Genomic DNA, 144,179 nt, shown 5'->3' with positions numbered 1-144,179 from the left:
TCTAGGAGGAGGGGTGCTGGAGAAGGTCCATCTGTGACCTGACAAGACCGTCCTGACTACCCAGTAATCCGAGATTGAGGCCACCCAGAGATGGCAGAAGAGGGATAGAAGAGCCCCCACCCGACCCGCCTGGGCAGGCGCCATCTCAGAAGGACTTGGTCTGCTCACGTCCACAGGATGACTGGTTTTTACTGGGCTTACGAAAGGAAGCTTGCCCTCTGTACCAATTTCTATTGAAGTCCCATCCAGGTTTGTAGGAGCGTGCATCCCTTGAATGCTCTGGGTTGCGTTTTTTATATTGGGGTCTCTTCCGACCCAGCAACCTTCTGTCCTGGGGAAGGAAGCCCGACTTACCACCCGTAGCACACGCTATGGCGTCATCAAGTTTGTTGCCAAATAGTGTAGCGCCCTCAAAGGGAAATTTACGCCACGCCTGCTTAGAGACCCGGTCAGCAAGCCAGGGACGTAACCACAAGGCTCACTTAGCTGTAACTGATGACAGATGGATCAGATCAATGGACGCCTCCCCCACGAAGACTGCCGCAAGCTTCAGTTCTGCTGCTGCCGAACTCCTAGCCAGCTCCTCGGTAACACCCTTAAGGAAGGAGTCCACGTTTTTGGTCCGAGCTTCCATGGCCTTGGACATAGCCGCTAGTGCTAAAGCCGGTTTACAGGCCATCCCAGCCAGCCCGTAAATACTTTTAAGATCCCGGTCAATCTTTCTCTCCATACCATCCTTAAAGGACACTGAATCTTCCAATGGGAGGGTAATGTGTTTGGCCAAACGCATCAAAGCCGCATCCACCAGAGGGGCGTTTTCTAGGTGTTTTACCTCTTCCATTTTGAAGGGATACAACCTGGATGTTTTATTAGTCATGGAAGACTTTCTATCCACTTTACTCCATTCTTCCTCAAAAATATCCTTCAGCTCAGTAAGAAGAGGAAAATTTGGATGTTCTTTCCCCAGCTGTTTGAAGAATTTCTTCTGTTTAGTTGGAGGGGTAGATGAGTCTTCCCACTTAAGGGCCTCCTTAATTTACTTGATCAATGGAGAGACCATAGCGAAGTCAAAGCCCCCAATATCTTCTTCGCCTAGGAGTTCATCCTCAGAGGAATCATTAGATGATGCGTAAGGGTGGGAAGTACCTGGATCATCACGGGCCTCATCAGCCTGAGGGCCAGACAAAGAGATGGATTGACTCAGCGTGTGAGAAGTGTCCATGTCAGAGACTGCTGCACCACATGTTTCACCAGGGATTCCATACGCTGGCTTTCTGATTCCCTTTCCCCAACTGCCTGGGCATAAAATCGATCACATAGAGACTTGCCCTCCGGGACTCGAGTCCCACAACCCCAGCAGGCTCTGTGATCAGAGCGACCATCATGGCGGTGGGAGCGGTGTCTGGAGGAGGAATGTGAACATCTCTTGTGGTAGTGAGATCCATGTGGAGAGCCTCGTCTGGGTCTAGATGAAGAATGGTGTTGTGGCCTAGCAAGGTCTTTATCCTGCGGATCTGACCTGAAAGGGCTAAAGCAAAACAGACAGGGGGAAGGGAAAAAATGGCATCAAAAGCGCAAACAAATGCGACTGTACCTCAACCCCTCCCCTCATCAGCACATACCTAGTGTGTAAGGGCTGGCAAATTAAAGGCGGTGATTTGTCCATAATTTTAGGACAAGGAGCGTCACAATAAATGATAGTCTGCAAAAAAATAGATGAGGACCTAAAAAAAGAAAAAAAACACTGCAGATTTTGCCAGCTGTTACTGTCTTGATCGTCCACCTGGAGGGCATACAGAGGCAACCACCCTCACACAGGGAACCTTCCAGCCTCAAAGCTACTCGCCCGCCCATGGCTGGGTACTGAGCTGCACCGCACAGGTATGCCAAAGGAGAGAATCCGAAATCCAAACGAACAGCATGTGAAGGTCCATATGGAGGAGGACAAAAAAGGAACATAGTGTGGAGTGGTTAGTGTTCATTTATGGGAATGGGGTCCTATAGCATTGGAGAGGAGGCGGGGTCAAGCCCCACTTAGGCTGCCATGGAGTCTGTCAGGAAAGAAAAATATGAAAATATATCAGCAAATAGCTTGGGGTGTCTACTTTCCAAAATGGGGTCATTTGGGGGGGGGGGGGGGGTTGAACCGTCCTGGTATTTTATGCACAACATTGGAAGCTTATGCCACATATCGCCAACTCTTCTAACCACTTGAAGTCAAAGCCCTTTCTGACACTTTTTGTTTACATGAAAAATAGTTTTTTTTTTTGCAAAAAATTTTTTTTAACCCCCAAACATTATATATATTTATATGTATTTTTTTTTCATTTTTTTTAAGAAAAGGCCCTACAAATTAAAATGGTGGGTGCTGCAATTTTTACTACTTACGCAGCGATTTTTCAAACAAATTTTTTGGGGGAAAAAAAATACTTTTTTGAATTTTAATGCACTAAAACACACTATATTGCCCAAAAGTTTGGTAAAATATAAAAGATAATCTTATGCTAAGTACATAGATAGCAAACATAACATGTTTGGGCAGAACCGTGCAGCGGCGACAAACTACACACTTTTTTAAAAGCCTTTAAAAGCTTTTACAGGTTACTACTTTTTTTTTTTTTTACTTGGGAAAAAAACAACTTTATTGATATAAAACACATTTTACAAGCCATTCAGGTACATATATTCATAGAAGGTCAATTACATATTATGACAGCAAAATTAAGTATACTAATGTGTTGCAGAGTGTGCATACATATATTCGCAGGTGTAGTGAATCGAATGGTAGATTAATCCATCCTGTAAACAATGTGTGCCATGGATGCAGGGGAGCACCGCACCGGGTATGTCACAACTATACACAAGTCTCCCGCCTTCCAACCATCTGTCCCAGATCTTAGAATATTTTTGTGAAGATCCCCTGTGTGTGTAAATCAGTTTCTTGAATGGTAGGGTATTATTTACTGCTTTTTTCCATATCTGTATCGTGGGGGGTACATTCTGCATCCATCTGAGCTATCACTTTACACGCTAAAATAATATTTTAGAAATTAATATTGTGTGATACTTATCCACCTCTACGTCTGGCAGAAGCCCCAAAATACATATCTTAGGGTCTAGCACCACAGGGGACCCCATATTGTCATGGAGGAAATGGACAACCTGCACCTAATATGTCTAGAAATGAGAGCAGCTCCATATGAAATGGTAAAACGAGCCTGAATCAGCCCTGCACAAGCGACACAACGGATCCGGCGTGTGCTGGAACTTCGACCATTCTCATCAGTGTCAGATAGGCTTTATGAACTATATATATTTGTGTCAGTCTATCTGACATCTTGGGAGATACTGTCTTGGTTCCCTCTAAAATCTCGTTCCAGTCAGTGTCATCTATGGGCCCCATGTCCTGTTCCCATACCGTCTTAGCTTTGTGTGACACAGCTGATACTCCCCATTGTCTAATTGTGTAGTAAAGCATTGATATCAGCTTGGAGGGGTCGTCTCCTAAAACGATACCCAGCACAAGGGGAGGCTCCATCCCAAGATACAAATTCGGTAACTGAGTTGTAAGTGCGTGACAGAGCTTCAAATATTTAATGGGGTTGTAAAGACAATTTTTTTTTTTTTCACAAAAATGTTATACTTACCTCCACTGTGCAGCGCGTTTTGCACAGAGTGCACCTGGAACCTGGTCATCTGGGGTCTCTCGACGGCTGTCTCAGCTCCTCCCCGCAGGAACTACCCACCTTCATGAGAGCTCTCTTGCATGGTGGTTAGTTTTTGCGGGCGTGCTTCCGTGATACGGCCGGTGGCTATAGTCGCTCACTGTATCTCTTGGCCCATCCCACGGCGCACCGCGTCATTGGATGTGATTGACAGCAGCGAGAGCCAATGGCTGCGCTGCTTTCAATCCATCCACTCTAGCCAATCAACGGCCAAGCGAACAGGCTCAGGTAAGTAAAACAGGGGGCTTGGGGGGCCGGTATTGTCGAATATTTTTTCACCTTAATGCATAGGATGCATTAAGGTGAAAAAACACGAACCTTTAAAAACCCTTTAAATGCTAGTTGATGTGGACGGGAGAACTCCTCTTTAAGGGTCTGAAACTGCTTAAGCCCAGAAGCAGATAGGACCTGATGGAGATATAATATTCCGTGTATAGCATGTATATATGGCATCTGACTATTAAGCCACAATGGGGTGTGTGAGTGAAATTTCCCCACATTTTGCTTTTTGAGAGAAATTTCCCATATACTTTGGTGATGTATCAACATGCCCGAATTGTACCCCGCAGTGGGACCTGGTGCATTTTTCCCACATAGGATGGCCTGAAGAGGTGTATACATTGGGTGTCCCGGTTTATCACACAGCTACATTTAGAGGAGTATAGTCCACCAGATCCCTAGTCACCTCCACACCCAAGTATTTAATCTTGGATACCCTAGCAAGTGGTAAGAATCTGAGACTTGTCCCAATTTATACGCAGACCCGAGTATCCCCCCATTTGTTCAATGAGTTTTAACACAGCTTGGAGTAATGGCCCATGGTCTGCAAGGTATAATATGGTGTCATCAGCATACATTCCTATTTTATTGACTGTGGGGCCTCGGCGCAGACCCTGAATATCACGGTGTGCTCTGATGGCAATGGCCAGTGGTTCAGCTGTCAGCGCATATAGTAAAGGAGAGAGGGGACACCCCTGTCTCTCTAATGGAAACTGCTCCGAGAGCCATCTACTCACAAAGATTCTTGCCCTGGGTGTCTGATATAGGAGCTGTACCCATTTAATGAAACGTGACAAAAAAAACGTAAATGTGCAAACATTCCCACAAACATTCCCACAAATATGGCCATTCTACGGAATCAAAGGCCTTAACAGTGTCTAATGCCCCCGCTACCCTCGTTCCTGAGTTATCTTGTAGGCTTGAATATTCATAGAGAGTCGCCTGATATTCATAGCTGTGTTTTTCCCCGGAATAAAGCCCGTTTGGTCCATATGAATTAAAGTTAAGATAGCAGTGTTTAACCTAGAGGCCAGGATTTTAGCTAAGATTTTTATATCTACCTGCAGGAGTGATATAGGCCTGTAGGACTCAGGGAAATGCGGGTCTTTTTTTTTCCAGTTTGGGGAGAACTATGATTTGGACTTCCTTCATAGAGTTGGGAGTGAGTTCTGATCAAAAATGGACTGGTATATTTCCAATGGTCTGATTACCACTGACTTCCTCTGCAATGTTCTGCAGAGCTTTTGGACAACATGCTTGCTGGTAACGCTGGACCAGCTAGGAGCGTGTACAGGAACACAAGCATTTCTGCTAAAAGGACTTAACGTGCCGAGACAGCCACCCGGGGTATCTCTGGGGATTCCCTGATCGGAGTGGAGGGAGACTCAGCGAGGACCTTTGAATGGAACTGCAATTCTCCGTGACCTGTCGAGATTACACGGGCAGAGCAGAGTCCCCCCGGAATCTCGCTGAGGCCGAATTTGGGCAAGTCATCTCAACGTCTGCCGTATACGGATATCCTCAGTCTGGAGGGCACGAACACCAGCGAGATTATACAGCTTGAGCTGAATTCTGCCGGAGCCCTGCGGGAACCGAGTGCGGCCGACACATTCCGATTCCTGCCGAGAGCCAACAGTTAGAATTCTGAAATTAGCAAACTCAGCCTCCATGGAGATCTTGGAGTGAGAAGGTAACCTGTGGGTTAAGGCTTGCTGAGTAGTGGGGGCACCGGAAAACCCCCCTCTTCTTCTTTCCTTTGGATTTGGCATATCAGAGTGGCATTAAAGGGGTAAGAGTCAAATACCTTTGGTAAGAAAATCCAAAAGGAGAAGATGGACTTTCTGCCGAAAGAAAAGGTAATAGACTATCAATTGATTGATTGAAGCTGTTGATATCTGGCTCTTAAAGGAAAGGGGGAAAAAAACTATAATCTTCTGGCAGGCTTAAAAACAAAGGATAATTTTGGTCTGAGGTGCTGGGCCCAATGACACCCCTCTTCAGCAATCCTGAATTTCCACCAGCAAGAGCGACTATGACCTTCCTAAAATGGCATAAAAGGGATGATATAAGGATAGTACAGACAATAGAGGGTGGTAGATAGAGATGGCCTTGCGGTTCACCCGGTGGTCGGTTTGTGGTGAATTTTGCTTGTTCGTGATTCGCCAAACCGGCGGACTTCTGGCGCTGTTCGCGGCGGCCATATTTGTTTACATTGTGAAGAACTTTGACCCATGACACATCCATCGTGGGGTACAGGACAGCCAATTGAGACATTTCAGCAGATGGACAATTGGACATTCCACCTACCTTATAAATAGACCTGATCTGGCGGCCATTTTACATTCTGTCTTTTGTCAGTGTAGGGAGAGGTTGCTATGTGGAGCAGGGACAGAATGTAGTGACACAAATCGGTAGCTATTAGATCCACAAAAGTCCTTTTAAGGACTTGTATAGGTGTATGGTATATAGGGTTCTGGTGCACTGCTGCTGACTGCTGTGCTGGTGATTGCTGAGTGCACTGCTGACCGATTCTGCAGCTGTCTTTTGTCAGTGTAGGGACAGGACACTGTGTGGAGCAGGGACAGTCAGTTTAATCACTAGCTATTACTATTAGGTCCACAAAAGTCCTTTTAAGGACTGGTATAGGTGTACACTATATAGGGTTCTGGTGCACTGCTGCTGACTGCTGTGCTGCTGATTGCTGAGTGCACTGCTGACCGATTCTGCAGCTGTCTTTTGTCAGTGTAGGGACAGGACGCTGTGTGAAGCAGGAACAGTCAGTTTAATCACTAGCTATTACTATTAGGTCCACAAAGGTACTTTTAAGGACTGGTATAGGTGTACAGTATATAGGGTTGTACATGTATAATATACCTTCTTTCAAATATACAAAGTATATTTTGGTGCACTGCCCGGGCTGCGTGCTGCCCGATTCTGCAGCTGTCTTTTATAAGTGTAGGGACTGAGGGACAGTTTGGTGTTCTGAGCAGGGACAGTCTGCAAATCACTAGCTACTAGGTTCACAAAGGTCCTATTATAGGTGTACAGTATATAGGGTTGTACACGTATCATATACTTTCTTTCAAATATAGACAGCATATTATACTTGACTGCTGTGCTGCTGAGCTGATTGCTGTCCAATTCTGCAGCTGTCTTTTATCAGTGTAGGGACTGAGGGACAGTTTGGTGTTCTGAGCAGGGACAGTCTGCAAATCACTAGCTACTAGGTCCACAAAGGTCCTATTATAGGTGTACAGTATATAGGGTTGTACACGTATCATATACTTTCTTTCAAATATAGACAGCAGATTATACTTGACTGCTGTGCTGCTGAGCTGATTGCTGCCCGATTCTGCAGCTGTCTTTTATCAGTGTAGGGACTGAGGGACAGTTTGGTGTTCTGAGCAGGGATAGTCTGCAAATCACTAGCTACTAGGTCCACAAAGGTCCTTTTATAGGTGTACAGTATATAGGGTTGTACATGTATAATATACTTTCTTTCAAATATAGAAAGCATATTATAGTGCACTGCATGCAGTGCTGCTGACTGACAGTTTGGTTTTTGGAGCCAGGACAGTCTGCAATTCACTAGCTACTAGCTAGTTACTATTAGGTCCACAAAGGTCCTTTTAAGGACTGATGTACTATTTGGTGTGCAGTATATAGTGGTGTAATACACGTATAAAATACTTGCACATATAGAAAGCATAGTATAGTGCATTTCCACTGTGCAGCATTGTGACTGCTGAGCGGTTCAGCAGTGATACTACAAAGAGTGACAAACGCAATTTAAAAAAATTATTATAACTGGTGTGATAGACCAGTGGTCCCCAAAAACGACAGATTGAAGCGGGGTGTTATATACCTTCTTCCACAAACATACTGCACTTCTCTAGAGACTTTTGTCACAGGGTCATTTAAAAAATGACAGGCCGAGGAAGAAGCAGGCCCTTCCGCAGGGGTGGTAGGGGTAGGGCAGGAGCAAAGATGCACCAGACTTGGTTGAGTGGCTCACTCAGCCTTACTCTTCTGCACCCTCCTCATCCTCTCAATCTGCACCCTCTTCTTCACTCTCTGCTGTGTGCACCCCCAAAGACACTACCACCAACACCACCACCACCACCATATACCCTCCGCTTGAGTCACAGGAATTATTTTCCGATCCATCGCAAGACATTGCAGATGGCATTGGATCAGGAAGAGGAGGTAGCAACAACCGCCACTCAGCAGTCTGACGACAGTACCCAGTTCAGCCCAAGGAGGAGGTTGGTCCCTGCTATTGCTGCCTACTCCGAGATCTCTAATTATATCGGTGGGGAAGGTGACGTCGGTGATGACGTGTCTAGTGTTGTCATGTGGGTGCCCACAAGAGAGGAAGAGGAGGGGAGTTCAGAGGGAGATATGGACCAGCAGATAGGGAGGAGAAGCAGGCAGAACTTAGATTGCACAGGAGGGACAAAGCAGACTGATAATGTATCAGGAGCAAGGCATCAACCATGTGCGGTCACATCTGGCGCTCCCAGGACGCCGGCACATGGCTCCGCAGTGTGGGCTTTTTTTAACGTGTCCGCTGCTGACAATAGTGTTGCCATCTGCAGCCTTTGCAGTCAACGCATAAGTCGCGGTAATCCCAACACTCACCTAGGGACGACCGCCCTTAAGAAGGCACATGAGCTGCCATCACTGAGCCCAGTGGGAGCAACGGAACCCACAAAGCCACACTCCAGGCTCTCACCGTTCAGCCAAGTCTTCTACTTCTCCTCTCTCCACACAATTGTCCTCCACTCCACCTTCCATCATGCCATCCTCATGTTTTTCTGGAAAAAGGCAGGCTTCCGTGGGCCAAATGTTCGAGCATAAAAAAATGATGATGCCGGATAACCCTCTTGCCCAAAGGTTGACGGCTGGCTTGTCAGAACTGATAGCCCGCCAACTACTGCCATATAAACTGGTGGACTCGGAGGCCTTTCGAAAATGTATGGCCATTGGAACACCACAAAGGAAGGTCCCATGAAGGAAGTATTTCTCACAGAAGGGCATCCCAAAGCTATATGGCCATGTTCAGCGGCAAGTGAATGTATTTCTGGCACACAGTGTCGGTGCCAAGATACATCTGACCACAGACACGTGGTCTAGCAAACACGGGCAGAGAAGGTATATAACTTTTACTGTCCACTGGGTGAACCTTCTGACGGCCGTCAAGCATGTAACCCGTGGCACCCGTGTAGATTTGGTTTTACCGCCACGGATTGCATGCAGGCCTGCCTCTTCTTCTCCTCCTCCTATTCCATCCTCCTCCCTCTCCTCCTCGGCTGACTCCTCCTTTTGCGCTAGCGTCTCTTCCGCTGCGTCACCCAAGCTCCTCAGAACCTATTCAACATGCCAGGTGAGGTGTTGCCATACTGTGCTGCGTCTGGAAGCCAAGAGCCACACTGGCCCTGCGCTCCTTTCAGCTTTGCGTTCACAGGCAGATCAGTGGCTGACACCGCTCAATTTGACAGTTGGTAAAGTGGTGTGTGACAACGGTGCCAATCTGCTTAGCGCATTGAAACAGGGAAAAATTACGCACGTGCCATGCATGGCACACGTCTTAAACTTGGTGGTGCAGTGATTCGTTGTCAAATACCCTGGGGCCCAGGACATCTTGCGGCAGGCAGGGAAAATCTCGGCCCATTTCAGAAGATCTTTCACGGCCATGGCTCGCCTTGCTGACATTCAGCGGCGACACAATCTGCCGGTCAGACGTCTTATTTGCGATTGCCCGACGCGATGGAACTCAACCTTCTACATGCTTGATAGGCTGCTCCAGCAGAAATGTGCAGTTAACGACTACCTGTACGAACTCTGCAGCAGAACATGTTCTGGGGAGCTTGTTGTTTTTTCACTGTGCCAGTGGCTGCTCATGCGCGACGCATGCAGACTTCTGTAGCCATTTGATGAGATCACCAAACTGGTCAGTCGCAGCCATGGCGCCATCAGTGACATCGTACTTTATGCCTTTTTTATGGAGCGTGCATTGCATCGTGTCATTGATCAAGCCGTGGAGGAGCAGGAAGATGAGGAAGTCGCATTGCTGGATGAATTCCCAGGGAGGGCTACTCTATCTGAGACAAGTCAACAACAGGAGTCTGAAGAGGAGTCAGAGGAGGATGGTGCCGGGACGGATGAGGAGGAGCAAGAAGAGCATGCTTTAAACCTTTCTGGGATCCCTGTTGTTGTGCGTGGATGGGGAGAGGAGAACGAGGAGGACGACATTATCCTGGATGATGAGCAGGAGCCAGGCCATCACACTGCTTCCAGTTTAGTGCAAATGGGGGCCTTCATGCTCCAGGGTTTTAACAGGGACCCCCAAGGTATAAAAAGCATAAAGGTCAAGGACCAGTACTGGGTGGCAACGTACTTAGACCCCCGGTACAAACACGAAATGGCGGAAATGTTACCACCATCACAGAGGGCTGTCAGAATGGAGCACTTACAGACCTTGCTTCGACAAATGCATTCTGTTTTTGCGTGCGTTGGCAGAGGAGGAATTCCCACTCCCAGTGAAAGAGTTGCGGGTACCAATCCAACAGCGCCTGCAAGAAGAGGGCGGTTTGAAGATGTGTTGGTGACTTCTGATATGAGGTCATTCTTTCAGCCGACCCATTGACAGGTATCATCCGGATCCAGCATCAGGGAACGCCTAGACCAACAGGTGTCTGACTACATCGGGTAAACAGCGGATGTGGATGCTCTGAGAAGTGATGAACCCCTGGACTACTGGGTGGGCAGGCTTGACCTCTGGCCAGAGCTTGCCCAATTTGCAATGGAACTGTTGGCTTGCCCCTCGTGCAGTGTCCTGTCTGAAAGGACGTTCAGCGCAGCAGGGGGGATCGTGACCAATAAGCGCACTCGCCTAGCTCACGACAGTGTTGACTACCTCACATTTATAAAAATGAATGAGGCATGGATCTTGGAGGAATTCAACACATGTGACCAGTAGACCATGTATATGCATAACTCTATAAACGATTTATTTAATCGAGCACACGGACCTTTTTTCTACCTTTGGCTCACTTCCTTGTACAAAAAAAGCACACCATACTATATGCCCGTACCCTCCTGTTTGAAGAGGTTGAGCGGTGTCATATTTTTTGGTCTGCTGTTAGTGCTCTCTATCTCTGTGCTGGTGTCAGTGCTCTCTCTCTATCTCGGTGCTGGTGTCAGTGCTCTCTATCATGGTGCTAGTGTGGTGTCAGTGCTCTCTATCTCGGTGCTGGTGTGGTGTCAGTGCTCTCTATCTCGGTGCTGGTGTGGTCTCAGTGCTCTCTATCTCGGTGCTGGTGTGGTCTCAGTGCTCTCTATCACGGTGCTGGTGTGGTCTCAGTGCTCTCTATCACGGTGCTGGTAGTGCTCTCTATCACAGTGCTGGTGCAGTGTCAGTGCTCTCTATCTCAGTGTTGGTGTGGTCTCAGTGCTCTCGATCACGGTGCTGGTGTCAGTGCTCTCTATTACGGTGCTGTTGTGGGGTCAGTGCTCTCTATCTCGGTGCTGGTGTGGTGTCAGTGCTCTCTATCACAGTGCTGCTGTGGTGTCAGTGCTCTCTATCTCAATGCTGATGTGGTCTCAGTGCTCTCTATCTCAGTGCTGGTGTGGTGTCAGTGCCCTCTATCACAGTGCTGGTGTGGTGTCAGTGCCTTCTATCTCGGTGCTGGTGTGGTCTCAGTGCTCTCTATCACGGTGCTGGTGTCAGTGCTCTCTATCTCGGTGCTGGTGTGGCGTCAGTGCTCTCTATCTCGGTGCTGGTGTGGTCTCAGTGCTCTCTATCACAGTGCTGCTGTGGTGTCAGTGCCCTCTATCTTGGTGCTGGTGTGGTCTCAGTGCTCTCTATCACGGTGCTGGTGTCAGTGCTCTCTATCATGGTGCTGGTGTGGTGTCAGTTCCCTCTATCTCGGTGCTGGTGTGGTCTCAGTGCTCTCTATCTTGGTGCTGGTGTGGTCTCAGTGCTCTCTATCATGGTGCTGGTGTGGTCTCAGTGCTCTCTATCTCGGTGCTGGTGTGGACTCAGTGCTCTCTATCATGGTGCTGGTGTGGTGTCAGTGCCCTCTATCTCTGTGCTGGTGTGGTGTCAGTGCTCTCTATCACAGTGCTGGTGTCAGTGCTCTCTATCATGGTGCTGGTGTGGTGTCAGGGCCCTCTATCTTGGTGCTGGTGTGGTCTCAGTGCTCTCTATCACAGTGCTGGTGTGGTTTCAGTGCTCTCTATCTCGGTGCTGGTATGGTCGCAGTGCTCTCTATCACGGTGCTGGTGTGGTGTCAGTGCCCTCTATCTCGGTGCTGGTGTGGTGTCAATGCTCTCTATCATGTTGCTGGTGTCAGCGCTCTCTATCACGGTGCTAGTGTGGTCTCAGTGCCCTCTATCTTGGTGTTGGTGTGGTGTCAGTGCTCTCTATCTCGGTGCTGGTGTGGTGTCAGTGCTCTCTATCTCGGTGCTGGTGTGGTCTCAGTGCTCTCTATCAAGGTGCTGGTGTCAGTGCTCTCTATCATGGTGCTGGTGTGATGTCAGTGCTCTCTATCTTGGTGCTGGTGTCAGTGCTCTCTATCTCGGTGCTGGTGTCAGTGCTCTCTATCTCGGTGCTGGTGTCAGTGCTCAGTCTCTATCGTGGTGCTGGTGTCAGGGTTCTATCTCAGTGCTGGTGTCAGTGAGGGAGATAGCAGCGGAGAAGTCAATCAGCAGGCAGTGCCAGCACCATGGCTGAGGATCAGCACTGGACTGGCACCTCCGGACCACCGCAGTGGAGCCCTGCATAGGTGGGGGTAAGGGCCAGGCAGAGGGAGGGGCTCAAGCACAGGTTGGCACACTGGGACACTGGCACAGGACTGTGCTGCCCTGACTCCTGCACCCCCTTCATAGCCTGTCCTGACCTTGCCTCTCCTCCATGGCCTTCATGCGCTCCTGAATTGTCAAAATTTCACAGATAAAAAAAGAATGCTTGTCGTTGTCGATCCCAGATTCACTTAATACTTTTGTTATGTCAGTGTCCATGTTGTGGGACTATGTGTGCACAGCTAGTAAGTATTTTGTGGCTGAAAATATGACCTGGAGGTTTTTAAGGTTCGCCTGCCATTAATATCAATGGGGTCCGCCGCGAACTTTGCAGTTTGCAAACTTTTGGCCGCGTTCGCGGTTTGTGTTCGTGAAACGTCCCGTTGGAAGTTCGTCCATCACTAGTGGTAGACTTTCCCGGTTGGAAGCCCTAGGTAGGGAACATGAGAAGAATTGGATGCAATATATGCAACTCCAAGAATTTATAACTGCTCTAAGGAAAATGGGGACATTGGATAGAGTACCGACTGCATTGGAATTATTATTCTTGCAAGAGCAGAAACCAACACATAATCTATCTAACGTATATAAATACCTAATCTTGAACAATAAGGAACAAGAGCTAAGTTATATAAAAAAAAGTGGGAAGAAGAGCTGGAGATGGTCATCCCCAGAGCTAAATGGGAGAAGGCAATCATACTAACACATAAGATGTCGGTTTCTAATAGGCATCAAGAAAGAAATGATAAACTACTAGTTTGATGGTATAAATGCCCGATAGATATGCACAGGATTAATCCAGAGAATGGTGACTTCTGTTGGAGATGTCGGGGGACAGTAGGTACAATGTCACACATTTGGTATTTTTGACCAGGGGTTCAGACATTTTGGAAGAAAGTATATGAAATATATCGGGATGTGACGGGTGTTAAGTTGCAACCGGATGTATATCTATATTGTCAATGATCCAGGATTGGTGAAAAACATAAAAAAAAGGTATACTAAAGTACTTTTTAACAGCAGCTAGAACGGTTATAGCAAGTAAATGGAAAAATAATGTAACACCCTCAATAGATGAATGGATAGCTGAGATGTGCAAGATGCATTCCCTGGAAGAGAGGATCACGACCTCAGAAGAGAGAGCTATAAAGGAGGCGGGGGTCCGAACTTTGGATTTTTTTTCTCCTATATATATATATATATATATATATATTTCCCCTTTCTATATATTTTTTTTGTAGGATGTGTGAATGTTGAGATAGGATCAGGAGAATATGGGGGTGGGGTGCATGAGTATGTAAGAAAGAATGACAGTAGGGTTACAGACTAAATATAGTTTAACAAACAGAGTTGAGACAATAGAGATTGGGGATCTGTAAAAATAGTTATGTAAAAGTAGAATGTAACCCGATAGTATTGGTTTACAAAGAGCAGATGTGTAAATGTTGGATAAGTAAAATTAAAAAAAATGTTTTGTTAAATAAAGATTGAATAAAAAAAATTTACTGGTATAAAGCTTTCAACTTGGGAACCAAGATATCTGAGTATGTTACATAAAATTCCAGTGGTAGGCCTTCCATACCTGGAGCTTTAGATTTGGCTAGCTGTGCGATTATTTCTGTGATGTCATGTTCTGTAATAGGTGCATTCAGAAGCTCAACTTGCTCTCTGTTCAGCTGGAGGAACTGTATGGAAGATATGTACGAACAAATCTCCCTTTGTGTGTATGTGCTCTTAGACTTGTATAGGTTGTCATAACATTGTCTAAATTGAGCTGCCACCTGTCCTGGGTCTATTATATTATGCCCTTCTGGGTCAGCCAGCGACACAACTGACTGGGGGCTTATCGCCCAAGTGTGCCAAATACGCCAAAATTCTCCTAGCCCTTTCTCCCTGTTCGTACACCTACAGCCTACAGAAAAAGACATGCTGTTTTGCCTTCTCTATGTGTAGTTGTGTGACTAGACGTGTCTGCAGTTTCACTCTTTCCATGTTTTCAAGGGATGGGCTAGAGCTATATATACCTCCTCTAATTCCCATAGTTTGTCAGAAGTGAGTTAAAGTATAGTGTTAGACTCTCTTTTTAGCCTGTTTGTTCTGGAGGACAAAATTCTACGAGCATAATTTTTAAAATCGTCCCAGTGTGTGTTAAGGGCAGTAGGCCCCTGTGTCCTTTCCAAAAAGAACAGTAGCTCCCTGGCAATGGTGTCATGGTCCGAAAGAAGGGATAGCCAGTAAGGGTTTAGTCGCCACCGCCTGACGGGTGAGGCTGTCCGCAAGGATGCTGTCAGTGAGCACGAAGAGTGGTCTGACAGGATCCTGGGAGCAAATCCTGAGACCGTAACCTTAGGCAGAAGGGCCCTAGAAACAAGTATGTAGTCTATCCTGGGCATGGTATTATGACTTACTGAGTGGCAGGTGTATGCTCTAATTGTGGGATTTGCATGTCTCCAGACGTCAATAAGGGAAAATTCGGTCAGTGTATGTTATAGCTTAGTGCGCAGTGGTTCGCCCCCAGGGGCGGGCTGGGCCGGGGGGCAGGGTGGAAATTTCCCCCCAAGCCGGGGCCTACATTATGTTTAAAACGGCCGCTGGCTGTTTGTTCATTTCTTTTCTTTTTTTTCCACGATGTGACGGGCAGCCGGGACCCGGCGCAATAATCCCCTTCTCTCTGTGGTCGCGTGACTCACGTCGCGCCGTTCTGATCAGTCCCGGCAGCGGCTGTCACTCACAGCCGAGCAGAGTGAAGCCGGCTTCACTCTGCTTGGCTGTGAGTGACAGCCACTGCCGGGACTGATCAGAACGGCGCGACGTGAGTCACGCGACCACAGAGAGAAGGGGATTATTGTGCCGGGTCCCGGATCACTGAGCCGACAGGTGACACTCCACTCTGGTGCTGCTCGCACCTCCCCCCTGCAATGCCGCTGCCTTTGGCTCGAGGTACATTATGGGTCCTTAGGTCCTTCTTTACTGTGGGGGGTCCTGCACTGTAGGGGGTCTGCACTGTAGAGGGGGTCTGCACTGTAGAGGGGGTCTGCACTGTAGAGGGGGTTTGCACTGTAGGGGGGGTCCTGCACTGTAGAAGGGGTCCTGCACTGTAGGGGGCCTGCACTGTAGGAGGGGTCCTGCACTGTAGGGGGGTCTGCACTGTAGAAGGGCCCTGCATTGTAGGAGGGGTCCTGCACTGTAGGGGGTCCTGCACTGTAGGAGGGGTCCTGCACTGTAGGGGGGTCTGCACTGTAGGAGGGGTCCTGCACTGTAGGGGGGTCCTGCACTGTAGGGGGGTCTGCACTGTAGGGGGTCCTGCACTGTAGGGGGTCCTGCACTGTAGGAGGGGTCCTGCACTGTAGGGGGGTCTGCACTGTAGGAGGGGTCCTGCACTGTAGGGGGTCCTGCACTGTAGGAGGGGTCCTGCACTGTAGGGGGTCCTGCACTGTAGGGGAGGGGTCTGTACAGTAGGGGAAGATTCGGCACTGTAGGGGGGTCTGTACTGTAGGTGAGGATTCTGTACTGTAGGGGAGTCTGTACTGTAGGGGAGTCTGTACTGTAGGGGGGGGTCTGCGCTGTAGGGTGGAGGGGTCTGTACTGTAGGAGGGTGTGCACTGTAGGGGAGGATTCTGTACTGTAGGAGGGTCTGCACTGTAGGGGGGGATTTGCGCTGTAGGGTGGAGGGGTCTGTACTGTAGGAGGGTCTGCACTGTAGGAGAGGATTCTGTACTGTAGGGGGGTCTACACTGTAGATGGGGGTCTGTATGGTAGGGAGGGGGGTCTGCACTGTAGGGGGTCTGTGTAACATGCAGGGGGTCCAGAGCTGTGAGAGGCTGTGTAATGTAAAGGGGTGCAGAGGTGCAGGGTGCTGTGTAATGTAAAGGGGTCCAGAGGTACAAGGGCTGTGTAATGTAAAGGGGTCCAGAGGTTCAGGGTGCTGTGAAATGTAAAGGGGTCCAGAGGTACAAGGGCTGTGTAATGTAAAGGGGTCAGGAGGTTCAGGGTGCTGTGTTATGTAAAGGGGTCCAGAGGTACAAGAGCTGTGTAATGTAAAGGGGTCCAGAGGTGCAGGCTGCTGTGTAATGTAAAGGGGTCCAGAGGTGCAGGCTGCTGTGTAATGTAAAGGGGTCCTTAGGTGCAAGGTCCTGTGTAATGTAAAGGGGTCCAGAGGTGCAGGGTGCTGTGTAATGTAAAGGGGTCCTTAGGTGCAAGGTCCTGTGTAATGTAAAGGGGTCCAGAGGTGCAGGCTGCTGTGTAATGAAAAGAGGTCCTTAGGTGCAAGGTCCTGTGTAATGTAAAGGGGTCCAGAGGTGCAGGGTGCTGTGTAATGTACAGAGGTCCTTAGGCGCAAGGTCCTGTGTAATGTAAAGGGGTCCAGAGGTGCAGGGTGCTGTGTAATGTAAAGGGGTCCAGAGGTGCAGTTGTGGAGAGGGGGGGGTACACAGTAGTGACAAAAAGATATTGAAGGATGCAGAGGTATGCAGGGGACACAGTGGGTGTTTTTACATTTTATGGTGGGGGGGTGCCAGATATAGGATCCGCCCTGGGTGTCAAATGCTCTAGGTACGCCCCTGGTGTGAGCACAGCAGACTACAACTCCTACCTCCCAGGAGTCTCAGAGGCAGGCCAGGTGTGTGGCACGTCAGGGGAGGGGACGCCCGGCGTCAAGAACGTCACGTCGCACGTGACCTGCTGGGCTTATGGGGAGCAGTGGCTAGCTTAATCCGCTTCAGTTGTAAATTTAATTAATAATGCATAGTCATCATGACAATTTAAAATTTTGGCAGTGGCAGCGTGTTTTTTTTTTTTTTTCTAGCACCTCCCTCCCCACCAGCGAACTTGACACCCTCCCCCCCACCAGAGGACTTGACACCCTCCCCCCCACCAGCCGACTTGACACCCTCCCCCCCACCAGCAGACTTGACACCCTCCCCCCCACCAGCAGACTCAGACTTGACACCCTCCCCCACACCAGCAGACTTGACACCCTCCCCCCCCACCAGCGGACTTGACACCTTCCCCCCCCACCAGCGGACTTGACACCCTCCCCCCACCAGCGGACTTGACACCCTCCCCCACACCAGCGGACTTGACATGCTCCCCCACACCAGCAGACTTGACACCCTCCCCCCCACCAGCAGACTTGACACCCTCCCCCCCCACCAGCAGACTCAGACTTGACACCCTCCCCCACACCAGCAGACTTGACACCCTCCCCCCCCACCAGCGGACTTGACACCTTCCCCCCCCACAAGCGGACTTGACACCCTCCCCCCACCAGCGGACTTGACACCCTCCCCCACACCAGCGGACTTGACACGCTCCCCCACACCAGCAGACTTGACACCCTCCCCCCCACCAGCGGACTTGACACCCTCCCCCCCACCAGCAGACTTATCTAACACCCTCCCCCCAACCAGCGGACTTATCTAACACCCCCCCAACCAGTGGGCTTATCTAACACCCTCCCCCCCAACCAGCGGACTTATCTAACACCCTCCCCCCAACCAGCGGACTTATCTAACACCCTCCCCCCCACCAGCGGACTTATCTAACACCCTCCTCCCACCAGCGGACTTATCTAACACCCCCCCACCAGCGGACTTATCTAACACCCTACCCCCAACCAGCGGACTTATCTAACACCCTCCCCCCACCAGTGGACTTATCTAACATGCTCCCCCCACCCACCAGTGGACTTATCTTACACCCTCCCCCCACCCACCAGCGGACTTATCTAACACCCTCCCCCCCAACCAGCGGACTTATCTAACACCCTCCCCCCCAACCAGCGGACATATCTAACACCCTCCCCCCCCAACCAGCGGATTTATCTAACACCCCCCCAACCAGTGGGCTTATCTAACACCCTCCCCCCCAACCAGCGGACTTATCTAACACCCTCCCCCCACCAGCGGACTTATCTAACACCCTCCTCCCACCAGCGGACTTATCTAACACCCTCCCCCCCAACCAGCGGACTTATCTAACACCCTCCCCCCACCAGCAGACTTATCTAACACCCTCCCCCCACCAGTGGACTTATCTAACATGCTCCCCCCACCCACCAGTGGACTTATCTAACACCCTCCCCCCACCCACCAGCGGACTTATCTAACACCCTCCCCCCCAACCAGCAGACATATCTAACACCCTCCCCCCCAACCAGCGGACATATCTAACACCCTCCCCCCCAACCAGCGGACTTATCTAACACCCTCCCCCCCAATCAGCGGACTTATCTAACACCCTCCCGCCACCAGCGGACTTATATAACACCCCCCCACCCACCAGCAGACTTATCTAACACCCTCCCCACCCACCAGCGGACTTATCTAACACCCTCCCCACCCACCAGCGGACTTATCTAACACCCTCCCCCCACCAGCGGACTTATCTAACACCCTCCCCCCACCAGCGGACTTATCTAACACCCTCCCCCCACCAGCGGACTTATCTAACACCCCCCCCCCCAACAAGTGGACTCACCTAGCTGATTAAGTGGTTCAATGGGCCACTTGACTGGACTTGCCCCCCAGGCCTAAGGCTGCCAGCCCTCCCCTGTTCGCCCCGCCTGGGTTCAGCCTTTGCTGGTCTGTCCAGGGATGTCATTGTGTGATTAAAGTCTCCCAACCACACTACTGGTATGGATGGGTACAGCACTATAAATGCAAGGCCTTTTGCAACCACATCTGACCTGTATGGAGGGGGGATATAGCTTGCCAATATCAACAAGGGTTCTCCTCCCACAAGTGCATGTAAAAAGAGGTACCTGCCCTGTCGATCGGAAACCACGGAGACCAGCTCAAAGGGTGTAACTTTCGCCTCCAGCACCGTTATCCTTCTAGACATATTTGTGTGGGTGCTATGGCAGGCCCACCCCACCCAAGGACGCTTTAGGACTGCCTTTAAGTGGCCTGTGACATGCGTTTCCACCAGCACGATAATATCTACTTTCTGACCTTTCAGAAACTGTAGTACTGCTGTCCTTTTAATCTTATCTTGCATGCCCCGCACATTCTACATCATAAATTTAATGTCCGCCATGGTGTTCGTTTGTATACAGATTTCATGCGTGTCGGCAGGGCAGCCCCCCCCCAATACCCACGACAATGCAGCCATTTTGTAGCCCAATAGATATAATGCATATGTAATAAGTGCTTGTTCAAAAACATTCCAAGTAAGTAATCATTGCACAACAGTGCTAACATTCCCAATGCTCAGACATCTGGCATTTTCCTTCCCTCCCAGCTTCTCATCCCCCCCAACTTGGTGAAAGAATACATTCCCTTGCAACCTGTATATGAATCAGCTTCCAGCCATCAAAGTTAGCTGGAGGTACAGAACTTTGAATTTGGTGAGCTGTAAAGTTCAGAATAATAAGGAAAAAAAGGTCGGGGACAATTTTCCACTGTATGAAGCATGGAAAGGACACAAAGCAAGTCTGATGTGTCTCTTTCTCTGTCTGGGTGAGACTCTTGCTGCAAGGATACACCGTCATCCTGGTATATTAGTGTTGTGGAGCCTCGGCCCTATAAAAGTCTCCTCTATTGTGCTGTGGGGGTAGTATATTACTCAGGGTAGTAAACTCTGTGGGTCAAGCAGCCTCAGGCCCAAAGTCGAGTAACCAGGGGTATCAACAAGCTGTGGTCCCCCTCTCTCCCAAGGGGTACAACCCAGGGAATGGGTCCTCTGTTCTCAAAATGGGGGAGACTCCGGTCTCATATTTAGTAATGTGTGGGTTGTATAAATGAGGGGGGAGGCAAAAACAATAGAAGGAAAAAAAGGGGGGGTAAGGCCTTTGTGTGAAAAAATTAATGATGAGATTCGACTACCACCCCACAGCGAAAGTTACACATAGAGAAATGGTAAGGCCCGCCATCCTCTGCCAATGTCAACAGTACTCATGGTAACTGGCTGTGTGCTCGATTATCCATCCAGATGTCCATGTTGATCCAACCACTGTGCTGCCGCCTTCCGGTCTTCAAAAAATAGGACTTTTCCATACTCCTCCACTCTCAGTCTGGCCGGAAAACAACATGGCATATTTAAGGTGTACCACTCTGAGCTGCCTCTTAACATCTTGGAACTGTGCACGCTTTCTTTGGAGTTAATTAGAGAAATCAGGGAACACTGCAACATGACCATTGCCCAGGGTGATGTTGCCTTTCTCTCTGGTCAGCTGCAGGATTATATCACTCTTATATTACTCTTAGTTAAGAAACTTGGAAATAAAGGTCCTGGGGTGTGCGTGTAATTGATGGATCTGGCGCTGCAGGTCTTCTATAGTGTGGCTCAGGGGGTGCAGAATGTCCTCTGCCGCTCCAATACATGTCTCGGCTTTGGTTACCCTATCTTTTACCTTGAATAAGTCTTGTCGTAGCACGGAGATGTCAATCTTGACCTCATCTATTTTGGCAGTGAGTGTTCCCTGCAGCGTTACAGTGGCATCTAAGACCTTGGCTGTGTCTGCGCTTTCATAAACCGTTGCTGAGCACGTGCTGTCTCCATCTTTGGCCTGCGGGTCTTGGTCCTGATGGCGGTACTTTTCCAGCTCATCCACTGCCTCAGAGGTCCTTTTCGGTGGGGACATATTCCCTCGCTGCTTCGATATATCTATCCCCAGGCCTTCTCTTGGTGCAGCAAGATGGTCGCTGCTCCAGAGATTAGGCCGGAGCTATGTTCCTTGTTCACAACGGCTGTAGGTGTCCCTCATCAGTGAGAGCAGGCAGCCCAAAGATCCCTCCGGAAGGGGGTCGGTCGTGGGATTACCAGAAAGGCCAGGAAAACTCACCAGGGAACCGCCGGGTGAAGCAAGATGTCCGCTGCTCCGGATAACAGGCCGGCGCAGTGGTCTGTCCTAAGGTAAATTGTGTACTGTGACAGCAGCCTCAGGCAGTCCGGAGGTGATTCCAGGAGAGGGGACAGTCAGGGGGCCCAAAAAATTTGGCCGGTTCGCCGCCGGGTGGAGCAAGATGGCCGCCGCTTCGGAGACTAGGCCAAAGCCGCAGCCTTATCTAGGGCTAGTAACGGTCCGGAGGCCTTGGGCAGCGTTTTGGCAATTCAGCAGGCTCCAAAAGTATTGGAGAAGTCAGGATTTATCCCCAGATATGTTTTAGTGTGTCTGATGGGTAGGATGGCTGCAGCATGTGAAAATTGGAGTATGGGTCAGTGGAGCTTACACAGCCTGCGACCTACTCCATTGTTCTCCAGGCCAAGCGCCCCACAGGTTACTACTTTAGATTTACAGAGGAGGTCTGCTGCTAAAATTACTGCCCTCGATCCAACATTCGCGGTGATATCTCACATGCATGGTGCAATTTCTGTTTACATATGACACGAGACAGACGCTTGCGTTCACCTTTGTACACTGTTACCTTCATTTTTTATTTTTTTTATTGTTATCACAGGGAATGTAAATATCCCCTATGATAGCAAGAGTTAGTGACAGGGACTCTTTTTAGAAAAAAATTGGGGTCTATTAGACTCTAGATATCTCCTCTGCCCTCAAAGCATCTGACCACACCAAGATTGGTGAGATCAGATGCTTTCCGAATTTCCCAATGGCGCTGTCTATATCCAGCGAAACCAAAGTCAACAAATGCTCGTAGCTTCCAATTTCTTAGGCCATAGAGATGATTGGAGCCATTCTGCTCTTCGATCAACTCTATGGTCAGCTGGCAGAACCACCGGCTGCATTTTCAGGTTCCCTGGTGGGACAGGAGAGCCTGAAAAAAACATGGAAGATGGCAGGAGGGGGGATGTTCCCTCCCACTGCTTGCAAAAGTAGTTTAGCAGCTAATTAGCCACTAGGATTCCTTTTAAATGAAAGCCGACTGCTGACTGAAAAGAATGATACCAAGATGATACCTAAACCTGCAGGCATCATTCTGGTATAACTACTCAAATTCCAGCAACATACCAGTACGTCGCTGGTCATTGTTGAGCATACAGTATCTCACAAAAGTGAGTACACCCCTCACATTTTTGTAAATATTTTATTATAACTTTTCATGTGACAACTCTGAAGAAATTACTTGTATGAATGTATTGGGCAGCACAGCGGTGTAGTGGGTAGCGCTCTCACCTAGCAATAAAAAGGGTCGCTGGTTTGAATCCCAACCACAACACTACCTGCCTGGGGTATGCATGTTCTCCCTGTGCCTGTGTGGGTTAATTGGTTTCTGTCCAAAATTGCCCCTGGTTTATGGGTGTGAGTTGGGAACATTGGATTGTGGGCTCCTTGAGGGTAGGAACCAATGTGAGTGTGCGATGTATGTGTGGAGCACTGCATAAGTCGACAGCACTATATGGGTACCTTAAATAATAATAATAAATGAGCATCTTAATGAGGCACAATGTACAGGGATGGGGAAAATTGTAGACATGCACCCACACTTACTCAGGATGGACTGGTGTCTTTATTCAACTATATAACTGTGACACTTTGCTACAATGTAAAGTAGTGAGTGTACAACAGTGTGTAATTTGCTTTCCCCTCAAAATAACTTAACAAACAGCCATTAATATCTAAACCACTGGCAACAAAAGTGAGTAAACCCCTAAGTGAAAATGTCCAAATTGGGAACAATTATCCATTTTCCCTCCCCCGTGTCATGTGACTCATTAGTGTTACAAGGTCTCAGGTGTAAATGGGGAACAGGTGTGTTAAATTTGGTGTTATCGCTCTCACTCTCACATTCTGGTCACTGGAAGTTCAACATGGCAAAACACTCTCTGAGCATCTGAAAAAAAGGAATATTGCTCTACATAAAGATGGCCAAGGCTTTAAGAAGATTGCCAAGACCCTGAAACTGAGCTGCAGCATGGTGGCCAATACCATACAGCATTTTAACAGGACAAGTTCCACTCAGAACTGGCTTTGCCATGGTCGACCAAAGAAGCTGAGTGCATGTGCTCAGTGTCATATCCAGAGGTTGTCTTTGGGAAAACGGAAAATTGTATCATACTTACCGTCATTTTCCTTTCCTGGTGCCTATCCATGGCAGCATACAAGTGATAGAGCTCCGCCTCGACTCCTCCTTCAGGACTAGTGAATAGCATAAATTAAAGGCATGGTCCCTCCCCCAATATTCTCTTTAATATAGAATACTGAGGGTGGGAGTGTATGCTGCCATGGATAGGCAGCAGGAAAGGAAAATTACGGTAAGTATGATACCATTTTTTGTTTTCCTGGTGCCCCCATGGCAGCATACAAGTGATAAATAACTAGCTGACAAGGGTGGGATAATGCTTAATAAGTGTTTAATCAGAAAAGGACATTGCAGCCTGCACTGTTCTCCTTCCGAACTCAACAGTTGTGAGAGCTCCTGGATCAATATGGTAGTGTCTGAGAAAAGTATGGTGAGAAGACCAGGTGGCGGCCCTGCAAACCGTCTCCAATGAAACATTAGCCCTTGCTGCCCAGGAAGCTGAGACTGCCCTCATAGAATGAACATTCACTTGGGATGGAGGATCTATATTCCTCACTCTGTAGGCCTTCTGGATCAGCTTTACAACCCAGGATGCTAGAGTTCTAATTGAAGCTTCTTTTCCTCTGTACCTACCGAATGGAACAATGAAAAGTCTCTCTGAGTTTCTGAAGGGTCTGGTGGCAGCTAGGAAAGCTCTGAGCACTCTGGAGATGTCCAGCTCGTGACAAGACTCTGAGTCTGCATTTGTAAAAACAGGTAGAGCCCAAGGTTCCGACAGGTGGCTTGTAGTAGCGACCTTAGGTGTGAAGCCCCGAAGGGGACGAAGTTCCACTTTGTCTGGAAAGAAGGAGATATGGTTGTCACCTATCCCTAAAGAGTGAAGTCCCGAAATTCTTCTGCCAGATGTAATGGCTAGCAGGGAAGCCATTTTCAGTGTTAAATTCCATATTGCTACTTGTTCTACTGGAGCAAAGGGATGGTCAGATAGAACTTCAAGGACTAGGGACAAATCCCATTTAGGAAACAATTGTTTGACAGGAGGGCGAATCTTTAATACACCTCTGAGAAAAGTGACCACCAAAGGATCCTCCTCCCATCTTCTATTTGTTGCTGCAGAAATTGCTGCTACCTGCACTTTGAGGGAGCTTAGACCAAACCCCAGGTCAAGATCTGTCTGAAGAAAACTCAAAATATTGGATGTAGAGGGAAGGATTGGATCAAAGTTATTACCAGCAGCGAATGACAATAACTTATCCCAGATTCTTGAATAAATAGCATTAGTTGCAGGTTTTCTGGCTTTTAGCAGGGTTGATATATCCTTCGCCTCTCAATTTCCAAATTTGAAGATCCAACTTCTGCGGGTTTGGATGAACTAGATCGCCCTGCGACAGAAGTTGAGGGAAAGGAGGGATCCTGATCGGAGAGCTCACTCTGAAACGCATGACTAGAGGAAACCAGGGTCTCTTTGGCCAATACAGAAGTACCGCTGCCACTTGAACTGACTCTCTGAGGAGCCCCAGGAGGAACTTGAATATTAATGGACGGGGAGGAAAGGCATATGCCGTGGTGGCGTGCCATGCGTAGGAGTATTCTCTGGCCTCTGAATTGAGATGCAAAAGAAGTCAGTGACAGGAATGTTGCCCTCATCTCCAATATGTTGGATACCACCCCCTGGGTGGAACATGACCATCTTCCCTGTATCCTGGCTCTCCCGCAATGGGCTCCCCAGCCTTGTCCGTTTGCGTCGGATGTAACTGTGATCCAGGAGAGGGAGCCAAGGTGATGAGACTTTCTTCCACTGTGCCAAGAAACCCGTCTGGAAATATCTCAAGTGCCAATGGGCCCAAGGAATCAGGGGGATGCAGGAAGACATTGTGCCAATGAGGCTCAGGCATTGTGACGCCGTCAACTATGGGCTCTGGATGATTTTGAACATTCTCTGGATGATGATCTCTGCCTTCGGAGGAGGTAACGACACTGTGCCCTCCTGGGTGTCGAACATGGCACCCAGATAAATCACCCGCTGAGTCGGTGTCAGTTGACTCTTGTCGAAGTTTATCAGCCACCCTAGATCTCTTAGGGACTGTAGAAGGATCTCTCAGTGATATACCAACTGCTCCGGACTGCTTGCTAGCAGGAGGATGTCATCTAGATAGTGGTATATCCTCAAGCCCTTCTCCCGCAAGGGGGCTAGAGCAGATATCAATATCTTAGTAAATACCCTGGGAGAGGTGCACAGACTGAAAGGCAGAGCTTGAAATTGTAGGTGGGTCTGTCCCACTACAAATCTCAGGTACTTTTGAAATGCGGGTAGAATTGGGACGTGTAGGTATGCATCCTGTAAATCGACTGAGATCATCCAATCCATTGGCTGGACTGCTTGAATAATTGTTTGCAGGGATTCCATTTTGAAGCTTTCGGGGCGGATGTACTGGTTAAGCCTCTTCAGATCTATCACAGGCCTCCACCCCCCTGTCTTCTTTGGCACCAGGAATAGGGTGGAGTAGAAGCCTGTAAAGCGTTCCGACAAGGGAATCGGCACAGCCGCCCCTTGAAGCTGGAGAGATTTTATGAAATGTATTTGAGCTTGAGCCTTCAGCGGAGAGGATGGAATCTCTGTTCTTTTGAAAGATGTGCGAGGTGGAGAATGAGAAAAACTCCAAAAGTGTTCCCACTGGATTGTTGACAGAACCCAGGGGTCCTGGCAATGGGCAGCCCAGAATGGAACAAAAGATCTTAGTCTGGCTCCTACCGGGAGTGTCTGGGCTAATCTGGCGTCAAAAAGACTGCTTCTGTTCCTGTGGAGCCATATTAGCTTTATTCTTTCTGCTCAAAAAGGATGCCTGGGTGCCCTTCCAAGGCATTCTGTTATCTCTAAAGTGCCTTGATTGTCTGAAATCCCTTGGGTTCGACTGGCGGAACCTAGAAGAACCTCCTCTGGATCTTCGCATCCTTCTGTCCTGGGGGAGCATGCCAGATTTCCCCCCTGTCCCACTGGAGATAGCTTTATCTAACTTATCCCCGAATAGTGCTTTCCCATCAAATGCGATCTTGCACCAGTTATGTTTGGAAGCTAGATCAGCCATGCAGGGTTTCAGCCATAAGGCTCTCTTCACCATTAATGAGGGCAGCATAGATCTGGCTGAACACCCAATGGTGTTGATGGCTGCTTCTCCGACGAAATCTGCTGATAATCTAAGATCTTCCAGGCTTTAATTATGTCTTCCCTGGGGACATCCTGGCGTAAGGCCGTCTCAATGTTTTCTGTCCAGGCCCTAATGGCATTTGACACAGAAGTGAGGGCAATGGCTGGTTTACAGGCTGCTCCTCCTCCTCCAAGTAGCTCCTCTTAAGATCCAGATCGATCCGCCTATCTAGAGGGTCTTTGAAAGAAGTGTAATCCTTCATTGGAAGGGTGATATTCTTTGCAAGACGTACAACTGCTGCGTCTACTACCGGCATAGAGTTTAGTGACTGCGTTTCGAGCTCCGGTAAAGGGTTAAGCTTACTGAACCGGCCCAAAGAAAGTTTTTTATCGGTTTTTGACCACTCATTCTGAATGACCTCACTGATCTTGCCCATCAGCGGGAAGAGAATCTGCTTCCTTTTGAGGAATGGGAAATAGCTCTTAGATTTTTTAGGCGGTTCCTCTGCACCCTCCCAGGCGATTGCAGTCTTGACTGCTTGGATGAATGGTGGGACCAAGGAATAGCTGAACCCAGAAGGCTCTGATTCCTCTGAAGAGTCCCCTGAGAGGTCTTCAGGTGGTAACTACTCAGCCGGCCGGCCTGACGGAGGCAAAGGGGTACTAACTGCAGAGGGACCAAGAACCTCCGGATCTGTCTCCTGTACCTGGGATGTCTGTGGGACTGACTGAGAGGGAACCAGGGCCGCTAGCTCAGAGAATGAGTCTTTCATAGTTCGCTTTAGCAGATCCACAACCTGCTGACTTTCAAGCTCACGGTTGGCTGCATAGTCTCTAAAGCAGTCTTTACAGACTAGCTTGTCTGGTAGTGGCATAGCCCCACACGTCCAGCACTTCCTCCTTGCATAAGCCCTAGGAGAGGGAGACCGATCTCGTCTTCTGGATCCTGACCTCTCCGACCTATGGCGTGAAGAATGGGACCTATGATGTGAAGAATGGGACCTGTGGTCTGGGCTGTCATCATCGTGGTGTCTTGAGGATTTTCTGGTGCTCTTGGAGTAGGCAGGGCTACGATGCAAGGGATCCATGTTAGACTTAGGCAGCACATAAACATGTATAACATATGCATGTACATAAACATAAACATATATAGGCTAAACCACCTATTCCCCCTTTTTTCCCATATATAACCATAAATATATATATGAATATATATATATATATATATATATATATATATACCTACATATATACATATAAACACACTTTGCTTTTGTTTTTTTAAAGCCTACCACAGAGCAGAGTCAGCAAGGAAATTGCAGGGCACAGCTGAGCAGATACTGACAGCCATGACCCTTACAAGCTGACCCTTAAATACAAAGCAAGGTGGGTGGGCTAATGCCAAAGTCCCCCTTGATCTAGAAAAAAAGAGGGCAAAACTGGAAACTGTTCCAGTAACCAAAATGGCCACCGGCCGAACAGGCAACCATAAAAGAAACATATAAGAAGGAAGTAGAGAGAGAGAAAGAGAAAATACAAGGAAGAAAAAAAAAAAGAGAAGAAAACCACCAGCGTGGAAAATGTGAGCTGATCCTTCTGGGACTCCACTGTATTCATCATGAAATAAGATGGCAGACTGCGTTCCTGTGAGGAAACTCTGCAAGAAGACCCCAACAGATCCACAGAGGGTTTCCCAATCTTATCAGCGCTGTGAGCGGCACAAGAACAGGGACTGTACGCGGGAAAGGCTAAACCCAGCGGACGCTGCCAAAGGCATGGAGGTATGGATGTACTGCTACTCTTCACCAGCACAAGAGGTATGAGGGGAAAAAAGGAGAATATTGGGGGAGGGACTATGCCTTTAATTTATGCTATTCACTAGTCCTGAAAGAGGAGTCGAGGCGGAGCTCTATCACTTGTATGCTGCCATTGGGGCACCTGGAAATAGACATTGTGCTGCCAGCATTGCTGCAGAGGTTGAAGGGGTGGGGGGGTCAGCCTGTCAGTGCTCAGACCATATGCCACACACTGCATCAAATTGGTCTGCATTGCTGTCATCCCAAAAGGAAGCCTCTTCTAAAGATGATGCACAAGAAAGCCTGCAGTTTGCTGAAGACAGACTAAGGACATGGATTACTGGAACCATGTTCTGTGGTCTGTGAGACCAAGATATACTTATTTGGTTCAGATGGTGTCAAGCATGTGGCGGCAACCAGGTGAGGAGTTCAAAGACAAGTTTGTCTTGCCTACAGTCAATGATGGTGGTGGGAGTATCAAGGTCTGGGGCTGCATGAGTGTTGGCGGCACTGGGGAGCTACAGTTCATTGAGGGAACCATGAAGGCCAACATGTACTGTGACATACTGAAGCAGTGCATGATCCCCTCCTCTCAGAGACTGGGCAGCAGGGCAGTAGTCCAACATGATAACGTCCCCAAACACATCTCCAAGATGACCATTGCCTTGGTAAAAATGCTGAGGGTGAAGATGATGGACAGGCCAAGCATGTCTCCAGAACTGCAAATAAAAAAATAAAGTGCAGCGCTTGTCCAATAAATAATGATTAAATAATCGCACAAGTGAAAAAATGGTGACAATCCAAAACCAAAATAAAGTGGCATTCAAACGAAATCAATATTAGCATGTAAATGTGCAAAAAATTTTTTATAAAAATTAATTCATATGTGAGTCCATGAATCATAAATAAATGTCCATAGAAATATAAAAAAAATCCAACAGATAGTGTGACTTGATTGAATAAAAATAATATACTTGACCACGTGGGACCTGTCACCTTTAATCACCACTAATAAGATGGGGGTTAATAAGTGGTGATTTAGTTGATGGGTCCCACGTGGTCATAAGTATATTATTTTTATTCAATCAATCTTATTCAATCAAGTCACACTATCTGTTGGATTTTTTTGATATTTCTACGGACATTTATTTATGATTTGACTTTATTATTTTTTTTGCATTTCTGTGCCCAGTATCTAGGTTATGGTTTTCAGCTGCTGTTAGTTGTTTACGTTTTTTTTTTTTTACAAATAACGTGGTGGTTTATTGAAAAATAGCGAAAAAGGATGTACAGACAATGATTAGTACAGATATTATGACAGCGAGAAAATTAAGGAGAATACATGCTGTGAGGCAGGGGGGCGTGGGTCCCCAATATATCAACACGAGTAAGAAACAGAAAAACTAATTAAAAATAAATAGCAGGGGAAGCAAGTCCACAAGGTTAAACTAGGGGAGCATTACATCAGGGGACCTCCAGTTCCACCAAGAAAATGCACATTGCAGTGCCATCGTTTCGCAGTGCAGTCCCGACCCCCTCCGGATCAATTATTCTGGATCACCTAGCTCCTACGAGGGAAGCTCATTGCACGTGTCGGCATCATTCAACCATGCGTCCCAAACTTTAGCGTATTTAGACTGACAACCCCTATGGGCATAAAGTTCTTTCTTATATGGGAGTACATTATTAATCGCAGCCACCCACTCCTGAGGCGTGGGGGGCTGGACTTGTAGCCACTTTCTTGCCACCAGTAGTCTAGCCATAAATAGAGATTCGTGCAAAAATATCTCGTGGTACTTGTCCGAATCCGGATCGGGAAAAACTCCCAGAAGGCATTGTTTGGGGCATAGCGTCAGAGACGATCCCATTTTGTCGTGAATAAATCTGACAATGTGAGATCAGTAACACTGGATCACCGGGCAAGACCACAGGATATGAAAAAAGGTGCTTTGTGAGCTGCCGCATCTGGGGCAGAGGGGGCTGTAGTCAGGTTTATATTTGGCAATGCGTTTGGGTGTCAAGTAGGTTCTATGTAGAATATTCAGGTGGGTGAAACGATCCGAGAGTTTGGGTGAGACTTTTTTGCCATTGTCCAGGGCTTCTTCCCATTCATCATCCTCAAGCTCCCCCACATCCTCCACCCACCTCCCTCTAAGATCCTCTGTCAATGCAATCGCTGGGGGTCTAATCAGAAGGTTGTATATACTAGATATCAATTTGTGTGGGTCCTGCCCCAAGAGCACATCCACTACCGCCAGACTATGTACCCTGGGTGGGGATTGCCCAAATTGTGCCTGAAGAGCATGGCGAAGTTGGAGGTACCTGTAGTGCATGGGGTTCGGGAGAGCAAATTCCTCCCTGAGCTCCTGAAACGATTTCAGCACCCGTTCTCGATATAAGTCAGAGAGATATACAATCCCATGCGTGAGCCATATCGAGTAGCCAGGAAGCAGCCGCAATTCGCCAAGGCCGGGATTATCCCAAAGCGGGGTGTGGGAGTGGGTCTCAGGAAGCGTCAACCTTTTCCCGACCACCTCCCAAATCCTGCAGTGTGCGTAAAGTAATCCTTTGCGATTCCCCCGAAATTCCGCTGAAGCACGGTCTCTAAATAGCAGTTGGAAGGGATGGGTGATCGAGTATCCACGCTTAGGGCAAATAAATGTCAAATATCTGTCTTTGTCATGTTTGTCCAAGTGGTAGAAGTGGGACACCTGGGCCACCAGGTAGTACAGGGCAAAATCCGGCAGGGCCGCCCCTCCCAGATCCCCAGGGCATTTCAATGCTTGCCACGATAGTTTGTGCCGCTGCAAGCCCCAAATAAAGGAGTTTAGCAGGGCTTCTATGGATTTAAACAGCCTCAGGGGCAAATAAACAGAGGAGTGCCAGAACGCGTATAAAAACCCTGGTAAAATAACAATTTTCACCAGGTTTTTTCGGCCCATAACGCCCAATGGGAGCTTAGCCCACGCCTTAATTTTGGCTTTCATGGTAGCTACCAGGGGATCTATATTTAGTCTTATGTAGTCCTCTGGGGACCTGGTGACAGAGATGCCCAAGTACTTTATCTTACTAACCCGTAGGAGGGGAGCAGAGGCCTCAGTCTCAGAGGGGGGCGCTCAAATCAAAGGGCAAAATTTGGGATTTCTCCCAGTTGATTTTAAGCCGAGTGTGCTCCAAATAACTGAATTGTCTCAAGAGCTGCCCGGAGGGAGGGGCCTGTATCCGCCAAATACAACAGCATATCATCCGCATACAGGCTGATCCTCTCCTCCAGGCTGCCACACTCAAGCCCCCTGATACCGGAGTGCCCCCTAAGGGCCGCCGCAAGCGGCTCCACCGCTATAGCATACAACAGTGGGGATAAGGGACAGCCCTGCCTAGTACCCCGAGAGAGAGGGAAAGGGGGTGATACCCGCCCATTAACCAAGATCCTGGCACAAGGGCCGCTATACAAAAGTTGTTTAAGTTTAAAGCGGGAGTAAACCCTGTTTCAAAAAACACTTACATTCCCGGCATGCCGGAAATGCTAACTTTCACATTGGTTGTGCTCTCAACCAAACTTTCAAACCATCCAATGGCTGGTTTCAGAACTGATGACATGTGCAGCATTATGGCAGTTGAAGAATCATTAGAGGACAAGATGGCAGCTTCCTTGACTGAAAATGATAGAAGGGTTTACTTCCACTTTAACTGAGTGCGGATATTTACCTACTTACATGTCTCCAGAACTAAACCCTTTTAAGCATCTGTGGGACATCCTCAAATGGAAGGAAGCTCCGTGGTTTTCATCATGGAGGAGTGGAAGAGGACTTCAGTGGCAACCTGTGAAGCTCTGGTGAATTCCATACCCAAGAGGGTTAAGGCAGTGCTGGACACCGGGAGAAAAGGCCGAACAGAGCGGAGAAGTCGGAAGAAGACCCCTGGAGCTGATTAATAAAATACTTCAAAAACCTGAGTTGTGTTTTTTTTTTTATTGACACTTTTTTTCCCCAGGTGAATGGGTAGGGGTATGATGTACCCCTTACTCATTCACATAGGGTGGGGGCTGGGATCTGGGGTCCCCCTTATTAAAGGGGCTCCCGGATTCCGATAAGCTCCCCACCCGCAGACCCCGACAACCAACGGCAGGGTTGTCGGGAAGAGGAAGAGACCAAAGGGCCTGGTATTGTCCTGGGGGGAACCTCACGCAATTGTTTTTTTACATTTTTGCGGGGTTCCCCTTCAAGATTCTCAGCATACAAGTCACACCGCAAGTCAGATCATCTTGATCCGACTTCTGGTACAACTTCCAGTCAAATCAATGGGCTCCCATAGGGAACCATTGGTTTTGAATTGAGACTGAAACACCGGATGGGGCTTAACACAGCGTTAAGCCTCGTTAATTTGCATTTAACATCTTTTCCCGGTGTCTGACATTTTTACAGCTCTAACGCTAGAGCCTCAGAACGCACTAGTCCTGGGTTTTTTTTTTACAGCTTAAAAACACCTATGCCATTTACAGTTAAAAAACGCCTAGGTGGGCATGAAGCCATAGAATAACATGGACAAGCGTTTTTAAGCTGCAAAAAATGCTCAAAACAGCAGCTGTAAAAATGTGTGCATGAGGCCTAAGGGTGCCAGGTTTGGGTCTCTCAAAATGCAATGGCATCTTTGGAGACCCTGTGAAAGTGTATCCTAGGACTGTGCAGTGCTGTACCCTACTAATACTGGTGTGTGGTAGTGTTGCAAACATTCACCAATGCAAAGACCAGATTAGTCAGGACAGGAGGGACAATAAAAGCGAGTGTTACGCGTTTCCTACAGAAACAATATTTTCTTTGGGGTTTTCGTTGGGTAGGGGTACCAGGGAGGACATATGGAAAATGCCTCTCATGCAGCCAGCTCGTGGACACAGAGGGGCCGTTGGAATTTTGATCGTCGTATCTGCGTGAAGGGAGGACAATATAAAAACATTCCGATTATCCCTCGACTTCATTGTGAGCAAATTATTGCATCTCAAGCAGGCTTCTCCCCCAGTCTAAGTCGGGATTTGTTAAGCCATTGGGGGAAGCCCCAGTGATTAGATCGCACAGTGCCACATTCGCCAATTCCACAATCAAAAAGATGACTAAAAAGTGGCACGCTTGTGTAATAATTGTCCACGTACAAGTGGTACCCCTTTCTGAATAAGGGTGACACCAAGTCCCACACAATGTTACCAGCGCTCTCTATGCAGTCTGGGCAGTTCTCAGGCTCCACGTCTTTTCCCTCATAAATCATAAAACTATATGTATAGCCTGTTGCCCGTCACCGAGCTTACACAACTTGACCTGTTGATACTGATACTTGATACTGTTTGAAAGACTAGCGGCCAGAAAACTTAATCAGGGACTCTTCAATGCAGACAACTTGATCGGAAGTAAACAAGGCTGCAAACTGTTGGTTGAAGTGGTTTACTAGGGGCCGAATTTTGTAGAGCCAATCAAAGCCTGGAGTATAGCTACGGCAATTTGCCCAGGAGATCGAATCTGCCACAGTATAACAACGGTGGCTGGTCAGCTACTGGTTAAAGTGAAGGACATCAGAAAAATGGGAAGTCTAACCAGTTTGCTATATAACAAGAATTAATGATTTACCAAAACATGGTTTTACTGGATCAAATTTTCTTGCACAGTGGAATTTGAGAAGCTGTAGTGGCTAAGTAGTTAGCACTTTTGCCTAGCAGATAGGCAAAAGTGCTAACTGGGGTTGCCAGTTCAAATCCCAAAATGACACTACCTGCCTGGAGTTTGCATGTTCTCTCTGTGCCTGCATGGGGTTCCCCTGGTCTCCTCCCACACTCCAAAGACATGCTGGTAGGTTAATTGGATCCTGTCTAAAATTGGCCCTAGTGTATGAATGTGAGTTAGGGACCTTAGATTGTAAGTTTTATATATATATATATATATATATATATATATATATATATATATATATATATATATATATATATATATGTAAAGTGCTGGGTAAACTGATGGCCCTATATAATTCCTGTAACAATAATAAAATCTTGGCAGGTTGATTCTTGTCGTTATTGTCGTTTTCTTCTGTATATGTTGAGTATGAGGACACTTGTCTTACTCTCCAGAGGGTGTCAGGGCCCAGCTCTCCTTCCCCCAAGGGCTTGACCATCAATTATTTTCTCCTCACCTCCTTTTTTTCTCCCTCCTTCCTCAGCTCTTCCTGTGCCGCAAGTACACTATATTGTCAAAAGTATTGTGACACCTGCCTTTAAACAAGCATGAACTTTAATGGCATCCCAGTCTTAGTCCATAGGGTTCAATATTAAGTTGGCCCACCCTTTGCAGCTATAGCAGTTTCAACTCTTTTGGGAAGGCTGTCCACTAGGTTTAGGAGTGTGTCTATGGGAATGTTTGACCATTCTTCCAGAAACGCATTTGTGAGGTCAGGCACTGCTGTGCACAAGAGGGCCTGGCTCGCAGTCTCCACTCTAATTAGTCCCAAAGGTGTTCTATCATGTTGAGGTCAGGACTGAGCAGGCCAGTCAAGTTCCTCCACCCCAAACTTGCTCACCCATGTCTTATGGATCTTGCTTTGCGCACTGATCCAGTGAAAGTGCCATGGTTTGGTTCACTAAGTGTTTTGCGAAATTTGCTTGCAAATCAAAGTTCATGACTATGTGTCCATCCTGGTGTCTGCATTGACTGGGACATACGGTCAGGGCTCTACCAGTGAGTATGTCCAAAGGATAATCCCTTTGATCTACCATGGCTGATATACCTTTGATATTGTGGAATGTTTGGGGTGTTCATGACACTTAGAAAAGTCATGATCTCGGCCTGTATTAGACGCTTTCAACCTGCCATAGTGTGTTATCAGGAGGCTCATCCTACCTCTGATTTTGTTTCCAGTCTTAGCTACTGTTGGCTTCTGGGAGCCATCACTCCACGCATACTGCTTACTCCCGTGGGATCAGCCTCTTGATTCACAGGGCTCTGGCCTTCTGGGAATTGGGCTTTAGGGTGGATACCGATGGCTGATTTATATTTCCGTACTGTGAGATGTATACCATTACTATTGTGCTGGCATTTGTATACATACCATACGTGTCACATGCATTGCTCTCATACCTGGCTGACAAACTGGATATCCTGGTGCTTATCCTTGGGGATTTCAATTGTTACCTGGACCCACAGTTAGATAGACACCCACCTGTTTTACAGCCTAGAGGGGGAGGGACTACAGCTTTAGGAAAAATAATCTCAGAGGTGGGATTGATGGATCTATGGAGGTTTAGATAAATCATGCTTCTCTAAATCACGTGGGTCTTTATTCAGGATTGATCTTTACATTGGTGATACAGTACTTCCAGTACCACCCTGGTTTCCCCGACTGGAATACCTACTGAGGGGAATCTCTGACCATTCCCTCTTGGTGGTGTGACTATGAGCTCAGGGCCCCATGGAAATTGTCCACCTTCTGGCTACAGCTGTTCCCCTCTCACAATAACACAGCACTTCTTTGAATATAACTAAAAGCCAGAACTGAATAACATGATTGGCAAGCAAATTTTGCAAAACACTTTGTGAACCAAACCATGGTACTTTCACTCATCCCTAATCAGAAATAATCATTCGATGTAACAGTTAATTCACTTGCATCACTTGAATTGCTTTTTTATGTAAAAAGTGTATTGGAAAAATTTTAAGTGTTAATTTCAGAATTAAGATGACACTATACAATCAGCTTGAAAACAAATCAGAATTTTTCAGCCAATCCTATTGATTTTAGATCAATCCTTTAGAATCAACCAAGAGCAACTGAATTGGTAGTAAAAATCCTTTCATATTTTCTATTTTTGTTTTTTTGCAGTAGTAAACCACAGGTACATGAAAAAAAAAACTCACCTGCAAGGCAATATCATAATGTGCTAGTATTAGTATACTAGCAAACTATGAGAGACTTGCCTTAAAACAAATCCCTCCAGCATCGCTCCATCACCGCTGAGAGGGCTTCCATCTTCACCCGGTCTTGCCATCGGTTCATGGCCTCCGCTACATGAGTTGCCAGGGGGGTGATGACGTCACTCATCTATGCCCCCATTTACGGCACAGGCTCTGAAGGTCCAGGATGGTATGTCAGACCTTCAGAGCGAATGTGCCTGTGACGTCAATGGTTGCATGCACTCTGAATGTCTTCTACACAGCACAAGTTTAGGAGATATTCATGGAACCTACAGGTAAGCCTTATTACAGGCTTACCTGTAGGTAAAATATGAAAAAGTGGGTTTACTACCAATTTAAGATTTGAAGCTTCATTACTACAGTGTTAACCTAGGGGGTGTGCTTTTCAGTGCCTTTCTGTAGTGTGTTTTTGCATGTGGTTTCATGTTTTTTTTTTTTTTCTTTGTATATAGGAGGAGATTGTTGAGCATAAAATGTCTGCTAAAATATACACGTATATAAACATACATGTGTTTTGCATGTACTCGCATTGAAGTCTATGGGACCAAAGCCACACTATGCTACAACAAAAAAAAGCACCTGCACTTTTTCAAAAGTTACACTGTACCATGTTGCATTCATGTGAACGGGCAACATAGAGAGAATGTAATTTTGGTGGTCGTGTATTGGAGGAAGGAGAAATCACACTACTGTGAGTGGGGTCTTATTGTGACTAGGTCTCATTTATATAAACTACTCCAAAAGTCATCCACAGCATCCATTCCGAGGTTAAGGCATATCTGGACCCTTATTGGCTTTCATGTAGCTCTACATGTTACAAATAAGCTTTTGCTTAGGCAGACACTTTTTTTTTAGCAATAAGAATCAAATATGATAAAAACCTACATGTTTTGATGAAGGATAACTCCATCTATGAAAGCAACGCCAGAAAAATGTATTTTAGAACACATTTTTTGCAAAAATACAGTTAATATGTTATTTAAACACAAAGTCATAAGGATGCAGCAATATAAAACCTTCAGCACAGCTCCCACATAGTGCAGGGGTGCTCAATCTTTTGAAGAACGAGGGTCACTTAAGTGAACTGGTAACTGGTCACTATTACCAAGCCCCCCTTTAAGGCTGCTTTTCTACTGATGCACTACGGTTTACCTGCACCGCGGGTGTAGTGCAGTGCACCTGCAGCCTTCCTGCAGGTTTACCTGCAATTTGCCATAGCCTTCTAATATAGCTTTTGGGTGTGGTGCACTTTTCTAAAAGCACACCAAACCTGCAGGATATAATACAAGTTCTTTCGCTCAATGCAGCTAACCCACAGGAAAGCTGCAGGTGCACTTCGCTGCAGCTACGGATCAGTGTGCAAGCAACCTAATAACCCCACCTTTTTTTTTTTGGGTTTAACCACTTCCAGACTGGCTCAAACCAATATACATTGGCACTTTGAAGAGGAATATCGTTGTTATGGCAGCAGCTAGCTACCAATAACCCCGCTATCCACTTATTCAGTGAGCGGTCAGGTTTCAAATAAAAGTGGTATCTGCGGCAGGTTCGCCACGAGAACACTTATCGGTGACGGGAGATAGCCCACTCCTCCCGCACTGCTCCGGTGCCCTCCGCCACTTACTGGAGCCGCCGCCAGCAGTGGAGGCAATCAGGTCCTGTTTCCTCTGTAGTATGGAGCTAAGTGAGGGGAAGATGGCCCCCACCCTGCTCCATACAAATGCATGGCGGAAGTGACATCATAACGTCACTTCCGCCCATAGGTCTTAAAAAGGGACTTTTTTTTTCTTTTTTAGAATTTTTTTTTGCATTTTAGCAGCTCTCACATTTAAGAGGTCCTGTCATGCTTTTTTTCTATTACAAGGGATGTTTACATTCCTTATAATAGGAAAAAAAGTGACACCATGTTTTTTTCATTGGACCCGTGTGTACAGAGGCCAGTCCGACAGAAGTGGGCCATTCAGGTGGTTTCTGTCAAAGGGGCATGACTGCAAAAGGTCTGCTGAACAGCACCCGATCAGTGCTCTCAGCTAATGATTGACAGCGTTGACCGTTGTGTTCTGCTGGGGAGGCAGTCCCCCTGTGAGAACACAATAGCTCAGTGGGGGGAGATCACTGTACTAACATAAGATTGTTAGTACAGTGGCTCCTCCTGAGCGCTTCAGTTTTTTTCCATTCAACCCCCTGGGTTGAACAGAAAAAAAAAGTAATAGTGTGTACTAGTATTTTAGGTACTAAAAATGATTCCATAATCAATTTTCAGGTCCCCAGATAAATACATTTCATAATCATATTGTGTAATGTTACATAGCGCAACAATGACTACCAGTTTAACAACACCTGTGAAGCACTACATGGGGGGGAAAAAAACTATTCCTCATAATGTTAAATGAATATAAGGCAGGCACAGAGCAGGACTAACCCAGTAGTAACCACCCAGAATCTTGAAATCTCTATAACTTGATTGGTTGCTAAGAATTAAAGCTTAACTCCAGGTAAACAGATGAAATAGAGAGGAGCTATTCTACCTGCCAAAGGATTTTTATTTCCATCCATTCATTCCTGTGGTTTACATAGCATAGACAGATGATACTACTTTGTTATAGTTATAAACGGTATCTAAAGGATGCACTGGTGCACTCTCTCCACCTTCAGTCTCCTGAATGGGTAGTAAAGTACCTGCACCAATGAGCTCATCCTTCTGTTCACTCTGCACATTTGCAGGCAGGACAATGATTGGTTTGCAATCCTGCTCCTCTCTTTCCCACTATGAATGCTGCTGTATAGGGCAGGTGTCCCTAACCCACTGAGCTACGGACTGCTACCAGTCCGTGGCCTGTCAGACACCAGGCCGCACTGCTGCCGGGAGCTCAGAAGCTGTTTATTTACATAGCGGTGCTCACATGTCAGATCCAGCAAGCCAAGTCGCCTCCTGTGACCATCAGCAGCGCATTCGATTCTCACAGGAGGGGAACCCTACTGTCAACTGCACATGTGGCAGTTGTAGGTTTCCTGCTCCTTAAAAATCTAATGTCAAATGCCTGAGGTGGTAGTGCTGGGAAGAGGCTGCATAGCCATATACAGTGGTGTGAAAAAGTGTTTGCCCCCTTCCTCATTGCCTGTTCCTTTGCATGTTTGTCACACTTAAGTGTTTCGGAACATCAAACCAATTTAAACAATAGTCAAGGACAACACAAGTAAACACAAAATGCAATTTGTAAATGAAGGTGTTTATTATTAAAGGTGAAAAAAAATCCAAACCATCATGGCCCTGTGTGAAAAAGTGATTGCCCCCCTTGTTAAAACATACTATAACTGTGGTTGTCCACACCTGAGTTCGATTTCTCTAGCCACACCCAGGCCTGATTATTGCCACACCTGTTCACAATCAAGGCATCACTTAAATAGGAGCTGCTCGACACAGTAAGGTCCACCAGAAGATCCTTAAAAGCTACACATCATGCCGAGACCCAAAGAAATTCAGGAACAATTAAGAAAGAAAGTAATTGAGATCTATCAGTATGGAAAGGGTTATAAAGCCATTTCCAAAGCTTTGGGAATCCAGCGAACCACAGTGAGAGCCATTATCCACAAATGGCGAAGACATGGAACAGTGGTGAACCTTCCCAGGAGTGGCCGGCCGCCCAAAATTACCCCAAGAGCGCAGCGACGACTCATCCAAGAGGTCACAAAAGACCCCACAACAACGTCCAAGGAACTGCAGGCCTCACTTGCCTCAGTTAAGGTCAGCGTTCATGCCTCCACCATCAGGAAAAGACTGGGCAAAAATGGCCTGCATGGCAGAGTTCCAAGGAGAAAACCACTGCTGAGCAAAAAGAACATCAAAGCTCGTCTCAATTTCTCCACAACACATCTTGATGATCCCCAAGACTTTTGGGACAACATTCTGTGGACCGATGAGACAAAAGTGGAACTCTTTGGAAGGTGTGTGTCCAAGTATATCTGGCGTAGAAGGAACACTGCATTTCATAAAAAGAACATTATACCAACAGTAAAATATGGTGGTGGTAGTGTGATGGTCTAGGGCTGTTTTGCTGCTTCAGGACCTGGAAGACTTGCCGTGATAAAAGGAACTATGAATTCTGCTGTCTACCAAGAGATCCTGAAGGAGAATGTCCGACCATCTGTTCGTGTACTCAAGCTGAAACCAACTTGGGTTCTGCAGCAGGACAATGATCCTAAACACACCAGCAAGTCCACCACCGAATGGCTGAAGAAAAACAAAATGAAGACTTTGGAGTGGCCTAGCCAAAGTCCTGACCTGAATCCTATTGAGATGTTGTGGTATGACCTTAAAAAGGCCGTTCATGCTCGAAAACCCTCTAATGTAACTGAATTAGGACAATTCTGCAAAGATGAGTGGGCCAAAATTCCTCCAGGACGCTGTAAAAGCCTCATTGCACGTTATCGCAAACGCTTGGTTGCAGTTGTTGCTGCTAAGGGTGGCCCAACCAGTTATTAGGTTTAGGGGGCAATCACTTTTTCACACAGGGCCATGATGGTTTTGATTTTTTTTCACCTTTAATAATAAACACCTTCATTTACAAATTGCATTTTGTGTTTACTTGTGTTGTCCTTGACTATTGTTTAAATTGGTTTGATGTTCCGAAACACTTAAGTGTGACAAACATGCAAAGGAACAGGAAATGAGGAAGGGGGCAAACACTTTTTCACACCACTGTATAGACAGGTTTCCCTCACTGCTCTGAGAAAACCCAGATACCGCATCTGGTGGCAGGCTACAGTGGCAAGTGACACTCCGCATCTGGTGGCAGGCTTTATAGTGGCAAGTGACACGCTGCATCTGGTGGCAAGCTTTATAATGGCAGGCAAAAAGTAAAATGCATCTGGTGGCAGGCTTTATAGTGGCAGTAACAGTGGCTGTGGTGACCTTGGTGTCAGGATGATTGAAGCACTAACAACCCAACCTTGGTCCTTGGGAGAAAAAAATAAAAAAAACACTTCTTCCACACAACCAATCCCTGGTTCGAAAAAGATTGGTGACAGAAGATAAAGTATTTCAAAAGGCCAATACCAAGTCAAATTTAGGAACTTACACTAGTATTTAAAACATATTTAATGAATGAATATGGTGGCACATTAAATGTGTGCCTTTCATATCTGCCTGAAATTTAGCATTATGAACTTTACAGAAACCTACTGCTCTGCATTTTTTACTGCAAGACTGGAAATGGCTAGGATTTTCTCATGGAGTAAACAGAATTTATGCAACCAGCACACAGATATATTGAGCCAGAACTAAATGAACTATTCGTATCTAAAGATATTGTCATGGAAAACTCAGCTAAACATTATATTACTCATTATATAGACCAGGGATATGCAATTAGCGGACCTCCAGCTGTTGCAAAACTACAACTCCCATCATGCCTCTGAGTGTCATGCTTGTGGCTGTCAGAGTCTTGCTATGCCCCATGGGACTTGTAGTTCTGCAACAGCTGGAGGTCCGCTAACTGCATATCCCTGATATAGACCATAAAATATTGCCACACAAAACTCAGCTCAACAATATATTATAAATTGTTTTCTAGAGAATAAATCATATACACACACACACAAAAAAAAAAAATATACAACATAAGACACGTGGTACAAGCATTACTTTCTGAAATCCAGTTTGTAAAACATGTTTTAGTGCAAAAAGTGAGAAAGTCTCAAAGAACCTGAGATAAACACCATAATATAGAGCAATGATGGATCAGATCAGGAGTTGGAAATGTTTTCTAACTTTAAACATGGCAGATGACAAGGAAATTATAGAAATCTGTATTCCTTACACCATCGAAGACAATACACTGCCAACCTGTGGCCAGCTGTTAAGGCTCAAGTTCCATCACGTCCTCTTAGCCATAGGCATTTCAAGAACATCAAGGCACTCACTTTTTAGGCGGCATTATATGCTTGGACTTTTATATAACCTACAGTTAAAAAGTGTTTGTGCCCTATAACATATGATGCAAAGAATGACTGCATCCTCCAATCACCATTTAATGCTGAGTCCAGAGGTAGTTTTCTCTACCGCGTGATACTGTGTAAGTAAGGCCTCTTCGACCTTGAGACCCCCTCTCCCTCCAAGCCACTGTTCATAAAGTTCCTTCACTCTCTCATTCTTCTCTGGTAACTCATTTCTCACAGAACTGTAAAGCTGTTCCACCCTCTCCAGCAAGTCCTTACTAGGTTCTCCTTCTGCTCGGATCTGTCCTCCTCCATTCAAGCAGCCTGAAAGAAAAAAAAGACACTGAGTTCAGGGAAGAAATTACAAAATAGTATTCTCTCCTCTATGATGCCCTATTAGAAGGCCTCATAAAGCTGTGCACAGAAATGAATTCATATCCAAAAGATCATGTGCTAGGAAGACCTACCCTAATAACACAGAGTGACTTACCATGAAGATAGTTCTAGAGTGTTAAAAGCATATACAATTACAGTGGTTATAGAAAAGAATCATCCCCCTTTAAAAAAAAAAAAAAAAAAAAATCACATTTTGTTGCTTTGCTGCCTGGAATGAAGAGATACAGTTTGTTTTATCCAGCTGTATTTCCTCAGTGCAACTTATAACATCCAAGTGAAGGATATAACACCAACGGGTCAATTAAAAAAATAAAAATAAATTCAAAACCAGAATCACAGAGTTGGGAAAAAAAAGACCCCCCTCCTAAAAAGGACTTGTAATCTTTTTAATTCTTTATTTCTTTGCAAGAATACGAAACAACATCATTAATCAATGAAGTACAACAATGAACAATGAAGGACTTGTAATCTAAATCAGGTGCAGCTAATCACCTTTTCAATGGCACAAAGCCATTTGACTTTCATCTGTGATCATTTTGATTAAGTTAGCATGAAAAGAGTTTTCCTGGAGCATTTAAGTTCCCGGTGGTACAACTGAAACAATCAACTATGGGTGGCAAGACACTGTCAAAAAATCTCTGGGATAAAGTTGTGGACAGACACAAGTCAGGAGATGGATACAAAAAAAAAAAAAAAAAAAAAAAAAAAAAAAGGTCAAAGGCTTTATCAATGCCTAGAAACACAGTGAAGTCTACTATTAAGAAGCGGAAGGTATTTGGTACAACATAGACCCTCCCCCTGCATCAGAACGTCGCTCCAAACTGGATGAAATGAGCCCAGGAGGAAACTGGTCAGAAAGGTTACCAAGAGGCCTTCTTCAACTCAAGCAGTTGCAGGTATTTATGACAGAGTAGTCATTGTGTGCATGTAAAAACACCAATTCTCCACAAATGTGGCTTGTATGGGAGGGTTGCAAGAAAAAACCCACTCCTCTAGAAAGGTCACATGCAGTCATAACTGAGCTTTGACAAAACGCACCTTGAAGGTTCTGAGGCCATATGAAAAAAATTGTTATGGTCAGATGAGATTAAAAATTAATTGGCCTTAAGGCTGGGTTCACACCGCTGCGGGGGGAGATCCGGATGTGATTCGCACAGCAAATCACATCCGATCTCCGTAGCGCTGCGAGTTCAGCCATACAGATAGTATGGCTGAACTCGCAGCGGTCCCGCAGCAAACTCGCACGGGACCCTTTTTTGGGTCCGCAACGGAATCGGATCGCATGGGGGTTCACACCATGCGATCCGATTCCTGTGCGAGTCGGCAGATCGCACTGCGATATGCCGACGGATCTGGGGGTGTCATTAACATAACATTGACACTCCCAGCCGTCCGCATAGGGCAGTGTGAACTGCCGGCGGGAGATATGCGATGCGGGAAAACGCCGCGGATTCGCGGCGTTCCCGCATCGCAGCAATGTGAACCTAGCCTTAACAACAAACGATATGTCTGGCGGAAATCCAATACAGCTCACCATCCAAATAACACCATTCCTACAGTAAGGCATGGAGGTGGTAATATTCTGTTATGGGGGTATTTCTCAGCAGTAGGGACTGGGGCACTTGTCAGGATAGAAGGAAAATGGATGGGGCAAAATGCCATAAAATTCTTGAGGAAAATCCGCTGCCCTCTGCCAGAAAGTTGTCAATGGGAAGAAGGTTTACTTTTCAGCATGACAATGGCCCAAAGCACAGATCAAAAATGACCACACAGTGGATAAAGGGAAAAAAGGTGAATGTCCTTGCATGGCCTAGTCAGAGCCTAGACTTAAACACATTAAAAATCAGTGGAATGACTTGAATACTGCAGTCCACAGTCACCATCAAATTTAACTTAACCTGGGCATTTCTGAAAAGAAGAGTGGGCAAATATTGCAAAGTCTAGATGTGCATAGTTAGTAGAGACATATCCCAACAGACTAAAGGCTGTAATTAAAGCAAAAATGGTTCAACAAAATACTGACAAAAGGAGGAATCCCTTTTCCAAATCAGCGATTCTGTTTTTGCATTTTTTTATGACTTGTTGGTGTTTAAATCTTTCACTTGGATGTTTTAAGTTGCACTTATAATAGTGCTAGATAGTATAATACTGCTAGATAAAACAAAAACTGTGTCGGTCTTCATTTCAGGTTGCAAAGCAACAAGATGTGAATATTTTAAAAGGGGCGATTCACTTCTATAGCCACTGTACATCACAAGGGCTAAGTAATTTCATCAGGTGAATAAAGAACATGTGACCGAATAGTAAATCAAGCACTGCTTTCAGGGTGTTCTGTAAATAGAAGATAGGATGTGTTGTGCATAACTACCATGGCATAAAGTTCCATAAGCATAACTGCTTATGGAACTATGAAGACTCGTACTCCAGCCCAATTTTAATTTTGTCCAGAGGAGAAATGCTTGGATTTATTTTCTCTTTTTGCTGCTTCTGCCCCTCCTTTTTATGTTCCAACGACTGAGGGACATAAAGTAAGTGTAAATGTCTCCATTGAAGGACACCAATAGCAGTACAGACAAGACAGGAGTTTGTAATCCCTCCTCTCTCCATGCCCTTTATATTCACTGTTTGATTTCTGCTCAAAAGGTTAATTAACATGAGGGTGAATCAAACTTGACCTAAAACTTTCTGAGATAACAAGAGTGCTGAAGTGCAGGCACAAAAAAAAAGCTATAATCACACTTAAAGGGGTTGTAAACCCTCATGTTCTTTCACCATAATGCATCCTATGCATTAAAGATGAAAAAAACTCGTTACTGACCAGTCCCCCAGCCCCCCCCCCCCTTTTAATCACCCGAGTCATGTATTACCCTGCTGGAGACGTGCTTATGGGCTCTTGATTGGATAGATTGGTAGAAGCGCAGCCATTGGCTACCGTCAATCAAAACCAATGACGCGGGGGCCGGGGCAGAATCCTACATTCGGCATCTATGGATGTCGAATGCTGGACTCGGGAGTGCACCCGCAAGGTAACACCCCGGGACAGTGCTTCTCCTAGGCCCTAGGGGGTTATATGATGCAGGGGAGGAGCTAACAGCGCTGCCAGGGGACCCCAGAAGTTGAGGATGGGGGGGAAACTCTGTGCAAAACGAACTGCACAGTGGAGGCAAGTATGACATGTTTGTTATTTTTGAAAAAATAAAAAAACTAAAACCTTACAATCACTTTAATTATTAATTTTTGGCATTTTGATGAAAACTACTTATAAAACGTGTGTGTCTACAACAATCTGTATAAAAAGCAAAGAAAAATATTATCTTTTTTTCCCTTAAATTATAGGGGATGCAGTACCTGAAGGACAGGCCATCACTTCCACATAATGGTAATTGCAGCGTCCTCTTTTTAGCTTCTGAACCAGATTCTGTATGTTCCGAAAACCATATGCCAAAGCAAAGTGCAACAGCACCTTATTGTCCTTCTCCAGGGTCACTTCCTGAAAGTCCTTGTTCCTAGGGGGAGTAAAATTCCAAAATATGAAAAGCCTATATCAATGTAAATAAACGGTATCTTCTGGAATAACTGAACTTTTTTTTTGGACTATATAGACAAGTTTATCAAAATCATGCCTCAAGCATAGACAAGCACAGAGAATCTTTTCAGGGTTAGAACTGAACTGCTGGGGAAAATAGTTTGGCAAGAAAGGTTACTGTCCCCCATTGGCTTATTAAACATGAAACAGCACTAGGTGGGAAAACTGGGAAACTGAATGCTAGCAAACAAAACAAAAAAAAAAAAAAAAACTGTAGGCCAAGCTCAGCGTATCCCCTGCTACTACAAGCATGTTTTGTAACCAACCAGCACAGAAAGCATGATCATAAACACAGAGGGATCAAACCTGTGTCTGCCATAAGACTCCAAGAAAATAATTTTACAATGAGTACAAAACTCCTTTTTTCTTTATTTCTTTCATTGACGAAAAGCAGTCCAAACAAATGCTAAATACTCAAAGAAAAAAACAACAGTAAACTGAAATGACTACAGCACAAAGAGCCACCTGAAGGATCTTGGGTCAGAAGCTGGCATCAGATAAGCTCACCATGTCCACTTGATAGAACTTAGGGAATGTTAACATGGCCGTTTGCTTGATGCTGAAAAGCCCGAAAAGCACTAAGATCTTGTAGAGTGCGTCTAAAGCTTTTAAAAACAATCCTTACATGTAGTAGCTGCATTCATTTTGCTTTTTCTCCTTTTTTTTTCACCTGGAGATCCCGCCAGTAACACTTAAAAAATAAAAAAATAAATAATAAAAAAAATCTCCTAAACCTGTACAGTTTAGGAGATATTCCCCTGGCAATGTGCCGCTGTCTGCAGTGGCGCATGCGCACGGGGGATTCTCGGCTGGAAGTCCGGCAGTCGCTGGACCCTGCCGGAAAGAAATCTCCCACGCGCATGTGCGGGAGTGACGATAATTGCTGCTCCGGCCACTCACAGCGCTGGAGCCGCGATATCCGGGAAGGCATGCCGAGGGAACATGTCAGCTCCCTCGGCGTGTATCGGGTGCGATGTCGGAAGGTTCGTACTAAGGTAAGTATTTCATAATGAGCTAGTATGCGGTGCATACTAGCTCATTATGCCTTTTGCCTTGCAGGTGTGAAAAAAACTAAAAACATGTCATTGGGTTTACTACCGCTTTAATGCAGCCAACACATTTAAGAATTGTTAAGCTGTAAAACATGATTTTTGGGTTAATACTGCTTTAAGTGCCCATTCACACAGGAACATGGTGCAGCAAAACCCATGTTCTGTGCATGTTTTCCACAATGCATTGCAAACACTGAGCGTGCCATCTGCTGTGAGTGTCAATAGATTTCTAACACTCCGAAGGCAGATCAAAAGCACTGTGCATTTGCCTGCACCAGATTGCATGGTTGAAGTGCGTTCTTAAAAGTAGTGCATGCACTTAGTAGTGATAGTAGTTTAGATGCTAGCAGAGGTTAATACTTCCCAAGGACGTCATATGATGTCATTGACTGAGTTGGGATATCTGAATGATGCCTACAGCTGCAGGCATCATTCATTCAGATATAATCTTTTACAGCTGGCAATTCTGTGCACTGTAAGAACAATCATAGCGGCAGTTAAGTTGCTTGATCATTCTTACAGGCGGCGGGAGAAGACAGCTCCCCCCTCCCGTCACCCTCCGGTGCATCTCCGGGCTCTTGCGATTGGCGACCCAGAGAAAGAATCCACCACCGCTGGACATTGATAAGAGATTTCCGGTGACCAGATGGTCCCCAGTCATCTCTATTACCTTCTGAGGCCCGGACGCGACGTTAGGACGTCACATTGGGCTAGCGGACGTAAACAAAGCCGAGACCTCGGCTGGAAAGAAAGAGATCATTTTTTTATATCAATCTTTCCAGCCTGGAGGAGAGATGTGGGGTCTTGACATTGTTCCTGACAGATCTTTGAAAATTGCAGGAGCCTTCCCCCCCCACCCGAGCGAGCGGGGGAGCACCTCCATAAGGAGTCTTTAGCATTCTGCTTTGTGGGCTCTGTCCCAAGAACTCTTTTGACCCTGGTGCTGCCCTTGGGGTCTTCCCCTTGAACCTGACGGTTGAGGCCATCGAGACTGCCTAGAGGCTGATGTCCCTGGCACAGGTGAGGAAGGAGAAATGTTTAAACTTCTTCTTTACCGGTAAAAAAAAAAAAAGATGTATTTATCCAGATCGTCTGCAAATAGCTGTTCACCATGAAAGGGGAAACTGGACAAGAGCTTTTTACATGGTGCTTTGGCTGACCAATTTTTCAGCCACAGAACTCTGCGAGAATGCACTCGTCCAAGCATAAGCCGTGAGGCTTGAATAATAGAATCTTTCATAGCATCTACTGTGAAACATAGTGCGTCTGACACACCAGCCCATTGCTGGGCCTGCTGATCAGGCAGAATTTTGAGCATCTCCACAAACTGCTCCTTAATGGACTGAGATGCACCAATTGCCGCAAGAACCGTCTGCGCTACTGAACTTGCTAAAGACATATTGCTTTTGGAAAGTTCCAACTTTTTATCTGTTGGATCCTTTAACAGCGCATTATCCACCGGACATGTGAGACTCTTGTTCACTGAGGCAATTGCAGCATTAATTGCTGAAACCCCCCATTTCTTATAGAGATCCTCTTCCATAGAATAAAGTGTGGAGAATTTCTTAGGAGGATAATATTGTTTATCCGGATGTTCCCATTCAAAATACATAAGCTTTTTTAGCCACAAATGAGTAGGAAAAGCATCCCCAGAAGTAGACAAAGCCTAGCAACAAGGACGCAGCCCGGCAGACTCCATTGCTGGCCAATGAGAGCAGAGGGGGCATTGTCAGCTAAGTAGTGCTTGCTAACTGTGCATAGATGTATAGATCAAGCAGTGAGAGCAGCAGATTGGCAGGGCTGCAGGGTTGCTCATATAGTGAGCCTTCAGAGACAGTAACTGCTGAAGACAATCCAGCAGCTCTGTACCTGGAATGCAATCCATGGCCAATTTACCAGAATGGAATCTGGAAAGTATTCTACGTGGAATCCAGTGGCCAAAGGTCACTTACAGGCTCTCTCTGCAAAGTCCAGTTCAGCGGGGTCCTGGCGTGGTACTCCAAAGCCAGTAAAAATAAGAATGCCAACCTCAGTTAAAGCTTAAAATTAGGAAGAGTTAAGCTGTCCATATGTGGTTAGTGTGGATGAAGGAATCACCCCCAAGGGACATTGTATTCCGACAGTGGCCCCAGCCGCTGTCAGAATACACTGATCAATGTCTACAGCTGCTGATTGAGAGAAAACTTTCCAATATGTCCCATCGAGAGAAGTCCATTAAGCAACGGACGTCTGCTGATTGGTTGAGACCTCGCACTGATCAAAATTCGGCCAATCCCTGCTGGACATGTCAAATTTAGTGAGTGGCCAGGTTAAATATCTTCACTGCATCCGAGTACAACAAATCACTATTTAATATTCAAAGCAAACTAACACACCAATCCGTGTCTCTATGCTTTATTTTGTTGAGAAATAACTATGTAAGACAACCCCCTAGCATAGCTGACTGTGGCCAACCTGAGTAAGGGCAAATTATTCCATCTGCCCATAGCTGAAGCATGCAGGCAGGAGGGTGTGCTTAGCTGAGAAAAACCCCACCTTTCCTCCCTTCCCGAAGACTTCTGAGATGTATGACATAATTTGCCTAGGCAAGAAACCAGAAAGTAACTGTAGAAATGTAAAAAAAAAAAAAAAAAAAAGTTAAAAACCAAGTAAATATGATATACATGCCTCTTTACTAATGCTAGCAGCATGAGGATTAAAAATAATCAATGTTGATTGGGGGAGTGAAGTTCCACTTTAAGTGATATGATTACAGGAAGGCTTAGTGAGGGGGGGGGGGGGGGCTTTAGGTTAAAGAGGGATTCCACCTAAAAAAAAAATATTAAAAGCCAGCAGCTATAAATACTACAGCTGCTGACTTTTAATAAATGGACACTCACCTGTCCCGGGTTCCAGCGATGCCGGCAGCTGAGGCCGATCGATCGCTCGGCTGCTGCCGTCACCATTTTAGGTGAGGGAATCAGGAAGTGAAGCGAATCGGCTTCACTTCCCGGTTCCCTACTGCGCATGCGCGAGTCGCGCAGTGCAATAGGAATTCTCCGCGCTGTCACTGGGACCCGTGTGTGTCCCAGCAAACAGCGCGGCAGGACAGGAAATGACATAGACTCCCACGGGAGTCTATGCCCGGAAGTGGGTGTAAATACCTGTCTTTGACAGGTATCTCCACCCCCCTCCCCCTTGTAAGGTGCCAATTGTGACACCGGAGGGGGGGAGGGTTCCGATCAGCGGAAGTTCCACTTTAGGGTGGAACCCCGCTTTAAGGCATCCCTCTCTGTCGCAGGAACTCTGCACTGAAAACTGTGTGGAAATTCCTTACAATGTCATCCTAGTAGTAAAGCTACCTGTTCAGTGCTCTATAATAGCATATATGAGGAATGGAATGGCTACATCCCTTTCAAACATTCTCACATAGACTTATAGCATGGAGGAAGATAGGGATGTGTCTAAGCAAGTCTGCTAGAGCCAAACTGGTTTCTACTAGACTACACAACCATATTTACACATGACTTAAACATGAGTAAACCCGCTGACATTTTTTTTTTTTTCAGACCTGCAAGGGAAAAGGCATAATGAGCTAGTATGCACAGCATACTAAATCATTATGAAATACTTACCTTAGAACAAGGCCCTGACATCTCACCCGATACAAGCAGAGGGAGCTGACATGTTTCTTTGGCGTGTCTTCCGTGTACCGTGGCTCCAGCACTGTAAATGGCCGAAGCAGCGATATCATCACTCCCACGCACGCACGCGAGATTTCTTTCCAGGAAGGTCCGGCGTCTGCCAGGCTTTCAGACAAGAATCCCCTGTGCGCATGCGTAGCTGCAGTCAGCGGCTTATTGCGAGGGGAATATCTCCTAAACCGTTATTATAGGCTTACCTGTAGGTAAAAGTTAAAAAAAAAAAAAAAAAAAACAACCACTTTAATGGCTATTAACTGGTTGCTGGCCATCAAATGATGGCCAGGCGGCGTGGCGGGAGGGCGTCATATTACATCCTCCCATTTAAACAGGGAATGCACGCGATCGTGCGTGCGCATCCCGGTACCTTCGGTGGCGGCGTGTCATGGAGACACTGCTCGCCACCGGGGGGGTGAACAGATAGTTCCACTCCCACTGTGATCGCGCTTGTGATGAAATACCACTAAAAGAAAGCTCTATTTGTGTGGAAAAAATGATGAGTTTCTATTTTAGCACACATACAGTCCAAGTTTTTTTTCCTATAAGGAAAAGGGAATGATCCTGCATTGACTACAGAGGTTTTGCAGTGTGTCAGGAATCCTTCATGGGAGACAACATGTGTTTCAATACATGAATGATTTTTACCTTACAAGATTAGGCTTTGTATGACGGTTTGTGGTTTAAAAAGTGTAATGCCAGGTAAATAACAGAAAGAAATGACACATACATACCTTGGAGGAGAAAATACCTTTCTCCCCTGTCACATAAATAGATAATCATGCAGTTCACATACTTCTATTTTCATAGATTTTTACAGTATACCTCCACTTTCCTTTAACCAACTCATTACAGTGCTCTTACACCTCCTTCCTGTCCAGACCAATTTTCAGCGCTCTCACAGTTTGGATGACAATTACTCAGTCATTCAACACTGTACCCATATGAAATTTGCGTCCTTTTTTCCACACAAATAGAGCTTTCTTTTAGTGGTATTTCATCACAAGCGCGATCACAGTGGGAGTGGAACTATCTGTTCACCCCCCCGGTGGCGAGCGGTGTCTCCATGACACGCCGCCACCGAAGGTACCGGGATGCGCACGCACGATCGCGTGCATTCCCTGTTTAAATGGGAGGATGTAATATGACGCCCTCCCGCCACGCCGCCTGGCCATCATTTGATGGCCAGCAACCAGTTAATAGCCATTAAAGTGGTTGTTTTTTTTTTTTTTTTTTTTTAACTTTTACCTACAGGTAAGCCTATAATAACGGTTTAGGAGATATTCCCCTCGCAATAAGCCGCTGACTGCAGCTACGCATGCGCACAGGGGATTCTTGTCTGAAAGCCTGGCAGACGCCGGACCTTCCTGGAAAGAAATCTCGCGTGCGTGCGTGGGAGTGATGATATCGCTGCTTCGGCCATTTACAGTGCTGGAGCCACGGTACACGGAAGACACGCCAAAGAAACATGTCAGCTCCCTCTGCTTGTATCGGGTGAGATGTCAGGGCCTTGTTCTAAGGTAAGTATTTCATAATGATTTAGTATGCTGTGCATACTAGCTCATTATGCCTTTTCCCTTGCAGGTCTGAAAAAAAAAAAAATGTCAGCGGGTTTACTCATGTTTAAGTCATGTGTAAATATGGTTGTGTAGTCTAGTAGAAACCAGTTTGGCTCTAGCAGACTTGCTTAGACACATCCCTATCTTCCTCCATGCTATAAGTCTATGTGAGAATGTTTGAAAGGGATGTAGCCATTCCATTCCTCATATATGCTATTATAGAGCACTGAACAGGTAGCTTTACTACTAGGATGACATTGTAAGGAATTTCCACACAGTTTTCAGTGCAGAGTTCCTGCGACAGAGAGGGATGCCTTAAAGCGGGGTTCCACCCTAAAGTGGAACTTCCGCTGATCGGAACCCTCCCCCCCTCCGGTGTCACAATTGGCACCTTACAAGGGGGAGGGGGGTGGAGATACCTGTCAAAGACAGGTATTTACACCCACTTCCGGGCATAGACTCCCGTGGGAGTCTATGTCATTTCCTGTCCTGCCGCGCTGTTTGCTGGGACACACACGGGTCCCAGTGACAGCGCGGAGAATTCCTATTGCACTGCGCGACTCGCGCATGCGCAGTAGGGAACCGGGAAGTGAAGCCGATTCGCTTCACTTCCTGATTCCCTCACCTAAAATGGTGACGGCAGCAGCCGAGCGATCGATCGGCCTCAGCTGCCGGCATCGCTGGAACCCGGGACAGGTGAGTGTCCATTTATTAAAAGTCAGCAGCTGTAGTATTTATAGCTGCTGGCTTTTAATATTTTTTTTTTAGGTGGAATCCCTCTTTAACCTAAAGCCCCCCCCCCCCCCCTCACTAAGCCTTCCTGTAATCATATCACTTAAAGTGGAACTTCACTCCCCCAATCAACATTGATTATTTTTAATCCTCATGCTGCTAGCATTAGTAAAGAGGCATGTATATCATATTTACTTGGTTTTTAACTTTTTTTTTTTTTTTTTTTTACATTTCTACAGTTACTTTCTGGTTTCTTGCCTAGGCAAATTATGTCATACATCTCAGAAGTCTTCGGGAAGGGAGGAAAGGTGGGGTTTTTCTCAGCTAAGCACACCCTCCTGCCTGCATGCTTCAGCTATGGGCAGATGGAATAATTTGCCCTTACTCAGGTTGGCCACAGTCAGCTATGCTAGGGGGTTGTCTTACATAGTTATTTCTCAACAAAATAAAGCATAGAGACACGGATTGGTGTGTTAGTTTGCTTTGAATATTAAATAGTGATTTGTTGTACTCGGATGCAGTGAAGATATTTAACCTGGCCACTCACTAAATTTGACATGTCCAGCAGGGATTGGCCGAATTTTGATCAGTGCGAGGTCTCAACCAATCAGCAGACGTCCGTTGCTTAATGGACTTCTCTCGATGGGACATATTGGAAAGTTTTCTCTCAATCAGCAGCTGTAGACATTGATCAGTGTATTCTGACAGCGGCTGGGGCCACTGTCGGAATACAATGTCCCTTGGGGGTGATTCCTTCATCCACACTAACCACATATGGACAGCTTAACTCTTCCTAATTTTAAGCTTTAACTGAGGTTGGCATTCTTATTTTTACTGGCTTTGGAGTACCACGCCAGGACCCCGCTGAACTGGACTTTGCAGAGAGAGCCTGTAAGTGACCTTTGGCCACTGGATTCCACGTAGAATACTTTCCAGATTCCATTCTGGTAAATTGGCCATGGATTGCATTCCAGGTACAGAGCTGCTGGATTGTCTTCAGCAGTTACTGTCTCTGAAGGCTCACTATATGAGCAACCCTGCAGCCCTGCCAATCTGCTGCTCTCACTGCTTGATCTATACATCTATGCACAGTTAGCAAGCACTACTTAGCTGACAATGCCCCCTCTGCTCTCATTGGCCAGCAATGGAGTCTGCCGGGCTGCGTCCTTGTTGCTAGGCTTTGTCTACTTCTGGGGATGCTTTTCCTACTCATTTGTGGCTAAAAAAGCTTATGTATTTTGAATGGGAACATCCGGATAAACAATATTATCCTCCTAAGAAATTCTCCACACTTTATTCTATGGAAGAGGATCTCTATAAGAAATGGGGGGTTTCAGCAATTAATGCTGCAATTGCCTCAGTGAACAAGAGTCTCACATGTCCGGTGGATAATGCGCTGTTAAAGGATCCAACAGATAAAAAGTTGGAACTTTCCAAAAGCAATATGTCTTTAGCAAGTTCAGTAGCGCAGACGGTTCTTGCGGCAATTGGTGCATCTCAGTCCATTAAGGAGCAGTTTGTGGAGATGCTCAAAATTCTGCCTGATCAGCAGGCCCAGCAATGGGCTGGTGTGTCAGACGCACTATGTTTCACAGTAGATGCTATGAAAGATTCTATTATTCAAGCCTCACGGCTTATGCTTGGACGAGTGCATTCTCGCAGAGTTCTGTGGCTGAAAAATTGGTCAGCCAAAGCACCATGTAAAAAGCTCTTGTCCAGTTTCCCCTTTCATGGTGAACAGCTATTTGCAGACGATCTGGATAAATACATCTTTTTTTTTTTTTACCGGTAAAGAAGAAGTTTAAACATTTCTCCTTCCTCACCTGTGCCAGGGACATCAGCCTCTAGGCAGTCTCGATGGCCTCAACCGTCAGGTTCAAGGGGAAGACCCCAAGGGCAGCACCAGGGTCAAAAGAGTTCTTGGGACAGAGCCCACAAAGCAGAATGCTAAAGACTCCTTATGGAGGTGCTCCCCCGCTCGCTCGGGTGGGGGGGGAAGGCTCCTGCAATTTTCAAAGATCTGTCAGGAACAATGTCAAGACCCCACATCTCTCCTCCAGGCTGGAAAGATTGATATAAAAAAATGATCTCTTTCTTTCCAGCCGAGGTCTCGGCTTTGTTTACGTCCGCTAGCCCAATGTGACGTCCTAACGTCGCGTCCGGGCCTCAGAAGGTAATAGAGATGACTGGGGACCATCTGGTCACCGGAAATCTCTTATCAATGTCCAGCGGTGGTGGATTCTTTCTCTGGGTCGCCAATCGCAAGAGCCCGGAGATGCACCGGAGGGTGACGGGAGGGGGGAGCTGTCTTCTCCCGCCGCCTGTAAGAATGATCAAGCAACTTAACTGCCGCTATGATTGTTCTTACAGTGCACAGAATTGCCAGCTGTAAAAGATTATATCTGAATGAATGATGCCTGCAGCTGTAGGCATCATTCAGATATCCCAACTCAGTCAATGACATCATATGACGTCCTTGGGAAGTATTAACCTCTGCTAGCATCTAAACTACTATCACTACTAAGTGCATGCACTACTTTTAAGAACGCACTTCAACCATGCAATCTGGTGCAGGCAAATGCACAGTGCTTTTGATCTGCCTTCGGAGTGTTAGAAATCTATTGACACTCACAGCAGATGGCACTTGAATGACTGAGTAATTGTCATCCAAACTGTGAGAGCGCTGAAAATTGGTCTGGACAGGAAGGAGGTGTAAGAGCACTGTAATGAGTTGGTTAAAGGAAAGTGGAGGTATACTGTAAAAATCTATGAAAATAGAAGTATGTGAACTGCATGATTATCTATTTATGTGACAGGGGAGAAAGGTATTTTCTCCTCCAAGGTATGTATGTGTCATTTCTTTCTGTTATTTACCTGGCATTACACTTTTTAAACCACAAACCGTCATACAAAGCCTAATCTTGTAAGGTAAAAATCATTCATGTATTGAAACACATGTTGTCTCCCATGAAGGATTCCTGACACACTGCAAAACCTCTGTAGTCAATGCAGGATCATTCCCTTTTCCTTATAGGAAAAAAAACTTGGACTGTATGTGTGCTAAAATAGAAACTCATCCAATGGTGAAATGACGTGACGAGTGGACTGCGGAAGCCAATAATGTTACAATTCACAACCCCTTAGTTTTCATTACTTTTAGGTTGAATATCACAGCCAGTCATAACATCATCCCATGGGAATATTGTAAAGCCTCATGCATGCACACTGGGCATTTTTACAGCTGCTGTTTTGGGCATCAGACTTTTTTTTTTTTAACTGCCTCTAAACACCCCTGCATGTTATCCTATGTGTTCATGCACACACAGGTTTTAGAAGTGTTTTGGCAGAAGTTTAGTCACAGAAAAAAAAAAGCCTCTGCCAGCGCGATCTGGAGCAGCAGCGTTTTGGCAGAAAAAACGCAGACAGCTCTTAAACTCTCCTTTTGTGGACCCCCATTCTGAATCATACCACGCCACATTGCACCGTGTCCCCCAGAATGCCCCTCTATGTGAATGAGTTGGGGTACATAGTACCCCAACTCATTCCGAAAAAAATAAAAAAATAAAATTTCCACACCCAATGAAGGTTCCCGCTGTCTGACAGCTCCACCATTTGACAGTTCTTAACTAAAGGGTTGGGTGACACGGTAATATCACCGGATAACCCCGCCCCACTGACATCATCGATCAGGGCATGCTGGGTTGGTGACATTACATAGGGGGCAGTGCTGCCCTTAATTTATAAATATCGTTATGCAAGAGCTGTCAGACAACAGAAGCGTTATTTTCCCTTTTTTTGGGATCGGCGGGCTTTGTGATTGACGATGGAGCTACACCAGGGTACATTCTTTGTTATTTTCAATAAAGGACTTGTCAAGAAACACCTACTGTCTTTTTTTTTTTACACTATACTTTGAGTGAATAAAGGAGGGGTACTCCATAATCATTCACATAAAGGGGGGTGGGGGAAGGATCTGAGGTACCCCTTGTTAAAGGGGGCTTCCAGATTCTGATCAGCCCCCCTGCCGGGGTTGTGGGGAAGAGGCCCTTGGGTACAAGGTACTTTAGGAGGGGGAAGCAACCCTACCCCAAAGCACCCCCCCAATGTTGGGGGCATGTGGTATGTTTCAGGAGGAGGGGGGCTGTTCGCTCCCCCTCCCTTTTCCTGGCCTGCCAGGCTGCATACTTGGATTAGGGTCTGGCTGGTATGGATTTAAAATTTTGGCGTTGGGATTCCCCTCAAAATCCATACCAGATCTAAGGGTCTAATGTAGGTTTGGGGGGGTCCCACACCATATTTTACATTTTAGTGTGGGGTTCCCCTAAAAAATACATACCAGATCCAAAAGGGCCTGGTATGGATTGGGGGGGAACCCCACACCATTTTTTTTCAAATTTTTTTTTTATTGCCTGCAATGTTTTTCTATTTACATTCAGCTTCCAGCAGGGAATCCAGTTGACAGCTGATGACTAGTCGGCTTCCCGGCCCCCTTAACAACCAGCTGTTCACTGGTTAAGGACGCTGGTGGCCCCGCTCCTTAAAGCTACAGTCCAACATTTCTAAAGCAGTTTTTAGTCTTCTAGTGTGCATGAAGCCTAAAAGTTAAAGGTGGGCACAACCAGTGTTCTGCCTTGAGCAACACGTGACTATAATAATAATCAATGCTAAACAGTAGTCTGAATGAAAATGCAGTACAAAAATCTAGCACTTACTTTAGAGACTTGTATTTTATTTCATCCACTTGAATCCCAAATAACTCCTGTGCTGCATTTTTAAATATGTGTTCTAGATATCCACCTGATCCCCCTCCTTCATGACCCACTGGCTCGTCGTCCATCACAGAGGTGAATCTATACAGAGAAAATATTGGTCAATAAAATTCAGAAGATACATTAACTTTGGGACTCTACTATCAAAGAAGACACTCAGGAGATGGTGAGTGAAGCAGACTTTCATCAAATTAGCATACAAGAATACTGAATTGTACCACCACAATATATTTTGAACTACTATTCAAATGTTTATCCTAAGGCTAGGTTCACATTGCAGCGATGCGGGAACGCCGCGAATCCGCTGCGGGTTCCTGCATCGCATACCTCCGGGCGGCAGTTAACACTGCCCTATGCGAACTTCTGGGAGTGCCAGTGAAACGGTAATGACACCCCCAGATCAGTTCGCATATCGCAGTGCGATCTGTAAACTCGGACAGGAATCTGATCGCATGGTGTGAACACCCATGCGATCCAATTCTGCTGCGGACCAAAAAAAGGGTCCTGTGCGAGTTTGGGCCGTGTGCGATGCAAATTCAGCCATACTATCTGTATGGCTGAACTCGCATCGCACAGAGATCGGATGTGATTTGTACTGCAGTGCGGTGCGAATCACATCAGTTATCATAAACCGCTGCAGTGTGAACCCAGCTTAAAGCAACTTTTGATGACATACTGTACCTATTCCATACTTTCTTGAACTAAATTACACATACAGGTTATTTTTAAAATTTGATAAAACCTGGTGAATGTATGTACTGAAGACCAAGTGGCAGCCTTACAGAACTGAGCCATGGAGACCTGGCGACACACTGACCAAGAAGCACTAATTGCTGTGGTAGAGTGCGCTCTGACTTGAAAAGGTGGAATCTTACCCCTTAAAATCATAAGCCTGAATTATAACTTGCCGAATCCACTTAGACAGTGGATTTCGATGCTGTCTTTCCTTTACTAGGACCTTCTGGCAACACAAACAAGACATCAGTCTTCTGGAACTGAGCAGTAGTCTTTAAATAGACCAACCGCTCTCACCACATCAAGATAATGTAGTGACTTCTCGTCCCTAAAAGATGGTTTTGGAAAAAACTATGACAGGACAATATCTTGGTTCAGGTGAAAACCTGAGACCACTTTTGGCAGAAAACCTGGACGAGGACGCCACACAACTCTATCCTTGTGAATAATCAAGTATGGCTCTTTAGAAGAAAGAGCAGTCAATTCCCGAAACCCTCCTTGCTGAGGATATAGCAACCAAGAACACTAACTTCCTTGTCAGAAGGACTAAGGAAGTCTGCTTTATCGGTTCAAATGGCTGTTTTTTAACACTGACAAAACTAAGTTCAAGTACCAAGGGTTCAAAGGTGATCTAACTGGTGGATTAAGCCGCATCACACCTTCCATAAAACCCCGGACCAAAGAATTATGAAGCAAGTGGCCTTTGAAATAAAACTGATAAAGCTGAGACTCGGCCCTTAATAGTACTCAAGGCCTACTTTACCTCTACCCCTAATTGTAGAAAGGCAAGAATTCTGCCTAGGATATACTTCCGAGGGTGCCAACCCTTAGATTCACACCAGGAAACATAAGTCCTCCAGACTGTAATACATGGTTCTGGAAGCTGGCTTCCTTACATTAATCAACGTAGAGATAACTGACCCGGAGAGCCCACATTTCTTCAGAATGTGGGTTTCAATAGCCAAGCCGTTAAATTTAAAGTTTATAAGGTAGGATGGAATATCGGCCCCTGTGAGAGTAGGTCTGGCCGTATTGGAAAGGACCATGGATCCCCCACCGCCATCTTTACGATTTCTGCATACCAGGACCTTCTGAGCCATCCTGGGGCTATAAGAATTACCGGCTTTCCAGCTTGATCCTGCAAAGAAGTCATGGCAGCAACTGAATAGGGGGAATGCATAAAATCAGTGAGGACTGATCCCACGGGGTCACCAACGCATCTCTTGTCCTGGACATAAAGTTGACTAACTTCATGTTGAATCTGGACGCCGAAAGATCTACGTCCGGAGTCCCCCATTTTTTGACAAACAGTCCGAAAAATATCGGGTTGAAGGGATCATTCCCCAGGGAGCAACTGCTGGCGGCTCAAGAAGAAGAAGAAGAGTTCATCCACCGTTGTTTCCTCTGTAGAGGGGTAATCGGTTTGTCTTTCCTTCCAATCACCTGAGGGTAGCACCTCATCCTCTACCTACTGTTCCCTTGGTAAAGGGTCTAAGGCGGGGGAGGGGGGGATCTACCACGCTTCCTTTTCCTTTGGATGGAATATGCAATTAAAGCTGCTAATCTTCCCTCTAGCCCCAACAGGGCAGAGGAAAAGGAATCTTCGGTCACGTATACAGGGGCCGAGATGTGAGAAGCAGTTGCACCACCAATTCCTTAACTTGCCCTTTTAGATTGCAAGTGCCAACAATCAGGGTCCTCTGATTCCTCTTGTATTGAATTGTATTTTAACTGTACTGTCTGAAATCATGTTGTAAATGACTGAGCTATATAAATCCTGTATAATAATATTTTTTTGCACTTGAACAGATAATAAAAAACACTTAAAATTTTATTAACAGACCAAAAAGAAGCAAATAAGAGAAATGTATTGTTCAAGTTTACATGCTGTAGCATGATCCAGGGATAAGGATTGTTAGATATTTTTGCTGATGTTGTCACCGGTAAATGTTGATTATATCTGTGGCCGTGCAATCGCATGGTAATTGATGTCAATCCTGACACTGGCCGATTGAGTTCAGGCTGTCCACAGTTTTTTCTGTGGAGGATATCTCGGGTTCCAAGAAGCCACTTCACCATTGACTCACCTGAATACCATCAAGGAGTTAATTGGATTACTAGCCAGATTGATTGATACTGTATACTGGTGATTGACCCTTATCCCGGTTTAGTAACTCTGGGGATGTTTCTGCCCAAATGGGGCATTTTTGTCTATTGGGTGCTTGATCTATAGATGATATCGCTGATCTAGGCACCTCTGGATAGCACATGGCATGTTACATATATGTGGGCTCTTTCTGATCTAATCCCTCTGCTTATAGTCAAGAAAACAAGGTCCTGAGGAAGCATAAAGTGAAACGTTGACCTTTCTGATTTAGCAGTAATAGAGATTCAATATGTTATATACATTGAGTGGTTATATCAATTAGAGCTCCAACTTTCTTGTTTTTATCTTGTAGTAATTCCATAAAATGATATAGTGTTCCTTTTGTGGTACCAGTAAAGTCTGCCCAAAATGTCCTATATCTTTTAACCACTTCAGGACCGCCGTATTGCCATTGTACGTCAGCACAATGGCACAGGCAGGCAGAATCACGTACATCTACGTGATTGCCTTCCAGCGGGTGGGGGGTCCCATCGGACCCCCTCCCGCTGGATACGGCGGTCCGATTCGGTCCAGGAGCGCTCCGTGAAGAGGGGATGGCCGTTCGTTTTCGGCCACCCCCTCTGGATCGCTCCTGGCCAATGAGAAGCTTCCTCCCCTGTGTATTGTTTACACAGGAAGGAGGAAGTGATGTCATTCTCCTCGGGGCGGTCTTTTTGACCGGACTACGAGGAGAAGAGTAAAAGTAAGTCTGCACGAACACTACACTGACATGTAGGTACACACAGGCACACAAACCCCCCCCGATCCCCCCCCCGATCGCCCCCCGATCCCCCCCCCGCCCCCCCTCCCCCCCCAGTCACAGTGTCACTGATTGCATTGATCATTTCTTTACTGATCAATGCATTCAGTGTCAGTTGTGACAGTAAAAACTGTCAGGACAGTTAGTGTTAGGTCCAGGGTAGCCCCCTATCACCCCCCAATAAAGATTTAACCCCCTGATTGCCCCTAGAGTTAACCCTTTCACCCCCTTTTGCCAGTGTCACTAAGCGATCATTTTTCTGATCGCTGCATGTGTCGCTAGTGTCGCTAGGTAGCTAGTTATTTTTTTAGGTTCACCGCCAGGTTTTTATATCGCTAGGTACCCCGATATACTACCCAATAATGTTTTTAACCCCCTGATTGCCGCTAGTTAACCCTTTCACCCCCTTTTGCCAGTGTCACTAAGCGATCGTTTTTCTGATCGCTACATTAGTGTCGCTACAGTCGCTAGGTAGCTAGTTATTTTTTTAGGTTCACCGCCAGGTTTTTATAGCGCTAGGTACCCCGATATACTACCCAATAATGTTTTTAACCCCCTGATTGCCGCTAGTTAACCCTTTCACCCCCTTTTGCCAGTGTCACTAAGCGATCATTTTTCTGATCGCTGCATGTGTCGCTAGGTAGCTAGTTATTTTTTTAGGTTCACCGCCAGGTTTTTATATCGCTAGGTACCCCGATATACTACCCAATAATGTTTTTAACCCCCTGATTGCCGCTAGTTAACCCTTTCACCCCCTTTTGCCAGTGTCACTAAGCGATCGTTTTTCTGATCGCTGCATTAGTGTCGCTACAGTCGCTAGGTAGCTAGTTATTTTTTTAGGTTCACCGCCAGGTTTTTATAGCGCTAGGTACCCCGATATACTACCCAATAATGGTTTTAACCCCCTGATTTCCGCTAGTTAACCCTTTCACCCCCTTTTGCCAGTGTCACTAAGCGATAATTTTTCTGAACGCTGCATCAGTGTCGCTAGTGTCGCTAGGTAGCTAGTTAACTAGGCTCCCAAAAAGTCCCCCACATGTGGTATCCCCGTACTCGGGAGAAGCAGCAGAATTTATTTTGGGGTGTAATTTGACTTCTGCCCATAGCATGTGTGAGCAATATATCATTTAGTGACAACTTTGTGCAAAAAAAAAAAAAGTTTGTAATATTCCCGCAACTTTTGGCAAAATATAAAATATTCCATGGACTCAACATGCCTCTCAGTAAATAGCTTGGGGTGTCTACTTTCCAAAATGGGGTCATTTGGGGGGGTTTTGTGCTATTTTGGCATTTTATGGCCTTCGAAACTGTGATAGGTAGTGAGGAGTTAAATCAAAAATTTGCACCCTTAGAAATCCTGAAGGTGGTGATTGGTTTTCGGGGTGTCGTGCGCGACTAGACTCCCAAAAAGTCCCACACATGTGGTATCCCCGTACTCGGGAGAAGCAGCAGAATGTATTTTGGGGTGTCATTTCACATATAACCATGGCATGTGTGAGCAATATATCATTTAGTGACAACTTTTTGTAAAAAAAAAATTTTTTTTTTTTTTTTGTCATTATTCAATCCCTTAGGACAAAAAAAATAAATATTCAATGGGCTCAACATACCCATCAGCAATTTCCTTGGGGTGTCTACTTTCCAAAATGGGGTCATTTGGGGGGGATTTGTACTGCCCTGCCATTTTAGCACCTCAAGAAATGAGATCGGCAGTCATAAATTAAAAGCTGTGTAAATTCCAGAAAATGTACTCTAGTTTGTAGACGCTATAACTTTTGCGCAAACCAAAAAATATACGCTTATTGACATTTTTTTTACTAAAGACATGTGGCTGAATAAATTTTGCCCTCAATGTATGACTAAAATTTAGTTTATTCGATTTTTCTTATAACAAAAAGAAGAAAATATCTTTTTTTTTCAAAATTTTCGCTCTTTTTTCATTTATATCGCAAAAAAAAAAAATCGCAGAGGCAATCAAATACCATCAAAAGAAAGCTCTATTTGTGGGAAGAAAAGGACGCAAATTTCGTTTGGGTGCAATATTGCATGACCGCGCAATTACCAGTTAAAGCAGCGCAGTGCGAAATTGCAAAAAGACCTCTGGTCCTTAAGGTGTTTATTGGTCCGGAACTGAAGTGGTTAAACAGTCTGTACATGGATGTGGCACCCTCTTAGCTATTTTCCTCTTTAAGCAAGTTTACATGCACTCTAAGCACTCTAGGGTGGTCGCACAAGCAGACACAAGCACCAGTTTATTGACACTCAAAAAAAAAAAACAGGAATACCTAAGCATAGACAAGCACTTGTTTATTCCTGAAGAAAGGAGCACTTCTCCTAGGGATTGCCAGTGCTGCTGCTCTCAGAGGGAAACAATCAATTTGGAAAAGGCTAGCCACACTGTCCACTCAATGGTTCCCTAATGAGCGGGCAGATGTCTGCCTCTCCCCACACCCCATGCACACAACTTTATATTAGTTGAGCCCAACAACTCAGGTTTATGGACAGTTTAAAACAGTCATTCAGAAAGTCACTATCTGCATATTAGAACTTATATACTTTAAAGAAAAACATTGATCTTCTAACAGTTTATGCTAGCAAGTATGCACTAGAACTGTTAATTTCTTTTTACCAAACACAAAGCTTTTTACTATTCCCTACTTTATCTAAAACTATAATTAAGACAACTTGGATCTAGTCAAACTTCAATATCAAAAATAGATCAATGGGCTTGCTTAAAACAATGAAAAATAAAATGGTATGTTTTAATATTGCAATACCTACCTTACTTGTCAAAAACAAGATTCTACCACCAGATGTCACCACTGTACTATTACACAACACATCATTTCTAATGGACAAGTGTACTTTTATTACACTTAGGCACTTTACCCTAGCAAAGTATTCAGCACTTCCAGCGAGGTCATCTTTACTACGCATCTTCCTCAGCAATGGACAGCCAGGACAGCTAAAAGGAGCCTTTACATAGACATACATATGTACATGCATGCCAGGAAGGCACAGAGACCACCTGGGAGAATTTTAGAGACTGTGCAGTGCAGGGGGGGGGGATTAAAGGAAAGCTAGAACTGCTTCTAATCAGTTGTATATGGTTTTAAGTTGACTGGTGTTTTATGATCTTAGAGCTTGGGTCTATAAACAACTTAACCGATCTTAGACTTTTCACATGTCAAACATGCCAAAAACATCTAAATACTTTGGGTGTGTGGGACGTCCTTTACTGAAGCTCCCTGCCCACATTTACTGGCAAATTCCAGCTGTTATTTTGACAGCAATGACTTGTTTGGTATCATAGAATGTCTAAAGAGTTAAGAATTGCCATGTAGCAATCTTAAATTTTACTAAGGCTGGCCATACATTATACAAAATGTTCATGTGCAATTTTCTTTTAGGAATTACCAAAACTATATAATATGAGGAAAAACTGAAACTCTTTCAATGCAATCAGGCAGGCCCTACCACTACGTAGTTGAAGGTAAATCTAAAGGATCTAAATCTAAATCTAAAGGAAATTGAATAAGAAAATTGTATGATGAATGGCCAGCTTAAATTGTAAACACTGGTTCATAGCAGATCAAGGGTGACCTATCATCTGCACAGGATATCAGTTAAAGCAATTATGCAAATAAATAAAAAAATAAAGCGTTGTTGCTATATAGCCTCTCAACTGTAATCACCCAAAATAACTTCTTCCTCCCCTCAGCGATTTTGCTACAAAATTTATTTTTTATTTTTCTTCATGTTTTTATACTCTAAATTGCTCTAGTACACTGAGAGCATACAGGTGTGAGAACTTAACCAGTAAAGCAACATCTGTGGATTGTTAATAAACATACCGATTCAAATTGTATATTCTAACATACACCTGTCAGAAAAAAAGGTGAAGGCTGCCATTTCTGTAGTTTCCTTCTCAAAGAGCTGGTTGTCTGGCTATCATTCTGACAATTTGGCAGCTACTAAGTCTTGGATACAAATTAAGCAGAGAGATAGGGAGGCGGATGCAGGTAGTCAGCTAGCCTTGTCAGGAGTAGTGAAACCGGAAAGCCAAGGCAGTTAGTATTGTCATAAGGAGGGGAGCAAAGGAAGGCTCCTCATTTTGTTTCCAAATTAATTATATGCTGCCTGCCGCCACATAATTATTACTGCTGTTAGCAACAGCTTTGTTACGGCACCAAAGCAATATGTGTAAATGTACATAAGAAGCAGGTATAGAATGTATTTAAAAAAATAAAAATAAAAACTCACTCTGTATCAAGTGGACAGGGATTCACATCTGCTAAAGACACTTCTTCTTGTTCTAATATTCGCAGAACTTCCCCTGCAATGAAACGTCTGTCTTATAGGTCTACCAAACAAAGCATTTAAGAAACTACAACATTACCATCCAACACGCTAAAGTAAAAGCAAGATACATCACTCACCAGTTGTGATGACACAATCTACATCTCGGGTTTCGTATTCCTGGTTAAAGAAGTCTGGTCTAGAAGCCTCTAGTTTTTTGTCATAACAAGGCATCACTGTCACATGGTAGATCTGATTTGGCTTTAGGTTCTGTGTTGATTAAAATAAAAAGAAAGGAAAAGCAGTAAGTCTAAATGAATGTCGTCAGATGAGGGATAATGATAATGATGTTAAAGTGTTACTAAAAGGTACATTTCAAAACAAATAAACATGTTGTATTTGTCAAACAGATGGTACAGCGCTCTAACTAAAATAAAATGATTACTAACATATTAAAATTAATAAAAAGTCCAAAGATAGCTTTTGAGTCAAAAAGTCCACGTGAGGAATCTTCAGTGGTATACAGTCAGTTCATGCATAAAGTGACTTAGTGCCAAGGGGGGGACCACCACCAATGGTAAAATTGGCTGCTCACCTCATCGTATGGACCCTTTAAATTACAGAGGGTCGTATGCACTTAAATATCAACTCATCCAATCGCTGTACTCCTCTCCGGACGGAGATCACGTGACGTCACCCGCGGTCATTGATCATTTTAAAGATCGTATGAAGCTTCGTTATTGTAAGTGTGTTTTTTATGTATATTCATCATTAAAACGTTTTTCTATGGAGAGCACTATGGCCTGTCTTTCTATCCACATGGTCTGAGGAATTGTGAATACTGCTATATACCGATCCAGTGTGGGTATTCCACGAACGTGTCAGTTCATTTGACTCTGAATGGGAGAAAGCTGTGTTTTCGTTTGTGAATCGGTCGGATATTGTCGGAGAGGAGTACAGCGATTGGATGAGTTGATATTTAAGTGCATACGACCCTCTGTAATTTAAAGGGTCCATACGATGAGGTGAGCAGCCAATTTTACCATTGGTGGTGGTCCCCCCCTTGGCACTAAGTCACTTTATGCATGAACTGACTGTATACCACTGAAGATTCCTCACGTGGACTTTTTGACTCAAAAGCTATCTTTGGACTTTTTATTAATTTTAATATGTTAGTAATCATTTTATTTTAGTTAGAGCGCTGTACCATCTGTTTGATATATTGTATTTTGGGATTTGGTAATTGATCCTTGGTGTTCAGCAGCTTTTCGTAAAGGGGTTGTACTGCGCTGATTTTTTCTGTATTTATATGTTGTATTTGTCTGCTATGTGTACAGAGCATCCCCAAAAGCTCCTCTGAGGTTCCACATCGGCAATCTTGGCTCCTTCTTTGTGTGCTCGCTCCAAAGCGGTGTGTCTATAGAGCCAGGCTCTGTAGAAACACAGCGGGGCTTAGCCCAACCCCCAGCTTCCTCCTCACTGTATTTGATTTGAAGGCGGTAGTAGCCAATGGCTCCTGCTGCTGCCCGAGTGCCTGTGTGAAGAGGAAGAGAGGGGAGAAGAGATGCAGCTGTGCACAGTACTCAATCTCCTCTCTTTTATTTCACACAGGGAAGGGGGAGGACAGAAAGCTTTAATGGCTTTTTTACCTTAATGCATTCCCTGCATTAAGGTAAAGAATGTTTTAAAGTCTGATATTGTCACGTTTCCTACCTGTGTCAGTGCAAAGTGATTTTTTATCAGGGATCCCATGACTTGCTGTGGTGACTTGATGACACTGATGTATGGGATGATGAAAGAGCCATGTGTTTTTTCAGCATAACAAATCCAGCCTGAAATGAGAAAAAAAAATGCATGCACAACTACAGCAATAATAAAAGTCAGTCTTTTGCGATACCCTCCTAGCACCTTCTTGCTGCTATGCACTCCCCCATTGTTGTCAAATGAGAGCCCACTTAAGCCTCATACACAAATGGTTTTGGTAAATCTGAAGACAAAAATCTGCAGAAAATCCAATAGTGTGTATGGGGTCTTACTTCTCTTTGACTCACTGGTCTTTTGTGCACACCACTAACTTTTTTGAACTTTTTTCATTAGCTCACAATCAGAAAAGTAGAACCTTTATTGTCTAACCCTTCATTTACAACGGGGGACCCTTTTAGCCAGCTCTTGTTTAGGCTGCTATTTCAGGGTATTCCCCACTGTCGGGGTACTTTTCCTCTGTACATGTTGATGTTTACTATGCTATGTTGTATCATAATTTATGAGTTACTTGAATTTTTAATCATATATTAATAAAATTGGGGACCAGCCTTATTTTTACGAATTTCCTCTTTACTGCCTTAAAGTCCCAGAGGGATTCCCTTTCTGCTGCTATTTGCATGCAGTTTATATAGTTCTAAGCTGGCATACAAGACTTAAATTTTTTTCTATCAGTTTTTAAATCTCCTGTAGGCGACAGTATAACCTGACTGTTTATGAATTCCTGTGTCTATCAATGAATGAGAAAGAAAAAAAAGACAGCCATAAGTAATGACCATGATATGTGATCATTTTAATTCAAAGACGACTTAATATAGGTCTACCTGGGCAGGCGGAGGCCAGCATTGGAAGGGCTTTCTCATCTTCTTTCTGTCTCTTGTATCTTTTTATAAACTCTTGCTGACTCTCCAACAAGCTGAAGTTTCTGGAGAAGCTTGTGTCAAAAACACGGTGAACACCTACAAAAAAAAATAAAAAAATGCAATAAACTCCTCATGTGCATTCACATAATGTAACATACCTCTTATCAAATAGCACAGTTTTGCACATTTGTTTTACAGTAATAATATATATTATAAACATAATGACTCACAATCCTAGACATCAAAATTTTAAGCAGTGGTTTTACAATAATAGTAAAAAAAAAAAAAAAAAAATAAGAGATTTTATATATATATATATATATATATATATATATATATATATATATATATATATATATATATATATATATATATATCTTATTTTTTTTTTTTTTTTTTTTTACACATACATACATACACACACAAAAATCTGAGGGAAAAAACCCCCAAAAGGATTCATTAAGGGAATACAGCTAAATAGATGTTTGCTGATCTGTTGCCATACTGCTACCGATGCCAGCAATGGCTCGTGTCATGGATTCTTGAGACTAAAAGAAGCAACATATGCTTGGGATTAACCAGCTTATCGATTAACTGTGGGAAACATAGGTTGGTGATTAATCATCCTATTAAATAATTAAGAAACAACATAGACTGGGCGCTAAATGTCTTATCAAATAACTTATTTAAAACAACCAATTGCTATTGGCAAAATATGAGGACATCAATATGATAGCAACATGGCAAAAGACAAAAAAAAAACATTTGGAGTGACAAAATTAGTTTGAACCAAAATACTTCATTATTTTATAGTCAAAGAAAAATATCCAGTGAAAAAATTACAGTTGAAGAAGCTTACCTAGTGCTTTGAAAAAGGAAGTCAGTTTCTTAGCAGTTTCTGGGATATTTAGGTTAAACTTTGCAGCCAAAGAGGCCCGAGACTGTGGCGAGATGGACACTACCACCAGCTTTTGCTGAGAGGGATCTTCTATCTAATCAGGAAGAAAAAGGACAAGTAGTAACAATATCTGTGTATTGAAAGCAAGCCAAGATAAAAGTATCCATATATCAACAAAGTAATGCTTCCTGCAATTTCTAGTGGTGACCACACTCGGTAAACTGTAAATTCTCCCTACTGCTGCGACCATTTTTAGCATAGCTAGCGATAAATCAGATAATATTTGGTTTAACAAACTTGAAATGAATGCTTGCTAGAAACTAATGTCCTCAGTGCTAGTCCCAAAATATGTTTGAGTCAGGGTGTGACATCAAACCTTTGGTAAATCTAACAAGAATAGTACACGGGTTCCTCAAGATGCACTTTTTCTTATTCTCTAAAGCTGGTTTGTTCAGGACCCCATATTTCATTAAACAGTGTCACTTTATGTTCTTTGCAGATCTCAAAGCCTCTTTTGGTGCTTTCTAGACAGAGATTAGCCCCAATGAGGCATGCTCATTCTCTTGCATATTCGATCTTACAGCATACAGGGGCAAACGCTATACCTCCATATAAGGGCTTTGGAAAACATGGCAAAACAATTAGAGAAATCAATCCACTTGTGTAAAGAAAAAATATGGGACATCCAAAATCTTTTTGACACCGTTCAAATGAATATTTATAATGTACTGTATTGTATAATGTTTACACCTGATTTCTGTTGACGTGGCTCTATCTTTATGAAAAAATATATAAATAGATGATAGAACATTATCCAAGAATCTATCTGATCTATTTGTACATTAGTTGACTTGATAGAAGAATGAAACTTATGATTATGTGTTGTATTATGTAGTTTTGCCTTGTCCTGAAGAAGCAGGGATAACCTGAAAAATGCTTAGACATTTTATGTGAAATTCCTGACCTATGTTGCCATCTTTTCTGTAAATATGTATCCAATGTGTAGTTATGATTTCTGACAGACATGTATCCAAATTTGGACGCACTCGGATTGTTATTTTTAAACTACAGGATAGTAAATGATTATTCCCTGGTTTATCGTGAATAATCATGACATATATTTTTCTATTTTTTGTGGTTGGCTTATACTTTGCTTGCATGTGCTGATATGCTCTATTTTTGTATAGAGTTGTTTTTTGTTTTATCACGCCATATTCTGGTGGTGATGAACACTGCAACAAAATAGGATTTTGTATTTGAGGATCACCAATCTAATATAAAGTTAGGCAATAGACTATTTGTAAATAGTGTTAAATGTGGGCCTATACCACAGTTTATCTTATCCTCAATAAAGTGCATGTTTTGACGTACTCTTGGCAAAATTACAGGAGAAATAAATTGGGTTATGTGCTTCTCTCCTGTTGGCAGCATCTAAGGCCAGAAAATTACAAAAAAACATAGCCCATGTACATGTAATTTCTGAAATTCAATTTTAAACTAAACTTGTTGTTATGGAGAAATATATTATGGCTACAATGGCTGACCTGAAAATTCTAGTTGCCAGATTGTCTCTAGCTCCAGTACTGCTTGATAAACTGAACAAGAACAAGCATGCAAATAAAGACTGTTAGTGTGAAGTCAGAATTCTTAAACTAAAGCTAAAATCATTACTTTGTTCTGGGCTAGAATCTTGTACAATTCTTCATGGCTTTGCTGAGTGATCAAGATGCTTTCTGCAGAGGTGACACAGCCACTACAGGCCAGGCAATCATTCAACGTAATCTTTGCTTTTTCTAGCTTTTGGGAAGCTCCGTCCTACATGAGGGGAAAAAAAAAAAAAAGTTATTAATAGCCATAAGAAAATATTTGAAACAAATTTTTACTACTAATGCTAGGTTCACAGTGGTGCAATTGCAGTCATCACATGTGATTTTCACCGAATTCCCCTGCACATAACATGCGATGTATGTGCAGTGCGATTTCAGTCACAAGTTTGTGTGGCTGAAATTGCATTGCATCCGTACCAAATAGGTGTAGGACCCTTCCGCCACCCTGCGCCTGAATCGCATCGTATGGGTGTTCACATCCATATAATGCGATTCTGGCAATCGTACTGCATTTTGCACTCCGTTTAGGGGCGTCGTTAAGGAATTGACACCGCCACAGATTGCAATGTGAAGTGAAACGTCAGTAAAAGCTTGCACTGGCATTTCACTTCCCTTTCAATAGTTACTAGCAGCTGGCCCTGGCAGTGCTGAGAACCAACTGAGATTCACCATGAGAAGGGCTTTCTTCAAGGACAACTTCTGGAAATGATTGCTTTGCATGTGTTGATGTGATTGGAGTTCACGGCAGCAGCAAGGAGGCTCAATACCTGAAGTGATCAATGTGATTGGATTTATAATTTTCAAAGGCTTTTTTAATAAAAAGCCTATAAAAGGTGAGAACACAAGGATTATAAACAATGCACTTATCAGCGGATGATTGAGGAGAGAGCGATATATTTATATAATAGACTGGCACGATATTTTTAATATTGTTTGATTTATAAAAAGGACATTATATGAAAAATTTGCACACTGCTTCTTCTGTACTAGCCAGTATATTTTTGATTGCTGAAGGAATTTAGAAAATATAACACACTAGGCAGATACTCCTACTGAGTGGAATCGAACTTAAAGTGGAGTTGCGCTGATACAAATACTGCAGCTGCTGACTTTTAAAATATGGACACTAACCTGTCCAGGGCGCCCGCAATGTCGGCACCCAAAGCCGATCTATCCTCGGTTGCCGGGTGCTGCCGCCACCATCCTCGGTAAGGGAATCAGGATCTGGTTTCCTACTGCGCATGCGCGGCTCTCACTGCACTATCCCATTGGTCACTGCTGTTTTCTGGGACCCATGTGTATCCCAGAATACAGCGGGGGGGTGGCATAGATACCCACGGGTGGTTCGGGTATCTATGCCTAGAAGCAGAAGCAAAATACCTGTATTAGACATGTATCTGAACCAAAAAGCAGAAGTTCCATTTTTGTGTGGAACTCCGCTTTAAACATTGAAGTTAAAAAGGTGAATGTCAAAAAGGAAAATAAAAATAAAAAATTTGAATCATGCCTAAGCAGTACCCTAAAAAACAACAAAAAAAAAAAAACAAATATATACTTTTTGGTCTGGAATTGCTCCTGAAAAGGAGCAGTGCACTTTGTATGTAAGTGTACATAGTCAATTCTGTACTTACAGTGAGGGAAAAAAGTATTTGATCCCCTGCTGATTTTGTACATTTGCCCACTGACAAAGAAATGATCAGTCTATAATTTTAATGGTAGCTTCATTTTAACAGAATAAAAAAAAAAAACGCATTTCAAAAAAGTTAAAGGGGTTGTAAAGGTAAATGTTTTTTCACCTTAATGCATTCTATGCAATAAGGTGAAAAAACATCTGACAGTGCCTGTGCCTTTACTTACCTCACCCCTCGAAAGTCCCGCGCTCGTCCCCCGACGTCCTTTCCACCGTTCAGCCTGGCCGTTGATTGGCTGGAGTGGATGGATGGAAAGCAGCGCAGCCATTGGCTCGCGCTGCTGTCAATCACATCCACTGACGCGGAGCGCCGGGGGGGGCTGGGCCGTGTGATACAGCGAGTGGCTTTAGCCGCTGGCTGTATCACGGGAGCGCGCCCGCAGGTGCTTCTCACCATGTGAGGGAGCTCGCATGAATGTGAGAAGCATCTGCAGGAGGAAGCCGAGACAGCCGCCGAGGGACCCCAGAAGAGCAGGTTCGGGCTGCACAGTGGAGGTAAGTATAACATGTTTGTTATTTTAAATTAAAAAAAAAAAATTCACTTTACAATCCCTTTAAAATCATTTGCATTTTAATGAGTGAAATAAAGTATTTGACCCCTTCGCAAAACATGACTTGGTACTTGGTGGCAAAACCCTTGTTGGCAATCACAGAGGTCCGATGTTTCTTGAAGTTGGCCACCCGGTTTGCACACATCTCAGGAGGGATTTTGCCCCACTCTTTCCAGATCCCCTCCAAGTCATTAAGGTTTCAAGGCTGGCGTTTGGTAACTCGAACCTTCATCTCCCTCCACATATTTTCTATGGGATTAAGGACTGGAGACCGGTTAGGCCACTCCAGTACCTTAATGTGCTTCTTAAACCACTCCTTTGTTGCTTTGGCCACAGGGTAGATATAAATCAATGTGAGTTTTTTTGTTTTGTTTTTTTAAACTGATTTTGGGGATTTTTATTTTAATAAAAATCTATCTAAAGATAGTTTTCTATTTAAGATACATTAATAATTTAGTTTATTCAGCATGAAATGGAACTTAGTTATGTAGCATGAAGCTGTATATTCTGCAATATTTACATTTTTGGTAAACTCCTTCAATGAATCCAAGCTCTGCAAGCTGAGATGACATGCACTGCATTGATGCATTCACATAATTTCACAGTAACTATGAGATAAAACAAAGTTCAAAAATATTCCTTTATCCCATTGTTTTGCTAATCTATAGTATGTACACTACAAACTGTATGATTGAATTGGTTCTGGTATCGCTGTTTTACTAACATGACAGCTTATTTTAAATAGGAAATATTAAAGATTCTAACTACCAGCAATGTCCTTATATTTAAAGAGCACCTGTCATTTCAGATCCATTATGGCAGCGCCTGTGGCATGTCCCTCACCTTGTTGTGTCACTGCCGCATCACCAGCCGTCCCATTAAAGTGAACGGGACTGTGGGTAAGTCAACAGCCGGTCAGAGGAGAACCTGCTGCGGGACAGAAATTACAGTTGCTCATTAAAAATTATGTTTTAAATCGAGTTGATTTAAATCAAACCTTTTTATTAGTGATTTAAATTGCAATTTAAATTGTGATTTAAAGCAAATCCACCCTGCTTGGCCTTGTGTTTTAGGTCATTGTCATGCTGGAATACCCAACCACGACTCACTTTAAATGTCCTTGCTGAGGGAAAGAGGTTCTCACCCAAGATTTGATGGTACACGGCTCGGTCCATCATCCCTTTTATGTGGTGAAGTTGTCCTGTCCACTTAGCAGAACACCCAAAGTATAATCCAAAATATAAAGTTTCCACCTCCATGTTTGACAATGGGGATGGTGTTCTTGGGGTCATAGGCAGTATTTCTTCTCCTCCTCCGGTGAGTTGAAAGAGCTCGATTTTGGTCACATCTATCCACAACACTTTCACCCAGCTGTCCTCTAAACCATTCAGATGTTCATTAGCAAACTCTAGATGGGCCTGTACATGTGCTTTCTTGAGCAGGTGGACCTTGCGGGTGCTGCAGGATTTCAGTCTTTCGTGGTGTAGTGTCTTACCAATTGTTTTCTTGGTGACTATGGTCCCAGCTGCCTTGAGATCATTGACAAAATTCTCCCATGTAGTTCTGGGCCGATTCCTCACCATTCTTCAAGTTCATTGAAACTCCATGAGGTGGGAGATTGACAGTTATTTTGTGTTGCTACCATTTGCGAATGATCGCACCAATTGTTGTCACCCTCTCACAAAGCTGCTCAAAAATGGTCTTGTAGCCCATTCCAGCCTTGTGTAGGTCTAAAAATCTTGTCCCTGACATCCTTGGACAGCTCTTTGGTCTTGGCCATGGTGGAGAGATCGGAATCTAAATGATTGATTGCTTCTGTGGACAGGTCTTTTTTTTTTTTTTTTTTTTTTTTTTTTACAGGTAACAAGCTGAGATTAGGAGACTCCCAATCTCAGCTTGTTACCTGTATAAAAGACACCTGGGAAACAGAAATCTTGCGGATTGATAGGGGATCAAATACTTATTTCACTCATTAAAATGCAAATCAATTTATAACTTTTTTGAAATGAGTTTTTCTTGATTTTTTTGTTGTTATTCTGTTTCTCACTGTTAAAATAAACCTACAATTTAAAATTATAGACTGATCATTTCTTTATCAGTGGGCAAACGTTCAAAATCAGCAGGAGATCAAATACTTTTTTTTCCTCACTGTACAAGCTTTGCATGTATTTGCAGTGTGAGACTAAGGCACTGCTGCCTCTGACTACTAGTCTTAGAAGATTTGGAGTGAATTTGATGATGTCACTGCTGCTGTGGTCATTGTTCTCCTTGCTGGAAGCTGTGGCATGAGGAAGCAAAGCCATGTCCCTACCAGGATGGCCACTTTCAAACAAAGACAGTGCAGAATAAGGCACTGTGGGGTTGAATAACTAAAACTTGAGTGCAAAATCTGGTGCAGGTTCGGCATAGAAACCAATCAACTTCCAGATTTTTTGATTGTAAACCTGATTGTTACTTTTACCTATAGGTAAACCTAGAATAAGGCTTACCTATAGGTAGTGGAAATATCACCTAAACGTGCACTGTTTAGGAGATATTTGATGTACACTGTGCCGATTATGTCATCAGCACATGCGCTGTGAAGAAACGGATCTCTGTGCCATGCCGTGACTGATGGCTCCTGATGTCATGTGGCTAATCCCAGAGCCAGGGTCCGCAGCCCGGAAGGAAGAGGGGCGAAGATGGATGCGGCCTCCAGCAGGGGCAGTGTACAATTCGTTTGCAGGTAAGTGCCACTTAATGAGCTAGTATGCGATGCAGACTAACCCATTATGCTTTTACTTTACAGGGGAACAAAGAGGAAGTGAAACCCATCAGGTTCCTCTTTAATTGAATAAGCTGAATTTAGAAGCCGATTGGCTATCATGCACAGCTGCACCAGATTTTGCACTCTCCAGTTTTAGCAAATCAACCCCTGTAAGCCAGTATTACGCTAAAGAACAGCTATAGGGGGTTCCTTTGGCCTCCGCTTGTCTTTTTTTTTTTTTTTTTTTTTTTACACAGGTTTGATATAAAGTGACTGCATCATCAACTTGAAATAAATGCTGCAAAATAATTTTTGGAGCCATTAAATCTTCTGCATTAGGTAAGAGATACCTGGTGCCTTGTCATTACTGTGTTCTTGGACAGTGGGACAAAGCTCTCTCTTTTTCATTTGGTGATAAATGCTACTGCCAGTCCCATCCACCCTACAAATAGCTCGCTGTCCACCACCCCTCTGCCAAATCTCTCCACTGGCTTTTGATTGCAAAAAAATAAAAAAAGTACCCTTTGCTTCTCCCAAGACCTCTTTCTCTCCCCCCCCCCATGAACAGTATACACAGACATACTGACATTACATTATAGGTAGTCACTTCAGAAGAACCCCTTCTCTTTAACTTTCACCTCCTCCCATGCCAACCTTCAGGACTGGAGAGAGCCTCTCCCATCTGCTGGAAATCCTTATCCCAGTATGTCCGGTTATCTCCTACTTGGTCTCATCAGAGCCTTCTCAACTCTCTTGTATTGAATCTCTTCTGTTGGTGCTATAGAAAAACCTATATAATAATAAAGGGGGGGGGGGGGGGGTGGTGGAAGCGGACTGGGAAGGAAATTTGTCATCTGCTGGGCAGAGATGAGCTCCGGCGTGTTCGCATACTGCAAGTGCAGAGCCCGCCAGGAAGTCAGCACAGCGCTGAGGTAATCACAGGCAGTGAGACATTTTCCCGATGTGTGGCTGCAGAGATCGGGAAAAGTCTCACTGCCTTTGATTAGCACAGTGCCGTACCGACTCCCTAGCGGGCTCTGCACGTAAAGTGTGCGAACACGCCGGAAATCATCCCTACTGGTGGGGGAGATTGAAAGGGTGTAGTTGATTGTCAAGGAACTTCCTTACAGTGACTTTGGAGTGGTTACTGTAGAGTAGTGTAGAGGTAGTCAGGATGGATGGGGTGTCTGTGAGCAGGGGGTTTTGAGGCAATCAGCGAGGGATGTCTATCAGCAGGCGAGAGGGTGTGGAGCAGCTGTGGAGGGATGCCTAAAGAAAGTTGAGTGTTTTCCTTGTAAACGCAGTGATTGTAGGGCACGTATCACTTTTTAATTAGTGTGGCAGGTAAAGGCCAAGTTCACCTTTTGGGAAAAAAAATAAATAAATGCACACATTTCTGCATAAAAAAAATAATAATAGGTGCATTACTTGTTTCCCACAGAAGCCTGGGAAGCATTGCACCTGTGATCAGTAGATCACAGGCACAATGCCAGGCTCCTGCAGACTCTGGGTATAACTATCTGCCCATACGAGCAGACAGTTACTGAAGAGCAGGAGGATAAATTAATTACGAGACTGCTCACCGATGCCCTCAGAGTTAATTGAGAACTACAAGCTGTTTGCCACAATGGAACATGGTAGTTGTAGTTCATTCACAGAACCCTGTGAATGAAAGACGTGGCTGTGTGGTCAGAGGGAGTGACAGTGGGTGTGGGGAGATAAACCCCTGCCCACTGTCAGAGGGGTAATTGTGGGGGTGGGGACTGCTGGAGCATATTACACCCTAAATATGGGTGTAACATGCTCCCAAAGGTGAACTTATCCTTTAATATTGCTCAATACAAATGCTAAGAAATATAATTGTACATTATGCTGTAATGTCCAAAAGCATAGGTGTAAAGCAGGAAAACACACAAGCTGTGATTATTCGATTTTCTATTAGTTTACTGTTTCCTTGCTAAACAGACCTGTATTGTTTCAGTGAAACTCAGCTCACCTCTAGGGCTGAAACAACTAATCGATTATGAAATTAATCGATTACTATTTTCATAATCGATTAATCGGCCAGTAACAAAATGGGGTTAAAGTTAATGAATATTTAATATGCCTTATGATATTTACCAGATTTACCCTTTAATAGTATCTCTCCCCTCGAATAGTATATGCACTATATCTTTCCTCTAATAGTATATGCAGTATAGCTATCTTCTAATACTATATACAGTATAGCTCTCCTCTAATAGTATATACAGTATATCTCTCCTCTAATATATACAGTTTATAGCCTCTAATAGTATATACAGTATATCTCTTCTGTCCGTTATTCTCAGAGTGGATTCGATATTTTGCTCCCTAACCATATAGTTGGTTATTTAAATTTAACACTGCATAGAGATATTTAAGAATAAATTTACTTTTTTTAAACTTGACATATTAACTAAATTATATACCATTTTTTTTAAGGTTATTAACCAATTAATCGAAACAATAATCGGCCAACTAATCGATTATGAAAATAATCATTAGTTGCAGCCCTACTCACCTCATTAACCTGGAAATAGCTCCCATCGTCTTCAATTCGGATCTTAGCTGCTGCTTTTCCAGGTTTCTTCTCAACTTTAACTGGTTTAATGCAATCCTATAGAGAAATAAACAATGTTTTGTTTGTTTTATTGGACAATTGAAAAAGCGTCTGCTGCTGAAGCATTTGAATATTGTGTTCAGAAATATACACAAATACAATTATTTCCCAAAGTGAACTTGAATAGCCAGTGACACTAAGATGTCTCTTGGGCACATCTTGTTCAATAATTTATTTTATCTGTGTTCAGAAGGTCACCCAGGAGAACCTTAGTAATTTTGGAGGGCAAACTTATGTAACCTGCAGCTATTTCCTTTTGTACCACCCCCCCCCCCCCCTTTAGAATGTAAGCTGTACGAGCAGGGCCCTCCTGTACCTTTTGTATTGTACTGTAATTGTGTTGCCCCCCCCCCCCCTATACATTGTAAAGCGCTGCGTAAACTGTTGGCGCTATATAAATCGATAATAATAATAACCTATCAATATGCACTTTATTTTCAGGGCTAGTTTACACTTGCTTCAAAACATGGCTTTGTTAAAGCTCTCTGAACGCCAGTCAAAGCTCCTGTCACTAAATAAAATGGTTAGCTTACAGTCCTGTTTAAACCTTGCTTTTGCTTGGTGCTTCAATGAGACTTCAAGAGAGCTTTGCCATAGACTTCTATGGAGGTTTTGAAGATGCTTTTGAGCAACACTAAAGCTACATGGGGTATAAGTTTTGAAGCAAAGCAAAAGCAAGGTGCAAACAGGACTGTAATCCAACCATATTATTTAGTGACAGGAGCTTTGACTGGTGTTCAGAGAGCTTTAGCAAAGCCTGTTTGTCTAAAGCCTTGTTTTGAAGCAAGTGTAAACTGGCCGTTTATGTGTGTTGAAGCCAAAGCAAGTGTAAATGAGCCCGTAGGTCTGTAAAATAAAGATTGTAATTTAATGCAATGGGTAATGCATTGTGACTGGATAAGCTCCCTAGCCTTTACCAGAACTAAATGGAGGGACACTTGGAGTTCAGTTCAATAGATGGTTTGTCAGAGTGGGCCAATTACAATGTAAAATGTTACTACTTCATTATACAAAGTAACATTTGTATCTTTCTGTTCCTTCATCTGCAGATCAAAGGGATGAAATTAGATCGGCAGATGTCCCTTAAAGTGGCTGTAAAGGCTTCCCTGTGCCGCATCTCCCTTAACCCCCCTAACAATTACCTGGGTCCCATCTCTATCCAGCGTTGTACATGAAAGCAGCAGCTCTCCTGGGTCTCTCTATTCACCTTGGCTGAGCTAATGGCTCCCGCTGCTGTCAATCACAGGCAGTGAGAAGGGAGCAGGGCCGAGCCGTGCCCTGTGTGTCTTATTGACACACAGAGTTGGATAAGGATTGAGCATGCGCACGTGCCCCCAAACGCCGGATAATGACCCGAGAACAGGAGGGAGGATCAAGGCTGCTCTGTGCAAAACCACCGCAGAGAGTAGGTAAGTGACAATTTTTATTATTTCTGTGAACCATAAACGAAACCTTTAAAAAAAAAAAAAAAAAGTTCCTATGTTTAACCCCTTAGTTTACTCAGTCCTAATTAACGCTTTAGTCTCTTTCCCACTTCAACTATTTTACTGCAGAATTGTTTGTTTTTCTTTTATATTAACTATTAATATAGGACATGTAAACAGTAAATTGTAGATCTAAGAATAAATGAGGAATTTGACACCCAGGGCTGCTCTAAAGCACAAAATTACTTTTAAGAAGCAATAACGTAGAGAAACAAATTATTAATAAGACCATAAGATAAATGGACAGTGAACGCTGTAGTGTTCTTTCACTTGGTGGTCAGTAAAAATGCCCACTTACTCTGCCAGAAAGTGAACAAAATGCCCCCTTTCACTGGTGGTCAGAGGTATAGAGACTTTTTTGGTGGTTAGTAAAGAGCTACCTTACATATATAGTCCGAGGGCAAGGGCTTTATCATACAGGTGGTCAGTGGGCAAGGGCCTTCTCATACAGGCAGACAAGAGCCTTCTCACACAGGCGGCCGGTGGGCAAGGGCCTTCTCACACAGGCGGCCGGTGGGCAAGGGCCTTCTCACACAGGCGGCCGGTGGGCAAGAACCTTCTCACACATGCGGCCGGTGGGCAAGGGCCTTCTCACACAGGCGGCCGGTGGGCAAGGGCCTTCTCATACAGGCAGACAAGGGCCTTCTCACGCAGGCGGCCGGTGGGCAAGGGCCTTCTCACGCAGGCGGCCGGTGGGCAAGGGCCTTCTCACGCAGGCGGCCGGTGGGCAAGGGCCTTCTCACGCAGGCGGCCGGTGGGCAAGGGCCTTCTCACGCAGGCGGCCGGTGGGCAAGGGCCTTCTCACGCAGGCGGCCGGTGGGCAAGGGCCTTCTCACGCAGGCGGCCGGTGGGCAAGGGCCTTCTCACGCAGGCGGCCGGTGGGCAAGGGCCTTCTCACGCAGGCGGCCGGTGGGCAAGGGCCTTCTCACGCAGGCGGCCATTGGGCAAGGGCCTTCTCACGCAGGCGGCCATTGGGCAAGGGCCTTCTCACGCAGGCGGCCATTGGGCAAGGGCCTTCTCACGCAGGCGGCCATTGGGCAAGGGCCTTCTCACGCAGGCGGCCATTGGACAAGGGCCTTCTCACGCAGGCGGCCATTGGGCAAGGGCCTTCTCACGCAGGCGGCCATTGGGCAAGGGCCTTCTCACGCAGGCGGCCATTGGGCAAGGGCCTTCTCATACAGGCAGACAAGGGCCTTCTCACACAGGCGGTCGGTGGGCAAGGGCCTTCTCACACAGGCGGCCGGTGGGCAAGGGCCTTCTCACACAGGCGGCCGGTGGGCAAGGGCCTTCTCACACAGGCGGCCGGTGGGCAAGGGCCTTCTCACACAGGCGGGCAAAGGGCCTTCTCACACAGGCAGACAAGGGCCTTCTCACGCAGGCGGCCGGTGGGCAAGGGCCTTCTCACGCAGGCGGCCGGTGGGCAAGGGCCTTCTCACGCAGGCGGCCGGTGGGCAAGGGCCTTCTCACGCAGGCGGCCGGTGGGCAAGGGCCTTCTCACGCAGGCGGCCGGTGGGCAAGGGCCTTCTTAGAATGAGCAATGGGAAGAAAGTCTCCCTCACAGATAGCCGACAATGTCATTGTTATCAGTGGTTAGTTGTTGGAGAGTCAGATTGCTCAAGGAACTCCTTGCCTTCTCCTGATCTAGCACACGTTTTATTTCCTATAATGACACTGTAAACTGTATCAAGAAAATCCTAAGCTGTACAAAGAAGACAAGTCATCCAGGAACTACACATCCCTGACCACCCTTCATGGTAGGTCCCCCAACCCTGCTACAGGTCATGTGACATCCACGTGTCCCTCAGTAGTAGAGCACGGTATGTACGATGACACTGCTGTCACTCCACACACTGACACACCTGGGATGGCCCGATATAATCGTCCAGGTCGGTCAGCTGCAGCACTCCACTGAAATGAGACGCCATGTCCTGTGCTGAGCACGGTTCCTTGTCAGGGCCCTCCCCTTCCTACACTCCTGGCGGTCACATGACCGTGTGACGCCACCCCGCAGCCCCTCTCCCACTGCTGAGTGGCCGGTGTTCTTTCATTGGGTTCGGTGCTGTATCGGAGCTCCGTGTCGTGTAGGTGTCGTGTGCCGCTGTCACTATGGTGCTGGACCTGGACTTGTTCCGTGAGGACAAAGGAGGGAACCCGGAGCTGGTACGGGAGACACAAAGGAAGAGGTTTAAAGACGCGGGTTTGGTGGACGCTCTGCTCCGGTCAGACGCGGCATGGAGGAAATGTGAGTCCCTGAACGAGCAGTGTGTAAGGTGGAGGGCCGGTCTATAGACCCCTATACATATATAACGTGTGTGTATACAGAGCGGAGAACATGTGCTGGCCTCACATCTGATGCAATCCTACCGTAAGCCAGCCACAGAGGAGGCGTGGTGACAGTGGGCCCCGCCCTCCCCCTGAACTATAGTATACTCAGCACTGGCTACATGCCCAATTGACACCTTATGTCTTCTGGGTGTGGGGGGAATGCAGGGACTATGCGTCACTCATATATGGGCATCATTTTTAAGAGCACTTGCACATGGTACTGATGTGTGAACATCAGATTCCTGATAGAACATTTCTGCCTAAAAACCAAATGATGGGCTGAATGGTAAACGCGTATATTTGCACATACAAATAGTTTCTTGCCATAGACCCAACGTGGGCAAAATACTGACCAGCAATGCAGTTTTTTGTCTATTTTTTTTCTTGATCCGTCCATAGCGCATGTTTACGCACTTGTTGTGTACAAGCCCATTAAAAACAATGAGCTGCATTTAGATCAGTTAAAGGATAAATGCACCTTAACCATGGTGAATCTGATTTAAATCAAGTCAAGCTGACTCACTTACAGTCCCATTCGCTTTAATGAGAGGGCTGGTGATGTGGCAGCAGCAGGTGAGTGGATGCCCCACTAACAGGTGCTGCCGTGATGGATCTGAAATGACAGGTGCTCTTTAAACCGCTAGCCGACCAGCCACCACAGTTATACTGCAGCAGGTTGGCTCGGCTGGGCAAATCGCCTTAGCTGTGTGTCACCCCTTTAACACGTGACAGCAGGCGCGTGTCCCCGGTACAGGTGCCCGGCGGGCGCAATGACCACCGGGATCCGTGTGTGTAAACATACAAATCCAGGTATTCTCAGGGGAGAGAAGAGATATTGTGTGTTCATACTAAGTATGAACACCGATCTCTCTCCTCCCCTAGTCATTCCCATCCCCCCCCCCCCTATAGTTAGAACACACACTAGGGAACACAGTTAAGATGCAACAGCAGGCGCGTGTCCCCAGAGCCAATGTGGGTGCCCGGCTGGCGCGATGATCACCGGGTACACGCGATCGCTCGTGACGGAGCGAGAACCGGGATCTATGTGTGTAAACATACAAATCTGGTATTCTCAGGGGAGAGAAGAGACATTGTGTGTTCATACTATGTATGAACACCAATATCTCTTCTCCCCTAGTCAGTCGTATCCCCCCCCCATAGTTAGAACACACACTAGGGAACACAGTTAACCTCTTGATCTACCCCTAGTGTTAACCCCTTCCCTGCCAGTGACATTTATACAGTAATCAATGGTTATTTTCTAGTGCTGATCGCTGTATGTCAGTGGTCCCAAAATAGTGCCAAAAGTGTCCGATCTGACCGCCACCACCACCATCTGTTGTAAACACACAGATCCCCATTCTGACAGGGGAGGAGAGAGATTCCCTCTCTCTCTGTCTCTCCCTCTCTCCCAGGCAGCCCATCCAGTTAGAACACACCTATGGAACACACTTCTCCCCTTGCTCACCCCTTAGTGTTAACCCCCTTCCCTGCCAATGCCATTTATACAGTGATCAGTGCATTTTTATAGCACTGATCATTGTATTAGTGTCACTGGTCCCAAAAAAGTGTCACTTATGGTCAGATCTGTCCGCTGCAATGTTGCAGTCCTGCTAAAAATCTCAGATCACTGCCATAACCAATAAAAAAATAAGTCCCTAAATCTTTCCCCTATTTTGTAGCCGCTATAACTTTTGTGCAAACCAATCAATATACCCTTATTGCAATTTATTTTTATTATTTTTTTATTTTGCCAAAAATATGCACAAGGGGTGGGAAGTGGGGTCTCCCAGGGTTCTGTGCTGGGACCAATCCTATTTAATTTGTTTATAAATTACCTGGAGGATGGGATAAACACTTCAATCTCTGTATTTGTGGATGATACTAAGCTAAGTGGGGCAATAACTTCTCCGCAGGATGTGGAAACCTTGCAAAAAGATCTGAACAAATGAATGGGGTGGGCAACTACATGGCAAATGAGGTTTAATGTAGAAAAATTTAAAATAAAGGGATAATTCTCCCGCTATACAAGACTCTGGTCCGGCCGCACCTAGAGTATGCTGTCCAGTTATGGGCACCAGTCCTCAGGAAGGATGTACTGGAAGTGGAGCGAGTACAAAGAAGGGCAACAAAGCTAATGAAGGGACTGGAGGATATTAGTTATGAAGAAAGGTTGCGAGCACTGAACTTATTCTCTCTGGAGAAGAGACGCTTGAGAGGGGATATGATTTCAACTTACAAATGCCGTACTGGTGACCCCACAATAGGGAGATGTATTACAGCAGAGAAAGCTCTATTTGTGGTAAAAAAAAAGGACATCAATTTTGTTTGGGTACAGCTTCGTACGACTGCGCAATTGTCATTTAAAGCGGTGCAGTGCCGTATCGCAAAAAATGGCCTGGTCAGGAAGGGGGGTAAATCCTTCCGGGGCTGAAGTGGTTAAATGTAAGGACTTATTCTTGCAGGTAGTTAGCATCTTTAATATTTGCAAACAAAATGAAGGTTTCCTATTTAGAATAAGAAGCTGTCAGGTTAGTAAAACAGCGACATCAGAACCGATTCAATCATACAGTTTGTAGTGTACATACTAAAGATTTGCAAAACAATGTGATAAAAAATATTCCTGAACTATGTTTGTTTTATCTCATGGTTACTGTGAAATTGTGTGAATGCATCAATGCAGTGCATGTTATCTCGGCTTGCACTCATTGATTGAGTTTACCAAAAATGTAAATATTGCAGAATATATAGCCTCATGCTACATATATAAACTAACTCCATTTCATTCTGAATAAGCTAATTTATTAATGTATCTTAAACAGAAAACTAACTTTAGAAAGATATTTACTCCAAAAGCATTTTATAAAAATTTTGGGGGGGAAAAAGGGGGGTTCAAAAAAGGTGTGTATTAGGGGTGAAACAGATCATCACCAATCTGTGATCCAAACGGGTCACCCCGCTCGGATCGGCACATGCCGCACTCCGCAGTCTCAGCCTTAGGAAAGGCTGCGGCTTCGGCCTAGCTCCGACGCAGTGGCCATCTTTCTACACCCAGGCCGTTTACAATGTGATCGCTCCAACGGAGCGATCACTTGTAAACAAACCAGCGTCATGACATGACACCGGTTCCTCTCTCCCCTCTCTGTACTAATCTGTACAGTGTAGGGGAGAGATCGGATGGAAGCAGCCATCCCTCAATACCCTGCCAATACTCTGCAATACTCAGCCAATATTACAGTGGGGGAGATTGTGGATATTACAGTGGGGACTATATGGTGGTGGAATTTTCACAGGTTTTTGCAAATTAAATTATTATTTGCTGATCCGAGGAATGATCCGATCCGTGAGTTTTTTGATCCGTTGCACCCCTAGTATGTATACAATTTATTTTTTTTATTGTTTTTATAGGGCTAGATAGGTTAGGCTTATATCGTGGATGTCTGTACATGTAGCAATTTTAGAGTTAGGGTGGACTTATCCTTTAACCACTTACCACCTGTCCACCGTCAAATGATGGTGCCCAGAACGGTGTCTCTCGTGCTTCCGTGGGCACACAGCGCGGCGATTGTGGCTGCGCTGTGTTGCTAGGAAACGGCGTGACCCCGATCTCTGTAAAGAGCCGTGGTCGTGGCTCTTTAACCATGTGATCGGCTGTGTCCAATCACAGCTGGTCACATGTAAACACGGGGATGCCGACCGAATGAGAGGAGAGTCGATCGGCTGCATCTCCTCAGAGGTCATCTAGGCATGTAATCAGGGCACCGATAATCAGTGCCCTGATTACAATAAAGTGCCCACCAGTGCCAGCAATCAGTACACATTAGTGATGCCAGTCAGTGCTGGCTATCAATGCTGTCCATCGATGCATCATGCCACCCATCAGTTCCCACCAATCATTGACCACCAGTGCCACATATCAGTGCCCATAAGTGCTGCCTCATCAGTGAAGGAGAAAAATTACTGATTTACAAAATTTACTGACAGAAACTAATACATTTTTTTTATTTTTTTTTTTTTTTATTTTTTTTGGAAAAGGTAAAAAAAAAACCTGCAGTGATTAAATACCACCAAAAGATTGCTCTATTTGTGTGAAGAAAATGATAACCATTTCGTATGGTTACAGTGTAGCATGACCACACAATTGTCATTCAAAGTATGACAGTGCTGAAAGCTGAAAAATGGCCTGGGCAGGAAAGGGGTGTAAGTGCCCTCTATTGAAGTAGTTAAAAAAAAAAAAAGCCATACGCCTGTCTGTCTCTGATGGGCACAGTGGCTGGGAAGGGAGGGAGCACATTTAAGGGGGGTCCAGTATGGACAGGTCAACCTCAGTGCCAGCCTCCAACATATCCATCTACCTGATGGGTACATGCATCTGCTACAAACACAGTTTTGGTGCAGAGACTTAACAGGATTCCTGTAGACATTGTTTAGCATTCCATCGGGCCTCCACAACCAAAATGGTCTTTTTAATTACAGATTCTTAAAGTGGAATTAATTAGAACTACCTGAATTTTTTGCCTGAACTAGGCACAGGTAGTTTAGAAGAGAGCTAACACCAGAAAAGTGTAAAGGCTTTAAAGGCTTTAAAAAATTCTCCAGACCGTTCCTCAATGAATAAGCTATTCTTGTTTTGCCTGCCTTGACCAATAAAGAGCACACCATGACATTTATGCCACGGTGAAGTTGGAAATGGGGAGCACACTACAGACAGAAATAAAGAAATACATATTTATATTAACCACTTAATAACCGCCCTATAGCCGAATGACGGCTACAGGGCGGTTTCTTAACTCAGGGAGGACGTCATATGACGGCCTCCCAGAGTTAAGAAACCGCCCCTGGGGCGCGCACTCGAGAGCATCCGTGACCGCCGGGGTCCATAGGACCCGGCGGATCACGGTAAACGGTCGCTCATAGCGGCCGTTTACCACGTGATCGCTCCGTCAAATGACGGAGTGATCACTTGTAAACAAACCGGCGTCATGTTATGATGCCGGTTCCTCCCTCCCCCTCTCTATACCGATAGGAACAGCGGAGGGGGAAGAGATCGGTGTCAGCAGCGATGTGGGCTGCATCTGCAGTGCCCACATCGCTGCTCACTGAAAATTAACCCCTCAATTCCCTGCCAATACTCTGCATTACTCTGCATTACACTGCATTACCCTGCAACGCTCTGCAACACCCGCCAATACCCTGCAGCACTCTGCAATGCTCTGCAACACCCGCCAATACCCTGCAGCACTCTGCAATGCTCTGCAACACCCGCCAATACCCTGCAGCACTCTGCAATGCTCTGCAACACCCACCAATACCCTGCAACACTCTGCAATGCTCTGCAACACCCGCCAATACCGTGCAACACTCTGCAATGCTCTGCAACACCCTCCAATATCCTGCAATGCTCTGCAACGCCATACTCTGAGATACCCAGCCATACTCTGAGATACCCAGCCATACCCAGCCATAGTCGGTGATGCCCTGCAATACCCAGCCATAGACACCCCCCCCCCTCCCGCCGCCCTCCGGTGCTTTTACCGACTCGCCAATAAGATCAAATCTAGAATCTTTTTTTTTTTTTTTCAGGCTTCCCAGCTTAGAGGTGAGATGCGGGGTCTTATTGACCCCATATCTCACTGTAAAGAGGACCTGTCATGCCATATTCCTATTACAAGGGATGTTTACATTCCTTGTAATAGGAATAAAAGTGATCAAAAAATTTATTTTTGGGGGAAAAAAAATGTCAAACTAAAATAAAGTAAAATGAACAATAAAATTTTTATATATATTTTTTAAAGCGCCCCTGTCCCCATGTGCTCGCATGCAGAAGCGAACGCATACGTAAGTCCATATGAAAACGGTGTTCAAACCACACATGTGAGGTATCGCTGCGAACGTTAGAGCGAGAGCAATAATTCTAGCCCTAGATCTCCTCTGTAACTCAAAACATATAACCAGTAAAAAAAAAATTAAATCGTCGCCTATGGGGATTTTTAAGTAGCGACGTTTGGCGCCATTCCACGAGCCTGTGCAATTTTGAAGAGTGACATGTTAGGTATCGATTTAGTCGGTGTAACTTCATCTTTCACATTATGCAAAAATTGGGCTAACTTTACTGTTTTTTTTTGTATTTTTTTTTTTTTCTTTTTTTTTTTAGCACAAAACTGTTTTTTTTTTTTTTTTTTTTTTTTTTTTCAAAAAAAAGCATTCGAAAAATTGCTGCGCAAATACCGTGCGAGATAAAAAGTTGCAACGACCACCATTGTATTCTCCAGGGTGTTTGCTAAAAAAACATATATAATGTTTTGGGATTCGATGTAATTTTTTAGCAAATAAATGATGATTTTTACATGTAGGAGAGAAATGTCAGAATTGTCCTGGGTGCTCCAGAATGCCTGATGGCGCTCCCTGCATGTTGGGCCTCTGTATGTGGCCACGCTGTGTAAAAGTCTCACACAGGTGGTTCTGCCATACTCGGGAGTAATAGCAGAATGTGTTTTGGGGTGTAATTTGTGGTATGCATATGCTGTGTGAGAAATAATCTGATAATATGACAATTTTGTGAAAAAAAAAAAAGTAAAAAAAATCTTGATTTTGCAAAGAATTGTGGGAAAAAATGACAACTTCAAAAAACTCATCATGCCTCTTACTAAATACCTTGGAATGTCTTCTTTCCAAAAAGGAGTCATTTGGGGGGTATTTGTACTTTTATGGCATGTTAGGGTGGCAAGAATTGAAATAGGCCGTCAGTACTTTAGGTGTGATCAATTTTCAGATATTGTCACCATAGCTTGTGGACTCTATAACTTTCACAAAGACCAAATAATATCCACCAATTTGTACTTATTTTTACCAAAGATATGTAGTAGTATAAATTTTGGCCAAAATTTATGAAGAAAAAATGACTAATCCGCTAAATTTTATAACAGAAATGAAGAAAAATTATTTTTTTTACAGAATTTGCTGTATTTTTTCTTTTATAGCACAAAAAATAAAAAACCCAGCGGTGATTAAATACCACCAAAAGAAAGCTCTATTTGTGTGAAAAAAAGGCCAAAAATTTCATATAGGTCCAGTGTTTGCATGACTGAGTAATTGTCATTCAAAATGTGAGAGCGCTGAAAATTGGTCTGGTTATTAAGGGTGTTTAAGTGCCCAGTGGTCAAGTGGTTAATTAACAAATATATACACTTTCAATTCTGAGCAGTTTCTGTTACCAGAAAGTATTTTTTTTCAGAATCTGAACTGACTTTTCAAGAAAAAGTAAAGCAGACTTTCCATGCTTTAGATTATTTTAATCTCAAAATGCTGAAATACCAGATCTTACATTATCTATGGTCAACTTGCCCATGGTTCAGGATTATTACTTTGATAGTATGTTTTGCTATGTACTCATTTTAACAAGGTGACTGTTATTTTTGTGTTTTACAGGCAGGTTCCAAACAGACAACCTGAACAAGCAGAAAAATCTCTGCAGCAAGACCATTGGGGAAAAAATGAAGGTAAAACGATAGTAACGCCTTACCACTAACATGTTTTTTGTTGTGCTGATAAGTTTACATATCCTGGCGGAATTTATGATTTCTTGGCCATTTTTCAGAGAATATGAATGATAACACAAAACCATTTCTTTCATCCATGGTTAGTGTTTGGCTGAAGACAACCAATTGTGTTTACTCTTTTTAAATCATAATGACAACAGAAACTACCCAAATGACCCTGATCAAAAGTTTACATACCCTGTTGATTTTGGCCTGATAACATGCGCACAAGTTGACACAAAGGGGTTTGAATGGCTATTAAAGGTAACCATGCTCACCTGCGATCTATTTATTGTGTGTGTATAAAAAGGTCAATGAGTTTCTGGACTCCTGACAGATCCTTACATCTTTCATCCAGTGCTGCACTGATGTTTCTGGATTCTGAGTCATGGGTAAAGCAAAAGAATTATCAAAGGATCTATGCAAAAAGGTAGTTGAACTGTATAAAACAGGAAAGGGATATAAAAAGATATCCAAGGACTTGAGAATGCCAATCAGCAGTGTTCAAACTCTAATCAATAAGTGGAAAATGAGGGGTAGACCAACTAAAATTTCAGCCACAACTGCCAGGAAAAATTGTTTGGGATGCAAAGAAAACCCACATAACTCCAGGTGAAATACAGGACTCTCTTAAAATATGTGGTGTGGCAGTTTCAAGATGGACGATAATAAGGCATTGAAGAAAGATGGCTGCATGGTCGAGTCGCCAGAAGAAAGCCATTACTACGCAGATGCCACAAAGTATCCCGCTTACAATATGCCAAACAGCACAGAGACAAGCCTTAAACCTTCTGGCACAAAGTAATTTGGAGTGATGAGAGCAAAAATTGAGCTTTTTGGCCACAACTATAAACGCTACATTTTGGAGAGGAATCAACAAGGCCTATGATATGAGGTAAACCATTCCTACTGTGAAACACAGGTGCATCACTGATGTTTTGGGGATGTGTGAGCTACAAAGGTACAGGAAATTTGGTCATAATTGATGGCAAGATGAATGCAGTATGTTATCAAAAAATACTGGAGGAACATTTGCATTTGTCAGCCAGGAAGCTGCGCATGGGACGTACTTGGACATTCCAACATGACAATGATCCAAAAAACAAGGCCAAGTCGACCTGTCATTGGCAGCAGAATAAAGTGAAGGTTCTGGAGTGGTCATCTCAGTCTCCTGACCTCGATATCATTGAGCCACTTTGGGGAGATCTTGGCTTTTTGCCAAGAGGAATGGGCAGATTTACCATCTAAGAAAAAGTCTTATCCACAAAAGACTTCAAGCTGACATTGATGTTAAAGGGGGCAATACATGGTATTAGGGGTATGTAAACTTTTGATCCGGGTCATTTGGGTAGTTTCTGTTGTTATTATAGGTATCATAGGTTGGACTTGATGGACTTGTCTTTTTTCAACCTCACCTACTATTATTATTATTTAAAAAGAATAAACACAGTTGATTGATAATAAATGGCTTCAGCCAAACACTAACCATGAGTGAAAGAAAAGTTTTTGTGTTATCATTCATATTCTCTGAGAAATAGCCAAGAAATCATAAATTCTGCTAGTGTATGTAAACTTATGAGCACAACTGTAGGTGCTAAAACTTCTTTACATTTTAAGAGCAGAAATAAGGTCCTATTTCCAAGAGATATATATGATCGGTGTGGTGGTGGGGACAGTTGCAGTCACTGATTTCTCCACAGTCGTATACTATAGAGTCTGAAAGGCATATGTCTCCTGGTGTGCATCCAGGGGTTGGCAAAGTGGAACTTCCACTTTGAGGGCTCCTATCCCCGACATGCCACATTCAGCAGTGTTGACAGGTACACAGCTCCCACTTCCACTCGAGCCACCTAGGCAACTCGAGCAGATGTTCTCCCCTCCCCTCTCTGCAATCTTTTCAGACATGTCACAGGTGCCAGGAGATTGCCCGGCCATTGAGAAGGTGCAGCGCGACTCATGCATGCAAGCTGCCACAGCCGGATTCCCACACTTTTGATGCCGGAGAGAACCAAGGGTTTGGGTGGCCACATCGCTGGACTGTGGGACAGGTGAATGTGTTTTTATTAAAAATCAGCAGCTACACACTTTGTAGCTGCTGACTTTTAATAAAACACAAACCCAAGTTGAACTCCACTTTAATCAATTTACTATTAGGATAGCTGAACATAAGGTATGCACATGATTGCCATTTACCACTTCCATCCACACAAGCTCCTGAGGTAGAATCCAAGGCTGATTAACCAAGTGATTAAGTAAAGGCTTACAAACATCCGACTTGCATACGACTCATTACAAACGGAGGGAGCCAACAGGAAGTGAGAAGAAATCTACCCCTAGGAAGGGAAATTCACTCATTCAGAAAGTGAGGTGTAATCTTCTGAACAGGGGCACAGACAGCAAAGCAAACATTACAGAGGTGTTAACCCTTCCATGTGCTATACAAATAATGGAAAAAAATTTTTTTTGGGCTGGTCCTAAAAAATGCACACAAATTCAACTTTAGAACAAACCTACAGAACTTTTTGTTTGTAACCCGGGGACCACCTGTATATGTAAACTCAATGTTTGTTTAGCCTAATGCCTTAATAAATCGTTTTCTTGATCAATTATTTTTTCTTGTAAATCTGTTACAAACATTGTTGCCTGGAGATCACACAAATAACAATACTCCCTGTTCCTTCAACACTCCTTCTGTTATTAGAAGATAATTACTGAGTTTTCTCCCAGTGCTGACATACTTCTTAGGCACAAAGTGCTTTGAGCCGAGCACAACATGAAATGGCAGTCATCTGAATTGGACGCTGTGTTTGGCCAATCCTGCAATAAATTCACATCTTTGGCATCCAGGGCCATATTTCTATCTTGTCACACTGGCTATGGTCTAGGGTGCCATGACCACATGGGCTGCAACTAACAGCACAATGCGTTGCATTCTTTCCCAGCCCGTCACACATCACTGGCATCCATTGTGCCAGTCCCAGGCATGCAGAAGGGCAAGCGGAGCCCAGGATATATATTGAGGGGAGGGGGGGGGCGTACGGGGGGTGTGGAGCAAAGTGTGCTAAAGGGATACACTGTTATCAAGAGATAACATTGCCAAAATTGAAGCATTATTTCACTGTACACTGTTTCCATGTATAGAAAGAAAATGTGTGATGTCTCAAGGACATTGTTGTTTAATCTCTGGAAATAGAAAGTGGGACTTGTAATCAAATAAAAGAAACCAGCTTAATTTATTTTATTTTTTTCATCTTTATTGATGAGGAGGAGCTGTGTATGTGTGCTGAATAAAAAAAATGTTTTTGTATATTTTTGCCATTGCAGAAGAAAGAGCCTGTTGGTGACAGTGATGAACTCCCAGAAAATGCCCAGGATGTAGACCAGTTAACCGCAGAAATTCTGAGTGTGAGTATGTTCTTCCAATGCTCCTGTAATAACAATGTGCCATGAAGTGGATGGGTAGGGACATAAGAGGTTTTCCATACTTGTAGTACAATTGTAAAGGCCCGTACACACGATACGAAAATTGCAAGTAAAATTTAATCGGAACGATCTGCCAATTTTTGGATCGTTAGAATAGTGCTTTCGACGGCCAATTCCGTTTTTTGTCAAACAAAAGCTGGATGTGCAGACTATTCAATTTTTGTCATAAGTGAACTCAACGTCCGATTTTCGTTTTTAATTAGTATGGTTTTTGTACGAAAAAAATCGTAAGAGCAAGACTACACATGCTCAGAAACATCACTTCTGAAGTTGAATTCTGTCGTATGAGAAATTTTGTATGGTGAGTATTCTCTTCACTTTCGACATGAGACAAGCATGCAACAAAAAACAGTTGTCTGAAAATCTGATTGTGACATTTTGATGGAAGGGGCTGCACGAGGTACAATAAGTGAGCTGTCAGCACAGCAGCACTTTCTGGTCCCTACACATTATTTCACTAGTATTTGGCACAATTTGGGTAATGAGTAGGGACCAAAAGTAGTCCTTTAACCACTTGCCCGATGTCTATTGACGTCACTAGAATGGCATTCTTGCGCAAATCGCTGTAGCTGTATGGCGGGTGCTTTGAGTATAGGGGGCCAATGCATGTGCCTGGCGGCCGCGATGTACGCCAGGCACCCGTGATCGATCCTGGCAGAGCGAGAACAGGGATTTATGTGTATAAACGCACAAATCCACATTCTGTCAGGGCTGAGGAGACTGATCTGTTGTTCCTAGTATTTTTTAGACGCTAACAACTTTTGCGCTAACCAATCAATATACACTTATTGTTTTTTTGGGGGGGGTAAACAAAAAAACAAATATATTCGGCCTAAACTGATGAAGAATTCAATTTTTTTTTTTTTTTTTTTTTTTTTTTTTAATTCTCTTCTTTTGTTCATAGCACAAAAAGTAAGAACTGTGGGGAAAAAAGAACATACCTTTTGTTTCAGTACAGTGTCACACAATTGTTAGTTAAAGCGACGCAGTGTTGTATCGGAAAAAATGGCTTGGTCAGGAAGGGGTTAAAGCCTTCCAGGGCATAAGTGGTTAAAGCGGTTCTTCACCCTAAAGGGGAAGTTCCGCTAATCTGATCCCTCCCCCCCCCCCCTCCGGTGCCACAATCGGCACCTTTCAGGGGGGAGGGGGGTGGGGGGTGCAGTTACCTGGATAATCCAGGTATCTGCACCCACTTCCGGCCAGACCGCTGCAGACCCTTGTGAAAGATGATGTTACGCTGAGTAAATTGATACCCAACATACATGTCACGCTTTAAAAATGCGCCTGCTCATGGAATGGCGACAAACTTTTACCCTTAAAAATCTCCATAGGCGATGTTTAAAAAAAATTCTACAGGTTGCATGTTTTGAGTTAGAGTAGGTCTAGGACTAGAATTATTGCTCTCACTCTAATGATGGCAGCGATACCTCACATGTGAGGTTTGAACATCGTTTTCATATGCAGGTGCTATTTACGTATGTGTTCGCTTCTGCATGTAAGCCTGGTAGGATGGGGCGCGTACAATTTTTTTTATTTTTTTTATTTTGTTCTTAAAAATAAAAAAAAATAAAAAGTGGAGTAACATTTTGACCTTTCTTCCTCCCTACAATGATATGGAGCCGGGTGGGGGGGACATCTTCCCCTCATTCCGCTCCATACCACACAGGGAGAAGGCTCCGATCGCCTCCACCCCTGCTGGTAAGAGGTTGAGGGCATCGGAAGGGGGGGTCTCTCCCACCACCGATAAAGCTAATCTTTCGGCAAATGCACTGCAGAGACTACTTTTATCTGCAACTGGACCGCTCACTGAAGAAGTATACCGGGGTTATGGCAGCTAGCTGCTGCAATAACGATATTCCTCTTCAAAGTGCCGACGTATATCGTCGTGAGTTGGTCCGGAAATGGTTAATGATACTATTGTAAGCAGTCTACTTACAGAGCTATATCTTGCAAAGGGCATCATAGCGGTAAGTTTTGTTAACTTACATTTACCTTTTGCCAGCTTTTCCATTAAAACCTCTGTTAATGCTGTATCCAGAAACAGAATTCTTAACATTCATATCCTCTATATAACATTCTGTTTTTCTCTTATAGTTCATAAATGTTAACTTGATAGATTGCAATACTTGTGAAAGCTATCAAGATATTATCTCCTTTCACACGGGGCGGATCAGTTCTGATCCGCCCCGTGGATATCCGTTTGCTCAGCGGGGATCACTCCGCCGATCCCCGCTGAGCAGGGAGATGACAGCTCCGTCTCTGCACACTGCGCAGGGACGGACCTGTCACAGCGCCGCTCTCCCCTATGGGAGATCGGATGACGACGGACCGCAGTGCCCGTCGTCATCCGATCCGATCCACAGACGGATGGAAAAATAGCTTTTTCCTCCGTTACACTTTTTCGGATCGGAGCGGGTCGGATGTCAGCGGACATGTCACCGCTGACATCCGACGCTCCATAGAGCTCTATGGAGCACCCGTTCAGGTCCGCCTGAAAAACTGACAGGCGGGCCTGAACGGGACGTCAGTGTGAAAGAGGCCTAACTTGCATTAACGGGCTAGGGCTATGTTTTGCAAAGGAATTTTTACTAATTTCAGATAATTTTTTATTTGCTCTTTTGTTGCTAAGGAGGAGTACATTGTAGTCAATGTCACCTTGATTGCAAAAAGACAACCAGTCATTGACTAAGTTAACCACTTTCAGACCGGACCATTTTGCTGGTAAATGACCAGAGGTCTTTTTACACTTTGGCACTGCGCTGCTTTAACTGGTAATTGCGCGGTCATGCAATGTTGTACCCAAACAAAATTTGCGTCCTTTTCTTCCCACAAATAGAGCTTTCTTTTGATGGTATTTGATTGCCTCTGCGATTTTTATTTTTTGCGATATAAACGTAAAAAGACCGCAAATTTTGAAAAAAAATGATATTTTCTACTTTTTGTTATTAGAAAAATCCAATAAACTCAATTTTAGTCATACATTTAGGCCAAAATGTATTCAGCCACATGTCTTTGGTAAAAAAAAGTCAATAATTGTATATTTATTGGTTTGCGCAAAAGTTGTCACATCTACAAACTAAGGTACGTTTTCTGGAATTTACGCAGCTTTTAGTTTACGACTGCCTATCTCATTTCTTGAGGTGCTAAAATGGCAGGGCAGTACAAAACCCCCCCAAATGACCCCATTTTGGAAAGTAGACCCCCTAAGGAAATTGATAAGAGGCATGTTGAGCCCATTGAATATTTTATTTTTTTGCCTCAAGCGATTGAATAATGACAAAAAAAAATTTTTTTTTTTTTTTTTACACAAAGTTGTCACTAAATGATATATTGCTCACACATGCTATGGGCGTATGTGAAATGACACCCCAAAATAAATTCTGCTGCTTCTCCTGAGTACGGGGATACCACATATGTGGGACTTTTTGGGAGCCTAGCCGCGTACGGGGCCCCGAAAACCAAGCACCGCCTTCAGGCTTTCTAAGGGCGTAAATTTTTGAGTTCACTTCTCACTACCTATTACAGTTTTGAAGGCCATAAAATGCCAAGATGGCACAAAACCCCCACAAATGACCCCATTTTAGAAAGTAGACACCCCAAGCTATTTGCTGAGAGGCATGTTGAGTTCATGGAATATTTTATATTTTGCCACAAGTTGCGGGAAAATTACAAACTTTTTTTTTTTTTTTTTTTTTTCACAAAGTTGTCACTAAATGATATATTGCTCACACATGCCATGGGCATATGTGAAATGACACCCCAAAATAAATTCTGCTGCTTCTCCTGAGTACGGGGATACCACATATGTGGGACTTTTTGGGAGCCTAGCCGCGTACGGGGCCCCGAAAACCAAGCACCGCCTTCAGGCTTTCTAAGGGCGTAAATATTTGACTTCACTCCTCACTACCTATTACAGTTTTGAAGGCCATAAAATGCCAAGATGGCACAAAACCCCCACAAATGACCCCATTTTAGAAAGTAGACACCCCAAGCTATTTGCTGAGAGGCATGTTGAGTCCATGGAATATTTTATATTTTGCCACAAGTTGCGGGAAAATTACAAACTTTTTTTTTTTTTTTTTTTTTTCACAAAGTTGTCACTAAATGATATATTGCTCACGCATGCCATGGGCATATGTGAAATGACACCCCAAAATAAATTCTGCTGCTTCTCCTGAGTACGGGGATACCACATATGTGGGACTTTTTGGGAGCCTAGCCGCGTACGGGGCCCCGAAAACCAAGCACCGCCTTCAGGCTTTCTAAGGGCGTTACAGTTTTGAAGGCCATAAAATGCCAAGATGGCACAAACCCCCCCCAAATGACCCCATTTTGGAAAGTAGACACCCCTAAATTTAGGGGTACACTAGTGAGACTAGGTAATAAATGGCGGGTGCCCTGAAACTATAAAAAAATAACTAACCAACCAGCGTCACCTGTAACAGTTATATGGTGATCACTGGTGAAAGGGTTAACTAGGGGGCAATCAGGGGGCTTTATGCGGTAGTATATGGGGGTCCCTGGCGCTATAAAAAGCTGCGGCGAACCTAAATACCTACCTGCCTAACTAGCGTCACCTGTGACACTAATACAGCGATCAGAAAAACGATCGCTTATTAGGCTGGGTTCACACTGGAGCGATGCGGGAACGCCACGAATGCGCGGCGGGTTCCCGCATCGCATGCCTCCCGGCGGCAGTTCACACTGCCCTATGCGAACTGCTGGGAGTGTCAGTGAAATGTTACTGACACCCCCAGATCAGTTCGCATATCGCAGTGCGATCTGCAAACTCGGATCGCATGGTGTGAACACCCATGCGATCCGATTCTGCTGCGGGCCAAAAAAAGGGTCCCGTGCGAATTTGCGGCGGGTGCGGCGAATGGCTGAACTCGAATCGCACAGAGATCGGATGTGATTTGCACTGCAGTGCGGTGCGAATCACATCCGTTCTCAAACCGCTGCAATCTGAACCCAGCCTTAGTGACACTGGCGACGGGGGGTGATCACGGGGTTAAACCTTTATTGGGGGGGTTAGGGGGGTACCTTAGAACTAAAGGGGGCTAACCCTAACTGCCCTAACAGTTATTAGTCACAAATGACACCCGCCGGGTGATCAGGGGGTTAAACCTTTATTAGGTAATAAATGGCGGGTGCCCTGAAACTATAAAAAAATAACTAACCAACCAGCGTCACCTGTAACAGTTATATGGTGATCACTGGTGAAAGGGTTAACTAGGGGGCAATCAGGGGGCTTTATGCGGTAGTATATGGGGGTCCCTGGCGCTATAAAAAGCTGCGGCGAACCTAAATACCTACCTGCCTAACTAGCGTCACCTGTGACACTAATACGGCGATCAGAAAAATGATCGCTTATTAGGCTGGGTTCACACTGGAGCGATGCGGAAACGCCGCGAATCCGCGGCGGGTTCCCGCATCGCATGCCTCCCGGCGGCAGTTCACACTGCCCTATGCGAACTGCTGGGAGTGTCAGTGAAATGTTACTGACACCCCCAGATCAGTTCGCATATCGCAGTGCGATCTGCAAACTCGGATCGCATGGTGTGAACACCCATGCGATCCGATTCTGCTGCGGGCCAAAAAAAGGGTCCCGTGCGAATTTGCGGCGGGTGCGGCGGGTGTGGCGGGTGCGGCGAATGGCTGAACTCGAATCGCACAGAGATCGGATGTGATTTGCACTGCAGTGCGGTGCGAATCACATTCGTTCTCATAAACCGCTGCAATGTGAACCCAGCCTTAGTGACACTGGCGACGGGGGGTGATCACGGGGTTAAACCTTTATTGGGGGGGTTAGGGGGGTACATTAGAACTAAAGGGGGCTAACCCTAACTGCCCTAACAGTTATTACAGTCACAAATGACACCAATGCAAAAAAAAAAAAAAAAAAAATGACATTGGTGTCACTGTGACTGGGGGGCAGGGGTAATTGGGGGGGTGATCGGGGGGTAAAGGGGGGGTGTGAGTGTGCCTGGCATGTTCTACTGTGTGTGTAGAGTGTTGGTGCAACTCACCGATCCGCTCTCCTCCGTGTCGGAACGGAAAATACCGACACGGAGGAGAGAATACATCACTTCCTCTCCTGTGTTTACATTACAGGAGAGGAAGTGATGTCACCGGGGATTTCCATTCGTCGAGAGCGATCGCGAGGGGGTGGCCATGAATGAATGGCCGCCCCCTCATCCCGGATCGCTCTCGAAGAAATGCCGACCGCCGCAGGCACCGGGGGGGGGCCCGATCGGGCCCCCCACCCGCGGGCAGGCAGGGACTTATATATACGCCCATATGCCTGCCCGTGCCATTCTGCCGACGTATATCGTCGTGCGGCGGTCGGCAAGTGGTTAAGCATTTGCTACAGAACCAGTGGCTTCACTAGCTACACGTTGGGGTTGATTTACTAAAACTGGAGAGTACAAAATCTGGTGCAGCTCTGCATAGAAACCAATCAGCTTTTACTTCAGCTTGTTTATTTAAGATTTGACAAAAAATAAATCTGGACGCTAATTGGTTTCTATGGAGAGCTGCACCAGATTTTACACTTTAGTAAATTAAACCCGATGGGGAAATTTACTAAACCTGGAGCACTCAGAATCTGGTGAAGCTGTGCATGGTAGCCAGCTCCTGACTTCAGCTTATTCTGTTTTGTCAATAAAAATTGTAATCTCATTTTCTATGAAGCGTTACGCTCTCCAATTTTAGTAAATAACCCCCATTATGTCCAATACAGCTCGTGATAAACTTGGCACACCAATGATTTGTAGCCAGCTATTAAAGTGTTTGTGAACCCAAAAACTGAATTGACTTAAAATCATTACTTTCAGCATATACTACAACAAGCATGAGAGCTCCTAGCAACAGGCTCGCACAGCAGGAAATGAGTATGGGAGATGAAGTCCATGACTGTGCAGTGACCTTACTGACTTCCCAGTTCTCTGATTTCCTCTCACTTCCTGTTTGGCTATGGGACATGAAGTGAAGCGAAATCTCCACAATGTGATACAGATAGCAAAAATCTGACAGGGGGTATAATAACCCTCCCTTGCGTTATGACCATAGTTCTGCTTTAAGTTTGGAAACTTGCACCATACTGATAATTATTCATTGCCTGATAACCGGAGTGATTTTAAAATGATGGGTTTGCATCCACATTAATGTGTTTGGGGTCCAAGAAATAATTTTCACTTGTTGCTTTTACAATAACAATTTTTATGTTTCTTTATCTTTTCCAATACAGACATTATCAGTAACACAGATTAAGAAACTTCGAGTCATGATAGATGAAAAAATTGCAGAAATCGACACGGAACGTTTGCGTTTAGAGACTGAAAGATTTGAAAGCCTTCGAGAAATAGGAAACTTGCTGCACCCATCTGTACCAATCAGTAACGATGAGGTATTAACTTCCATTCTCATTTTGTTATCTGTTTTTAGTAATTTAAGTTAAAAGGGACAAAATTGGGATAATCTGTATATTTACAGAGAATACTGAAATCCTGTTGTCTTAGTTGGGAATGCAGAGATAATGCTACATAATGGCATGTTTAAATTATGGTTTCTTTACAGTATAGCCCTTAATCCAGGGTGTGTGCCTTTTTTGTTTGGTGTATGCCTCTACATGCAAATAGGAAAACATTTCAGGTTTAGATCTGACTTCTTGGGTGGCTAGTCCATTCGATCAAGCTGTTAGTAGATATCACCTAACGCTACTGTATACCACCTAACCTAGCACTACTGTATATCGCCTAGCCTGGTACTATATTACCTAACCTGGCACTATATTGCCCTAACCTGCCAGTATGCTACCCTGACGTCACTTGACATCGGCGTGAGGTGCGTTGCCCGTCCATCTGGGGGTTTTAGGATCTGCCCCAGCTATAGGATCTGCGGCGGGTGCCAATTTTGAAAAACATTTATCACTTTCCTTCCACTTCACAATTATGTGGCACTTTGTGTTTGGTCTATCGCATAAAATCCCAGGAAAATACATTTTGCCTTTTTGGTTGTAACATGACATATTGTGGCAAATTTCAAGGGGTATGAATAATCTTTCAAGCTCTGTGTGTATGTATAAACACACATTTTTATATATTTGTATTCCCCCCCCCCCCCAACATATGAAACTGGAGATGCCACTGCTTAGATGTGCCTGTTTTAATCATCAACCATGTGAGTTGCTAAATATTGTACCTTCATTAAATGTAACCATATTGCTACAATTAGAGGCGCCTCTCTTCTCTTTTATACTCTGTTGTGACATGATGCTACTTTTATATCAAGACATCCCTCGTTTATCAAGTTAAAATTTATTAAAAAACTTGGCTTGTCTTGCAAAACACTCTGTTACTCTCAATCCAAGATTTTACTGTAGTTTATAACAAAGTAGACGAGATTTTCTTGTCTTTTTTTCCTTCTTTAGCAAAATAAAATGCAACAAGTTATTAAATCCCACAAAAAGAAAGTTCTATTAAAAAAAAAACTCTCTGTAAAGAAATTATATAAAATGTATTTGGGTACAGTGTTGCATGACTAAGTAATAAAATGTCCTGGTACTGAAGGATTATTTCAGGCTGGTACTCAAGTGGTTAAGAATTGGATGAAATTGATAATTGTAAAAATTTTGATTAAAATAAACTAGTGAACCACTGTTTAAAAACGTGGCTTTTGAGTCACTAGCATACACAAGTTACTAGAAAGACAGACAGGTTTACTTGGGTGAATACCGTGTGTGTGTGTGTGTGTTTTTATTTTTTTGTTTTTTATTTTTTCCTTTTGTGTTAAACCGACATTTTATATTTAAACATTTTCTGTTTCTTGGCTTATGATGTATAACAAAGCTCTTTTGGTTTTCTGACATGTCTAGGATAATGACAACAAAGTGGAGCGCACATTTGGAGACTGTGGAACTAAAAAGAAGTACTCTCATGTGGATCTTGTAGTTATGGTGGATGGCTTTGAAGGAGACAAAGGTGCCGTGGTTGCTGGCAGTAGAGGCTATTTCCTCAAGGTGGGTACCTTTTATCGGCAGCAAAAAAGGTCGTTTGGGAAATTATTATTTGGGAACATGTAACAAGCTGAATAACCCAATATGTTTAGGTTCATTAAAGTGATTATTCAGACTTCCTAGAATAATTTAGGCTATTTTCGATGTAAACTTGTTTGTGAAATCAACTGCTGTTGCTGACCTCTCCTATTGCTAGTTCCCTGCCTGTCATACTAATGTTTAGGTTCAACACTTTTAGACACTGACTGACTGAGACAGAGAAAATTGAGTACTGTCCGTGATACTTTTTTTATTTGCACTAACATACAATTTTTCAGGACAAGCTTTCAGGGTATGTCCCCTTCTTCAAGGTCCAAGCAGTACTGCTTGGACCTTGAAGAATGGGAAATTACCCCAAAAACTTGTCCTGAAAAATTATGTTAGTGCAAATAAAAAAAGTAACACGGGCAGTACTCGATTTTCTCTGTCACAATTGCACTAATATGGCTACAATCACATCAAGTATGACTGACTGACTGAGGAAATTCAACTCTGACACTGATTTACAGCTTGCATGTTTAGGGTTTGTGATTCAAAAGTACTAAATTTAGCACAGCCAGGCCATTGATAGCAATGAGGGCATCCATACGCCTTTTAATTATAGATGTACTGTAATGTTCTGCAAATATGCTTACATTTATTAGCTATGACTTGAAGAGAAAAGGTACACTTCAATTGAAATGTAAACCTTGTAATCCATACATGGTTTACATGGTACCTGGTGCCATTTTTTTTGTTCTGTTTTTTATCTATGCATAGGTCTAGTGCAGAAGTTGGAAGCATGAAATTGTCCAAAATGTCTTTGTATGGTGGCGCCTTAAGAGCTTCACCTTCGCTGGAACTAAGGTGCCAAGCCCAACCCCCTGAAAAACAAACCCATACCATAATCCTAATTATAAAATATATATATTTTTTTTTTTAGGGACATTTTAGGAGCGTTAATTGTACCCAAACAGGATCATAAAAATGACATTTTTTTTGGCACCTTTTACCAAGTGCTATGGTCCTGCCCCTGTATTCAGGGATACTGGACGCAAGTGGTCCTATTTTTACATGGCCACATGGGCTCCCCTTTGACACTATGCCCTAAACAATGTCTCCTAGGCCTTCTTTCCACCTCAGAAGAGGACAAACCTCTGCATGTTTTCCTACAGGAGTCTCTCTTGCAAGGGTCTGGCTTAAGGAGTCACCTCTGACTGTCCAGCAATGTATAGTAGCTATCAATGCTACCTTACAATAAAAATGCTACCTTACAAAAAAATAGTTCTCTATATCCATAGAGGTTGTCCAAACAAGTATCACAAGATCTGGGACAGGTGGCTGGAAAATGTTTCCACATGTGTGAAAACTAAGCAACTTCGCTAATTTATCCCACGGCTCACTGTAATGTTTTTTTGTTTTTTTTTAAATATATTTCACATGCCTATTGTTAGATGTCTATGCAATATTGTCTGCATATTTATTGCCAATGCTCGCTCCTTTCTCAGTAACACAAGTGTGGTATACTTTATATCCTTCTTTTTTTTTCTGTATGACATTGTCACCATGTATACTTTATTCAAGATTCGTGTGGCACTATTGTATGTATATCTTTTCTTTTTATACATTAAAGCGGGAGTCCGCCGGGACTCCGCGTTTTTTTTTTTTTTTTTAAAAGCCAGCAGCTACAAATACTGTAGCTGCTGACTTTTAAAATAGTGACACTTACCTGTCCAGCGCGCCCGCGATGTCGGCACCCGAAGCCGATCTGTAGATCGTATCTCGGGTGCTGCCGCCGCCATCTTGGGTATGGGAATCAGGAAATGGAGCCTTTCGGCTTCATTTCCCGGTTCCCTACTGCGCATGCGCGAGCCGCGCTGCGCAATAAGGACGGTCCCCGCTGCCTCTGGGATCTGTGTGTTTTCCCAGCAGGCAGCGGGGCACTTGCGGGAAGGGGGCGGGCACTTGCGGAAAGGGGCGTAATATGCGCCCCTTTCCGCAGAGAGCTATCCCGGAAGTGGGTACAGATACCTGTACTGTACAGGTATCTGCACCCCTCTCCCCCCTGAAAGGTGCCAATTGTGGCGCCGGAGGGGGGGAGGGTTCTGATGAGCGGAAGGTCCACTTTAGGGTGGACCTCCGCTTTAAAAAGATTGTTTTGCTCAAAAAAATTTAATTTTTGTCTGGAAATCTAAAAAAAATAGCAGTTCACTTGTTGGTATGTAAGTGTGTAGGCACGTCTACACTAACAGCCTCACAACATCTGCGGCATAAGGCTGCTTTCACACTGATCCCTTTTTCTTCCACTTTTGCATTAAAAACAAAGTGGAAGAAAAACGTATGACCTATGTAACTCTTCACACTGCTGGTCTGCTGCTTTTAGTATAATCCTGCTTGCTGCATTTTTGGTGCGGTAAATAAATTAACCTCCCCATTGAAATGCATAGAAAACGCGGTTGCATTTTTTTTTTTTGTGGTTTTTGACAAACGTGGTAAAAAAAAAAGATGTGTGTTTTTTACTATGAATCGGTGTGAAAGCGCCCTATGACAAAATTTGTCTACCCCTCCTCCAAGATGTCCGCTTCTACACAGAAAAACCACGTATGCCAATCTAATAAAGGGGAGAAAATCCGCTTTTTATTTTTTTTTTATTTATTGACTTCCTCTTATTAAAGTAATTTTGTACTTGACTGTAGCTACAGTACATCTTTATTTTGCTTTGGGATGCATTTTGTTTATCGTAATATCTTGTTATGCATCTTTACCACCTCCATCTTTCTGCCTTTTATAGGGTCCACTTGTATTTTTGGAGCAAGCCCTTATCCAGTTTGCACTTCAGACTCTAGCAGGGAAAGGTTATACTCCCATATACACACCATTTTTCATGAGGAAAGAAGTAATGCAGGAAGTAGCTCAACTAAGCCAATTTGATGAGGAGTTGTATAAGGTATGTTATGAACAAACATCAATGTTGTTTAAGTCCTATGGTTACAGAAACCTTTTATTATGGTATATTTACTTTTGTTCTGTTCCTGTATTTACCATCTTTAGCAATGTTTACGGCATGCACACAGGTGTTTGACTTGTATTAGGAATACATAGTTACTCAGGTTGAAAAAAGTCCATCTATGAAAGGGAAACTACATATCCCAATCTGATAGTACGTAACTATCTTTTAAATTCTGATAAAGATCTGTATCAGGCGGGGTGGCCAAACAGTACCCAAATTAGCCTTGTTTAGAATATATAAAAAATTTTGTGTGTTTAAAATATAGGCAAAGTTAGATAGTCTCTCACTTTTGCTGATCAAATTTATTTTTAAGGTTTATAGCATTCAAGTATAGTCTGTTAACCACTTCAGCTCCAGAAGATTTATCCCCTTTCATGGCCAGGCCATTTTTTGCAATACGGCACTGCCTTACTTTAACGGACAATTGTGTGGTCGTGCGACGCTGTACCCAGATAACATTTTTGTCGACCCCCCCCCCCCCCCACAAATAGTGCTTTCTTTTGGTGGTATTTGATAATCTCTGCAGTTTTTCATAAAAATCGAATTTCTTCATCAATTTAGGCCAATATGTATTCTGCTACATATTTTTGGTTTAAAAAAAATCTCAATAAGCGTATATTGATTGGCTTGTGCAATAGTGATGGCATCTACAAACTATGGGATATTTTTATTTCTTTCTTTTACTAGTAATGGTGGCGATCAATGACTTATACCAGGACTGCGATATTGTGGCGGACAAATTGGGGACCAGTGACACTAAAGTGATCAGTGCTAAAAAATATGAACTGTGGGGTTAACATTAGGAACTATCAAAGGGTTAAATGTATGCCTAGGTTGTGCTTGCGCACTGTGGGGGAGGTGTTTTGACTTAGGGCAAGGCAAAGATTTGTGTTCCTGCTTTGCAGATCGCCATTCTGCCGGTGTCCTGTGTAATTTTGCGGATTCCGGCAGACATCACGTATGTGGTACCCGCCGCTGTGCTCCTGCTGTGTATAATCTGGGGTGACGCGCACCCCAGAACCAGAAGTGTATGATTGCTTACTAGGTACGTGATCTGGCAAAGAGCGGCTGCTCTGTTGCAGTAAATGTACAGTGGGTGGTCCGCAGGCGGTTAAGGCAACTTTTTATATACAAATCTTGCCTTTCTAAGCAAGTACAATTACATCTAGAATGGAATGTTTTCTTCTGTGTTGCAAGTAACTTTTGTACTCGTGCAATCCCTAGCCATGAATGAGCTAGCTAGCAGGCTCCATTTTTTTATTTATTTTTTTGTTTTTTGTTTTTTTTGTTTCCAGTGACCATTTCTTTAAGTGCTCATAACCTATTGTTTTGATTTTTGTTTTAAGGTGATTGGAAAGGGTAGTGAAAAATCTGATGATAATTCAATTGATGAAAAGTACCTGATCGCAACATCAGAACAACCAATTGCTGCTTTACATCGTGATGAATGGTTAAAGCCTGAAGACTTACCCATCCGTTATGCAGGTTTATCGACTTGTTTCCGTCAGGAAGTTGGCTCCCATGGAAGAGATACACGTGGGATCTTTAGAGTGCATCAGTTTGAAAAGGTATTATAATTTTAGTGCAACATTGTAATAAAGTATACGTTTTCTAGAGTTAATTTCAGAGTTCTCTGAATATATGAAAACAAAAGGTTTCATACCAATTTGTCTTATACAGTGGATATAAAAAGTCTACACACCCTGTTGTAAAAAAAAAAGAGACAAAGAAAAATTATTTCAGAACAAAGTGAAACCTTCTTTTTTTTTTGGGGGGGGGGAAGGGGGGATAAAAGTAAAATATGTGGTTTCATAAGTGTGCATACCCTCTTATAACTGGGGGTGTAGCTGTGTTCAGAATTATGCAATCCCATTCAAACTCGTGTTAAATAGGAATCGGCACACCCCTGCCACCATTTTAAAGGGCCTCTGATTAACCTCAAATAAATTTCAACTCTTTTAGTAGGTCTTTCCTGACCTTTTCTTAGTCACATCCTACAGCAAAAGCCATGGTCAGCAAAGCATCAGAAGGATCTCATTGTTAAAAAGGTATCAGTCAGTAGAAGGGTACAAAGGCATGTTTAATGCATTAGATATACAATGGAACACAGTGAAGGCAGTCATCAAGTGGTAAAAATATGGCACAACAGTGCCACAATACCCCTCCAGAACTCATTTAAACAGACACACATACACGAACACGCATAAACAGACACCCCTATGGGACAACCCCTGTTTGAGCAAGCTTCTACAGTTACCAGACCACAGCCTCTGTGGTCTGGTAACTGTAGAAGCGTGCAGACATTTAGCAGACATCTTTTGTGGAAATATTCTGAAGTCGTTCCAGCAATTTAGGGACGACTTCGGCCTCCCCAGTGCAATGTATTTTTGCTACCTCCAGCTCCGTCACGCTCTCCACACCCAATTCTGATACACTCCCCCAAACCTAGATCTTGTGAGTGTAATATTCTGGTCAGAGTATCAAAAACAAATTTCTACATTCTACAACTATCTCCTGCTCCAAACTGCTACGTCTCTAGCCTACCAAATAAAAGATTGTTGGACTGGGGATGTGGGGGAGATGGAGGAGGACGAATGGGAAGAAGTATTAGATGCATGCAAGATGTTCTCCCCTAAATTGTCAGACCGCCTTTCCCAGCTATACATTCTTATATGACTCCCCCATGTTTGGCCAAATACAGAGATAGCCATAGTCCGTTATGCCCCAGATGCGAAGGCTCCACTGGTACTTTTTTTATATTATATGGTCCTGTCCGGTAATCCAGGACTATTGGTTCCAAATAGTGAAATCTATGAGAGCTTTATGCAGATAGAGGATGTCCAGCTAAATGCAGTAAATTTTGGGATGCCTGGTTAGAAAAGGCCTCCACATGCACTGAGCTGGAAGAAGACTGCCCGAACTAGGACATGACAGGGATGGCAGGTTCCCCTTCACTCATGATAGTGGATTTAAGGCACGTCACATCATAATCTCTTGTCGCCACTCATCCTGAATTGTCTGATTTATTATTCTCTTTGCAACTTTACAATGTTTGCAATATAATTGTCAGTATCTTGTAACCATGCATTCTTCTCAAATAAAGACCGTTATTTGTAAGAAAAAAAAAAAGCTGCAGGAATATCTGGCAAGTACTGGCTGTGTGGTACATGTGACAATCTCCCATATTCTTCATATGTCTGGGCTATGGGGTAGAGTGGCAAGACGGGAGCCTTTTCTTACAAAGAAAAACATTCAAGCCCGGCTAAATTTTGCAAAAACACGTCTGAAGTCTCCCAAAAGCATGTGGGAAAATGTGTTGTGGTCTGATGAAACCAAGGTTGAACTTTTTGGCCATAATGTCAAAAAGATATGTTTGGTGTAAAAACAACACTGCACATCACCAAAAGAACACCATACCCAGAGTGAAGCATGGTGGTGGCAGCATCATGCTTTGGGGTGGTTTTTCTTCAGCTTGAACAGGGGCCTTACTCAAGGTAAAGGGAATTATAGTAGGTAGAGGGAATTTACAGTTCCAAATACCAGTCAATATTGGCACAAAACTTTCAGGCTTCTGCTAGAAAGCTGAACATGAAGAGGAACTTCATCTTTCAGCATAACAACGACCCAAAGCGTACCTCCAAATCAACAAAGGAATGGCTTCACCAGAAGAAGATTAAAATTGTATCCGATTTGAAAATCTGTGGGGTGATCTGAAGAGGGCTGTGATCAGGAGATGCCCTTGCCTTGATTAGTTTCTCAGTGAAGAGGCGGCGGGGGACAGGTGCAGCATCCACCTAGGTAAGTATGACTATGGGATAAAAAAACAAAAACCAACATACTTCTCTTTTTTTAAAGGTGGACAGTTCGGAAATGATTTATCTTTGTCTCGCTTTTTTACATCACAGAAACCTGACATTTTTAACAGGGATGTGTAGACTTTTTATATCCACTGTATGTTCATAAAACTGATGTTAAAGTGGAACTCCATCTACATTTTTTATTTTGGATAGTGTGGCTAGAGTGTGATGGTGAGGTTAAGTCCTATATCCAATATATGACATACATACAAACAAACTACCGTATATACTCGAGTATAGGCCGACCCGAATATAAGCCGAGGCCCCCAATTTACCCCCAAAAAAACTGGCAAACTTATTGACTCGTGTATAAGCCGAGGGTGAGACATGCCTGTCCATCCCTGTGTGTGTGTCCGTCCCTGTGTGTCCGTCCATCCCTGTGTGTGTGTGTGTGTCCATCCATCCATCCATCCCTGTGTGTGTGTCCATCCATCCATCCCTGTGTGTGTGTGTGTGTGTCCATCCATCCATCCATCCCTGTGTGTGTGTGTCTCCATCCATCCATCCCTGTGTGTGTGTGTCTCCATCCATCCATCCATCCCTGTGTGTGTGTGTCTCCATCCATCCATCCCTGTGTGTGTGTGTGTGTGTGTGTGTGTGTGTGTGTGTCCAGCCTACCTGTGTCCCGAGCCTCCGTCCCGTGCCTTGCCTCCTTGCCTCCGTCCCGTGCCGTGCCTTGCCTCCTTGCCTCCGTCCCGTGCCGTGCCTTGCCTCCGTCCCGTGCCGTGCCTTGCCTCCGTCCCGTGCCGTGCCTTGCCTCCGTCCCGTGTCGTGCCTTGCCTCCGTCCCGTGCCGTGCCTTGCCTTGCCTCCGTCCCGTGCCTTGCCAGGATCGCTTCGGCGGCCATTCTAAAATTCAAAAGCCCCGCCTCCGCCTGTGATAGGCGGAACACTGAATTTCCCAGCAGCCTGTGTTCCGCCTATCACCGATATCGTCTCATCCTCGTACTACGGACGAGGATGAGACGATGTCCGTGATAGGCGGAACACAGGCTGCTGGGAAATTCAGTGTTCCGCCTATCACAGGCGGAGGCGGAGAAGGAGGCGCGGCTTTCAAATTGTAGTATGTCCGCCGTCTGTCTGCTCGATACGCTGATCGAGCAGTCAGACGGCGATGACTCGAGTATAAGCCGAGGGGGGCACTTTCAGCCTCAAAAAAGAGGCTGAAAATCTCGGCTTATACTCGAGTATATACGGTATGTGTTTACTTCTTTTCAAATAACAAGTGGGAATCCTCTTTTATACAGTGGAACTCTGTAGAACAAAGAGTATGCAACATGTTAAAATATTTTAATAAAATGTTTATCTAGTTATATTTTTATATTTATTTTGTCTTCATTTTAGATTGAGCAGTTTGTATATGCCTCTCCTCATGATAACAAGTCCTGGGAAATGTTTGATGAGATGATCGCCACAGCAGAAGGTTTTTACCAGGCATTGGGTATTCCATATCGCATAGTTAACATTGTTTCAGGTACGCATGCTTCTATAGACTTTTTTGTGCACTACCGTTTAAATATCCCTGCTTCCTGATGAACAAAATCCTGTCTCAAGTAAGATTTAGAAGCCTGGACACCAGAAGGCACAACACTTTCTATTGTATATAGAAAAAGAAAGGTAATGGAAGTGGGCTGTGCAGGTGAAACTTCCTAAGATTCCTGGCTACCTAGAAGAAGGAAAGGGAAGAATTTCCCAGCTTTCAGTGCACAAGGCTTATAACAGCCTCTGATTATTAATGCTCGGCACATGTATATTTGTACATTCAGCATTGCATTACATGTAGTATTCTGAAAATGGAATGGGGTTCTCTATAATACAGATTTTCAACATTTTCCTTGTACGTGGTGTTATGCAATTCAGCATCATTGCTGGTTTATCCTAAACTTTGCTGTTCATATCATAGGAAATTGTTATTGTTTATGAAAAGATCCAGCCATGCAAAAATCATTATGCACATAGACTTTCTTCTGTATTGAGTAATAGTTTTACTTAATGTAGATCAGTGTCTTCTTTCACATTAGGCACCCGCATTTTATCTTTTTCCTAACATTAATATCCTAAACAATACATAGTATACAATACAATACTCAGTATTTAGGATGATTTATCTAATGCCTGCATTCGATGAGAATCACTTAGGACCAGTTCACACCAGAACGCAGTGTGGGAAAAGCACTCTGTGTGTTTCCCTCACAGCGCTCAAAACGCATTGCCTTTGCATTCTGCTGGGGTGCTATCAACAATTGATTAGTACCTGCAAGTGCCGGTCTGTGTTTGCGGGCACCAGATTGCATTGTACCATGTACAGGAACAGGATTTTTGTGTGAACCAGCTCCTAAAGAGGTAGAAAACTCCGCTTGGTCATTTTTTATAATAAAGCTTACTTTACCGTTGAATATCTTCTAAATGTACACGGTATGAGATCTTCACAATCCAGAGCGCTGTGTTGTGATCATGACTCCTGTGTTGGAGGGACATCATTGCAGCTCGGCATTCCACGGCCAGAGCCCATGAACCCAGAAAGAAAACCAGGTGATAGTGGAATTCCTGGCAGCAGTGACAGTGTGCTGCTGGAGTGATCTGTTTTACAGGCAAGTCTGTTATAATGTGCTAGTAGGCGGTAAATACTAGCACATTATGGCGTTAACTTGAGGGGGGCCTAGATTTTATTTTTTCATCAGACTTCACTATCGCTTTAAAGAGGAAATGAGGTCTGGAAACTGTGCCCAAAAACGCAAAACAGAGGTCAAAAAATTTACTAGGCAGTAGAGCTGCACAATTAATCGTTAAAAAAGCGTGATCTGGATCTCTCCTCAGAGGTTGCCGATTCTTTCATATAAACAAGTGGAGAAACTATCTGCTCACTCAGCTGTCAAAAGAAAACATCTGGGTAGTCTGCCAAGTTATTTTTAACTTGCAACATTGTAACTAAGCTTCCTTCTTAGATCAAAGGGATAGAACTTCTGTGTAAATAAATAATCGGGGCACACTGCCAAGTTTTCAACAACATAAATGCATATATAGCAGAGACCCTAGGGAACAAAATGGCAAATTCTGCAATGTTTTATGTCGCACTGCATTTGCCCAGCAGCCTTTCAAATGCAATTTTTTGGGAAAAAAATTCACTTCAGTAAATAAAAAAATAAAAAAACGGAACAGTAAAGTTAGCCCAATTTTTTTGTTTTAATGTGAAAGATGATGTTAAGCCACGAGAATCGTGATCTATCTTCTAAGCAAAAATAAATGTGATTCTCATTTTAGCCAGAATTGTGCAGCTCTACTAGGCAGCGATTATTCCCTGTGGTTCCCCTGCAGCTGATCTTTTGCCTATTACCGATTGACTGTACTATTCTGCACTATGACTCTGTTCTCTGTGGATTTAGCCATCTTGGTAGAGGAAGGATTTCACTTCCTCATATCAGAACCCCCACCATGAACAACACAGTAGTGACATCGCCAAATCCAAATCTTCAAATTTCCTGAGAATAGCAGTCAAAGGCAGCTGGACCTTAGAATTCAGCTATGAGGCTGTAGGCACACCCACATTTCAGGAAGTGAACTGATAATTTTAACAGCTTCAGCACCGGAAGATTTTACCCCCTTCCTAAGCAGAGCACTTTTTAAAATTTGGCACTGCATCTCTTTAACTGACAATTGCGCGGTTGTGCAACGTGGTACCCAAATGAAATTTGCATCCTTTTTTTTTTTTTTTTTTCCCCCACAAATGGAGCTTTCTTTGAGGGGTGTTTGATCACCTCTGTGGTTTTTATTTTTTGCGCTATAAACAAAAGAACAGCAACAATTTTGAAAAAAAAAAACTATCTTTTACTTTTTGCTATAATAAGTATCCCACTTTTTGTTTTTTTTTGAAAAAAAAAAATTTAGGACATTTCTATGATTTATTTTTCTACTACGAACGGCGGCGATCTGCGATTTATTATTATTTTTATTTTTTTTACTGGGACTGCGATATTGTGGCGGACAAATTGGATACTTGATACATTTTTCGGACCATTGACAATTATGCAGCGATCAGTGCTATATAAATGCACTGATTACTGTAAAAATGTCACTGGCAGGGAAGGGGTTAACACTAGGAGGTGATCGAGGGGTTAACCGTGTTCCCCCTCTGTGTTCTAACTTTAGGGGGGGTGGGACTTGCTAGGGGAAGAGAGAGATCGGTGTGTAATACTTTGTCTGAACACACGATCAGTCTCTTCTCCCCTCTTTACACACGCAGAGCCAGGTTCTCGCTGTGTCACGAGTGATCGCAGGAACGTACTGACATCAGCTCTGGGGGCGAGCAGCAGGCACGCATGCCCCTAGTGGCCATAGGGAAAAGCGACGTAACATAACGTTGTTTCGCCAGCCGTGCCAATTCTGGCGGCTGGTCGGCAAGAGGTTAAATTAAAGGCATAAATAACATTTTTTAGATATTTCCCCCAACCCAATTAGAAACATTTTGCTTTGGGCTCAGGTCCACTTTAAAGAGGAAGTAAACCCTGATGAGTTTACTTCCTCTTTCATTCCCTGCAAAGGCAAAGCATAATGGACTACTATGCATCGCATATTAGTCCATTATGTGTCACTTACCTGACACAGGAGAAAGTGATGTCACCGCTGTCCCCTGTAGTCCTTCGCATACATCTTCTCGGTGGGTCTCGCTGCTCCGCTGCTGTCATTAGGCGAAGCCGCCACTCCCGCGCATGCGTGCGGGAGCCGCCACGCGCGGCATCTTCGCCGTTGACGGTGCCGCGCTCAGTGCACCTGCGCGCCGCTGTCTACGGTGCATGCTCCGTAGACAGAGGTGCCTGTCTTTCGGCAAATATCTCCTAAACCGTGTAGGTTTAGGAGATATTTCTTGCACCTACAGGTAAGCCTTAATCTAGGCTTACCCGTAGGTCAAAGTGTGTTGTATGGGTTTACAACCACTTTAATGTAGATCTTTTTAGTAGAGGTCGACCGATATATCGGCCGATATTTGGCCTTTTTTAAGAAATTCAACATTGGCCGATTTTTATTATGCAAATTCAGCCGATTTAATCGCACCGTGCCCCGTCGTCCCACAAGTGTTCCTCCTCCCTTCCCCACACTCAAATAACTGGGGATTTTCTCTTATTTTCATGTTCAGTGGTAAGTTGCCAGGACACACAGAGAGGGCGAATCTCCCTAACGGGACTCAGATATCAATGAAAGCAGGTGTTCCATTCCATCTATACTTGATATAAAACAGAGAAGAAAATAGCCGGGAGACGTTTTGCGATGAGGTAGAAATCTGCATCTTTTTTATAGAACAGACACTGGGACACATAGCGTTATATAATCAGTGGGATGGTATACATATTATATAGTTGTTTATTTTTGTTTTTTTTTATAGCAGCAGGAGCCAAGGGGCGGGCAGTGTCTTGAGCTGATGGGCAGGGAGGGGAGTGAGGAGATGAGAGCTGCGAATGACGTAAACTGACCACGGTATCCAGCTCAGCAAAATCAGCCAGGTGGCTAAATTGCACAGCAGAAGCACTGTGTTATTCATGCTTTAAGGGAACAGGATCTATCTTCCCCTTTGTTACCCTAAAAAAAAAAAAAACCTTTAATGCAGAGTTTAGATTTTTAATGCTATCCCTTGGGCTGGCCATACATTATATAATTTCATATATATTTCCCTTCAACTTTGTAGTGCAAAGGCTAGCCTGATTGCATACAAATTGTTTTAGTGTTTAGGTTTGACCCCATATTTTATGGCTTTGGTAAATCTAAAGGAAAATTGTATAATGTGTGGCCAGCCTAACTCTGTCACATCTAGTGACCAATAAGCTCCATGTGTCTGACAAGTCAAAGATTATGGCTGTGTATGTCTATGTCTACAACAGTTTACAACTTTTATCTGGTTAAAAAAAAAAAAAGACTGCAGTAAAAAGACTTTGTCATAGGAGATTAATGGAGGCTGACATTGCTGAAATATCCTCTTGAAAATGTTGGGTTTCTGGCTATCATTCTGATGTTTTGGCTTTAAAGATATTGCAGTTTCTGGCCTGCAGCATATATACTGTTAAATAGTTTGAGAACTTTTCTGACATTCTTTTATAGCATGCTCCTTTCAGACAAAAAATGTATATATGTGTAAATCCTGTACATATTTTATAAGTCATTAGTCCTTCTAATACTTTCTGCTTTTTACAGGTTCTTTAAATCACGCAGCCAGTAAGAAGCTGGACTTAGAAGCATGGTTTCCTGGCTCAGCTGCTTTCAGAGAATTAGTGTCTTGCTCAAATTGCACTGACTATCAGGCGCGACGCCTGCGCATCCGTTATGGACAAACAAAAAAGATGATGGATAAGGTAAAGCAGTGGGCTCCTTTTAGCCAGCAGTTCCCCTGAGCAGATTGCCTCTAGCTCATTGTACTAAATAAACTAAGTTCTCTATGCTGCATTTTGGATTTCACCAAACGAATTAGTAAAAAATGTATAACTAAAGGTAAAAGTTTTGCCTTTTAGTAATACTTTTTAACTGTTCAGCTGTTGCACATGTCCCTGTATACATTTTTATTTATTTATTCTTTCTATGGTGATGAAGGGCTACGTTAAGAGGTAATTATTGGGCTTTTGTCAAGAATAAACAAATGGTGGAAAACCCTGACTGGTTTGATGAGATTACAAAAACCTGTAGTTACTGTAATTTGTGTCTTTTGGTTGCCACAGATGAGTTCATTATACAGCAATACATCAATTGTGGCACAAACTATGTAATTTACCTGATCACCTGTATTTCATGCAGCCTCCAATATGTAGGTTGTACCACACGTCCTTTGAGAACCCGTATAGAGGAACATTACTATTACCGTGACACAACCCAAATGCTAGAAATATTTTTAATTCAACATGTCACTTTAGAGAATGTCATCAGGGCGATCTTTCCTCATTTATTTTCAGAGGAATAGAATGGTTGTCTCACACGCCCAGAGGAGGCGATAGGGAGAGAAGGCTACTGGGGAAAGAGGCATGGTGGATTTTTAGATTAAAAACTAGATCGCCTCAGGGGTTAAACCTGAGGTGGGATCTGGACTTGCACTTTACATTAAGAAAATTTCTCTCTCTCCCCTCCCCTCCCCTCCCCTCCCCTCTGTTTTTTTTTTCCACATACCTGGCTTATTCTTCATCTTTTTTTTTTTTTTTTTTGATGGTGTGATTTCTTATGCCTATGTCTTTACGTCTATGAGTGTATGCACCTGTGTGTACATACATGTGCATATTATTACTACAAGGTGTACGAAAATTTTGTAGAATACACATAGATCACCCTATATGTATTGCAGCTGATTCTTTCTCTTTTTTGGATAATTGCCTGTAGTCAATTAAGACAATCAATGGGTGGAGCCTGTGATTTTTATAGCTATTTACTTCAAAGTTTTATGTCTGTAATGTGGTTATGACTAAGGCCTTGTAGGCTGAAACACGTCAACTGACTTAATCTGCGTTTGTTCACTGTGGCTAAATAAATAAAATGAAGAAATTTTAAGAGCAACAACCGGAGTGCTGATCATTTTTTCCACATTACGCTACTCAGCCAGCGACTGTGGATCGAGCACCTGGGAGCTCTGCTATCTATGTAGTGTATGGGTAGTAGCACTGACTTTTCTGTTTATATGATATTTTTATACCAACAATTCTTTTAGAACCTGTGGGAGCTAAGAAATCCACGTGTTTTGCAGTTTAGATAAGTATACCAGGAAAAACGGTGGCTTCATGTACTGCCGTTAGAAAGTATCACTTGAGCGAGGCCTGAGGAGTGAAGCAATTTGCAAATGGCATCAGTGGATCTTATGCTCACAGTACATTTATTTTTATCATCCAGGGATCCATTGAAGGGAGCCCCTCACACACTAACTCCTCCTCCTATATTGACAGACTGTAAAGATTATCTGTACCGAGAGAAATATGTTGGCTGCCTTTTTTTTTTTTTTTTTTTTTTTTTTTTTAACTGCTTCAGCCCCAAAAGATTTTTCCCCCTTTCTGAGCAGAGCACTTTTTGCGATTCGGCACTGTGTTGCTTTAACTGACAATTGTGCGACGTGGCTCCCAAACAAATATTTTTTCCCCCCCACAAATAGAGCTTTCTTTTGGTGGTATTTGATCACCTCTTTGTTTTTGTTTTTTGCGCTCTAAACAAAAAAAGAGCGACAATTTTGAAAAATAACACATTATTTTTTACATTTTGCTACAATACCCCCCAAAAATATATTAAAAAAAACTTTTTTTTTTTCCCTCAGTTTAGGCCGATATGTATTCTTCATATTTTTGGTTAAAAAAAAAAATCGCAGTAAGCCTTTATTGATTGGTTTGCGCAAACGTTGTAGTGTTTACAAAATGGGATAGTTTTTATGGCATTTTTATTAATTATTTTTTTACTAGTAATGGTGCCAGTCTGCAATTTTTATTGTGATTGCGACATTATGGCGGACACATCGGACATTTTTGACATATTTTTGGGACCATTGTCATTTATACAGCAATCAGTGCTATACAAATGCACTGATTCCTGTGTAAATGACACTGGCAGTGAAGGGGTTAACCACTAGGGGGCAGGGTAAGGGTTAAGTGTGTCTGAGGGGCGTATTTCTAACTGTGGGGGGGGTGGGGCTTGGCTACATGTGACACATCAGTGATCCCTAGGCAGAACGGGGAGATGCTTGTTTACATTAGCATCTCCCTGTTCTTCCTCCCCGTGAGACGATCGCAGGTATCCCCATGGCGATCGATTCCACGGGACCCGTGATCCGACTCACTGAGGTCCTGGATGGCACGGCGGCAAACTTAAAGGGACGTGCGTGTACGCCCAGTTGCCTGTCTGTGCCATTCTGCCGAAGTACATAGGCATGCGCCGGTCGGGAACTGGTCAATATGTTGGTTGCCTGGGTGTCATGCTGATCCAGAAGTGAACAAAAGAAATCAACAATGGTTGCCTACATCTTTCTTTCTCTACCATTTTTATTTGAATTGGTATTTAAATATATAAGGAAGAAAAAAAAACACAGACAGGGAATCTATGGCAGAAGAGACCCTATCAGTCTCTTCTGCCATAAATCCAATACTTGTCAGTGGCAATGCACACCGAGCCACACTTGCACAGCTCAGAGTACATTGTGATGTGAATCCTGTGTGCATGCGCAGGAGTGATGTCATCGTGGCCCAGATATTTAAGCGACTAAAAGGAGTGAACCTGGAAGGAAGACCAGGTGAGCATGGCAACCCTCCCCCACTGGCTTTGCAGTGCTGGAGGTCCTCCATTTTTGACAGGTACATTTTTCATAATGTACTAGTATGCAGTGCATACTAGTGCATCATAGCATAAAGCTGCAGGGGCACAGATAAAAAACATTCAGGAGTTGAATACCGCCATTTTTAGGTACAGACCATATAGTATATAAACAGACTCTACATAACCTTTGAAATGTTAATATTAGAGATGTTATCATTAATTTAAATATAGCCTTTGACAGCCTATTTAAAAGAGAAGTATGGGATTTTTTTTTTTTTAATCCAATAATCGTACTTGCCTAGGTGAATGGCTCAGTTCTCTCACCTCCCCCAGCAGAGAGCTGCTGACTGCCAATCAGCAGCTCTTCTGCTCTGCTCCTTCATACTCACTGGAGCACTGAGCTGTGGAGGAGCGGAGAGCGGCCGTCTCAGCCCCTTAGACTTCGAGTCCGGATGATGCGGTGCCTGGACTGATCTGTGTGATGTCAGCAGAGAGCAGACTTCAGACCGCTCTCTGCTGAAAACTGTTTACAGTAGTGCAAAATGGATGGCACTGCTGTGACCCATAGGAGAAGCCCGGCTGAATGAGCTCAGGCTGGACTTCTCCTTTTTAATATACAGTCCAAGCGGCAAAGCAATAAGTGCCAAGATCAATGACCTTTTAGTAACCAATTTCCTCCTACCGAAGTCAGCCAGCAGTGTTCTCTATATTGAAGTTTAAGTATAAAACTTATTTTGATTGGCAAATAATTCTTTCCAAATTGGTTTGTTTGGTTGTGCTGAGAGCTCACAAATGTCAAGGGAACATCTTTAGTTTAGTTTATTTATTTATTTATTTATTTATTTTTGAGGTTCAGCATTTTTAAATAAATATTTCCCTGTTTTGTATGTTGCAGGCTGATTTTGTGCATATGTTAAATGCTACAATGTGTGCTACAACACGAGCCATCTGTGCAATTCTGGAGAACTATCAGACCGAAGATGGAATAACTATACCAGAAAAACTCAGAGATTTCATGCCTGCTGGTCAGTATAACTATCGGCATGCTTTTTAGATCTTGAATCCGATTCCTATTCTGATCGTTCATTCATATTTTTGTGTAAAATTATCCTGCTGTTAGGCTAGGTTTATATGTGCGGGAAATTAATTTGAGGTCAATTTGCTTTTCAAAGGCATTTGATAGGCAGTGAAAGTATAATATGATGCACTGCTTGTTTTTCTCCATAAATGGCTGCATTATCCATAAATGCTGTACCTTCACCTGAATGGGTTGCGTTCATCATGGTACTGCTGAAAGGGGAGGGGGATTTTGCCTGCAAAGCATCATTACTCTGGAATGTGAACCCATCCCCATCCACTGCCTTTGCAGCTTAAGGAGCCCTTCATTGTAGGTGAATGTTTGTGTTTATTTTAAAAGCCACTAACCAATGCGTGCTGGGTGGGTCATCTGTAAAAGTGCAGGGTCGAAAGGGCATCCCCATAGCCTTGCCATTAATTTAGGGTTGATTTACTAAAGGCAAATAGACTGCTCACTTTGCAAGGGAAGTTGCACTTTGTGAATGAAGTGAAGCTGTGTTGGCTTCCATCATTATTTATTTTTTTATTATTGTTTTCCTTGCATGTGATTGGGTATTCTTTGCAAAGTGAAATTTCAAAATTCCGTAGTGAAGTCCAAGTTCCCCTGTAAAGGGAAGAGCCTATTTGTCTTTAGTAAATCAACCAGTATATGTGCATTTAATTGTTTTAGGCATGTGATTAATCTGTAAAAGCATCCCATGTATAGGCATCCACAGGCTCTGAGACTGCTGTTGGTCACTGCCCTCTCGGATGTGATGTTGGCATCCCTGGCAGTTTCGGAGCTGTCAGTCAAATTTCTATTTTTCTTCCCAGGCACCACCCCCATGACAGATAGGTTAGACTTTGTGAGACCCCAGAATAGCACGCTTTTAACAGTTTAATCCACTTTTCCTGTCACCAACATAGGGCTTACATGGGTGGCAGCACCAGCCTGTTAACTGACTTCCGCCTGCTGTAGCTGTGACTCCGTCACCTTTCTAGTGAAAGTTATCACTTCCACGTACACTTTAATATGCTGCACACACCCTGTCAGGTACCCCTGGTAAAAGTCCTTCTTGGGGGTGGCTGGAATGGTCTATTTCATCACAAATATTAGGTAGCACTGTGCACACTGAACTGAAAAGGAATTCAAGGACCATCAGTCATGGTTAACTCTAAATTGATAAGCTGTAAAGGCTGTACGATTTTTGCTTAGTGTAGAATAGGTTGTTGCTATTTATGTGCACACAATTTTCTTTAGGTTTGACGTGTTTGGAATGCATTTCCAGTATCTCCCAAAAGTTAGTAAACCCGTCACATTTTTGTAAATATGTTATATCTTTTCATGTGACAACACTGAAGAAATTACACTTTTCTACAATGTAAAGTAGAGAGCCTACAGCTTGTATAACCGTGTAAATTTGCTGTCCCCTCAAAATAACTCAACACACAGCTATTAATATCTAAACCACTGACAATGGCACCTCGTGAGAAAGAAGTCTCTGAGGATCTGAAAAAAAAGTAATGTTGCTCTACATAAAATCTTAATAAAAAAAAAAAAATATATATATATTATAATGTAATATAATAGTTGCTCTACATAAAGATGTCCTAGGCTATAAGATTACCAAAACCCTGAAACTGAGCTGCAGCACGGTGGCCAAGATCATACAGTGGTTTAACATGGCAGGTTCCACTTAGAACAGGCCTCGCCATGGTCGACCAAAGATGTTGAGTGGACATGCTCAGCATCATATCTAGAGCATTGCTGCAGAGGTTGAAGGGGTGAGGCGTCAACCTGTCAGTGCTCAGACCATATGCCGCACACTGCATCAAATTGGTCCTTATGGCTATCATCCCAGAAGGAAGCCTCTTCTAAAGATGATGCACAAGAAAGCCCGCAAACAGTTTGCTGAAGACAAGCATACTAAGGACATGGGTTACTGGAACCATGTCCTGTGGTCTGATGAGACCAAGATCAACTTATTTGGTTGAGATGGTGTCAAGCGTGTGTGGCAGCAACCAGGTGAGGAGCACAAAGATTCGTGTGTCTTGCCTACAGTCAAGCATGGTGGCGGGAGTGTCATGGTCTGGTGCTGCATGAGTGCTGCCGGAACTGGGGAGCTACAGTTCATTGAGGGAACCATGAATGCCAACATGTACTGTGACATACTTAAGCAGAGCACGATCCCTTACCCTTCAGAGACTGGGCCGCAGAGCAGTATTTCAACATAACGACCCCAAACACACCTCCAAGATGACCACTGCCTTGCTAAAGAAACTGAGGGTAAAGGTGATGGACTGGCCAAGCATGTCTCCAGACCTTAACCTTATTGAGCATCTGTGGAGCATCCTCAAACAGAAGGTGGAGGAGTGGAAGAGGACTCCAGTGGCAATCTGTGAAGCTCTGATTTAACTCTATGCCCAAGAGGGTTAAGGCAGTGCTGGAAAATAATGATGGCCACACAAAATATGGACAATTTGGGCCCAATTCACACACCTTTACCTAGTATATCTAGCAGTTCATTTGTAGCTTAAGGGTCTGAAATGTAGTTCGGGCTTGTGTCTGTTTATGTGCGCGTTCTAGCTTCTGAATTGGGGCAATCAAATCAAGGAGGTGTTTCTGTCTCTCTCCTTTTTGCTTTTGGCAGCGGCTGCAATTAGAACTCTAATTATGCATTTTGTGCGCTTCCCATGTAATTGCCTGAGAAGTGTCTGCGGGTTTCTGTGAAACATTGGCATATATGTCTCTCGACTTCCGATGTGATTGCAGGGTCCGTGAGTAGGGAGGGTTGTAGCCTCCAGGTTGGGGAACGCTCTGTATCTCTGGGATTACGATTGTCATGGATATAGGGTGGTGATCCGAGATGAACATGGGGCCTTGGAAGTGTGGTGTAAGAGGGTCACTCTGAGATATGAAGAGGTAGTCAAGCCATGAATATCTTTTGGTGAGGGTTGGAGAAAAAGGTGAAGTCCCTACCAGGTGGATTTAGCCTGCGCCATGAATTGTGTAGTAGAAGATCCTGCAATTGTGCCTTGATGGAGCGTAGAGCTTTGTAGGGCAGAGAGGGGGGCGCCATTCGAGTTATCTTGGAGGGGGTTTAGAGGGACATTGAAGTCACCACCTAAGATTAGAGAACCTTCCTGGAATGAAGCAAGTGTTTTCGTTAGTTCACGAAAGAAAGTGACTTGATGGACGTTCGGGGCATGTGTGTTTGCTAGTGTTATCAGTTTGCCGTAGAATGTCCCTTTTTAGGAAGAGGAACCTGCATTCCTCATCCATTAGCGTGTCGGTAACTAGGAAGGGGCATCGATTTGCTATGAGCGTGGAGACTCCTTTGGTCTTAGATGTGTGGTTTGTTGTGGGGTATACTGTAGGGTATTGTTTATCAGCTTCGGTATCGGAACGAAAGTGCGTTTCTTGTAGTAGAACTATATCTGCTTTATTCTGTTGCATATAGTGAGGAGTCGGGAGCTCCTCTCTGGGGTATTGAGCCCTCTGACATTAAGCAAGATAATCTTGATAAGAGTTTTTGTTTTGTTTTCATTGGGAAGAGTCGAGGTCATGTTTTTAAGCGTTGGGTGTTTGTGTCCCTTAGAATGTCGTGAGGGAGACCCCTTTAACTTAGTGGGTTTCAAGTCTTTTTAGTGATGCGGCAGGCGAGAGAGCCGGATCTGAGCTGGGAATTGGGTCTCGGTTGGTGCAAGGGGGTAGGTGAGGGTATATGAGATGGGGTGAGGAGAGGGGAAAGGAGAAATGGGGTCTAGAAAGATGAGAAGTCCGGTGGCCGGTGAGATCATTCTCACTCAGCTGGGTGTGAGTTATCCTATAAATCCGGTAGGGCTGGAGGCGATCAGTGGTACTAGAAACTGATGAGGTGGGAGAATGCTCGCTAAGTAGGTACCCACAGTGTGGGGTTTGGTTTGTTGGTAGAAGAGGGGTATTTCTAAATACCCCGTCAGACAGCCTGCCCTGTTAAGTTCAATTGCAGACTAAAAAGGAGGATGGCTTAATAGTTGGTACTAACATTTCTAGGTAAAATTAATCCAGGGAAAATCCGTTTGCCTCTCGGGGGATCAGGAAGGAATTTTTTTTTACCCTGCTGTAGCAAATTGGATCATGCTCTGCTGGGGTTTTTTTGCTTTCCTCTGGATCAACTGTGGGTATAGAATTGGGTATATGGGATTGTATGTTGTTTTTATTTTGGATGGACTTTTTTTTCAACCTGACTAACTATGTAATAGTTTTTTTGGGATATAATTTCTTTACAGGAAATTTAATGTCCCACATTACAGACGAAAGTTTTGCATTAACCTATAGGCTTTGTGCAAAGGGCAAAAAAATTAAATAAAATTGAGACTGCATGATCAATGTACATCCTATGCGGGTGAAAAATACAAAGTGCAGGTAGAAATATTTACAACCAGACTCTGTCATTCATAGCATCACATGCAAGCAGTAACTACCCCACTCTCTCTGCCTTGAATTGTGGATGGCAGACCTGGCTCAAGTCTTTCCTATCAATACAAAGAAGCTTGCAGAGGAGGCATAGGCCTGCATGATTACATGGATGTCTGTCAGCTTTTAGAGTAAGAGGCTGTAGAGGTTCTGAGGCAGAGGGCTGCAGAAAGAAGGGGATGGTGGCTTAAGAGCTGACTAGCTCCCCTATAGGATTGCCCACAAATTAGACTTCAGCTTGGGGTGTAGTTACAGCCATTACTGCCAGAAATTAAAATGGCATTTAATTTGAAAAACTCTGTATAGGATTGAATGGGACCATGTGGGAGGTACACTGCGTCCCTTGGGGGAAGGTTTACCAAGTGTCACCTGGCAAGAGACACTTAGAGCAAAGAAAAAAACAGCAGGATATAGCACATATAAATACAGTGGTGTGAAAAAGTGTTTGCCCCCTTCCTCATTTCCTGTTCCTTTGCATGTTTGTCACACTTAAGTGTTTCGGAACATCAAACCAATTTAAACAATAGTCAAGGACAACACAAGTAAACACAAAATGCAATTTGTAAATGAAGGTGTTTATTATTAAAGGTGAAAATAAATCCAAATCATCATGGCCCTGTGTGAAAAAGTGATTGCCCCCCTTGTTAAAACATACTATAACTGTGGTTGTCCACACCTGAGTTCAATTTCTGTAGCCACACCCAGGCCTGATTATTGCCACACCTGTTCACAATCAAGGCATCACTAAAATAGGAGCTGCTTGACACAGTAAGGTCCACCAGAAGATCCTTTAAAAGCTACACATCATGCCGAGACCCAAAGAAATTCAGGAACAATTGAGAAAGAAAGTAATTGAGATCTATCAGTCTGGAAAGGGTTATAAAGCCATTTCCAAAGCTTTGGGAATCCAGCGAACCACAGTGAGAGCCATTATCCACAAATGGCGAAGACATGGAACAGTGGTGAACCTTCCCAGGAGTGGCCGACCGCCCAAAATTACCCCAAGAGCACAGCGATGACTCATCCAAGAGGTCACAAAAGACCCCACAACAACGTCCAAGGAACTGCAGGCCTCACTTGGCTCAGTTAAGGTCAGCGTTCATGCCTCCACCATCAGGAAAAGACTGGGCAAAAATGGCCTGCATGGCAGAGTTCCAAGGAGAAAACCACTGCTGAGCAAAAAGAACATCAAAGCTCGTCTCAATTTCTCCACAACACATCTTGATGATCCCCAAGACTTTTGGGACAACATTCTGTGGACCGATGAGACAAAAGTGGAACTCTTTGGAAGGTGTGTGTCCAAGTATATCTGGCGTAGAAGGAACACTGCATTTCATAAAAAGAACATTATACCAACAGTAAAATATGGTGGTGGTAGTGTGATGGTCTGGGGCTGTTTTGCTGCTTCAGGACCTGGAAGACTTGCCGTGATAAAAGGAACTATGAATTCTGCTGTCTACCAAGAGATCCTGAAGGAGAATGTCCGACCATCTGTTCGTGTACTCAAGCTGAAACGAACTTGGGTTCTGCAGCAGGACAATGATCCTAAACACACCAGCAAGTCCACCACCGAATGGCTGAAGAAAAACAAAATGAAGACTTTGGAGTGGCCTAGCCAAAGTCCTGACCTGAATCCTATTGAGATGTTGTGGTATGACCTTAAAAAGGCCGTTCATGCTCGAAAACCCTCTAATGTAACTGAATTAGGACAATTCTGCAAAGATGAGTGGGCCAAAATTCCTCCAGGACGCTGTAAAAGCCTCATTGCACGTTATCGCAAACGCTTGGTTGCAGTTGTTGCTGCTAAGGGTGGCCCAACCAGTTATTAGGTTTAGGGGGCAATCACTTTTTCACACAGGGCCATGATGGTTTGGATTTTTTTTCACCTTTTAATAATAAACACCTTCATTTACAAATTGCATTTTGTGTTTTACTTGTGTTGTCCTTGACTATTGTTTAAATTGGTTTGATGTTCCGAAACACTTAAGTGTGACAAACATGCAAAGGAACAGGAAATGAGGAAGGGGGCAAACACTTTTTCACACCACTGTATGTATGTAAAAAGTGATAAATGGAAAAAACAGGTCAACCAAGAATACCCATATGAAATACATGAGGGGAGCAAAAAAGAGTGCAGACGAAAAGCCTAGGAAGGCTCACCAAAGAACTGTTGGATAGAAAGAAGGTTGAAACTGTATTAGAAGAGGAAGACCTGGCTGCTACCAAGCCAGAGGTGAGATTTAATATCCAGTTGTCACCAGTGTCATCCTGGCTGCATCATATGTCACTTCTGGCCATATCAAGAGGCTGAGATAAAGCGCCCACTGCAAATGATGCACATAATTTCTGCCCTTACAGAACCACTGCAACTGATTGGCGGAAGTACAGAGATAACAAAGTCAGACCAGAAATTTTGCAACACACCATGGTAAACCTGCAAAGGAGAGCAGCACAGTCCAAAGAAAAATCTGTGCTTCAACACTGTCTTCAGTTGAATAAATGCAGCATAATTATGCTTTTTCCTTCACCCTTTTGTGAGGTTTACCTCGGGTGAGAGAAGGAGTTGTTTCAAAAGAACCTTCTTTGGAAGTTTCAGGATGAAAAAAGGGAACATGGATGAGTGGGAGACTAAGCCTTGTAGCTTTTCAGGGGCCTGTTCTGAGGTCTTGTGGGCTGCATTTTAACTTATTTTTCCTGACAAGAGGAGCACCTGGAAAAAAGATTATGCAGGGAGGTGAGGGACAGAGATGCTTGGATCAGCATTGAGGGTAATTGGACACTATGCAAAGAGAATATGCCTATGACTGGTTGTGCTAAGGAAATTGAATAGACAATTTTACTAGGAAGTTCAGAGGTGGATTGCAAATCAATAAAATATTGCTTATGGGAAAGAATGACACTTCAAGTAAGCATTTAAAATACTTGATTTTTCAGTTTTTTACCCACAGTTTAAAGGCTGTTACCCCAAATTACCCTAATATGTGCCTGCTGTACTATGAAAATGTATCCCGTTCTCTTGGTATTGCTTTCTTTGCTAGTCAGTCTGCTATCCTATAAATAAAAACTAACCACACTGAGCAGGAGAACACACTATGGTCAATTCTCTATGCTGGGAACACCGCCTGCTTTCCTCTAATGAGTAGACTTGTGCTGATATGTTCCCCCGCCCCCCAGCACAGCCATTCACTGGGAAGACCAGTGTCCTGCTGCTTCTCCTGCCCCAACTCTCCTAAGATCCTTATACAGCGTAGAGCAGAGGGTATGTGATCAAAACATTCTAAATACCCATGTGTTTGTTTTTTTTGGCTTTGTTTCTATTGAATGGGTTGTTTTACAAGGTGTGGGTTTACATATACTTTAAGTGGGTGACTGGGTCTCCTTTTTTTTTTTTTTTTTTAAGTTTAAATAATCAAACTGAATGTATGTTTTTTGTTTGTTTATTTTTCTACCTACAGGGCTTAAGGATATCATAAAATTTGTGAAGCCAGCTCCAATTGATCAAGAGCTAACAAAAAAACAAAAGAAACAGCACGATAGTGGGAAAAAGAGTCAAAACAGCGATCTAGATACTCAGATGCAGAAAATGGAAGTCAACAGTGCATAATGCTAAGAAAACTTTCCATAATCCATTCCGGTGCACGTACCCTATTAACCTGACATACAACAGACCATTAAATTATTGGGCCTTTGTCATTTTCATTTATCCTTGTACTATTAGTCATGATCTCCAGTTTGTTTCCGTCTACAGCAAAGAACAGTTGGACTATTTTAATTCAGGGTTAATACAGTGGCAAAGTGGAATCAGTTGTACTCATATAAATATATATAAAAAAAGAAAAATAAATAAAATAAAAAAGTAGGCTGTTAAACTGTGTTCATGATGCAATATATGGCAGTTCTTGACTAGAAAATTTGCTTGTATGTGTAGAGAGATCTCTAATACTTTTTTGCCCCACTGTGTGTGTGTGTGTGTGTGTGTATATATATATATATAATCACACATTAGCTCACAAAACTGAGTACACCCCTCACATTTTTGTAAATATTTTATTATAACTTTTCATGTGACAACTTTGCTACAATGTAAACTAGTGAGCGTACAGCTTTTCTAACAGTGTAAATTTGCTGTCCCCTCACAATAACTAAACACAGCCATTAATGTCTAAACTGCTGGTAACCAAAAGTGAGTACACCCCTAAGTGAAAATGGCTGAATAGGGCCCAATTGGCCATTTCCCTCCCCAATGTCATGTGACTAGTTAGTGTTACAAGGTCTCAGGTGTGTTTAAATTTGATGTTATCGCTCTCTCTCTCTCTCTCTCTCTCTCTCATACTGGTCACTGGAAATTCAACATGGCACCTCCATGGCAAAGAACTCTCTGAGGATCTGAAAAAAGAATTGTTGCTCTACATAAAGATGGCCTAGGCTATAAGAAGTTTGGCAAGACCCTGAAACTGGTTGACCATGGCAAGGCCTGTTCTGAGTTGTCTTTGCCACCATGCTGCAGCACAAAGAAGTTAAGTGCACATGCTCTGCGTCATATCCAGAGGTTGTCTTTGGAAAATAGACGTATGAGCGCTGCTAGCATTGCTGCAGAGGTTGAAGGGATGGGGGATCCCCCCCCGCCCCCTCCCCTCGGAGGCTGGGCCGCAGGGCAGTATTCCAACATGAGTATGACCCCAAACACACTGCCTTGCTAAAGAAGCTGAGGATAAAGGTGATGGACTGACCAAGCATGTCTCCAGACCTAAACCCTATTGACCATCTGTGGGCCATACTCAAACGGAAGGTGGAGGAGAGTAAGGTCTAACATCCACCAGCTCCGTCATGGAGAAGTGGAAGAGGACTCCAGTGGCAACTTGTGAAGCTCTGGAGAACTCCATGCCCAAGAGGGTTAAGGCAGTGCTGGAAAATAATTATGACCACACAAAATATGGACACTTTGGGCCCAGTTCAGACATTTCCAATTAGGGGTGTACTCACTTTTGTTACCAGCGGTTTAGACAATAATTGTGTGTTGAGTTATTTTGAGGGGACAGCAAATTTACACTGCTATACAAGCTGTATACTCACTATGGTACATTGCAGCAACGTGTCATTTTGTCAGTGTTGTCACATGAAAAGATATAATAAAATATTTTAAAAAATGAGAGGGTGTACACACTTGTGAGATACTGTGTGTGTGTGTGTGTGTATACACACACACACACACACACACACACACACACACACACACACACACACACACACACACACACACACAGTGCGTCTGCAAAGTATTCACAGTCCTTTACTTTTTCAACGTTTTTGTTATGTTACAGCCTTATTCCAAAATGGATTAAATTCATTCTTTTCCTCAAAATTCTACAAACAATACCTCATAATGACAGCATGAAAAAAGTTTTGTTTAAAATCTTTGCAAATGAATAAAAAAAAAAAAAAATCACATGCACATAAATATTCACAGCCTTTGCTCAATACTTTGTTGAAGCACCTTTTGGCACCAGTTAAAGCCTCAAGTCTTTTTAAGTGATGCTACAAGCTTAGCACATGTCACGTACCTTACAGCGGAGTCAGACTGTTGAGGGTGGCCTCTTGCACGGTTCCGGTCTCCACACCCCTGGAGGTGGTAACAGGGAGCGTGAAGACAGCGAAAGGGTGCAGGTGCCTGCAGGTGGAAGTTGAAGACCTGGAGATGCTGGGACCTCACGGAGGAAGAGGTGTTGGTTGATCACGGAGGTAGACAGCGGAGGTTCAGCAGGTATACAGGAAACTCTGCGCCTCTGGAACAAGCAAGGTCGGCAACTGGCAGGCAATGCGGTACAGGAACAAGAGGCAGGTGCGTAGTCAAGGACGAGCAAGGGTCTGGTAACGTGCTAGCAATGAGGTACAAAATCAGGAAGCAAGCCAAAGTCGAAAGTCCAAGCCGAGGTCAGAGGTAGTCCAGGAGATCAAAACAAGGAGTATCCAAAGGAATGGGTATCAGGAACAAGGTCACAGGAACAAGAGCACAGGAACAATGGTCAGGGTGTCTCAGGAGTAGCTGAAGACGATCCAGCACTGGTATCACGTCAGGATCCTGTTTATATAGGGTGAGATGTGCCCGGATTGGTGGACGTAGCCGTGCTTGCGTAATTACGTACACACGTTCGGTTGGCGCGAGTGCGTCCACGTGTTCGTATTGGCGTGCGTCCGTTCGTACCGGAACTCGCACGCCTCCGACGGGGACACCGCGCATGATCCTTGGGTCGAAAGTGAGCTGCTGCTACACGGGGACGGATCTTCGCATGGTGAGTTCTCTGACAGTGCCCCCCCCTTAAGGGCAGCCTCCGGATGCCTCTTCGAACCACACTTTGAGAATGATGAAAGGCCCGTATGAGCCTCTGGGCATGGAGGTTTGTTTCGGGTTCCCAGGAATTCTCCTCAGGACCAAAGCCTTTCCATTTAATTAAATATTGGTTTTGTCCTTGGCGTTTCCTGTAATCCAAAATGGCTTCGATTTCGAACTCCTCCTGCCCATCTACCAACACAGCTTCTGGAGGGCCTATTTCACGACCTGGAAAGGAATTGGGTACATCAGGTTTAAGTAAAGAAGCATGGAACACAGGATGGATCCTAAATGAGTCAGGAAGTTCAAGTTCATATGCCACTGGATTGATTTTCTTTTTAATTGGAAAAGGTCCCAAATATCTGGGTCCCAATTTTCTAGAGGGACATGCCAGTTTTAGGTTCGCGGTTGAAAGCCATGCACAATCGCCAACCTTTAAATCCAATTCTCCCCTTTTCTTTCTATCGAAGAATCTTTTATTGTCTTCTTGTGCTTTGGCAATGGTTTCCTTAAGTACCTGATTGTTGGCAACAAAGAAATTTAGCCTGTCCTGGACAGCTGGTACAGGAGAATCCACTACAAATGTTGGCAGAAAAGAAGGATGAAAACCATAGTTAGAAAAGAATGGTGACTGGTTTGTGGCAGAGTGAGTAGAATTATTGAATGCAAATTCTGCCAAGGGTAATAATGAAGCCCAATCCTCTTGGGAAAAGGAAGTGAAACAATGTAAATACTGCTCCAACGTCTGATTAGTACGTTCCGTTTGTCCGTTGGTTTGGGGATGATAGGCTGAAGAAAAATTCAATTTGATGCCTAGTGCCTCACACAAGGATTTCCAGAATTTTGACGTGAACTGAACTCCACGGTCAGAGACAATATCACTGGGAATTCCGTGGAGCCTAACAATTTCTTTAATGAATATTTTGACTGTTTCAGTCGCAGATGGAGTTCCTCTCATGGGAATGAAGTGTGACATTTTAGAAAAACGATCCACTACCACAAAAATGGAAGAAAACCCTTCAGATGGAGGAAGTTCAACAATGAAATCCATTGCGATCTTATCCCATGGTCTTTCGGGAATGGGTAGTGGTCTCAACAGTCCCCATGCTTTATTCTTGCTATTTTTATTCCTGAGGCAAGTTGGGCAAGAGTTGACATAGTCCCTACAGTCTTTTGCAAGATTTGGCCACCAGAAGTGTCTTTGTACTAGATTCGTAGTCTTGTGACCCCCAAAGTGACCAGCCAGAGGATAGTCATGGCAAACCTGTAGAACAGAAGTGCGAAGATCCTGAGGGATGAAAAGTTTGTCTTTCAGCCAGAAGAGACCATCCTTCTCTTGGAGGTTTGTATCTGGAGGGATTAATGTTCCTTGGGAGGACTGACGAACCTGTGATAAGAAACTAGGTTGTGTTAATAAGAAATTTCCAGCTTGCAGGATAGTGTCTGGAGGAGATGAGACTTCAGTTTCTGTGAACATACGGGATAACGCATCAGGTTTACTGTTCTTGGATCCTGGTCTGTAAGTTATGTGAAAATTAAAACGAGAAAATAAAAGAGCCCATCTTGCCTGCCGAGGCCTGAGACGTTTGGCCATTCTGAGGTACTCCAAATTTTTATGATCTGTGAAGATCAATATTGGGTGTGTTGCCCCTTCCAGGAGGTACCGCCATTCCTCTAAAGCTGATTTTATTGCCAAAAGTTCCCGATCTCCCACATCATAGTTCTTTTCTGATGCACCTAGTTTTTTGGAAAAGAAAGCTACAGGATGCATTAAGGACTGGGGCCCTTGGCGTTGGGACAAAATGGCTCCTACAGCATTTTCTGATGCATCCACTTCCAGGGTATAAGGCAGAGCAGGGTCAGGATGTTTTAATATTGGGGCAGATGTGAACAGTCCTTTTAATTTATCAAACGCAGCTTGAGCTGCAGCAGTCCATTGAAACCGACTTTGTTTTCTTGTGAGTTGTGTGATAGGTGCAATAATGCTGGAGAAGTTCTTGATAAATTTTCTATAGAAATTAGAAAACCCAATAAAACGTTGTACCCCTTTCTTATCGGTTGGAGGTGGCCAGGATAAGATGGCTGAAACCTTCTGAGGATCCATTTCCACACCCTCAATCGATATCACCAAGCCGAGAAAGTGAATGGTCTGGCGCTCAAACTCACATTTCTCGGCTTTGGCATAGAGTCCGTTTTGCCTCAGTCTGAGAAGAACCTGTTTTACGTGGTTACGATGTGTTTCTAAGGAGTCTGAAAATATCAAAATATCGTCCAAATAAACGATCACAAACAAATCCAAAAAGTCTCTGAAAATATCGTTAACAAAATGCTGGAATGTAGCTGGTGCGTTGCAGAGTCCGAATGGCATGACCAAATACTTGAAGTGGCCAAAGCGTGTCCGGAAAGCCTTTTTCCACTCATCCCCTTCACGGATTCTGATCAAATTATAGGCCCCTCGCAAATCTAGTTTTGTAAATATTCTTGCCGACCGAAGTCTCTGGAATAATTCCGGGATCAATGGAAGGGGATATCGATTTTTAATTGTTACTTTGTTCAAGTCCCTGTAGTCCACGCATGGGCGGAGGGAATGATCTTTTTTCTCCACAAAGAATATCCCAGCACCAGCTGGAGAGGAGGAATGCCGGATGAACCCCTTCTTGAGGTTCTCATCAATATATTCTTTGAGGACCAGAAGTTCAGGTTCTGATAAGGGAAATATCCTTCCGAAGGGAATTTCAGCTCCTGGTAATAATTCAATTGGGCAATCGATGTGGAGGAAGAGTGTCAGCTTTTTGTTTGTCAAAAACATCTAGAAAACTGTGATAAGTAGCCGGGACCAGTCTTTGAGCCTCGGATGCGGGCTCTGAGCAGGCAAGAACTGGGACCAAGTGATGGGAGATCTTGAGGCAGTTCTGAAGGCAGTAGGCGGATTGAAAAACCACTTCACCAGTCACCCAGTTTATTTGAGGATTATGGGCTTGTAGCCAGGGCATCCCCAGAATGATCGGAAATAGAGGTGAAGAAATAACGTCCAGGCGGAGTAGTTCCTGATGGTTGGGTAGTATGCTGGTGGATAGTGGTTGAGTCTCATGGGTGATGGGGCCAGATTTAATGTTTGACCCATCCGCCAACCGTATGGAGAGTTGACGTTGCTTGGATATCAGAGGTATATTATGTTGAAGGACCAGAGCGTGGCACCAGAGTCAACTATAGCTTGAACCTGGAGTGTTCCTTCTGGAAGCTGTAAGGAAATGGGAACAGCGATGTGAATGGATTTTGTTAAAGGCAAAGCATTGGGTTCAAGAAATGAAGGATGGAACTTACGAGTCTTGTTTGGACACGTATTTGCATAATGACCAGCTTCTCCACAATAGAGACAGAGATTGTTCTGACGACGGCGCTGTTTTTCTTCCCCAGATAACGGCGAACGAAGCAAGCCTATTTGCATTGGTTCTGGAGTTTCAGAAGTGGTAACAGGTGTATGAGATGAAGGAATGGGAGGATTATTCGGGATTTTAGGCAACATCCATGTGGGACGAATTTGGCTGATTCTCTCAGATCTCCTTTCCCTGAGACGACGATCAATTTGAATTGACACTTGTATTAGGTCCTCCAAAGAACTGGGAACTCCGATACGGGCCAACTCGTCTTTTAGAGCCTCGGATAGTCCAATGCGGAACTGATAACGGAGGGCGGCGTCGTTCCATTGAGTATCAGAACTCCACCTCCTGAAGTCCGTTACGTAGTCCTCTACAGGTCTGCGACCCTGCTGAAGGGCATGGAGACTGGCCTCTGCAGTTGTGGCACGCTGAGGGTCATCATATAACTTAGCCATCTCATTTAAAAAAGAGTCCATGGTATCAAGCAGAGGGCTGGCCTGTTCCAATAAGCGGTGGGCCCAGGTTTGGGGTTCGCCCTGAAGTAAGGAAACAATGAATCCCACCTTTGTGCTTTCCAGGGAAAAAGTACGAGGCTGCAGCAAAAAATATAACTGGCAGGCGTTCTTGAAGGCGCGAAATTTGCTGCGATCTCCGGAAAACCTCTCTGGGGTAGGAACTCGAGGTTCTGGGGGTGGCATCACTACTGTATGTGCAGATGCGGATGTTGTCGGAACGGAGGATCGGGATGCTGTGGCCCCTTGGAGAGCAGCGGTGCTTGGTGTAAATGATTCCACCCTCTGCTCGAGTTGGTGATAACCATCTTGCAGGCCCTGGACTGCTTGGGTGAGGGTGGAAATTTGTTGGCACAAGGCTTCCAAGGGTGAGGCCCCCCTGTCGGACTCCATTCTGGCTGGATCGTACTGTCACGTACCTTACAGCGGAGTCAGACTGTTGAGGGTGGCCTCTTGCACGGTTCCGGTCTCCACACCCCTGGAGGTGGTAACAGGGAGCGTGAAGACAGCGAAAGGGTGCAGGTGCCTGCAGGTGGAAGTTGAAGACCTGGAGACGCTGGGACCTCACGGAGGAAGAGGTGTTGGTTGATCACGGAGGTAGACAGCGGAGGTTCAGCAGGTATACAGGAAACTCTGCGCCTCTGGAACAAGCAAGGTCGGCAACTGGCAGGCAATGCGGTACAGGAACAAGAGGCAGGTGCGTAGTCAAGGACGAGCAAGGGTCTGGTAACGTGCTAGCAATGAGGTACAAAATCAGGAAGCAAGCCAAAGTCGAAAGTCCAAGCCGAGGTCAGAGGTAGTCCAGGAGATCAAAACAAGGAGTATCCAAAGGAATGGGTATCAGGAACAAGGTCACAGGAACAAGAGCACAGGAACAATGGTCAGGGTGTCTCAGGAGTAGCTGAAGACGATCCAGCACTGGTATCACGTCAGGATCCTGTTTATATAGGGTGAGATGTGCCCGGATTGGTGGACGTAGCCGTGCGTGCGTAATTACGTACACACGTTCGGTTGGCGCGAGTGCGTCCACGTATTCGTATTGGCCTGCGTCCGTTCGTACCGGAACTCGCACGCCTCCGACGGGGACACCGCGCATGATCCTTGGGTCGAAAGTGAGCTGCTGCTACACGGGGACGGATCTTCGCATGGTAAGTTCTCTGACAGCGCACCTATTTTTGGGCAGTTTCTCCCATTCTTCTTTGCAGTACCACTTGTGCTCCATCAGGTTGGATGGGGAGCATCAGTTCACAGTCATTTTCAGATGTCTCCAGGGATGTTCAATCATGTTTGTTTGTTGGAAAATGAACCTTTGTCCCAGTCTGAGGTCCAGAGTCCTCTGAAGCAGGTTTTCATTAAAGCGGGAGTCCACCGGGACTCCGCTTTTTTTTTTTTTTTTTTTTTAAAGCCAGCAGCTACAAATACTGCAGCTGCTGACTTTTAAAATAGTGACACTTACCTGTCCAGCGCGCCCGCGATGTCGGCACCCGAAGCCGATCTCTAGGTCGCCTCGGGTCCTGCCGCCGCCATCTTGGGTATGGGAATCAGGAAATGGAGCCTTTCGGCTTCATTTCCCGGTTCCCTACTGCGCATGCGCGAATCGCGCTGCGCAATAAGGACGCTCCCCGCGGCCTCTGGGATCTGTGTGTTTCCCAGAAGGCAGCGGGCCACTTGCGGGAAGGGGCGGGCACTTGCGGAAAGGGACGTAAGTTACGCCCCTTTCCGCAGAGAGCTATCCCGGAAGTGGGTGCAGTTACCTGGATTATCCAGGTAACTGCACCCCCCTGAAAGGTGCCGATTGTGGCACCGGAGGGGGGGGAGGGTTCCGATGAGCGGAAGGTCCACTTTAGGGTGGACCTCCGCTTTAAGGATGTCTCTGTACTTTGCTGCATTCATCTTTCCCTCGATTCTGGCAAGTCTCTCAGTTCCTGCCGCTGAAAAGCATCCCCACAGTATGATGCTGCCAATACCATGCTTCACTGTAGGGATGGTCAGAGTGACCATCGGGGTTCTTGGTCACCTCCCTGACTAAGACCCTTCTCCCCCAATCACTCAGCTTGGCCGGGCGGCCTGCTCTAGGAAAACTCCTGGTGGTTGCAAATTTTTTCCATTTATGGATGATGGAGGCCACTGTGTTCATTGGGACCTTCAGTGCTGCAGACATTTTTCTGTACCCTTCTCCAGATTGGTGCATCTATACCAGTGATGGCGAACCTCGGCACTCCAGATGTTTTGGAACTACATTTCCCATGATGCTCATGCACTCTGCAGTGTAGTTGAGCATCATGGGTAATGTAGTTCCAAAACATCTGGGGTGCCAAGGTTCGCCATTACTGATCTATACAATCCTGTCCTGTCTACAGACACGTCCTTGCATTTAATGGCTTATGCTCTGACATGCTCCGTTAACTGTGGGACCTTATATAAACAGATGTGTGCCTTTTCAAATCATGTCCAATCAACTGAATTTTACCACAGATGGACTCCAGTTGTAGAAACGTCAGTGGAAACAGGATGCACCTCAGCTAAATTATGAGTATCATGGCCAAGGCTGAGAATATTATGTACAGGTAATTTTTTTTTTTTCAGTTTTTTTTATTTTTAATATCTTTGCAAATTTATTAAAACAAACATCTTTTACATTGTCATTATGAGGTATTGTTTGTAGAATGTTGAGGAAAATAATGAATTTAATCAATTTTAGAAAAAGGCTGTAACATAAAATGTGGAAAAAGTGAAGCACTGTGAATACTGGATGCACTGTGTGTATGTATGTGTATATAAATAAATATTGTAAGCTGGGGAACTGGTAGCAGGTACAAAGCTCCCTGGGCTAAGCAGTCTCTCAGGCACAGATACCAAATCCACAAAAGTGGTGACAAAACAGTGCAATGTTTATTTGTGATATTTACAAGGTCTATATACAGGTGCTTTACAGTATTTCAGAAAACAAGCCAGAATAAAAATAGCAAAACAAAACCTAGCCTTGTCTCAGCACTAACTATAGAAAATACAGGCCCTAACTAACAGGCTGAGCTAGTCAACTCCCACATGTACAACTTGTTAGCTTTTTTGAAACTCTTGCTCTCACAGACAGGAGTTGTCTGATCTTCCCAGGCTGAGAGCACTGACGGTCTTGGGTGATAAATTGGCCTGGGGAGAGGACCAACATGCGAACTAGATCCTGGATCACAGATCCCTGAATGTGTATGAGAGGAGCCTAGGGGATGTAATAACCCTGATCAGGACTTTTCCCAGCTCTCTCTGGGACGCCCTGCTACTATATATATATATATATATATATATATATATATATATACATATATATATATATACAGTGGTGTGAAAAAGTGTTTGCCCCCTTCCTCATTTCCTGTTCCTTTGCATGTTTGTCACACTTAAGTGTTTCGGAACATCAAACCAATTTAAACAATAGTCAAGGACAACACAAGTAAACACAAAATGCAATTTGTAAATGAAGGTGTTTATTATTAAAGGTGAAAAAAAATCCAAACCATCATGGCCCTGTGTGAAAAAGTGATTGCCCCCCCTTGTTAAAACATACTATAACTGTGGTTGTCCACACCTGAGTTCAATTTCTCTAGCCACACCCAGGCCTGATTATTGCCACACCTGTTCACAATCAAGGCATCACTTAAACAGGAGCTGCTTGACACAGTAAGGTCCACCAGAAGATCCTTAAGGCCGGGTTCACACCACAGCGATGCGGGAACGCCACGAATCCGCTGCGTTTTCCCGCATCGCACACCTCCCGCCGGCAGTTCACACTGCCCTATGCGGACGGCTGGGAGTGTCAATGATATGTTAATGACACCCCCAGATCCGTCCACATATCGCAGTGCGATCTGCCGACTCGCACAGGAATCGGATCGCATGGTGTGAACACCCATGCGATCCGATTCTGTTGCGGACCAAAAAAAGGGTCCCGTGCGAGTTTGCTGCGGGAGCGATGCGAATTCAGCCATACTATCTGTATGGCTGAACTCGCATCGCTACGGAGATCGGATGTGATTTGCGGTGCGAATCACATCCGGATCTCCCCCCGCAGCAGTGTGAACCCAGCCTAAAAGCTACACATCATGCCGAGACCCAAAGAAATTCAGGAACAATTGAGAAAGAAAGTAATTGAGATCTATCAGTCTGGAAAGGGTTATAAAGCCATTTCCAAAGCTTTGGGAATCCAGCGAACCACAGTGAGAGCCATTATCCACAAATGGCGAAGACATGGAACAGTGGTGAACCTTCCCAGGAGTGGCCGGCCGCCCAAAATTACCCCAAGAGCGCAGCGACGACTCATCCAAGAGGTCACAAAAGACCCCACAACAACGTCCAAGGAACTGCAGGCCTCACTTGCCTCAGTTAAGGTCAGCGTTCATGCCTCCACCATCAGGAAAAGACTGGGCAAAAATGGCCTGCATGGCAGAGTTCCAAGGAGAAAACCACTGCTGAGCAAAAAGAACATCAAAGCTCATCTCAATTTCTCCACAACACATCTTGATGATCCCCAAGACTTTTGGGACAACATTCTGTGGACCGATGAGACAAAAGTGGAACTCTTTGGAAGGTGTGTGTCCAAGTATATCTGGCATAGAAGGAACACTGCATTTCATAAAAAGAACATTATACCAACAGTAAAATATGGTGGTGGTAGTGTGATGGTCTGGGGCTGTTTTGCTGCTTCAGGACCTGGAAGACTTGCCGTGATAAAAGGAACTATGAATTCTGCTGTCTACCAAGAGATCCTGAAGGAGAATGTCCGACCATCTGTTCGTGTACTCAAGCTGAAACGAACTTGGGTTCTGCAGCAGGACAATGATCCTAAACACACCAGCAAGTCCACCACCGAATGGCTGAAGAAAAACAAAATGAAGACTTTGGAGTGGCCTAGCCAAAGTCCTGACCTGAATCCTATTGAGATGTTGTGGTATGACCTTAAAAAGGCCGTTCATGCTCGAAAACCCTCTAATGTAACTGAATTAGGACAATTCTGCAAAGATGAGTGGGCCAAAATTCCTCCAGGACGCTGTAAAAGCCTCATTGCACGTTATCGCAAACGCTTGGTTGCAGTTGTTGCTGCTAAGGGTGGCCCAACCAGTTATTAGGTTTAGGGGGCAATCACTTTTCCACACAGGGCCATGATGGTTTGGATTTTTTTTCACCTTTAATAATAAACACCTTCATTTACAAATTGCATTTTGTGTTTACTTGTGTTGTCCTTGACTATTGTTTAAATTGGTTTGATGTTCCGAAACACTTAAGTGTGACAAACATGCAAAGGAACAGGAAATGAGGAAGGGGGCAAACACTTTTTCACACCACTGTATATATAGAAATAAGTATTGAACACACCACCATTTTTCTAGGTAAATATATTTCTAATGGTGCTATTGACATGAAATGAAATTTTCACCACACGTCGGTAACAACTCATGCATTCCATACGTAAAAAGAAACCAAAACAAAGAAGTTCAGAAATGAAATGACACAGGGAAAAAGTATTGAATATATGAAGAAAGGGAGGTGCAAAAAGGCATGGTCACCAGCTTAACTCTATCAGTAATTATTCATTTGCACTGACAAGAGGGAAGATTGCTTTTTATCAGCTGGTTCAGTCTCAACTGATGGCCTATAAAAAGGTGTCTCATTACCAAGATGTCACACAAGAAACATCTCATGCTGGGTAAAAATCAATGAATTCTCTTGAGATTTTTGCAACCTTATTGTTGCAAAACATACTGATGGCATTGGTTACAGGAGGATTTCTAAACTTCTGAATGTCCAGTGAGCACTGTTAGGGCCATAATCCAGAAGATGAAAGAACATAATTTCACCATAAACCATCTACGACCAGATGCTCCTCACAAGATTTCTGACAGAAGAGTAAAAAGAATTATCAGAAGAGTTGTCCAAGAGCCAAGGATCGCTTGTGGAGAGCTTCAGGAAGAGCTAGAATTGTCAGGTACAATTGTTTCAAAGAAAACAATAAGTAATGCACTCAACCGCCATGGCCTGTAAGCACGCTCACCATGCAAGACTCCATTGCTAAAGAAAAAGCATGTTGAAGCACGTTTGAAGTTTGCTGCACAATATTTAGACAAGCCTGTGAAATACTGGAAGAATATAGTCTGGTCAGATGAGACCAAAATTGAACACTTTGGATGCAATAATACACACTATTTTTGGAGGTCAAATGTCACTGCACATCACCCCAAAAACACCAGTTACGTTTGAAGATGGGAACATTGCGGTGTGGGGCATACGGTACTGGCAAACTTCATGTCATTGAAGGATGAATGGAAAAATGTACCAAGACATTCTTGATAAAAATCTGCTGCTATCTACCAGGATGATGAAGATGAAACGAGGGTGGACATTTAAGCAAGAAAATGATCCCAAACACAAAGCCAAGAAACGCTCAATTGGTTTTAAAGAAAGAAAATAAAGCTGCTAGAATGGCCCAGCAATCACCCGATTTGAACCCAATAGAAATTCTATGGAAACAACTAAAGATCAGAGTTAATAGAAGAGGCCCATGAAAACCTTCAAGATTTGAAGACTGTGTGGAAGAATGGGCCAAATTCGCACCTGAGCAATGCATTATTCACCCCCTTGGCTTTTTACCTATTTTGTTACATTACAGCTTTGGTTAAAAGTTTTTTTTAATCTGAATTATATTTTGTGTGGTGCACACGGCTCACAATGCACTGCGCCATCGCAGTGCGATGCTGGCTCATGATTGGCCAAGCATGCACTGTGACCCCGCATACTTGGCCAATCACAGCGCTGGCAGCGAGGAGAACCATAATTGGTCACATGCAGGATGCCTGTGGGTAATTATAGCTCAGGGGGTTTAGTACACGCCCCACACTATATAAGGCCGCCAACACGGTGGCCTGGTGTAGTGTGTTCCAGCGTGCAGGGACAGAAGGATAGGCAGGGCCAGTGTGTTCCTTTATTGTAAATCTGCAGGAGTTAAAGTGGGTGTTGTGTGTCTCCAGCACAGTATACACCTGTATCTACCCTTCATTGTTGGTGTTCTCTAATACAGGCATCTGCAGGAGTTAAAGTGGGTGTTGTGTGCCTCCAGCACAGTATACACCTGTAGCTACCCTTTTTTGCTGGTGTTCTGCAATTTTTTAGTCCGCAGCTCCAAGGTATGATCGATTCGAGCAACCATCGCCAGCATCTGATTTATATGGTGCAGGAATACCTAGGGGCAAGGTCAGACTTGGACACCTTTCCCACCGAAAATCCTCTGGCTTACTGGGTCTTGGATGGATCACTGGCCAGAGCTTGCACAGTATGAGCTAATTGAGCTACTGGCCTGTCCTGTATCCAGCATTCTTTCGGAACGCACCTTTAGTGCTACTGGCAGCTTTGTAACTGATCACAGGGTGCGCCTGTCCACCGACTCAGTTGATCGACTGACCTTCATAAAGATGAATCGGTCTTGGATCACCACCAGCTACCAAGCACCTGAAGCTGATGTAACCAAAAATTTTTTTTTGAAATGTCACATTCCTTCAATACTGCCTATGTTGATGCTGAGTGACTGACCTGTTACGTTGACTGACTATCCTCTTCCTCCTCAATAATCCTGCTGATAGCTTGGAAGAACATTTTTGGTTCTGGGTGACCAGCCCAATTTTTCAGCCCCTGTTTAACAGGGGCGTGTAATTACAATTTTTGATGCAATGCTTTGTAGCAGGGCTTATTCCTGCACTCTAACTAGAGTATATGGGAGAGGTTGCAGTGTTGTAGCACCAGAACCAGTGCCTAAGGCCCAATTTTTCAGCCCCTGTTTAACAGGGGCATGTAATTACAATTCTTGATATAATATTTCACAGTAGGGCCCGTTCCTGCGCCCACTGAGAGTAACTGTGAGGACTTATAGTGTTGTGGCACCAGCACCACCACCACAATCACCAAAGGCCCAATTTTTCTACCACTGTTCAACAATGGCATGTAATTACAATTCTTGATATCGTTCACAGCAGGGTGCTCCAGCGCCCACTAAGAGTAACTTTGAGGGCTTACAGTGTTTTGGCAATACCAACACCTTAAGCCCACATTTCTGCAGAGCATATAGGGCAGGCCCCTACTTTCAAGCATCCAACTTACAAAGTCTCCTACTTAACGGAAGGAGACAACAGGAAGTGAGATGAAAAAAGGTGGACGGCCAAAAAAATTATTTTTTTCTGGAGCTACACTTTAAAAATGTACCAGTTCAAAATTTCAAACAGATTCTACTTAACACAACAAACCTACACAGCTCCTGTCTTGTTTACACCGCCTGTATACTGGTGTTCCGAGTATATAGGGCCTGGGGGCCCCACGCCTTTCCTTTTTTTAATTTAGGTACGGGGTTCCCCTTATTATCCGTACAAGACCCAAAGGGGCTGGTAATGGGCAAGGGGGGGCTACCCATGGCATTTTTTTTTCTCAATGATTTTCATCCATATTGCCGGAACCAGACATGACATTAAAACCGCAAGCAGTTTTAAATGACTTTTTTTTCCGTTAAATGTCATTTTGTGCAAGGACTGTTCTAAACACGGGAAACACGTGGCACTTCACAGGCATACTATAGACACCCCCCAGGCACGATATTTAAAGGAATATTTCACTTTTTTTTTTCACATTTAAAAAAAAAAAATGGCATTGACCCATGTCCCCTGGGGCAGGAGCCGGGTCCCCAAACCCTTTTTAGTACAATATCTTGCATATTAGCCATTAAAATTAGCACTTTTTATTTTGAACGATTGAGTCCCATAGACTTCAATGGGGTTCTAAAGTTCGCACTAATTTCCGGTCCGTTCGAAAGTTCTGGTGCAAACCGAACTGGGGAGATGTTGGGTAAAATTGCAAAAATATATACATAAAACTATTTTTTAGAAATAAAAAAACTGATAATTGGCATGTGCTAATGGGCTCTGGTGCAACCACTTACCTTCAGAAGTCACATAATTAGTGAAATTATGTCCACCTGTGTGCAATCTTAGTGTCACATGATCTGTCATTACATATACACACCTTTTTTAAAGGCCAAAGAGGCTACAACACCTAAACAAGAGGCACCACTAACCAAACACTGCCATGAAAACCAAGGAACTTGGTTAGGTTATAAAAAAAAATATCCAAATCTTTGATGATCCTTAGGAGCACATCAACTCTATCATAACCAAATGGACGAACATGGCACAACAGCAAACCTGCCAAGAGATGGGCGCACACCAAAACTCAGGGACTATGCAAGGGGGGCATTAATCAGAGAGGCAGCCCTGGAGGAGCTGCAGAGTTTCACAGCAGAGACTGGAATATCTGTACATAGGATGACAATAAGCTCCATAGAGTTGGGCTTTATGGCAGAATGGCCAGAAGAAAGACATTACTTTCAATAAAAAACAAAATGGCACGT

The 144,179-nt window shown here is 44.2% G+C and overlaps 2 protein-coding genes across 2 annotated transcripts; one reads left to right on the top strand and one right to left on the bottom strand.

Moving 5' to 3' along the window:
* Positions 1-41,698: 41,698 nt before the first annotated feature.
* CIAO3 (cytosolic iron-sulfur assembly component 3) lies at positions 41,699-82,504 on the bottom strand. The gene is made up of 11 exons (XM_077481505.1): positions 82,367-82,504; positions 78,925-79,020; positions 71,460-71,603; positions 69,750-69,882; positions 68,852-68,986; positions 67,980-68,098; positions 66,407-66,536; positions 66,231-66,303; positions 58,270-58,407; positions 46,300-46,457; positions 41,699-42,879 (listed from the first exon to the last, which is right to left on the bottom strand). Exons 1-11 carry the CDS (start codon positions 82,430-82,432, stop codon positions 42,641-42,643), a joined length of 1,431 nt encoding a protein of 476 aa, XP_077337631.1. The 5' UTR covers positions 82,433-82,504; the 3' UTR covers positions 41,699-42,640.
* Positions 82,505-82,607: 103 nt separating this feature from the next.
* On the top strand, positions 82,608-128,392 carry SARS1 (seryl-tRNA synthetase 1). Its single transcript, XM_077481504.1, has 11 exons — positions 82,608-82,749; positions 90,261-90,331; positions 93,695-93,775; positions 101,103-101,261; positions 102,729-102,872; positions 105,679-105,834; positions 107,244-107,465; positions 111,098-111,227; positions 115,934-116,091; positions 119,904-120,033; positions 127,979-128,392. The coding sequence occupies exons 1-11, from the start codon at positions 82,614-82,616 to the stop codon at positions 128,125-128,127; spliced, it is 1,536 nt and encodes a 511-aa protein (XP_077337630.1). The 5' UTR covers positions 82,608-82,613; the 3' UTR covers positions 128,128-128,392.
* The last annotated feature ends 15,787 nt before the right edge of the window (positions 128,393-144,179 follow it).

Source organism: Lithobates pipiens, unplaced genomic scaffold (assembly GCF_037356315.1).
Source record: "Lithobates pipiens isolate NorthernLeopardFrog02 unplaced genomic scaffold, aLitPip1_a1.2 Scaffold_16, whole genome shotgun sequence".
NCBI classification, from domain to species: domain Eukaryota; kingdom Metazoa; phylum Chordata; class Amphibia; order Anura; family Ranidae; genus Lithobates; species Lithobates pipiens.
The sequence above is the reverse complement of the archived record's forward strand: the minus strand, read 5'-3'. Positions and strand labels throughout refer to the sequence as shown.

Excerpts from the sequence above, each read along its gene's own strand:
- CIAO3 (XM_077481505.1), bottom strand. The coding sequence starts at position 82,432 with ATGGCGTCTCATTTCAGTGGAGTGCTGCAGCTGACCGACCTGGACGAT. Across the intron at positions 66,537-67,979 it reads ATCACTTTGCACTGACACAG|AACCTAAAGCCAAATCAGAT; the intron begins GTAGGAAACGTG and ends TAATCAACACAG. Across the intron at positions 58,408-66,230 it reads CCCTGTCCACTTGATACAGA|ATTCACCTCTGTGATGGACG; the intron begins GTGAGTTTTTAT and ends TTCTCTGTATAG.
- SARS1 (XM_077481504.1), top strand. The coding sequence starts at position 82,614 with ATGGTGCTGGACCTGGACTTGTTCCGTGAGGACAAAGGAGGGAACCCG. Across the intron at positions 90,332-93,694 it reads CCATTGGGGAAAAAATGAAG|AAGAAAGAGCCTGTTGGTGA; the intron begins GTAAAACGATAG and ends TTGCCATTGCAG. Across the intron at positions 107,466-111,097 it reads GAGTGCATCAGTTTGAAAAG|ATTGAGCAGTTTGTATATGC; the intron begins GTATTATAATTT and ends TCTTCATTTTAG.